This window comes from Bactrocera oleae, chromosome 3 (assembly GCF_042242935.1).
Source record: "Bactrocera oleae isolate idBacOlea1 chromosome 3, idBacOlea1, whole genome shotgun sequence".
Classification (NCBI taxonomy): Eukaryota; Metazoa; Arthropoda; class Insecta; order Diptera; family Tephritidae; genus Bactrocera; species Bactrocera oleae.
In genome coordinates, this window is record NC_091537.1 from 60,464,510 (window position 1) to 60,603,332 (window position 138,823).

At 36.5% G+C, this 138,823-nt stretch overlaps 3 protein-coding genes, 3 long non-coding RNA genes and 1 pseudogene across 31 annotated transcripts; 2 read left to right on the plus strand and 5 right to left on the minus strand.

The window, feature by feature from the left end:
• Positions 1-27,851: 27,851 nt before the first annotated feature.
• LOC106621764 (STING ER exit protein) lies at positions 27,852-36,710 on the minus strand. Of its 2 annotated transcripts, none has more exons than XM_014240741.3 (4): positions 36,466-36,710; positions 36,261-36,397; positions 29,755-30,015; positions 27,852-29,690 (listed from the first exon to the last, which is right to left on the minus strand). In XM_014240741.3, exons 1-4 carry the CDS (start codon positions 36,584-36,586, stop codon positions 29,538-29,540), a joined length of 672 nt encoding a protein of 223 aa, XP_014096216.1. In that variant the 5' UTR covers positions 36,587-36,710; the 3' UTR covers positions 27,852-29,537. The 2 variants fall into 2 exon arrangements, with proteins under 2 accessions (XP_014096216.1, XP_014096215.1); XM_014240740.3 differs by having other exon boundaries at positions 36,261-36,409; positions 36,466-36,707.
• Positions 36,711-38,504: 1,794 nt separating this feature from the next.
• LOC138856251 (uncharacterized) lies at positions 38,505-39,856 on the minus strand. The gene is made up of 2 exons (XR_011395382.1): positions 39,091-39,856; positions 38,505-39,032 (listed from the first exon to the last, which is right to left on the minus strand). It is a non-coding gene; the product is annotated as an uncharacterized lncRNA (long non-coding RNA).
• Positions 39,857-41,711: 1,855 nt separating this feature from the next.
• Positions 41,712-42,332, plus strand: LOC118679803 (uncharacterized). Its single transcript, XR_004975306.2, has 3 exons — positions 41,712-41,775; positions 41,843-41,930; positions 42,015-42,332. It is a non-coding gene; the product is annotated as an uncharacterized lncRNA (long non-coding RNA).
• A 2,606-nt stretch (positions 42,333-44,938) lies between these two features.
• Positions 44,939-77,660, minus strand: LOC118679804 (uncharacterized). 25 transcript variants are annotated; one of them, XR_011395383.1, is made up of 26 exons: positions 76,422-77,660; positions 76,121-76,342; positions 70,647-70,814; positions 69,820-70,577; positions 69,584-69,731; positions 69,122-69,494; positions 65,786-65,953; positions 64,952-65,716; positions 64,722-64,863; positions 64,260-64,632; positions 60,924-61,091; positions 60,090-60,854; positions 59,854-60,001; positions 59,392-59,764; positions 56,056-56,223; positions 55,222-55,986; positions 54,986-55,133; positions 54,524-54,896; positions 51,189-51,356; positions 50,362-51,119; positions 50,126-50,273; positions 49,664-50,036; positions 46,328-46,495; positions 45,494-46,258; positions 45,258-45,405; positions 44,939-45,168 (listed from the first exon to the last, which is right to left on the minus strand). XR_011395383.1 is itself a non-coding variant. In XM_070106712.1 (26 exons), exons 1-3 carry the CDS (start codon positions 76,468-76,470, stop codon positions 70,807-70,809), a joined length of 267 nt encoding a protein of 88 aa, XP_069962813.1. In that variant the 5' UTR covers positions 76,471-77,660; the 3' UTR covers positions 44,939-45,168; positions 45,258-45,405; positions 45,494-46,258; positions 46,328-46,495; positions 49,664-50,036; positions 50,126-50,273; positions 50,362-51,119; positions 51,189-51,356; positions 54,524-54,896; positions 54,986-55,133; positions 55,222-55,986; positions 56,056-56,223; positions 59,392-59,764; positions 59,854-60,001; positions 60,090-60,854; positions 60,924-61,091; positions 64,260-64,632; positions 64,722-64,863; positions 64,952-65,716; positions 65,786-65,953; positions 69,122-69,494; positions 69,584-69,731; positions 69,820-70,577; positions 70,647-70,806. The 25 variants fall into 25 exon arrangements, 23 of the variants coding, with proteins under 23 accessions (XP_069962813.1, XP_069962810.1, XP_069962811.1 ...); XM_070106712.1 differs by having other exon boundaries at positions 76,434-77,660; XM_070106709.1 differs by having other exon boundaries at positions 69,820-70,246; positions 70,312-70,577; positions 76,121-77,660.
• A 407-nt stretch (positions 77,661-78,067) lies between these two features.
• LOC138855954 (uncharacterized) lies at positions 78,068-79,611 on the minus strand. The gene is made up of 3 exons (XR_011395090.1): positions 78,981-79,611; positions 78,368-78,855; positions 78,068-78,303 (listed from the first exon to the last, which is right to left on the minus strand). It is a non-coding gene; the product is annotated as an uncharacterized lncRNA (long non-coding RNA).
• A 6,357-nt stretch (positions 79,612-85,968) lies between these two features.
• Positions 85,969-120,012, minus strand: Eato (Engulfment ABC Transporter in the ovary). Its single transcript, XM_036356745.2, has 22 exons — positions 119,767-120,012; positions 119,584-119,704; positions 117,354-117,554; positions 116,701-116,954; positions 116,412-116,637; positions 116,208-116,357; positions 115,969-116,147; positions 115,697-115,907; positions 115,120-115,265; positions 114,833-114,987; positions 94,145-94,454; positions 93,922-94,073; positions 93,689-93,860; positions 90,098-90,329; positions 89,812-90,037; positions 89,689-89,747; positions 89,289-89,621; positions 89,003-89,235; positions 88,780-88,945; positions 88,203-88,666; positions 88,014-88,144; positions 85,969-86,931 (listed from the first exon to the last, which is right to left on the minus strand). Exons 1-22 carry the CDS (start codon positions 119,944-119,946, stop codon positions 86,508-86,510), a joined length of 4,725 nt encoding a protein of 1,574 aa, XP_036212638.1. The 5' UTR covers positions 119,947-120,012; the 3' UTR covers positions 85,969-86,507.
• LOC138856252 (uncharacterized) lies at positions 113,270-114,638 on the plus strand (annotated as a pseudogene).
• Positions 120,013-138,823: the final 18,811 nt, after the last annotated feature.

The following is a 138,823-nucleotide window of genomic DNA, read 5'->3' on the forward strand; positions in this document are numbered from 1 at the left end:
AGAAAAGATGCAGAAAGTACTGAAAAAAAAAAATTGTGGTGTCGTTAAGTGCTTCAACTGCGGAAAAAGTGTGGCCATATTGCACGCAGCTGTTAACAATCCAATAATCTAGTTTGACGTAATCGCAAAAGCTGAGGAAGATCAAGCAAATGTCAAACCCAACCAATCGTTAAACTAAAGCGAAATTAGAGCAGTGTCAAGAGATTAAGGTGGTAAATTGCGAAATCTGTATTGCGGAAGATTCCATGGACGAAAACGACATATCGAGCGAAATTAACGCATGGACCGAGGAACTAGATTCAAACTATCAAAATAAGGATAAACAACTTTTTCTCAGATACTCATCCATATTTGATAAAGACGATTCCAAACAGAAGAAAGGTTGTGAAACATTTTATTAACACAGGTGATGCAAGATCAATCCGTTAGGCTCCTCGAAGCGTTCCTTTAGCAAAACGTGAAGTTGTAAGCCAGACCATACGTGAAATGAGCGAATACGGCGTAATCGAACCATCAAGGCTGAATTATGCAACAATGATGTAAGAAAGACAGTTATCCACTACATAGAATCGATGACACGCTAGACTCGTTATCAGGCACAAAATGGTTCTCAACACTTGTTTTGAAAAGTGGTTACTGGCAAGTGAAGATAAACAGAAGATAAGCTGTTTAATTATGCGTCACCTTGCTTAGCACTCACCTTTTTTACTTTATAGTAAATTTTTTACTTTAAGCTCACTAACAAATTTTTTATGTTTATGTTTTTTAAATAATTTCACAACTTTATTTCGCAAAGAATTATAACTCATTAACAAATTGTCCTTTTTTTATGTTTTTTAAATAACTTCACATTTTTATTTCGCAAAGAGTTTTAAATATTTAACAGGTCACGACGGTTGATAGCGGAGGTAGCGATTCGTACGATGACATTGCGCAAGAGAGCTGGTGATCGCTCGTCGTCCCCTTTTTGCCTCCTTCGGTGTGGTGTGCTCGTGGTGGTTTGGTTGGTGTGGAATGTGTGTGGGATGATGTGTTGAAACTCGTTACTCATTGAACCATAAGGAAATGACGGCTTTCAGCGTTGGAGATAGGAAATTTACCGTAATGACCTTTGGATTATGTACTGCTCCTGCTACCTTTGAGAGACTTATGGACCAAGTATTAAAAGGATTGCACTGAAAGGCATGTTTGGTTTACTTCGACGATATCATCGTGTGGGGTAAAAGCTTCGATGAACACCTTAAGAACTTGAAAGAGGTTTTTCTTTTCAAAAAGAAAGTTCATAAGTTCCTTTATGGCAAGCGATTTCGGGGGAGAACAGTTGGCACGGTGGATTGAGAGACTTAAAAATCACGACTCCTTATAGAACATCCCAAAGGCAGTAGTGATCGAAATGCAGATGCGATGTTCCGCCGCCACAATTGCATACCTGTAAGCAGCTGGAGAAGAAACACACGAATTGGCACAAAAGGAATATATATATGTACAAACCTTATACCCTACAAATTTCATATATTATAATATAGAACCTGTAACAGAAAATCCGTTTTAACAGCATAAAAAAACGGTTACCAAACTGACACAATTCCGAGTATATTTCAAAATACATACTTATATACAAAAAAAAAAAAAAATAAATAAACCAACAAAAGCGAAAACTTACAAAATAAATTTAAACATACATACATAAAGGCTAATGCAATTTATGATACATACATATACATATTATATTTAACATATATAAATATATACATACTATAATGGGAGAAAACCTCCGTTTAAAGCATTGACATATGTATGAAAACGTACAAACATACATATAATACTAATAATTGATATCCATACATATATACATACAGTTTACAAAAATACCTGCGGTATATTTTTTCCTTTTCGCGCTCTTTTCGCACTGCGCACATATATACACGCTCAGGTATACGAACATACATTAGTACTTCGTTTCAAAGTCCACATTGGCAAATATTCCGCAATACCCCTTGTTCTTTGTTAAACCAAAACAAGTAGGATTGCATATATACAAATAATATTCTAAGTCCACATTGGCATATACTCGCAATACCCCTTGTTCTTTGACCAACAAAAACAAGCAGGATTTCGCAAAAATATTTAAACATAATATTATATATTACTTAGATACATATGTACATATGTACAAAGTGCATTGATCTCTAAGACGAGCTTTCAATTGCATTGTACAAGTACATACTTATGTATCAGCTGATACGCTTATAGGTATACCCTATAGGAATTACGGACACATAGTACATACAAATAAAAGTAAAAATAAAAAACATTTGCATTTAATATTAATCAATTAAATAATATTAAAGAAAAAAAAAGCAATAAAACACGAAATACGCGTAATATATATATTCATTTCATTAAATAAAAACTCTTATTATCATAAAAGAGTTAGGTACTCATACGAGTTTAAAAACGTTACTAATTTGTTAATTTTTTCAAAAACAATAAACAAAAACCCTTATTTTCTTAAAAGAGGTTTCAAATATACATATATTTCTTACATTGAAAATATTTTATTTTATTTCGGCACATCTCTTAACTGAGCTCAGATTCGAAAGATACTAAAACAACTCAGTTGCTAAAAGTTCCAAAAATGATTTCTGACGAAAGAAGTCCATGTACACCTGCAGAAGCTACACGCTCAAAGCAAAAAAGGGGGAAAGACATTTCTTACACAAAATTCATTTCGGAAAGTGACAGTTTAATAATATACTGCACTAGATTCTCATCTTTGCCGATTCAGGACAATTCTGAATCGGTATTAGAAATCAAAAAAAGACAATCTTGACAATTTTTGGTCACGTCTCCAAGTTGCATATGACGCAATTGTAGAATCTGACGACTCAGATTTACCAGAAAATTTCAAATCTTCGGCTTACGCCAAATAGTAAAAAGTAGAGCTGCCACAAGTACAAAGTCATGAGGTAAGTTCAGGCATCCATCTCAAGGTGCCCACATGTGATACAGAAATCTTTCATGGTGATTATGAAGAAGGCCGTCCTTCCGGGACATGTTTACAGCCGTTTACATAAACCACCCAAAATTAACAAATGCGCAAAAATTGTATCACCTCTGATACAAAACAAAAAGCCAAGCAGGCGCAATAGTAAAACAGTTCGCACTAAATGACGATAATTTTAATCTGGCTTGGGAAGCTCTTAAATCAAGGTACGAAAATGAAAGAATATTGGTGCATAAGCAAGTAACGATACTAATGAACTTGCCTAAAATTCAAAATGAAACAAGTGAAAAATTTATTAGACTACAATCCACTGTTTCTAATTGTTTGTCGGTTTTATCGACACAAAATATTCCCACAAACAGCTGGGACCCTATACTGGTAAATATATGCACCGCCGCATTACCAAAAAAATCGTTACTTTACGTGGGAGCAATCGCTCTCATCACGAAAGGAATGCCCCATGTGGCAACAAATGAAAGACTTTCTGACTACCCAGTACGAAATCGCTGAAAGGGTAGATAAAAAACTAATTAAAACAAAAATTCTTTAACACGACTTAAAAAGAAGATTCAATAGACCCCAAGCTAGTAGCAAAAACAAATAAAACAGAAGCTTGTACGAAACGCAATCGTTCACATCCGAACAGAACAATCATACGTCATGCGAACTATGCACGAGAGGGCATAAACTACAATCTTGCGAGATATTTAAAAAATTAAAAATTCCCGAAAGAAATAATTTTATAAGATCAAAAAGACTTTGTACAAATTGCTTTTCACATGCGCATAAGTATAAAAATTGTAAAAGCAAATTTAATTGCTTATATTGTCACAAAAGACACCACTCAATGCTTCATTACAGCAAATTTCCCATATTACTCCAAAGAAGCGCTTATACAAAAAGAACCACAGGTTTAGTTGCAACAGCAAATCCCGAAAATTGCCAAAAGACACCAAGTTGCTCAAAGGCATTAAAAACTCAAACGCTACACAGCGAAAACCAAAGTAGGGTACTACTACCCACAGCAGTCGTCTCTATCGAACACCGAGGAGAGCTATTTAAACTTAGGGCCTTAATAGACCAAGGATCACAACGATCTTTCATAGCGTCTAGGGCTCAAAATAGGCTACAACTGCCAACAAAACTAGCCAATTTTGAAATTACAGGAATGGGCGGAAGAGTAGTGCAAAACTTTAATAAAATATGCCCCATTACCTTAATTTTCCCCCAAGCGAATAAGAGAATTAAAGCAGAAGCTATAGTCTTACCGCAACTTACAAATATGCTTCCAAGCTATCATATAAATAGCAAGCATTGGCAAAAGGTTTCACACCTAAAGCTAACAGATCCCAACTGCAACACTCCCGCTCAAATAGACTTTCTATTAGGCAGCGATCTCATACCACAGATAATACTCGAAGGTGTTGAGAAAATTTCAAATACACTATTGGCACAAAATACTATTTTCGTTTGGATCCTAAGTGGACTAGTTACGGAACCAGTTACAACCATGACTACTCAGGTTGAGGAAATCTCAAACGAATACCTCAATTCACAATTAAAGAAATTTTGGGAGTTAGAAGAGCTCCCCCCTATATAAATTACAACTCCAGAAGATCAGTATTGTGAAGACTTTTACAAAGCCACAACTACTAGATCAGATAATGGTCAGTACGTCATACGACTACCACTAAATTCACAATGTTCCAACGCTGCACGAATTGGCAGAAAAAACAAAGTCAGAGTCCCTTCTGACAAGATCAGTTTTAAAAACACAAATATGTAACTTTTCGACCCCGCAGGATGGCTCTTGCCAATAATGATACAAATATCCTGATTCAAAAGCTTGAGATATGTGGCGCGCTCCTACTTGCCAAATAAGTGCATACGCACTGTAACATATATCAAAATTGTCCCAAAAAAGTCGAAAAATTTACACATAACAAATTGTCCTCTAGTAGCTTACTTTTTCATAATATAATCATATAAAACAATTTAAAAATAAAGTTAAGCGATTTCCTTACTCCCAATGGCAAAGGTCGCTCTAATCGCATATATCTAAGCCCGCCTCGTATTGGTGGTTTATGGGAAATACTTGTAATACTTAAAAAGTAGCCGTAAATCACAAATCTTACGCTCGCAATATCCCTCTTCAAAGGTTTCAAAGGACCACCCATTCTGGTCATATCTGAGCTAGGCGTGGAGTCGCCATCCTATAAGCCGATAATAAAGTAATAGTAGATAACCGGAAATAAAATGAATAAACAAAATTATACCATCTAATAATACGTCGTCACAACCACCAATCGAATAAATGCAAAACAACGTTTCTTGCTTAACGCACTAACTTCCAAATCAAAACACATAATACCCATTTCAAAATCAAAATTCCATCCTACACGTACAGGTAAATATGGATCTACCACTACTGTATTATCATGCATACCGCGCGCTCTGCTACTCCAACAGCAGTACGCCGGGATACCTGGAACGTTTACTGCAAATATGTGCAACACTAGGCAAAATATTCGCCTAGGGGGCCCAATATGTTTAAATGAGCTAAGCCTCAGTAAATAACCACACCACTCTACTCGGTAAAACTGGCACACCCTAATAATGCCGACCACATTCTCACCAATACACCACACCAGATGACATCACATAGGACAGTACAACACACCACAACACCGCGCGTGTACATCACCAGCTAACAAAAGGAATGATCAGCGCAGCTTTTTCACCTCATTCGAAGTAATAGGGATCCTGCTCGCAACTCAATTTTCAATTCTATACTGCGCCGCGTCAACACCTAAAATTCGATACGACAGCTCCTGCGCGTAATACTTCGATACGTTACCGATCCTATATTATAAATTGTTCAACATATAAACATGTATATTAAGGAATTTTATTGTGTACAACGTCATAATAAAATTCGAATAATAAACTAAATTGTTCAACTGAATACAAATAATATTTTAATTCTTTAATTGTTTGGTTGCTGTTAACGTGGGATGTGCTTCTTAATATATCGGGTGCAAGTTTTTATTCAGTATTTGTTAAACTTTTTTTTTCATGTTTGCACACATTTCTTATAAAGAGCACCTTACATTATTATTATTAAGGTAACCAAACAAAATGTTAAAATTAAAAGCTGCTGACATTTTCTAACTAATCAAAAGATTTTATGTTAAGATGAAGAAATCTTCCACTTTCAATTTCAATAAATAATATATACAGGTGTAAATGACTAAATATGATATTGATTTTATTTATTTAAAGTTTGTTTATTAAAGTATAAATTTGTAAAATAACTGAATAATGCTGGCAACTCCCGCTGCGTTGCCTGTCTTTCCTCGTTGCCTCGTTTCGACTAACTACTCGTTGTCTCCCTTGCCACACCGTTCGTCATCTGCCGTTGACAGCTCGGCCACTCCTGATGGATCGTCTCTCCGGGACGATTTTCCGTGGGCGTCGTCGTTGATGCTCTTAAATGAACATTTTGTTTCGTAATCGTCATCAGTCATACTCAAAGCGCACCATGACTTCATGTTGTCATTCGTAAATATTCCTGCGTAGCGCTTTCGCTGGTTCGGTATATCTGGTAGATCTTCTACCACATAACGATCGTTGGGTAAAACCTTCGTTACCAAATACGGACCTTTGTATGACGGATCAAGCTTATGAGATGTACCAGTTGGAGGAGGTACGTAATCGATTACTACCAGATCTCTTTCGTTATACTGTCTCGGTTTATGATGTTTGATGTCGAAACGTTGTTTCCATTTAGCCCTTTCTATGTTAATTCGTTCGGCCGCTGATTTAAGTCGGAAGTCTTCATGTTGAGTTTTTCCGTCGTCGTCGTCATCTGTGATAGCTTGGATTAATCGATTCGTTGTGACGTCGCGTGGCTTATAATTGAAAACAAAGCTGTTGGGGCTTTGTTCCGTAGTTGCGTTGCTTTGGGAGTTTATGCTCCATTAAAGTTGTGGTAGTGCTTCGTCCCATTCTTTATCGGCTTTAATGCTGCATTTGAGTGATGCAGAACTGTCTTATTGACACGCTCGGCTTGACCATTGGCGCGGGGTGTGCGCACTGCTACTTTGACATGCCTGATGTCATACCTGTTGGTGAAGCTCTGAAACTCCTTTGATGTGAAAGCCGTGCCCCTGTTGGAAACTATTTGCCTTGGGCACCCATAGATTGTAATGTAATCTCGTAGTGTACTCACAACGGGAGTTGTTTTCGTATTACGTAATGCTTTTAGTATAACATATTTCGTGAAAGCACACACAATGACCAAGATGTATACATTGCCATATTTACTTCGTATAAAAGGCCCTAGATGGTCAACATGTATGCATCTAAATGGTATTGGCACCACTTCGCTAACATGGAGCTGTGCTTCCTTCTTCCCATCCGATGCCTTGTTAATGCAACATTCTGGACACGATGCAATATAGGTTTCACATACGGTCGCATACGAGCAAACCAAAAGTCTTTGGATAATCGTTCGCATGTCTTATCCAGACCATTTCTCCCGTACTTTGCGATATAACCGCTGACCTTGCCATATATAGTCATCTTTCAGTTGCTGTGCGTTAAATGCTTCTTTGCCGTTTAAAACTTCGATGATTTCTTAATGTCTCGTCTTGTCTTTGCATCGCCGATACCCAATCGTTGTCAATTTTCACCACGGGATAAATTGATTCGGCGATCGTTGTTGGTTCTATTGGTGGAAGCGTTTGCATTGAAAGTCAAACTCCTGTAATTTGAGCCACCACCTCGCCACTCGCGGTAGCAGTGGTGTTGTCGCTTTAGTGACCGCCACGGCGTTGCAGTCCGTGATCACCTTAAACCTATGTTCAATCAAATACATTCGGTAACGTTGCAGTGTTTCAACTATAGCCAGAACTTCTAATTCGTGGTTTCCACTCGGACCCCTCGTCGTTCTGCATTAGCACTCCAAATAACCCTGCGGAACTGGCATCCGTGTGCACCTCGTGGGCTTTTGTTGCGTCGTATATATTTAAAACTGGCGTTCTTCTGTAGTAACAATGTCAATGGTTGTGCCAAAATGCTGTACCCTTTAACAAACTTCCGGAAGTAACCAGTTATACCCAGAAGTTGTCGAACGGCTTTTGTTGTTGTTGGTTTCGGAAACTCTTCAATTACTTTGGTTTAAATTTCCCCTGGTCGTATGCCTTTACTGTCTATATCATGCCCCAGGAAACGAACATGCTGCGCTAAAAATGTACATTTGGATGGTCTAAGCGTAAGATCTGACGCTTTTACGACTTCAAGAAATTCTTTAAGTACCTCGTAGATGATGACCTCATCTACATAGTTGACCACTTTGTCCCGATGCTTAAGTGTCTTGATTAAATTGACAATAATTTCCTGGAAAACCATGGGAGCGTTTACCAACCCAAAAGGCATAACGTTATGCTCGAACAATCCCATGGTGTTAAAAATGCTGTGAATTTCATTGATTCTTCGTTCATTGGTACTTGATAGTAACCGGATGTCATGTCCAGTGGTGAAAAGAACTTATTGCCCGATAACCGTGAAAGTTGCTCTTCGACTATTGGCATTACATAGTTTTTCTTAACAGTGACTTCATTGAGTGCTCGGTAGTCAATACACATTCGACTTTCGCCGTTGGACTTCTTCACTAAGAGAACTGATGCGTGTGGTAAATTACTCGGACGGATGATGTCGTTGTCTAGCAGTTCCTTTAAAACCTTTGATAACATTGGTCACTGTGAGAACGGAACTTGCCCAGAATTGGCCCTTGTACGGTAACTTTTATCGTCATATGCGCGTTGTTGCATCTACCGATTTGGTTGATACTTTCTGCAAAACAATTTTTATAAGTCAGCAAAATATTCATTGCCTTGTCTCGTTCTTGCTCCGATAAATCGCTGGATACGTTAATTTCTACCCTTTTAGCTTCTTGTAGATGTAGCACCCCCTTTCCATTTACCATTTGATAACCGTTACTTTGGAGAACGTCTCGACCCACTAAAATATCGTAGGGTATTAACTCGTCCTGAACTAGCTATAATGTCACTTCATGTTTGACGTTGTCGATTGTTGCAACTACGTTGACTGACGTGTCACCTTTACTTTAGACCCGCCGAAACCCATGAAGCATCTGTTAGCTTCCTGAGTCTGCGTTCCTTTGGCTGCCGTTTCCCGTATCAACCAGCATACGCTGCCCATATCGATGAACGCTTCAAGTTTATTCCCATTAAGCTCCACTATTTTCATAACTGGAGGAGCCCCGTCGTCTTCCTGGTGATTGGTAATCTTTGCAACTGATACCTTTTTACTGCATGTTATAGCATGACCCATTTTTGAACATATCTCGCATCGTAGTTTCCGTTATGGTTGAGGGCACTTAGCTGCCATGTGTCCCAACTCGTTGCAATTGAAGCACTTTATTTGTGTGTACTTGTTTTTAATTTCGGTCTTCGTTGGCTGGTTTGGTGGTATTGATGTTACCGGTGCACTACTGATTGCTGATAAATTCTTTAATGCAACCAATAGTTCACTACATGTTGTAAAATTCATCGTTGCTAATGGCTTAGTTAATGTGCTAGCATTGAGACCGCTGATGATGTGCATGTTGATAGATACGTCATCCTCCCTACCTTGCCTACGTATGGTTAGCATAGAGTAAAAATACTCTACATGCACCAGCCAACGTTTGGCCATGCCTTTCATTTTGTGTTACACTGCGATCAAAACTCTGTTTTTCTTCCAGCCGTAGCGTTGTTACAATTGTTCAGTTCGCGTTATAAATTGTGTTGCTGACGTTGAACCTTTTATTGGGTCGAATTCAGGCATAATCCCTATCATATCCTGAATCGACATATCTCGCTGTATTGGTCTTCTTAAATCGTGAGCTGATTCCCAAGTTAATACACTTGACCCTGGTGACTCTAAATCGTTGTTGATTACAGCTTGTTGAATTTCCTCCCTATTCGGTACCGCTGTTGAATTTTGGGTGATCGGCGCCATAGCTGACGTTAAACCTGCAATTGCTTCTCTTAAACTGTTGATTTGCACTTGTAGATCACTTGTAGGACTGGAACTTTCATCTTCAATCTCGATTGCGTCTACTTCGTCGGCACCTAGAACCTCTTGCAGTTTTGATAACTTAATTGCCTTGGTACCCGTCAGTGGTAAATCGTTTGCTCTTAGAAGTGTATTAAGCTGACTGACCTTTAGCGTATTTAATTTGATCATCTTGCGTCTTTTGTTTCGAGCTTCTAACTCTTTGCTCTTCTAACGTCGCCTTACTCGTACTCGATATTGATGTTTCGTTTCACTTTCTTGTGTTTGTACTCTTGCTCTCTCTTCTTACCAGATACTTGCACCCGCTAATACGTTGCGTGTGTATTTCTCTTAAAATTTTATCCGTTAACTCGTTTCGTCGCTTCGGTTCACAACTTCGTAGCAGCGCAGTTGATATTTTATAAGCGTTTGCACGTTCGAGCTTGCTAATTTTCTTCTGCTTAATCGTTGTGTGCAAAAAATGCCTGTCCTTTGTTGTTGCGTGTCTGAACTTGCACGCTGTACGTATGAGAACCAATGTACTGTTTGTTGATTTGCGCGCGTTGCAAATACTTCGTTTGTCTTATTAGTAAGACGTTGATATTTCGCTGTGGTGTCTTTCGCAGAATTTGCTGCTCCGTTGAAAATTCTGCAGAACAAGGGAAGTTACCGTTGCGCCGTTGCGCAATTCGTGCCGTTTTGCACTGCTCAACCCTTGGATCGCTGAAAAACACTTTTTTCTCTCTTTTACGCCGTTGCACCACCACTACGTTTTACTTGTCTCCTTTGTAGACTATTGGATACACTGATCCCACTTCTGAGATGTAAATGACTAAATATGATATTGATTTTGTTTATTTAAAGTTTGTTTATTAAAGTATACATTTGCAAAATAACTGAATAATGCTGGCAACTCGCGCTGCGTTGCCTGTCTTTCCTCGTTGCCTCGTTTCGACTGACTACTCGTTGTCTCCCTTGCCACACCGTTCGTCATCTGCCGTATTGCCATCTAACGTTGACACAGGTTAGTTAAAAATTTTCTGCTCTCACCAAGAAATAGCACTACTAGCTAACTAATTTTATTCTCAAGTTGGTACTTATCTGTCGTGAGAACACATGCAAAGTTACAAGTCATTCCGTTAATTAATTCTTTGTTTACAAGCTTTTGAAGTTTGCGTGTCAGAGTATTTTTTTAGTATGGAAAAAATTGTATATCGCGCAGTGAATAGATTCTTTGCTTTGAAAGGTTTAAAAGCAAAGAAAATTTACGAACAATTATTAGAAGTGTATTATAAGGAGTCCTTATCTTTAAAACGCACCGTTCAATTTTGGGCTGATGAATTTAAAGGTGATCGTACTAGGCTTGAAGACGATCCACGCGAAGGACGACCCAAAACCACAACTACACCAGAAATCATTGAGCAAGTTTATAATATTGTTAGTGAAGATCCAAGTTTGACTGAGCGTGAAACTGCTAATGCCACTGGAATCTCAGACAATCGAGTACTTCATATTTTAGGTGCAGAATTACATATAAAAAAGTTAGTGCCGCGCACGTTAACAATTCCACATAAACTGGATCGAAAACAAATTTATCAGCATAGTCTGGAGCATTTTAAGCAGAATAAAATCGATTTCTTGCGTCGTTTTATAACTACGGATGAGAGTTGAATCTACCACCATAATCCTAAATTGAAACAAGAGCGTTTACAATGGACTGAAGTTGGTTGTTCAGCTCCAAAGCAGGTGAAGTTACAACGATCAGAAAAGAAGGTTCTGGCATCAATTTTTGGATGCAAAAGGAATTTTGTTAATTGATTATATGCAGAAAGGTAAAACAATCAACTCTGAATATTATTGCAGTCTTTTGGATCAGCTGGATGAAAAAATTCATGAGAAAAGACCTGGTATGCAGCACAAAAAAATCATTTGTCATCAAGATAATGCACCTGCTCAGGTGTTTAACAATAATAAATCGAACTCAAATTCAACGAATTAAAATACGAATTGCTGAAGCATCCACCGTATTCATTTCATTCAGATTTGGCTCCCAGCGACAAGTACCTCTTCAAAAATTTGAAATAATTCCTTCGTGAAAAGCGTTTTTCGTCGAATGAAGAAGCTATTACAGCCGTAGACGGGTATTTTGGAGAGCTTCCGGAAAGTCATTATAAGAATGGCATAAAATCATTGGAGGATCATTGGAATATGGGTATTGAAGTTAAGAGATATGATATTGAATAAAAAAATATATTTCGTACCAAAAACAGTATTTTTTCATTGCGTGAAATTTTTATTTCCGAAATATTTTTAAAAATAACTTACAGTATAAGTATGTGGGGGATGTAACTAAAATTGAAACAGGAATGAAAATGAATATATATTAAATAACAATTATTGAAAGCTACCTATACTGTCAAAAAAATAAAATAAAATAAAACAAAGATTAATATGTCATCGCAATCGAGTGTACAATATTTTTGATTAGTCCGTCATTACAAACGAACCGGATGGTTTGCTCACGCGACAACATGCCACATAAAGTTGTCCGTGAGAAAAGCATGGTGTACCCAAATCTAAACTACAAACAGACAACGTGTTGTCTTGTGAGTTATTCATCGCCATTGCGAATGTCAATCTAATCGGAAATTGAGTGCATTTAAATTCAATTGGGACATCTGTAAGAATTATAGGTATTTGTGGTAGCAATACATTTTCACCTCGGGAATCGCAATTAAAAATTCTGGCTTTGTGAGAAATTCCGAACCAAAATAACCGTAGACTCAACCTTCAGTTGTAAATGATGCGGTGGCATGCCCGGCGTATCTAGTGAATTTCAAAACTGAGTTGGATAATTCACAGCTTCGTTGTCATCGCAAACAGCATCAATAGATATGTATGATACCAAGTCCCCTGGCAACAACTGTTGTATCTTTTAATTTAATTCATTGACGTCCACATTTTATGCTGCAAAATCGATCTTTCTGCCAGCCACTCAAGATTTTTTAAATTTCCTATCCAATGCCCTCTAATAAAGTTGCTCAATGCCAGATGATGCATCGGACAACGCGATTCCATTTTTTAATCAATCTCTACAAGAAGTAGCGCAATAAGGAAGTTCCACCTGGAGCCTCCAAAAAAAAATAATAATTTCCCTTGCCCTGCCGAAACTACCAGCAAAATGCGGTCGTAAATTGTTTTATGTTCATCATTTAGTAGTGGAACATTGCGAAAAACAGCCACTGCGAATTTGAAAGTATCATACTTCATTTCACGAATTATATCTGTGTTGATTAAATCAGATGCACCTCGATTTGGTGACCTCATACCGAAATTACGGATTGGTAAATTCGCAATAACAATGCAGTGCTGATTGTACATTTCGCCATTGAATGATATCATTAGATTGTTGCAGCTTCTACGATGTCGGTACAATATAGTGTCAAACACGAGTACCAGAACAAATCAGAATTGACGATTAACTTCCAGAAGCAACTAGACAGCGAATTCGTAGTTACCAGCATCTTCGAGTAGCGAATTTTTGTTAAAAATTTACTATATAAGGGCTGCCAGATGTGCAGCAGACACAGTTCTAATTAGAGTGTTGCCGTGTAAAGAGCAATTAAGCTATAAGCAATAAAGTGTGAACTCGAATATCGAGCAATAAGTGTTAAGTTGTTGGAATTAGAAATAAAGATAAGTTTATAGCCATTAAATTGGGATTTTTATTCAACAATCCAGTGATCGAACTTAAGAGTGAGTTACAGGTAGACGATTTATCGAGAAATCCGTTACAATTGGTGTCAGAAGTGGGATTGTCAATTAAATTCCCAAGGAGATAATTATTTTAAAATTGGCAAGTTTAACGATCTGAAGATTCCACAACTGAAAAAAGAGCTGGAGCAACGTGGTTTGGCGACAAATGGATTAAAAAGTGAATTACAATCACGGTTGAGAGAGGCCATGGAGGCGGGAAACATTAATGTTGAGGAATATGTCTTTCACATGGAATTAGAGGAAGAGACAACAAAGATAGAAGAAAAGGAAGAAGCTCAATGCTCGTCAAAGAATGTGGACATAAACATGATTTTTGCTGCAATATCGCAGATGGGGAAAGAGATGTCAACGCAAATGTCGACACAATTTAAAGAGCAGGATACATGTATGTCTCAAATGTCAACAGAAATATCGACACAATTTAAAGAGCAGGATGCACGTATAACCCAACAAATAGCAGAGGTGTTATCACAAATGTTGACACAACAATCCCAATTGTCCTCGTTAGAAACGCGGTTGGAAGAGCAGTTCGCAGCGCAAGATTCACGTATATCAGCACAGGTGTCCTTACAGTTGGAAGAGCAGTTCGCAGCGCAAGATGCACGTATATCAGCACAGGTGACCTCATAAATAGCAGAAGCGTCCTCACAGATCTCGGAAGAGCGGGATAAAATTAAAACTGAAATGGATGAATTAAAAGATCGTCTCCGCGAGCTACAATTAAATCGGCCAATTGTGTCAACAGCTTCTGCCAAGGTAAAATCTCCATCCTTTGATGGCACTGTTCCGTTCCACGTTTTTAAGCTTCAATTCGAAAAGACGGCATCTTCAAATAATTGGAACGCTGAAGATAAAGTAGCTGCATTGTTCGTTGCTTTAAAAGAATTTGTAGCGGAGATATTACAGACCATTCTAAACTGCGAGGCGAGTAGTTATGAAACGTTGATGGGTGCATTAGAAAGACGGTATGGTAGTTAGCACAGGAAGCAGATCTTTCAAATCGAGTTACGAAATCGCCGCCAGAAAGCCAATGAGCCTCTGCATCTCTGCTTTGCAATCAAACATTTAAAGCTAACAAAGTAGAAATAGAGGAACACACTTGGGTGAACCAATTACTTGAAAAAATTGACAACATGCAGAAGCACTGGAAAAATCTACGGAAGCGCATAAGAAAAATTATGGTGTGCTTAAATGCTTCAACTGCAGAAAAAGTGGCCATATTGCACGCAACTGTAACCAGCCCAATAATCCAGTTGGACGTAAACGCAAAGCTGAGGAAGATCAAGCAAATTTCAAATCAAACCAATCGTTAAAATAAAGCGAGCCAACCGAAAAGGGCAAGGGCTGGCTCCCGCAAGCATATGCCCTGTAATCTCCATTTCCCAATAAGCAGGAATACGAGTAACGTTACCGTTAGTGGATGGTAGACGGTAAAAAGCGCATACTGACTGTGGATAGGTGCGCATCACATTCCATAATTCGATCTGATCTGGTTGAGAAAGAAGTGAGACCGTTACCCGGGGCAAAGTTGCGTACTGCAACTGGAGAAGATACCCTAGTTCTCGGAAAGGTAACGTGCGAGATCGTAATTGGAAAGGCAGCCGTGTTACACAATTTTAAAGTGGCAGATATCGTTGACGAAGTCATAATTGGAGTAGACTTTCTAGCGAATCAAGGAATCAAAATTAACATGAAAAACCGGATTATGTCCTATAGAAATATGGAAGTGCCACTTATGTTCGGTTGCGATAATAAGTACAACGTTAGACGAGTGATAACAACAGAGAGCCAGCAAATTCCACCAACATCAGAAGCAGTTATTTGGGCAGAAATAGATGGAGACTATGGGTCAAACAAGTGGTGGATTGTTGAGGCCACAAAAGAATCTACACCAAACTTACTCATAAGCAAAACCCTGGCTACGACAAGACAAGATAAAGTAAGAGTACTTAATGAATGCAAGTTACCAATCAAACTCTCCAAAGGAGCTGTATTAGGGCAGTGTCAAGAGATTGAGGTCTTGAGGAAGATTCCATGGACGAAAACGATATATCGAGCGAAATTAACGCATGAACCGAGGAACTAGAGGCAAACTATCAAACTTCGGCTAAACAACTTCTTCTCAGATACTCATCCATATTTGATAAAGACGATGCCAAATCAGGAAGAACCAAAGTTGTGAAACATTTTATTAACACAGGTGATGCAAGAACAATCCGTCAGGCTCCTAGGAGCATTCCTTTAGCAAAACGTGAAGTTTTAAGCCAGACCATACGTGAAATGAGCGAAAGCGGCGTAATCGAACCATCAGAGAGTCCGTGGAGCTCACCTGTAGTACTTGTGAAGAAGAAAGAAGGCAACATGAGATTTTGTGTGGACTATAGAAGGTTGAATGATGTAACGAAGAAAGACAGTTATCCACTACCTTGAATCGATGATACACTGGACTCGTTAACGGGCACAAAATGGTTCTCAACACTTGATTTGAAAAGTGGTTATTGACAAGTGAAGGTAAACGAAGAAGACAAAGAAAAGACGGCTTTAAGCGTTGGAGATGGTCTATGGCAATTTACCGTAATGCCCTTTGGATTATGTAACGCTCCTGCTACTTTTGAGAGACTTATGGAACAAGTACTAAAAGGATTTCACTGGAAGACTTATTTGGTATACCTCGACGATATCATCGTGTTGGGTAAAAGCTTCGATGAACACCTTAAGAACTTGGAAGAGGTTTTCCAACGAATAGCTAGCGCTGGTCTGAAGCTGAGTCCAAAGAAGTGTTCCCTTTTCAAAAAGGAAGTAAGCTACACAAGTAAGGAAGTAAGTAGGACACAAAGTGACAACGGAGGGCATTTGCACAGCTAATGAAAAGATCGAGGCAGTAAGAGACTGGCCCGCTCCTAAAAATTTACATGAATTGCGGAGTTTCCTTGGACTGTGTACTTATTATAGACGATTCGTTCCAAATTATGCCAGCGTAGCTAGTAGCCTCCAAGAACTCACAAAAAATAACAGAGTTTTTGAATGAATAAAGAACAGGAAGTGGCTTTCCAAACTCTGAAGAAACGGTTAAGTACTGCGCCAATGTTAGCATACCCGGTCCCAGGATCAACGTTTATTTTGGATACGGATGCTAGTGGATTTGCAGTAGGAGGCGTTCATGCAGCATTAAAATGGCTTCTACAATTCAGGAACCCTGAAGGACAGTTGGCACGGTGGATTGAGAGACTCCAAAGTTACGACTTCTCTATAGAACATCGCAAAGGTAGAAGTCATGGATATGCTGATGCCATGTCCCATCGTCCCTGTAATCTGGAATGCAGACATTGCTCAAAAGCTGAGGCCAAAGAAGACAATATAGATGTCCGATTAATGACTATAACATCAGACTGGGATCCGGAGAAGCTACGGAAATGTCAGCAAGAGGATCCAAATTTGAAAAGTGTAATACACGGATTGGAGATGAATAAGCGTCCAACGAGAGAAGAAATAGCTGCAGAAAGCCCAGACGCAAAGGCTTATTGGGCACAATAGAATAGTGCGAAGTTAGTGTCTGGCTGCTTGCATCGCGTATGGGAAAGCGAAGATGGGCAAAGTTCACGAGCTCTGATGATTGTTCCAAAAGTAAGAATTATTGAAGTTCTCAACGAGCTGCACAACGGTCCAAGTGGAGGACACATGGGTATCACTAAAACCTTGGAGAAATTAAAACAAAGATTATATTGTGTTGGTTGTCGTCAATCAGTTACAGATTGGATCGCCAATTGTATCGAGTGCATTGCTGCCAAAGGGCTGCGGTCCAGGAGTCATGGTCAGATGAAGCAGTACAATGCAGGAGCGCCGTTTGAGCGAGTAGCCATGGATGTAGCTGGTCCATTTCTTATCAGTAAATTAGGAAACAGGTATGTTTCGGTAGTCATGGACTATTTCAGCAAATGGCCAGAGGTTTACGCAATTCCTAAACAAGAGGCAGGAACAGTAGCGGATGTATTCATTAACAATTGGGTATCGAGATATGGTGTTCCAATAGAATTACATTCTGACCAAGGAAGAAATTTTGAATCAGCTCTAATACAGGAGATATGCCAGAAGCTGGGTATCAGGAATACCCGTACAACTGCACTACATCCGCAGTCCGATGGCATGGTAGAACGATTCAATCGAACTTTGGAAGAACATTTGAGGAAAGTTGTGGACAAGTATCAGAAAGATTGGGATACCCATATATCTTTGTTCCTGATGGCTTATCGGTCTGCTGTACATGAAACAACGGGGCAGACTCCAGCAAGGGCAATTTTTGGTAATGATCTTCGACTACCGATTGATTTAAAATTTGGAATTAACGCCAACGGAGGAAGGATTGCTAAGAAATTTAACAGCGTCCTAGAAGATGAGATGAGGGATATACATGCTATGCGGGTGAGACAGCGAACCAAAATTATGAGCGATAAAATGAAAGCAAAATACGACAAGGCGATAAACTGTGAGGATTTTATTGAAGGCGATTGGGAATTGTTATATAACACACAACGAAAGAAAGGGTTATCTCCCAAATTACAGCGAAATTGGGAAGGACCATACCAGGTTATTAAACGACTCAATGATGTAGTGTATCGCATACAGACCATTGGAAGACCAAGGACTAAAATGAAGGTGGTTCATCTGGAACGGCTTGCAGCGTTTGATACCGCAAATATATCAGACTTAAGTAAAGGGCAGTGTGGCGAACACGAGTACCAGAACAAATCAGAATTGACGATAAACTGCCCGAAGCAACTAGACAGCGAATTCGTAGTTGCCAGAATGTTCTAGTAGCGAACTTTTGTTAAAAATTTACTATATAAGGGCTGTCGGATTGTGCAGCAGACACAGTTCTAATTAGAGTGTTGCCGTGTAAAGAGCAATTAAGCTATAAGCAATAAGTTGTAAGTTCGAATAGCGAGCAATAAGTGTTAAGTTGGTGGAATTGGAAATAAAGATAAGTGTATAGCATTAAATTGGGACTTTAATTTAACAATCTAGTGATCGAGGTCAAGAGTGAGTTATAGTTAGAAATCCGTTACAATATGTTATCATCAGTGATCGAGTCTTTGTGATTATCCCACAACGTCAGTAATATAAATAATAGTAGACGAATTTGTCTTTCCGAGCAGTATAATGCTGCTTCAGCAAGCATACTGTCCCAATGATTGTTATCTTCTAGCAAACTTAGTGCAACACATGCATCTTCATACGTCTTATCTTAATACTGTTGTCCATTTACAATTACAATGGTCTAGTGACATTAACCAACAACACTCGCAGATAAAAGCAGTCAGTCTGCCGTGGATTGATTGTATATACACGACCCAAATTGTTTAATTTGAATAAACCGGGGCATGGCTCAACTGGTGCGCCTTGCTTGGGGGTATCCATTTTTTCGATTGAGCCCATGTAAAATGGTGTGGTATTTCTGAGTAGAAGAGTGTTTGTGCAAAGGCACCAAAAACATCCGCACAATTAAAAAAAAATCGGTAAGCGTAGTTTTAGGTGGATTTATAGCACAATCAAGCGCTTTTTCAATACATTGACAAACCATTATTAAATTCGATTTCCATCTTGTGGATCTGTGAATGGAACAGAATAATTTAAATAATGGCGATTTAAAGTCAGGGGTTGACCGTATAAGTGTGTATAATTGTATCTATTTTTTAATGCAGAACCGTTAAAAAATAAAAACAAAAAATGTTTTTTAAAATAATGAAAAAAAAGTGTTAGTTGAGGTAGGAATATGACAAATAGATGTTGGCCAATTCTCAGACCTAGTAAATTTCATCAAAATCGGTCCAGCCGTTTCGGAGAAGTTTGGCAGGTTTGGAGGAGGATGTCATTATCAGAAGACTTGAAAATATAGTTCAAGAAAAGGATCTCATACAAATTCATCAATTTGGATTTAGGTCTCAACATTCGACAATCCATCATAGCATAATACACACCGTGAAATTCATATCAAAATGGTTCGCAAAGCTATCCGCGATCATGTAAACGCTGAAGCTACAGAGCTAGGAGAATCTTAAAACACCGAGCGCAGACTTAAATCTACAACATTTCAGCTTATTGCAAGCGCTTGTAGTTTTAACTTATAAATTTAAAAAAATTTTGCGTCTTGGTACAGTTGTAAATGTAAAATCACAACTTATTTAGTATATTACGTTTCAATAAAAAAGACTCAGCAGTGAAGAACTTTTTTACAACTTGGAAAATAGCGAATAACGCTAAAATAATTTTTTTTGTAAGTTTTGACTATACTAATTAATTATAAATAAATATATCCTCCAAATTTTAAAAAAATCCATTTAGTAGGTGTGACCCTTAACATAACTATCAAAATACTTTTTATTCGAACTCAATTTTATTGTTAGAAATTGGAGATGATAGACATACAAACTCGGAGTTATATTGTTTAAGTTTCTTATTCTTGTATCCATTGACTCGGGCATGGGTGTTATTACATGAGGGGTCACAGCTAGGAACTGAGTCAGGCATGTCACTTTTGATGTAACACTATAAACCTAGTTAACGCTCTTTTACACCTATTGTATATAGGAACATACAAAAATATAAACCGGTTTCCTTTATTTCAATATAACAGTGGTATTATGAAAAGTCTTTAATGAAACTCAAAATAGGAAGTCATCTATAAAGATGCGTTCAGAATGATTATTGCATTAACACGTTCACGTTCAATTTTCTAATCAATAACCCTACAAGACATAAAAGTTAGCTAACTGGGTACCGATGAGTTATCAGTAAATAATGTATTTGTTATCTGATAGGTTACTTTTGTTCTAGCCTCGGAAAAAAGTAACTATTTCTCCTCTTTCACTACACGTCGCTGTGATTATCTTACAAAATGCAAAGGGTACATATATTTTACTGCTCTACTTTGTCAACCATTATGGAAAACTATCTGTTACTGAAAATAGTTTGTTTGGTTATTAATATGGTTACTTATAAGTTACAGAAAACTGGTGCATATGTTATTTTTTTTGGTTAGCTATTGCTTACAGAAAACTGATGCATCGGTTACCTCGTTACTTGCCATGAGTTATTTGTTTGGTTATTCATTGGTTACCACTGCCTAACGTATCGGTTACATTTTTCCTACTAAATGAAACAATTGAAATTCTTATTTTATTTTTATTTATTTACTTTTTTTTTTAAATTCACATGTTTATACTATTATTCCTTTATATATTTACAAATTTTTATTTATTAACTTTTTTTTAAATTCACATGTTTATACTATTATTCCTTTCTATATTTACAAATTTTTAGTAACTATTTTAGATTATCATTTAAATATTCGGCCCTATTCCCGTTGTTAATGTCGTGTCCAAGTTGTCGTTTGTACCGCTTTATTTCTATATTCTATTGTGGCGACTACGGATGATTAACAAAACAGAATGGACGATAAATTGTCGGAATCAACTAGGTAGCGAATTCGTAGTTGACAGAATGTTCTAGTGGCGAAGTTTTGTTAAGGATCTAATATATAAGAGCTACCGGAAATATATCGTAAGGCCAAAGAAAAGTTATCGAAAATATAAATTAAAAATAAGAAAGTATTGCAACGGATTTCTCGATACATCGTCTACCTTATAACTCATTCTTGAGCTCGATCACTGGATTGTTAAATAAAAGTCCCAATTTAATTGCTATGCACTTATCTTTATTTATAATTCTAATAACATAACGATTCCTTACTCACAATCCGAGCTTACAACTTTTTACATATATCTCAATTGCTCTTCACACGGCAAAACTCTAACTAGAACCAGAGATAAAGACATGGATGACATCATTCGAAACTCTTTGATTCGAGAGAGAGCTGTCAAAACCCACATTTGTCAATCATGCCACTGTCGAAAATGGATAGGGTATTCTAAAATAACTTTTGGGCATTTTGCATTTCGATATTATTTTAAGGTCCACGGTTCATGAGTATCAAAGAAACAATAAAACTCATAATAAAATATCATGATTTTATGATTAACGTTATAAATACAACTATTTCGATTTTACAACAAAGAATAGTAAACAAACTTTAGTTACACGTTATTCAAAAGTATTTGTGTCGTTCCTCGAAATTTCGCTTGCACTGCTTTTGTCAGATAATTTTAGCGGGTTTATTTATGGTATCCCTCCGTTTTTAAAATCAGTTGTTCAAAATTCCCTAATCTTCATCATCAGGGAAAGAGAATGAAAAAAAAATTAGGGAAAATGAGAGAGTCTCGTATCACGTCATCCTTGATAAAGAGATGCCAAACTCATCTCTAAATGGAAATGAGAAAGCAATTGCTAAACCCCAAAACCTCCTGAACTTAGGCAACTGTCAAAGTTAGCAATTAGAAAAAGAGGGACGGCCAGATCGAAATCCTACCAATAAAATATATGAACAGAGAGATTCGTTGCCGCTGTTGAAGATCACTAACAAAAATTGGAAAAAATTTAAATTAAAGAAAAAGCTAAATTGAAATGTATGTGATGAAGTCTTTTGTAATGTCATGCTTAATAGTATTAATTTTCAATTGAAAATTATAAAAGACACTTCTTAATTGAGAGCTAATACTAATAATAATTAATAATAAAATTTTTAAATCAGTTTTTTTAATATATCACAAAATCACAAAAAAAGATTTAAATAGTTTCTCCATGTGTTAAACGGATATATGTATATACAAAAAATTTTAATTTTAATAAATGTTGGGTGTTTTAATTTAAATGCCCAACAATTTTTATTTTGACTGAAGTGTACAAATTGCAAGATCATCTCCGCAAGTTACAATTAAATCGGCCAATTATGTCAACAGCTTCTGTCAAGGTACAACCTCTATCTTTTGATGGCACAGTTCCGTTCCATGTTTTTAAGTTTCAATTCGAAAAAGACGGCATCTGCAAATAATTGGAACGCTGAAGATAAAGTGGCTGCATTGTCCGTTGCATTAAAAGAATTTACAGCGGAGGTATTACAAACCATTCCAAACTGGGAGTCTAGTAGTTATGAAGCGTTGATAGGTGGTATAGTAGTGAGCCCAGGATCCTCAAAATCGAGTTAGAAAATCGTCGCCAGAAAGCCAATGAGTTTCTGCAGGAGTTTTCTACAGAGATTGAGAAGTTAGCTTATGCACATAAATCCGTGGAGTTTATCGAGGACACGAAAATTCGGATCTTCGTTAATGGAATACGAGATGGCATTATACGCTTTGCTGCGTTAGTATTCTCTGATACAGGAAACTGCATCTCTGCTTATCAATGGAACGTTCAAAGCTCATCAAATAGAAATAGAAAATCACATGTGGGTGAACCAGTTACTTGAAAAAGTTGAAAAAAAGATGCTGAAAGTACTGAAAAAATCTGCAAAAACGCGTAAGAAAAATTTTGGTGTCGTTAAGTGCTTCAACTGCGGAAAAAGTGGCCATATTGCATGCAGCTGTTAACAATCCAATAATCTAGTTGGACGTAAACGCAAATGCTGAGGAAGATCAAGCAAATGTCAAACCCAACCAATCGTTAAACTAAAGCGAGCCAGCCGAAAAGGGCACGGCCTGATTCTCACAAGCAAATACGCTGTAATCTCCATTTCATAAATAAGCAGGAATAAGTGATGTTACCATTAGTATATATGTTGACGGCAAAAAGCGCATACTGAGTGTGGATACGGGCGCATCACATTCCATACTTGTAATTCGATCTGATCTGGTTAATAAAGAAGTGAGACCATTAGCTGGAAAAGTAACGTGCGAGATCGTCATTGGAAAGTCAGCCGTGTTACACAATTTTATAGTGGCAGGTATCATCAACGAAGTCATAATTGGAGTAGACTTTCTAGCGAATCAAGGAATTAAAATTGACATGGAGAACAGGATTATGACCTATACAAATATGGAAGTACAACTTGTGTTCGTTTACGATAATAAGTACAAAGTTAGACGAGTGATAACAAAAGAGAGCTAGCAGATTCTACCAAAATCAGAAGCAGGTTTTTGGACAGAAATAGATGGAGACTATGGGCCAAACAAGTGTCGGATTGTTGAGGCCAAAAATGAATCGACATCACACCTATTTATAGACAAAACCTTGGCTATGACAATACAAGGTAAATGTGTTCTATAAGAGTACTTAATGGGTGCAAGGTACCAATCAAACTCTCCAAAGCAGCGAAATTAGGACGGTGTCAAGAGATTAAGGCGATAAATTGCGAAAGATGTATTGAGGAAGATTCCATGGACGAAAACGACATATCGAGCGAAATTAACGCATGGACCAAGGAACTAGAGGCAAACAATCAATAAGGCTAAAGAACTTTTTCTCAGATACTCATCCAAATTTGATAAAGACGGCACAAAATGGTTCTCAACACTTGATTTGAAAAGTGGTTACTGGCAAGTGAAGATAAACAGAAGGTATGTGGCATTTCCCACAACAGCCGGTTCTGCCGTACCGGAATTGACCCGGATTTTATCCGGCCAAGGGCTGTTATTTCGGCGATCTAACCCTGTTTGGATCGGTGAGTTTTAGATTAAGTTTGTCGTCATTTGAGCAATGCCTAGCAGCAGGGTTGCTCCATATCCTCCTGACCCGTGCTGGCATCGAGTCCAACCCGGGCCCTGAGGAATTTTACTGCTGCATTTGCGCTAAAAGGCTCCATCCAAACTCCACCTCGGTTAGGTGAAATACATGCAATGGATGGAGCCAACTTAAGACCTGTTCAGGCCTTAAGACACCAGGAGTGGACCACAAGTTACGTGGCCCCATGCTGTCAACGCAATTATGCGACATCTGCCTCAACGGCTGTGCAACCTGCACCATGCTCGCGCACTGCGCTGCCACTCCAGTCGAGTGGCCAAGATAGGACCTCCACGGTCCTAAGGAGCTCACACAGACAGCATGACTCCCAGTCTGACCAACCTCCTCCCCCCAACCTTCATCCAGCTCCAATCCTCGTGCGAGAACCACCCAGCAACTCCTGGTTCCTTGCACAGTCTGTTCCGTGTGTCAGACCACAATACGCCGGAATGTCACATCAGTCAAGTGCAATTCTTGCACTGGCTGGTGTCACTTTCTGTCGTGTTCTGGTCTGCGCACCACACGAGAGTGGAGTGCGTCGTACGTTGCCCCATGCTGTAGGAGTCTGCCCCCGCAATCACATACAGTGGCGTCGCCAATCAACACCACAGTGCGACAACCGCCCATGCGGATAATACAGCTGCAACAACCACCACCTACACGCCCCCCACTCACCCCTAGGATCACGACTGGACACCCGCGACAAACGCGACTCTTACAATTCAACTGCAACGGACTCCAGAGTAAGATCGAGGAGATAGTTGCATTCATGAGCCGGGAGCGCGTAACGATAGCTGCGGTCCAAGTTAAACAGCCGCTCAGATCTTCTGAGTTGTGCAGGTTTCAACGTTTTACGTAAGGTTCGCGAGCGAGATAATGGTGGAGGCCTAGCCTTCATATTGCACAACACCGTGCAGTATTATCGATGTTGACATCGACCGTAGGGACACTACCCTAGAATGTCAGGGTATAGCTGTCCGGTCAGGCGATGTCGAGCTCGAAATATTTAATATGTACATCCCCCCAGTTACATGTTGCCCAATAGGATGTCACCCGAACCAGATGCGCTACTTCGTGGTGAAAACCGTTTGGTGCTAGGCGACTTTAACGCGCATCACGATCTTTGGCATTCCTGCCTGTCAAACGATCGTAGGGGGATGGAGCTGGCGGAACAGATAGACGATTTGACATTCTGCACAATGAATGACGAAGCCCCCACCAGAATTATGGGCACCTATAATAACTCGCCAGATATTACCATCGCTAGCGGTGGTCTGATAAATAGTATAACCTGGCGACCTATGCTAACTCTTGCATCAGACCATCTGCCCATATTTATCTCGATCGAGAAACCTCCTGACTTTATTTCTGTGGACAACCGCACTTATATTAACTTTAACAAAGCTAACTGGGTCGCCTTCACAGAATTTACTGAGAGCACAACGCACTATCCATTCCTACGGACGTCATCGTTGGCGAGCGTCAATTACGCAAGGTGATCGCTGCTGCTACTGCTCGCTTCATACCGGCTGGAAGAATCGCGGAACTCCGCCCAAATTTCCCAGCCGAAGCAGCTGTATTAGCAAACGAGCGCGACACCTTACGCCATGCCGATCCCTGTGATCCCCGAATAAGGGATCTCAATTTGGGGATTCGGCAAATGGTAAATCATCATAAGCGGACAAAATGGATAGAGCACCTGAAGTCCTGCAACCTCTCCACCGGTGTGAGTAAGCTTTGGACTACTGTCAAGGCCCTGTCAAATCCGAGAAGACATGACGATCGGGTTGAAATTCAATTCGATGGTCATGCCTCCTCGGACCCGAAGAAGTGCGCGAGCTATTTCAGCCGACAATTTACACTGCACCCTTCGACTGACAAGGCCAAACGACGTGTTACCCGACGGCTGCGCAAAATGCCAAAAGACTGCGCACCACTTACTTTCACCGATGGGGAGGTTCAGAGTGTCATCAAAAAGGCGAAATCGTCTAAATCCATTGGCCCTGACGGAATAAGCATGCTGATGTTAAAACACCTAGGCCCAACGGGAGTAAATTATCTCACCAAGGTCCTCAACCTGTCGATATCCACTCTTCAAATACCCGATGTGTGGAAATTCGGAAGAGTGGTCCCACTACTGAAACCTGGGAAACCCGCCAACAAAGGGGAGTCTTATCGCCCGATAACTCTCCTTTCCCCAGTAGTGAAGACACTTGAGGCCTTGTTACTCCCGTCATTCACTCACCTCCTGAGCCTAGCAGATCATCAGCATGGCTTGCGTAAAGTGCACAGCACCACCACAGCACTTAGCGTCAGATAGTTCATGGCCTGAACCAGAAGCCACCCTGCGAGAGGACGATCCTCGTAGCGTTGGACTTGTCAAAAGCTTTTGACACAGTCAATCACACAACGCTACTTGAGGACCTAGAACAATCAACGACTATGAACTACCTAAGCGGTCGGCATTCATCCGTACTGTTTCGAGGTCAAAATTCCAAACTTAGGAAAATTAAACAGTGGGTTCCGCAGGGCGGTGTCCTCTCCCCTCTACTGTTTAATTTTTATATTTCGAAACTCCCCCAGCCACCAGCGGGAATTTCAGTGACCTCGTACGCTGATGACTGTACGATATTGACGTCGGGAAATGGAATCGATGGCATGTGTTCAAAAGTAAACAGCTACCTCTCCGATCTTTCTCGCTTCCTCTCTGCAAGGAGCCTAACACTCTCTCCCACTAAATCCACAGCGACCATCTTCACAAATTGGACGAAGGAGTACAGACTGGACCTGAATATTTCAGTCGATGGCACAAAAATTCCGGCAGTAAATAATCCTAAAATTTTAGGCGTTACATTAGACAGTATGTGCTCCTTCACTCCTCACACGACCGCGATAACTGCCAAAGTACAGAGCCGCAACAAAATCCTCAAGTCGCTTGCCGGCAGCTCTTGGAAAAAGACAAAGAAACGTTGTTGGCAACATACAAGGCAATCGGCCGGCCGGTCCTAAATTACGCAGCCCCAATATGGTCGCCTGGATTCAGTGACACGCAGAAAAAGAAGCTACAGACCTGTCAGAACACTGCACCCCGAACTATCACGGGATGCCTCTTGATGTCTCCAATCGAACACCTACATAGTGAGGCCGTATGCTTCCGGTTAAGGAACACAACGAACTCCTCTCCAAGCAGTTTCTACTGGGGTGTTTTCGTAGAAGGGCCTCCCGTTAGATGACCTCGACGACAACGAATCTGGAACTTATCACCCAAACGGGGACTAGGTAACCGTTACAACAACAACAACAGAAGGTAAGTTGTTTAATTATGCGCCACCTTGCTTAGCACTCACCTTTTTTACTTTATATTAAATTTTTTACCTTAAGTTCACTAACGAATTGGTTTTTTATGTTTTTTAAATAATTTCACAACTTTATTTCGCAAAGAATTAAATTCATTAACAAATTGTGCTTTTTTTATGTTTTTTAAATAACTTCACAATTTTATTTCGCAAAGAGTTTTAAATATTTAACAGGTCGCGTTGGGTTGGTGTGGAATGTGTGTGGGATGATGTGTTGAAATTCGTTACTCATTTAACCATAAGGAAATGACGGCTTTCAGCGTTGGAGAGGGGAAATTTACTATAACGGCCTTTGGATTATGTAATGCTCCTGCTACCTTTGAGAGACTTATGGACCAAGTATTAAAAGGATTGCACTGAAAGGCATGTTTGGTTTACTTCGACGATATCATCGTGTTGGATAAAAGCTTCGATGAACACCTTAAGAACTTGGAAGAGGTTTTTCTTTTCAAAAAGAAAGTTCATAAGTTCCTTTATGGCAAGCGATTTTGGGGGAGAACCGATCATGCAGCATTTAAATGGCTTCTGCAATTCAGAAACGCAGAAGGACAGTTGGCACGGTGGATTGAGAGACTTAAAAATCACGACTCCTTATAGAACATCCCAAAGGCAGTAGTGATCGAAATGCAGATGCGATTTCCGCCGCCACAATGGGAAAGAAAAAGTGGGCAAAGTACCCGAGCTCTGAGGATTGTTGCGAAAGTAAGAATGCTCTTAACGAACTGCAAAACTGTCCAAGTGGAGGATACATGGCCATCACTAAAACTTTGTAGAAATTAAAACAAAGATTTTATTGAATTGGTTGTCGTTAATCAGTTACGAAGTGGATCGCCAATTGCTGCTAAAGGCCCGAGGTCCAGGAGTCACGGTCAGATAAAGTACAATTTGGGTGCGCATTCTGATGTGCCAGATTGGTATTCGGAAACTCCGTACATCTGCACTACATTCGCAGTCCGATGGTATGGTAGAACGATTCAATCGAACTTTGGAAGAACATTTGAGGAAAGTTGTGGACAAGTATCAGAAAGATTGGGATACCCATATATCCTTGTTCCTAATGGCTTATCGGTTTGCTATACATGAAACAACATGGCAGACTCTAGAAAGGGTAATTTCTGGTAATGATCTTTGACTACCGATTGATTTGAAATTTGGAATTAACGTCATGGGAGGAAGCAATGCTAAGGAAGTCAACAGCATCCTAGAAGACATTATGAGCGATAAAATGAAAGCAAAAATGATAAGCAATGAACTCTGAGGGTTTTATTGAAGAAGATTAGGTTTTTTTATGTAACCCACAACGAAAGAAGGGGCTACACTCTTGAGTTCAATCACTGGATTGTTAAATAAAAGTCCCAATTCAATGGCTATGAGAGATTAAGTTAGATCACTTCGATGACAACCAAGCGGAGATTAGATAACAATTAGTGTCATGTATAACTTTTATATGAATTACATAAAAATTTGTTTTTATATATTCCTTAAGAAATATCTGACTGGAATTATTATATTTATGCAAAGTGAGAGGTAAATAGCCTCTTTTCAAAGCGAGGTATTAGTTAAGTTTGTGTGTACTGTGGAAAGCAGTTCCCAAAAATTTAAAAAATACGGAAAGTCGAGAAGAGGGTTCTCATGTACATACTATGTTTATGAGCACATGATAAAAACATATTTTGGGTCTTTCCGTAGAAAGATTGAAACAACTTCTAATTTTTTTTCAAAATAATTTACATATCTAGCAGTGTTCCTCTTGCTTTCTTTACAACTTGTGCTTCGTCCGTCTTATTACGTAACGCTAAGTCTGTCAACTTTCCACCCTTTCGCTGCAGTTGCTTCTCTATAATTTTTGCATTATTTGCGTAACTATCTGCAATTTCACGCTATATAAAAAGAAAATAACATATGTTTAAAAATAATAATAAAAAAATTAAGCAATTTCCTTACAGCTTCAATTTCATCCTCTTCTTCGTCAATGGTTGATACGGTAACTGAACTGAATTTCCCCATGTGCTTTGTATGGCGGGTTACCATAATTTTTTCGCTAGTACCAAATCCAACACCCTCAACACATGAATCGGCTGTCATTACTTCTTCTGACTCAAGAAAATTTTCCGTTTTCTTGCGAACTAACGAGCCTCGAATAATAAATGTAACATCAGATGCTGGATCGTGGCGATAGTATAAAGGCAGACTGCAATGTTTACACTAAAGAATTGTTTATAAGGAGGAATAATTTAATTCTATTATTTTCTTATAAAGAGCTTTGTCGAAGGCGTAAATATATATAATAATAATTAACAAGTAAGGAATCGCTAAGATCTGGTATATCTGAACATTTTTTACACTCAGAATTTCCAAAGATCAAAGGCGGGGAAATACTTCCAGGTGTTGGCAAAACTTTATATTAAAAATCAAACAGAGAATCAAAAATCAGTATATTAGCAATATGACGTTTAGACTAATTTCATTCATATTCAGCACTAAACCATATTATTTTTAAGAAAATGTGTCCACTAAATTCATAAAAATATCACACACATTGACCGACTTTAATTTTTTAAAATCAGGTTTCCAACTAAAATGGATAGAAATCGCTATATCGCGTACAATGGGGCTAGCTAGATGATCTGGACTGATTGACTTAATGTTTGGGAGAAGATGTTTTCACGCAGGTGAAAATAATTCACAGTGAACGACATATTGGACATAAAGTCAGTTAAACTAACGAAACATTACACGTAGGTTAATACGATTATACGAATATAATACGATTTCCCACCAGTTATGGCACTTTATAGGTTTTCGTTTAACTAATTTTTATGGGTGTTCCAAAAGTCTGATTCCTCTTATCTTATGGGGCCAAGTAACATGTGTAGCAAGTTTCATTAGGATATCTCAATTTTTATCAAGTAATCGCTATCACGGACAGTCACCCAGATTTCAACTCGTATCGTCAATCTGATCATTTACCAACAAAGGCATTGGTATTATTAAATTATTATTATTTAAGTCTTATTTTTTATTTGAGGAATTAAAATCTTATACCCCTATAAAGGTTTGTAACTCCAATCAGTTGAATTGAAGTTAAAGCAATTCAACTTCAGATGAAACAAATTATATTTTGCTATTACGAACTTCAACTATTTTCAATCGAAGTTATATATATTATATATACAGATATATTCAATGATAAAAGTGCGCAAAGTGTGTTAAAAATAGTGCGATAACATTCATCAGTTTTACAATTTTTGGATTTTAAATACAAATATCTGGAAAACTTTTAGTCTGAGGCGGGTATATGCGTATATTTTTTTTTAATTTGGAGAACATCTCCTATCCATCAGATCTCGGCACAAAAGAATTCGGAATTTCGCATTCGAATGTAACAGTTTGTATGAAAACTTATATTTTGTACGCCTGGGCTATAGTATAGCATCCCCCAAATTTATTAATAATAAGTCAAATTTAAGGAAGCTTTAATTACGATTTAAAACTATTTTTGCATTATTTATGATTAAATTAAATAGAAACTATTAAATTTTAGAATAACGTCCCCCGAATTCGGGTTTAAAATGGGTATGTATGGATAGATGAAGTTTTCCAGATTTAGTTGCCGCTGACTTATGATGTTTGAGATATTTTGCATTTAAAGTTCAAAAATTCAACTATTTAGAGTGCGTGTTTCTTCGATTTATAATGATTTTACACATGTTTTTATTTTGTACTAAATAGCTAACTTTAATTCAATATGTAACTTTTGGTTCATTCTTTTTATTCTAACAAATAATCAGTGTTACCTTATCTACACATTTTACAAAGAAACAAAAAATGCATATAGAAAACAGATAATTCCCTAATAGCAGGGAGTAAATAACACGTTATTGGTTTTTCGCGGAGAGTTCCTTTCGGCATTGGCGGCCTTTGGCCGCGTTTAAAAAAAACCCGTCCGGTCCAACACCGGTGTGTCTTCAATTCACTCGCGTAGAACTGCTTTTTGTGTTGATTGTTGTTATTGTAACGGTTACCTACCCGCTTGGGTGATAAGTTATAGTTTGGTTGTCGTCGAGGTCATCTAACGGGAGGCCCAGGAAACGAGCTGTTTCGACGGGGTCGGACCATAGAATAGAAAAATGGGTGTTAGATGAGTTGGGTTTGTTGGGCATTCAAGGAGATGGTTAGTATCATGCGGAGACTCATTGCACGCAGGACATATTCTTGGAATGTCTATTCTGGATAAGTAGGAGTTTAACCTCCTACAATATCCAGAACGAAGTTGCGCAAGTGTCACTCTGGTTTCGCGAGGAAACTCGAACTCTACGTCTGCTATGGGTGGTGGTTTGACTCCTAGTACGCCATTCACTGAGAGGGAGTCGATGAGTGAATGGCGGTCAGTGCGTGTCTACAGTTCGTTCCGTCCGAAGTCCGGTCGTCGTGCTGTTTGATGTCGTCGACGTAATCAAGGAAGGACCTCTTGATGTTCCTAGGAGGCGGTTCCGCTTCAAGCAGACGACTGCAGGGGTGATTTCTACGAAAACATCCTAGCAGAAACTGCTTGAAGAGGATCTCGTTATGTTCCTTAACCAGAAGCATACGGGCCTCACTATGCAGGTGTTCTATTGGGGACATCAAGAGGCATCCCGTGATAGACCGGAGTGTATTGTTTTGACAAGTCTGAAGCTTCTTCGTCTGCGTTGCACTTCATCCAGGCGACCATATTGGTGAAGCATAGGTTAGGACCGGCCTGCCGATTGCCTTGTATGTTGTCAGCAACGTTTCATTGCCCTTTTCCAAGAGCTGCCGGCAAGCAATTTGAGGATTTTGTTGCGGCTCTGTACTTTGGCAGTTATCGCGGTCGTGTGGGGAGTGAAGGAGCACATACTGTCTAATGTAACGCCTAAAATTTTAGGGTTGTTGACTGTCGGAATTTTTGTGCCATCGACTGAAATATAGGGACCCAGATGGGTTGCCCGACGTCAATATCGTGCAGTCATCAGCGTACGAGGTCACGGAAATTCTTGTTGGTGGTTGGGAGAGTTTCGATGTAGAAATTAAACAGTAGTGGGGAGAGGACACCACCCTGCGGAACCCCCTGTTTAATTTTTCTAAGTTTGGAGTTTTGACCTCGAAACAGTACGGATGAATGCCGACCTCAGGGAGTTCATAGTCCTCTACTTCAGCTCTGAAGGGAGCGTGGATTGTTCTAGGTCCTCAAGTAGCGTTGTGTGATTGACTGTGCCAAAAGCTTTTGACAAGTTCAACGCTACGAGGATCGTCCTCCCGCAGGGTGGCTTCTGGTTTAGGTCATTAACTATCTGGGCGTTTATGACCCTAAGTGCTGTGCACTTTTCGGAAGCCATGCTGATGGTCTGCTAGATTCAGGAGGTGAGTGAATGTCGGGAGTAGCAAGGTCTAAAGTGTCTTCCCTACTGGGGAAAGGAGAGTTATATCGGACGATAAGACTCCCTTTGTTGGCGGGTTTCCCAGGCTTCGTTTGGCCTTGTCGGTTGTTGTTGTAGCAGCAGAATTCCGACCTTGTCGGAAGAAGTGTGCAATGTAAACTGCCGGCTAAAATAGCTCGCGCACTTCTTCGGATTAGAGGAGGCATGGCCATCGAATTGATTTTCAACCCGGTCGTCATATCTCCCAGTCCAAAGCTTACTCACAAAGGTGGAGAGATTGCAGGACTTCAGGTGCTCTATCCATTTTGTCCGCTAATGTTGATTTACCATTTGCCGAATCTCCAAATTGAGATCCCTTATTTGGGGATCACAGAGATCGGTATGGCGTAAGGTATCGCGCTCCTTTGCTAATAAAGCTGCTTCGGCTGGTAAATTAGGACGGAGTTCCGGCGGTATGAAGCGAGCAGCAGCGATCACCTTGTGGAAATGAAGCTCGCCAACGATGACATCCGTTGGAATGGGTAGTACGTTGAAGGTGCTCTTAGTAAATTCTGTGATGCCGACCCAGTTAGCTTTGTTAAAGTTAGAAAAGGTGCGGTTGTCCACAGAAATTAAGTCGGGAGGTTTCTCGATCGATATAATTATGGGCAGATGGTCTGATGCCAGAGTTAGCATATGTCGCCAGGTTATGCTATTTGTCAGACCACTGCTAGCGATAGTAATATCTGGCGAGCTATTACAGGTGCCCATAATTCTGGTGGGGCCTTCGTCATTCATTGTGCAGAACCTCAAATCGTCAATCTGTTCCGCCAGCTCCATCCCCCTATCGCTTGACAGGCAGGAGTGCCAAAGATCGCTTAGCACCAAACGGTTTTCACCACGAAGTAGCGCACCTATGTTCGGGTTCAAGGGTAGATGTCACCATCTCCCTACGGTCGATGTCACCACCGATTAGACGATATTGCACTGTGTTGTGCAGTATGAAGGCTAGGTCTCGACTATTATCTCGCACGCGATCCCTACGCAAAACGTTGAAACCTGCATAAGTCAGAAGATCTGAGCGGTTATTTAACTTGGTTTCTTGGACCGCAGCTATCGATACGCGTTCCCGGCTCATACATACAACTATTTCCTCGATCTTACTCTGGAGTCCGTTGAAGTTAAATTGTAGAATTCGCGTCGCGGGTGTACCGTTGTGATCCTAGGGGTGAGGGAGGTACGTGTAGGTTGTTTTTGCTGTAATATCCGCATGGGCGGTTGTCGCACTGTGGTATTGTTTGGCGCCCCCACTATATGGGATTGCGAGGACAGACTTCTACAGCACGGGGCAACATACGACGCACTCCACTCACGTGTGGTGCGCAGGTCGGAACACGACAGAAAGTGACACAAGCCAGTACAAGAATTGCACTTGAATGATGTGACGTTCAGGCGAATTGCCGTCTGACGCACTGAACAGACTGTGTGAGGAACCAGGAGTTGCTGAGTAGTTCGCGCACGAGGATTGAAGCGGGATGAAGGTGTCGGAGTTTGGTCAGACTGGGAGTCATGCTGCCTGTGTGAGCTCCTTAGGGCCGTGGAGGTCCTATCTTGGTCACTCGACTGGAGTGGCGGCGCAGTGCGCGAACATGGTGACATGGATACGGAGCAACCCTGCTGCTAGGCGTTGCTCTAATGACCACAAACTTAAACTAACACTTACCGATCCAAACAGGGTTAGACCGGCGAAATAACAGCCATTGGCCGGATAAAATCCAAGTCAATTCCGGTAACGTAGAATCGGCTGTTGTGGGAATTGCGGCTGTGTGACTGTTGTGTTGGTGGTCTTCGGCCGCGCTGAAAAAAAAAATAACCCTGGTCGGTCCAACAGCAGGGTGTCCTTATTTCTTTCGCGTAGAACTTATTTTTGCTTAAAAAAAATAACCCTGGTCGACTTATTAAAAAAAGAAAGGAAAGTTTCAAATTTTCAAAGATTTTGCATTACTCATCACACGATTTTTTTTTAATCGTTTGCAAAATATGGTAGCACTTATTTTTGGTTTGCATGCAACGATTTTGATATTGTATGAATAAATAGGTTTGAACGAAAGTTAAATATTAAAATATAGTTAGATTTGCATTATTTAATACAAAATTCTCTATACGCCAACACCAGTTGCTCTCCGAATTCGGGGGATGGGCACGATTTCGATTAATATGGCGGCGCGATCTGATGGTATGAACGGATAAAGTGGTTCTCAGGATTAAGAAATGTATGCACATATACCCGCCTCAGACTTCTAGTTTTTGAGATATTTGTATTTAAAGTTCAAAAATTGTAGAAGTAGTGCACGCTATTCACTATATTTAACACACTTTGCACATCTTTTTCAATTAATTTAATTATTGTGCGTTTTTTAAGAAAATAAATGTACTTTAAAAATGCCTTGGCGGTTCCGATCCTTCCAGTTGAAATAGTTGGTCACATCTCTCAATTGTGGCAAATGTATACTTTGAATACGCAAACATAAAACGCATACGCATATACAATTCCTTGACACAAGAGAGATAAGTAATATATTATTTCACGTCAAACTCCTTTTAGCACCAGGTGTAAATAGTTCTTTCGCATGGAACTCCTTTCGCATCGGCTTTGGTATACCATCCTACGATTTTAGGGTTAAAAGGAGAATCCATCTTATCAATTTTCAACTTAAAATGCAAATATCTCGAAAACTAAATTTTTTATATATATTCTTTAACTGGAGAATCTCCTCTATCCAACCATACCCCTCTTAACCCTGAAATCGTGGGATGGTATACTAAAGTTTCGCCAAAGACGTACTTTATATAGTTAAAATTTTCAACTTTCAACGTATATCCCTCGAAAACTAAAAATTTCCTGCGGTTATATCTATATATATTCTTGATCTGGAGTACTTCCTCTATCCACTCATATCCATTTTATCCCCTAAAGACTGGGACGGTATTCTAAAGTTTTCCCTTATCTTTGACTGTGAGTATGCTATACTAAAGTTGTAACTTTAACCCTAGTTGAAATCTTATACGTACATTTAAGCGAAATTGCTGTTCATATCCTTTTTCCCGTCTAATATATAGTGACTGTCCTTCTTGAAATGCTGTCTTATGAGCATGCTTTTTACCATCAATAACACGAGCTCCATCCGCAGGTCGCAGTGGTAAGACATCTATGGTACAATCTATGTATAAATTAAAATACTGAAAAAACTGTAACTGCACATTTAACTATACTAACCGAGAATTAAGGTCAGTTTCCCACAAAGGCAGTAGTATATATTTAATGGCTTTTCTTCATTATATTCTTCCTGATCTTTAGAATCAGAGCATACAATACTACGCGAAACAACTTTAGGCATTCTGAAACATTTAAATATTCATTTAGTTTCCGTAGATTTGGCAACAAAAATTCACAAAAACCGTGTTGCCCTTTATAGCATGGTATAAGCCATTGTATAAATCTACAAGTAACTAATCCTAAGATTTTCACTAATACACACGCAGAAATGTCCCACTTGGTACGGGTTGCCTCGAAAACTCTACTACTAAAATCACATTTGGTACGGGTTGGCTGCTTATATTCTACTGCTAAAACGCCCAAATGCCACAAATCTGCTTGTATTGAAATATTATTTAATGTTTCCAATTTTATCAAAAATATTACTGTGATCGGTAACGCGCCTATCTTGCAATCTCAGAGGTGGTGAGGAAAGGCAATAAATATATAAAACCCATTTGTTTCGATAATATTCTTGAAAGTTTTCATTATTATTTCCATTACGAATATATATTCATCAACAAATTGTTAAACTACATCCTTATATTTAAAACTCTGTGTCAAAAAAAGACATATTCAATCAGGTGATCACAGCTGTTTCACACACATAGGAAAACAGCTGATTCTTTGGTTACTTTTTAACATATACAATGTTTAAGTCGTTGTAGGCTTATACAATGGTATAAGGGAGTAGCGAAAGACCCATTCACAGCAGTTTCGCTACCTCTGAGGCGTACGTTCACAATAAAACCAACATGGCGGCCATGGTGAGTTAGGGTGGCGAGGGGTTAAAACGGGTTGCGTATAATTGAAAACGCCTTAATAATTCTTTATAAATATTTTAAATTTTGGTTATAGGATGATGTTTAATGCTAACAATATATGATATTATACCATGTTGATATAGGTAAATATGCGGCATATTTTTAAGCATTTTAATTAACTTATTAATGAACAAACTGAAAATTCAATCTTACTACGAGTGGAAGGAAAGAAATAACTATTGGAACAGATTTCATATTATAAGTAATAATAATTTATATAATCAAAAAAGCAAAACTTGATAAAGTAAAATTTCTCATTGTACTTATATCAAAAAAATAATTACTGTGCTGAAGTTTTCTCTAATTTAAGTAAAGATTTATTTAATCAAAAGTTATTTACGTTTTATAATTTCATTTATTAATATTTAATTATATCTGTTCAGCATTTAGCGGTGGATATATGTACAATATTTTATTACTGTTACGCAATGCTCAATAGCAATACTGGCAACACATTTGTGTAATAAAGTAATAATAATTTATATAATCAAAAAAGCAAAACTTGATAAAGTAAAATTTCTCATTGTACTTATATCAAAAAAATAGTTACTGTGCTGAAGTTTTCTCTAATTTAAGTAAAGATTTATTTAATCAAAAGTTATTTACGTTTTATAATTTCATTTATTAATATTTAATTATATCTGTTCAGCATTTAGCGGTGGATATATGTACAATATTTTATTACTGTTACGCAATGCTCAATAGCAATACTGGCAACACATTTGAATTTATTAACAACTTTTTGTAAAACGGACGGACTTGTTTTTTGTTTTTGATAATTGTTTTAATATAATTATTTTATGTTTTTTTTTATAGAAATATTTCCTAACAACTTATTTTGGATCAACAGGTTAGTATTATTTTCTATAATTTGAATTAAAAGAATTTTCTCAGGGTTTTTATTAGATCTCCACAGTTGGTAATGCATGCACGTAAAATGTATTTATATAAGTATTATTGTAAAATGAATTTTTTTAATGTTTTTTTTTTAATTTATTTATTATATATAATTTTGTTATTTAGTTTTAATGTATATGGGTGAAAATAGGCCTCCTGGGGAACCGAACACCAAAAAAAATCGGTAACGCGCCTATTTGCATACCTCATGGTGGTGTGGAAAATGCGATATAGATATAAGGAATGGTATAAAAATCTAACGAAATAAAATATATAATATTTGGCATAGAAAAAATCCTGTTTTTATTTAAACAAAGTATTCATATTATCAGGTAAGATTTTTAAATTGTTTAAATGAATGCAAAGAGATGTTGCAAATGACGAAATTTCTCATTATTCAAACTTTTGTTGGTGGTGAGCACTATAATAGTGGCCACATATTAGCTTAGAAAACAATTAGATGCACACTAAAACATTTACTTTGATAAAAGCAATTTGATTGTAGGAGTATGGTAATTTACATATACGCAATTTTGTATCATTAACAACGTAATGTTTGTTTCTTTACATCGAAACATAATTTTTGCAATTTCACTTTCCAAATCGTTGTCATACATAAATCAGTTTCCAAATTGTATCTTATGTACGCAATCTAACGCATCAGGGCGTCTTTTAATAATATTATATATGATGTAAATTTCATCCCAAAGACACCGAAACTTTTTATAACATCCTTCTAAAACGATATACCGATCATGCACATTATAGGCGGGTTAAGATAGGTTTATTATTTTCTACAGGTTTCCTCTGGAAATAAATTATTTTTGTTATTATTTATTATTACTTTATATGCACTAAAACACACCGCTTATTGATAAAAATTCTTGTGTGAGCAGTTTTATCAGGAGCATTATTATAAATTCATTATTTATTTACGAAGATTGTTTTGCAAATTTATAAACATTGCCCTTAGTTTCGTTGAATAAGCATTTTCTGCATCCAGTTATTTGACATGGTTGTTTAATTGCACCTTCCATATTTCTGTGGTGAATATTTATTAAGTTACCACAGTTAAAAAAAGGCATAACTATATATCGTAATTATTCTAGAATTGCCAATAATAGCCGCTCTTTTAAGAACATATATTAAAATAAACTGATTTTATTTTGAAAACATATTAAAGTTTTACATATAACCAATATTTTTTGGAGAACTTTTTTATAAATTAAAAGAAAATAGCAAGATGCAACCATTTTCCGGTTAAAAGTCGGCCATCTTGGCTGTCAATACAAAGTCATCCCCTAGGCGGACTTGACATTTCTTCATGAACTCCTCTCAGCTGTAGTTATGTTTAGATCGATCATCTGATTCTTTCTCTACTCCCTTTTACGATGCTTTGTAGTAAGGTCATTCTGCATGCGTCAATCTAAGTTCTGTTAACAATTTGCAAATATCATTGTATAAATCTACAAGTAACCAATCCTAAGATTTTCACTAATACAAACGCAAAAATGTCCCACTTGGTACGGGTTGCCTACTTATATTCTACTACTAAAGTCACACGTGGTACGGGTTGCCAACCAATATTCTACTACTAAAACGTCCATATGACACAAATCTGCTATAGTGTGTTGCCGTGTTAAGTTTTAAAATTTATAACTTTAAGAATATTTTTATTATATATTCAAAAAATTTTCGGTTGCTTTAATTCGAAAAAGATTCAATTTACATAGTATTATTAAAATTATTTTTTATTGTATTGAAATATTATTGAATGTTTCCAATTTTATCAAAAATATTATTGTGATCGGTAACGCTCCTATCTTGTAAACTCAGAGGTGGTGAGGAAAAGGTCTTGAAGGGTTTCATTGTTATTTCCTTAACGAATATATGTTCATAAACAAATTGTTAAACTACATTCCTTTATTTAAAACTCCGTGTCAAAAAAAGGCATATTTGATCAGGTGATCACAGCTGTTTCACACACATAGGAAAACAGCTGATTCTTTGGTTACTTGAAGGCTTATATAATGGTAAATATACGAACTCAAAGTAAAATCTTTAAGAAACTCACATACCAATTTACACACATTACATTATTTTGATTAAATTACAATATCGATTTCCGATAAAATTGCTGCAAATTACGACTGCGTATGTTCACGACATTCTTTTTGTCGCCGAAACCGTTTTTACGAGGGGCGAAGAAGTAAGACGAAAGGACCATACCGCTCTGTGTTCTTCTTTGTAAGTAGCAGCTTACACACAGACTCTTTTGTAACCCAAACCGGTTTTTTGTTGGCGTGGGGACGACGAGGAAAACCGAAAGGACCGTGCCATTCGTGTTTCAAATTCTTTTAGTGGTTGCAAGAGCGCTCGGTTTCAAATGAATATATACCATTTCTTCTGAAATTTGAATTCAGTTATATATTTTATTCATGTAATATGCAAGTATGTATGCATAGAATAATAGAATTATTTTGAAAAATTTTAAATAAGGAGGAAATTAAGATACTCAAAAATATTCAATTTAAATTTTTAATAGCATATAGAGGTGTTGTAATAATATACGAGTTTTCATAAAAGAATTCTAATAAAAATGGTAACTTTACATTTTTATATTTACATAAAACATTAAGATGCTTTTATATTTATTCCGTTTAACCGCGAGGGTTTTAGTTCGAATATCATTTTATTGAAAACAAGAATTGTAATTAATTCAAGGATGTTTAAGATTAAATAAAAAAAAATACGGAATAAGAAAATGATGGATTTTTAATACTTTCCAAACCATTAGGAAATTCCTGTTATAAATTTGGCCTTGAAAATATTAGTAGCGGCTATTCAATACATTCTGGTGGATTAAGAAATTCCCAACTTGAGTATTTCTTTAAAACCATTAAGCGGTATATTTCTTTTGTGCGTGTGTATGTCACTGAACTCCTCATAAACGGCGGAGGATGGTTTAGATTCACAATTTGATCAACTAGATAATGTTTTAACAATGTATTTATTTATTTTTTAAAATCTTGTTGATGTTAGAACGTTTTACATGGAATTCCGGCAGACTGCGCTGCAGTTGTGTCCGATATTCAAAAGTATATTTGAGTTGCAGTTGCGAATGGTAGATGGCGCTAAGATGATATTCTAAGATAGCGTAATATAACTTCTTAAGATGGGCAGGGAGGGTAGTGAACTTTGTATTACGTAAAATTTTAAATTTAAAAATTCATCACTTTCGCGGCAAGAGTTGCCGTTATAGAATAGCGCCATCTGTACTTCATCTCTTTAACTTGATATTGAAACAGATAAAAATCTATTATTCTATTGTTATTTTCGTTGTCATCTTATACCAGAGAACGTTTATTATATATTATATTATATTATATTATATATTATAATATACGTTCTCTGCTTATACGTGGAGTGTGGTAATAGATACATCTTTTTAGTTAACACAGTTTCTTTATTTCACTTCATTCATACAGTATATGCATATTTACACACACAGTATATGCTCACATGCTACTGATGGGTCGAATTTGGATAGGTATACATGTAATGACGTTAGATATTAAAATAACTCTTGAATAATAATTTTCATCAAAACGGTCCAGATTGTTACAGGTTATTAAAGAATGTTTGAAATTTTCGAATTAACGACGTGTGTACAGGACAACGTCTGTCGGGTCTACTAGTATGTATGTAAGTATGTATGCAAATATAATAGAAATGCCTTAAAAATAATGTAAGGATAAAAAGTTGCTTATCAAAAGTATTTGTGTGTAGGCGTACAAGAATTTAAGAATGTGAGATGAAACAAAAGACACCAAAAGGGAATTTCTTGATAAAAAGAACACCAAAATAGTCACCTATTCAAATGCAAGTCGCCATCCTTCAAAGGGAACGTTTCACAGAAAAAGCAGCATGCCAGTCTCTGGTGAGTCAGAGTGCCGGTAGTTCATATTCACCAATATAGGTTGCACAAAACCAAAAGCACTATAGTTTTGTTTATAACTATTTGCTATTTTGATTATGGAATAATGTTTTTTGCTTTTAACAAATAATTAAATTATACAATCTCGATAGAGATAAATATGTGATTTATTTTTAAAGCGTTTTAATTAACTTCTTACACTATAAGGGCATACGAAGAAATGACTATTGCAACAGATTTTGGTATTACGAACGATAAAAATTAATTTGAACAATGAAATAATATGTATCGTTTTAAGGTATATATATAGATGGTCATAAAGCTGACTTTTCCTGTCATTCATTTATATTTTTTTAAATTTCATTGTTAAATATAGTCTGTGGACTTTATAAATATTTATTTGTATGTAGAATTTACAATATCGTCATAATATGTACAATGCGTTAGAATTATTTCTTTACCGAAAGTCAGTTTAAGATAAGCAAACGTAACTCTGTTACTCAATAGCAATAAAGTCATTGGGGGTAAGCGGGTGCAGGGGTTGGTCCCTGTGTACATACAAAGGACAAAGGGGATAAAATAACTTACTAACTTATTTACAAGATAACGATATTGTGTTGTACATTTACTTTTAAGTAAAAATAAATGAAATTCGGCGCTTCAACCAGAGAACTTTAAACAACGAGAAGGTGCAAATTGAATTTTGTATGATGCTCGATTGGTTGGCTGAAAAATTGAGATCAAGGAGTTCACCATTTTCTGTAATATTTTCTGTTATTTAACTGAAATGAGATTTTATAACAACGTTCTCTGACAAATTACGTATCTCTCAATATAAAGAGAAAAATGAAGCGAAATGAATGAGAAAACAAAAAATATAAATGCCATTACACATATGCATGATTATTTTTTGCCATATAAACGATTTTTATGAAGAAAAATTGATAAAATATGATTTTTTTGCACAAATGCTACATTGATAAAATGTGAAAGATTATGCAAGAAAAGATATTTTACTATTTTCATAATTTTCTAATTTCAGATGTTACAGAATTAATAATTTATGTATGCACATATGTATGTACATCAATATGTTATATTATATAATATACTTGTAATAATATATTATCAATTATCAATAAAAACATGTGAGCGCACTGCTCTATATGAAAGTATGTATGTACAAATATGCGTATGACCGCGTAAAATAAGTAATGCATACACAAATCTACATACATTTAAGCGTACAAATGTAAGTACGTCAGTCAATAGGCAAAATACAATCATTGTACAAAAATAACAATTATCTCAAATAGCATCAGCACCAGAAATCAATATGGCAGCCAAATTGACAAATCCTAAATTTGTAGTAAATCACATACCAACAACATTTTCATTCTTGAACGCTGGCGCACAATCAATAAGCTAAGTCGTTTCATTCATAAAAGCAAACGCCTTACACATCTCCCCGAGCATGCGATTGCCCACAAGAGTCTTTTCGCGACGATGGCAAAAGCTAGATATCATAAATTGAACATCTTTCTCATGTTCCCTCTAGAAGGGAAAAGTGACAACCCTGCAAACACAGAAATCAATGACAAAAGTGGCAACAAAGCTTTTGTCGATTTAAAATATTACACAGTTCTAAAATATTTTTCCGTGGCTCGCAAAAATCTTCGTCAATATGTATGCATGTTCATATAAAAACATACATACCTAAGGGAAGCGATGACAATCGGCGAGCGTTCGTTTATTTTTCGGCACATCTCGGATTTTCTACCAACAACACAATGTTGTGACGCTTTGTCGTCGCGTCAGTCCTTCGACAGATTGACTCTTTGACATAAAAGCAACGGAGTTTTACATGAAGTAATGAATGTTCATTTCTACATACATATGTTGTTTGTAGACAAATTTACAAATATTTTTACACATGATATGAAAATGCCGACGGCAAAACACAATTCTGTACTTTTATGACTCCATAATGGTGTCAAGCACTTGAATTATTTTAAGAAATATATCAGAATATGTTTAAATTATTATTAATAACTCACAAGGAAGTAAAAATGAATTAACATAAAATAATTTTTAAATAATAATAAATAATAGTTCAATAAAAGGGAATATGTTTCAAATAGCATATCAATATTCCCAGTTTGGCATACATATTATATTCTCTTCAATATTCGCCGTTTGGTTTTGTTAAGAGAGCGTATGTTTACAGATTCACCGCTGTTATAAAAGCGAGAAATGTTATTTGTTTCTCGTGCATGTGAGGTGAACTCCTTGATAAAATCCTACAAGTTGTTCGCTGTCGAACCTGCACCTTCTCGTTGTTTTAAGTTCTCTGCTTCAACTATAGCTTTTGTCAACTTAACAAAGATCGAATCGACATTAATGATTATGTTTAATATAAGTAAAGTTATATGAGTATCTAACAAAAAATCGTTTGGGGGTAAGTGTGCGCATTCGCACAGGGAGCAATTGGTAGCATAAACAAAGAATAAAGGAGGAAGTTTTGAATATGAGCGCTGCCACGAATATTCTTCATAAAATGAATAAGAATATAATACAAATAAACTTAAGAGAAATTTAAAAATTTATTTTGAATTCAATTTAGTCCTTAGATTTTCTGTGATTTTTTAATTATAAGTTGATCTCTTATTACTTAGTTATCTAGTTTTTAAGATATTTCGATATGAAAAAGTTTATAGTTATTTAAAACCAAAGCGCATACTTACTCGACTTGTTACTTAACATAACTATTAGTTCAATAAATATTTTATTATATGCATGTGTTTTTTTGCCATTATTCTTTACTGTTTATTTTTTATACGATTTTAAACTTTTAAATGTACAAACTTGGCTCGCTTCTTCGCTTTCACATGTACGAGTACATAACACATCGTTCAGCTGTCATTGGTCAGACACCATACCAGTACCAATCACAATGTATTACAGTGTTTTTAACAATGAATGAGAAATCGATGTTTTTAACCATGCCTTAAATGAAAAATAAAAAGAAAGAATGCATTAGATGAAAATTAACTTATAAGCAATTTCTATTTGCATTCTACTGATATTTAACATACTCTCTGCTGAAGTATTAATGCAGCGTGTTCAATGCATACGGAAAATTATAACGTGTTATATATGTATATACACGTATAGCTGTATTCCGAGTTTATTATTAAAAATGTAAAAAGTGTGAAGTGAAAAGGAAGTCTGAAAAACATGAGGCTTTGAAGAAAAATTATAAAAATAATAAAAAAAATATAAGTTAATAGAGAAAAAAATACAAATAAGTTTCGGGTTTTAAGAGACATACCTGTGTGACTATAGACAGATTTATTTTGAGTAGTGCACTGCTACCCGCGATATATTGTGTCCTCTCCTGTTATTACAATACTTCATTTAACGCAGTCAATTCGAAAAGGCTTAGTAAAGCTCCTGAGTTAATGGTTGTAATGTGTTCTCTCACCGTATTTATTTGCCCGGTAGCCTGACTCCTTCTTCTTGCGATTGCGTCGTAATCTAGAGACACGGATGCGTGGAACAGGTACCCTTATCTGTATAGATGATACCGCAGTCTGCAGTGACCTGTATAAAATTCCACAAGCTACCTTAATTTGTTTCTGGGAAGACTGATAAATTTCTTGAACAGCTTGAAAAATGTTTGGAATCCTTCTCATGGGCACTGATAGTTTGGTCCACCTTACGATGGGTGGATCAACTTGCCTCCATTCCAGTACTCAGGTCAGACTGCAGTGGGAAGTGTAGTCAAAAGGTTCTATGTCAAGATAAGCTCTGTTAAGGAGTCTGCGTACCGATTTCCTTGGTGTCGAAAGTTTGTTCGACCACCAAAGATTTCTGTTTTTTTTGCTTGGGAGCAGTCAAAAGACAGCCATGGATGCCATCCAGGATGATGTCTTCTATCACCTCTGCTCTGCCTTCAATCCCCGTACAATTGTTTTCATAACAGTACTGCGTTAACTTTATTGTACAATATTTAACGCGAGGATTTCCCTGTACTTGTCTCAATCGGTATTTCATGGATTGTGTCTAGAGAGGCAAGTCTCGATATCTCCTCCCACTATAAAGAGAATGATATTATCTGACTGTGAAGGTTCCGTCGATTCCATCCATGAATATCCTAAATTACCTTTTCGTGTTTTTCTGTGAGGCTTTTGACTTCCCTTTTAAACGCCAATGGGTCCTGAATCAGGAGAGCTCTCAGGTTATCCAAAATGAACCTGTTTGAGATAACTGCCGAATGTGTCATTGCTCTATGCAAGTTCACCTGGGCTACAGCCATGTGGGTATCAGAGAACTGCAAAGAGTAATACATTTTTGTTCATACTCGAGCATTGAACCGTTACTCTAGCGGATTCCGTCAGTTTTATTCATATACACGAATAATTTTTACTTACTTTTTATTTTATGTTATTCAAAAAAAATTAAACATTGAGGGAGTCGAAAATTATTGTTACGTTGTGTTTATTAGTTTTTAATATAAAATGCATGGACAAAGAAAAATATGTATTTTATGCTTTCTCTTTTATTTTAGTTGTTTTATTAAAATAGTTTTTTAATAAATATGTGTTAAGTTCTTTCGGCTTTAAATCTATACTGACACAGATGTTTTACGCATCGAAACATGCGCTCTTACCCAAAGTTCATATATTTTTACTCGAGCATGCCTCACATGATTTAAATCAACCCTACATTACTGAAGTAAATTTGCTTGTACTCGTGGCTTACCCGTAGGTATACACTTGTTCAATAGCTGTCTGGTGGGTATCTGTTACAGAAATGAATCCTCTTGAGATTATAGCACTAAACCTAAAGTTCAGGCGATATCCCTGTTGGCGGATTTACTTGAGGGACTGATCGTCAATATCAACGTTCAGCCTTAAACCTGCATCTTCGTCACTGCTGTTAATGACTCTGAATAAGCATAAAAAAATCAAATTGACCAAGTTATTTCTCTTCGAAGGCTGTAACTATGAAAACATTACGAAATAGCTTATTATTAAAGGCAGCATAACTTCTGGAATTCTGTGGTTCCTAGTGAACAACACTAGCTCTGTCTTGCTAGCATTTAGATATAGTCCGCACGATACCGCCCATCGATTTATGTGGTTTAATATTGCTTTCATAAGGTTAGCGATGGCATTTTGGAATTTAAATCTAATAAAATCCCCCACATCATCAGCGTAGGTCAGAATATGTACTCCCCTCTTTTCTAAATCTAAAAACATTTTATTCATTGTTAAGATCCAGAGAAGTAGAGATAACACGCCTCCTTAAGGTGTACTTCTTTTGACAGCATTGAAATTATGACCTGCACATAAGCATCTGTTCAATCATTTTCACGAGAGACTCAGAGATGCTCAGATCTTTAAAAGCGCTCATTGTAGCGTTAGGCTTTATGTAATTGAAAGCGCCTTCTATGTCAAGGAAGGTTACGAGGGCGTATTCTTTTACCTATATGTTGCGAAACTGCCAGTTATTTGGAGTTATTTTGTTCCTACTGTGTAATTCTATTAATTTTTCCAACTTTTTTAAAAGGCAGGAGGAAAGATTAATTTGTATGAAATTCTTTGGACTTGTATATATTACCTTGGCTTTCCTCCCTAACGAGGGGGTATAACTGCAGCGCCCCTTTGAGAATTATTGCCAACCAGACTAGCAGTTCTTGTTTCGCCGGGAATATACCGTCAGATTCCAGCGGTTAGAAGGGCTTGAAACTGCTTATCGCCCTGTATGCTTTATAATACTATATCACAGGAATGGAATCTATCTCTACTTCGTGTCTTGTGTGTACTCAACAGCATGGGTTTTTGAGCTGTCTGGGAAGTGAGCATCCATTATTAGGCCTAAGGAATCTTCACTTCGTCCAACTGTGGTCTGTCTTCCGAAGGTACCCAATGTTATGCACCGACTATGTTATTATTTTTCTTAGCTGAGACGATTCTGCCGTAGTCTCGATATCATTACAGAAATATTTCAAAGATTTATTTCTGCTTTCCTTATATCTTTTTTATATGAAGGTTACCCCCTCTAATTTGGATAGTTTAGCTACATTTAATTGCTTTCTGTAATATTTCTGTAATTTTTTAAGTTTGGGAGACCATCATGAGTGCCATTTCTTCCTTTACTACGTGTTATTCGACAAGCAACTTCTAATTTTTGTCGGCAAAATTCCGTGAACCGTCAATTCGTTGTCTTATGACTCCTGAAATTGTTGACTTTGACTACAATTTCTTCAATTATATGTACCACCTCTTTTAATGTTCTAATCACGGTTACCGTTTTGGTCTATTTTTTTCTCTTGAGCCATTGGTCCATCACTTTGTGAAATGGTCCATTTTGAATGCAATGCTTTAGGAAATTTTCTTTGTCCAATAAATGAACAGGGGTTTTCATTATCGCCACAATCACATTCAGTGGTAGTGTTGCTAAATAGTTTTCAATTTATCGTGTCAGTGAAGATTTAATTTCAAAATTAAGATTTTTTATAAAAAATATCATTAAAATCTTAAATTGATGATATTAAAACGAAATCAAAATTTCATTTATAAAATCTTCATTATCAAGATATCTGGTAATATGATAGATATAATAGAAGATTTATCTTCTAAAATTTGTTTAATTTTTGAAGATTTACAACACATATGCATGATTATTTTTTGCCATATAAACGATTTTTATGAAGAAAAATTGATAAAATATGATTTTTTTGCACAAATGCTACATTGATAAAATGTGAAAGATTATGCAAGAAAAGATATTTTACTATTTTCATAATTTTCTAATTTCAGATGTTACAGAATTAATAATTTATGTATGCACATATGTATGTACATCAATATGTTATATTATATAATATACTTGTAATAATATATTATCAATTATCAATAAAAACATGTGAGCGCACTGCTCTATATGAAAGTATGTATGTACAAATATGCGTATGACCGCGCAAAATAAGTAATGCATACACAAATCTACATACATTTAAGCGTACAAATGTAAGTACGTCAGTCAATAGGCAAAATACAATCATTGTACAAAAATAACAATTATCTCAAATAGCATCAGCACCAGAAATCAATATGGCAGCCAAATTGACAAATCCTAAATTTGTAGTAAATCACATACCAACAACATTTTCATTCTTGAACGCTGGCGCACAATCAATAAGCTAAGTCGTTTCATTCATAAAAGCAAACGCCTTACACATCTCCCCGAGCATGCGATTGCCCACAAGAGTCTTTTCGCGACGATGGCAAAAGCTAGATATCATAAATTGAACATCTTTCTCATGTTCCCTCTAGAAGGGAAAAGTGACAACCCTGCAAACACAGAAATCAATGACAAAAGTGGCAACAAAGCTTTTGTCGATTTAAAATATTACACAGTTCTAAAATATTTTTCCGTGGCTCGCAAAAATCTTCGTCAATATGTATGCATGTTCATATAAAAACATACATACCTAAGGGAAGCGATGACAATCGGCGAGCGTTCGTTTATTTTTCGGCACATCTCGGATTTTCTACCAACAACACAATGTTGTGACGCTTTGTCGTCGCGTCAGTCCTTCGACAGATTGACTCTTTGACATAAAAGCAACGGAGTTTTACATGAAGTAATGAATGTTCATTTCTACATACATATGTTGTTTGTAGACAAATTTACAAATATTTTTACACATGATATGAAAATGCCGACGGCAAAACACAATTCTGTACTTTTATGACTCCATAATGGTCAATCAGCTGTCATTGGTCAGACACCATACCAGTACCAATCACAATGTATTACAGTGTTTTTAACAATGAATGAGAAATCGATGTTTTTAACCATGCCTTAAATGAAAAATAAAAAGAAAGAATGCATTAGATGAAAATTAACTTATAAGCAATTTCTATTTGCATTCTACTGATATTTAACATACTCTCTGCTGAAGTATTAATGCAGCGTGTTCAATGCATACGGAAAATTATAACGTGTTATATATGTATATACACGTATAGCTGTATTCCGAGTTTATTATTAAAAATGTAAAAAGTGTGAAGTGAAAAGGAAGTCTGAAAAACATGAGGCTTTGAAGAAAAATTATAAAAATAATAAAAAAAATATAAGTTAATAGAGAAAAAAATACAAATAAGTTTCGGGTTTTAAGAGACATACCTGTGTGACTATAGACAGATTTATTTTGAGTAGTGCACTGCGATATATTGTGTCCTCTCCTGTTATTACAATACTTCATTTAACGCAGTCAATTCGAAAAGGCTTAGTAAAGCTCCTGAGTTAATGGTTGTAATGTGTTCTCTCACCGTATTTATTTGCCCGGTAGCCTGACTCCTTCTTCTTGCGATTGCGTCGTAATCTAGAGACACGGATGCGTGGAACAGGTACCCTTATCTGTATAGATGATACCGCAGTCTGCAGTGACCTGTATAAAATTCCACAAGCTACCTTAATTTGTTTCTGGGAAGACTGATAAATTTCTTGAACAGCTTGAAAAATGTTTGGAATCCTTCTCATGGGCACTGATAGTTTGGTCCACCTTACGATGGGTGGATCAACTTGCCTCCATTCCAGTACTCAGGTCAGACTGCAGTGGGAAGTGTAGTCAAAAGGTTCTATGTCAAGATAAGCTCTGTTAAGGAGTCTGCGTACCGATTTCCTTGGTGTCGAAAGTTTGTTCGACCACCAAAGATTTCTGTTTTTTTTGCTTGGGAGCAGTCAAAAGACAGCCATGGATGCCATCCAGGATGATGTCTTCTATCACCTCTGCTCTGCCTTCAATCCCCGTACAATTGTTTTCATAACAGTACTGCGTTAACTTTATTGTACAATATTTAACGCGAGGATTTCCCTGTACTTGTCTCAATCGGTATTTCATGGATTGTGTCTAGAGAGGCAAGTCTCGATATCTCCTCCCACTATAAAGAGAATGATATTATCTGACTGTGAAGGTTCCGTCGATTCCATCCATGAATATCCTAAATTACCTTTTCGTGTTTTTCTGTGAGGCTTTTGACTTCCCTTTTAAACGCCAATGGGTCCTGAATCAGGAGAGCTCTCAGGTTATCCAAAATGAACCTGTTTGAGATAACTGCCGAATGTGTCATTGCTCTATGCAAGTTCACCTGGGCTACAGCCATGTGGGTATCAGAGAACTGCAAAGAGTAATACATTTTTGTTCATACTCGAGCATTGAACCGTTACTCTAGCGGATTCCGTCAGTTTTATTCATATACACGAATAATTTTTACTTACTTTTTATTTTATGTTATTCAAAAAAAATTAAACATTGAGGGAGTCGAAAATTATTGTTACGTTGTGTTTATTAGTTTTTAATATAAAATGCATGGACAAAGAAAAATATGTATTTTATGCTTTCTCTTTTATTTTAGTTGTTTTATTAAAATAGTTTTTTAATAAATATGTGTTAAGTTCTTTCGGCTTTAAATCTATACTGACACAGATGTTTTACGCATCGAAACATGCGCTCTTACCCAAAGTTCATATATTTTTACTCGAGCATGCCTCACATGATTTAAATCAACCCTACATTACTGAAGTAAATTTGCTTGTACTCGTGGCTTACCCGTAGGTATACACTTGTTCAATAGCTGTCTGGTGGGTATCTGTTACAGAAATGAATCCTCTTGAGATTATAGCACTAAACCTAAAGTTCAGGCGATATCCCTGTTGGCGGATTTACTTGAGGGACTGATCGTCAATATCAACGTTCAGCCTTAAACCTGCATCTTCGTCACTGCTGTTAATGACTCTGAATAAGCATAAAAAAATCAAATTGACCAAGTTATTTCTCTTCGAAGGCTGTAACTATGAAAACATTACGAAATAGCTTATTATTAAAGGCAGCATAACTTCTGGAATTCTGTGGTTCCTAGTGAACAACACTAGCTCTGTCTTGCTAGCATTTAGATATAGTCCGCACGATACCGCCCATCGATTTATGTGGTTTAATATTGCTTTCATAAGGTTAGCGATGGCATTTTGGAATTTAAATCTAATAAAATCCCCCACATCATCAGCGTAGGTCAGAATATGTACTCCCCTCTTTTCTAAATCTAAAAACATTTTATTCATTGTTAAGCTCAGAGAAGTAGAGATAACACGCCTCCTTAAGGTGTACTTCTTTTGACAGCATTGAAATTATGACCTGCACATAAGCATCTGTTCAATCATTTTCACGAGAGACTCAGAGATGCTCAGATCTTTAAAAGCGCTCATTGTAGCGTTAGGCTTTATGTAATTGAAAGCGCCTTCTATGTCAAGGAAGGTTACGAGGGCGTATTCTTTTACCTATATGTTGCGAAACTGCCAGTTATTTGGAGTTATTTTGTTCCTACTGTGTAATTCTATTAATTTTTCCAACTTTTTTAAAAGGCAGGAGGAAAGATTAATTTGTATGAAATTCTTTGGACTTGTATATATTACCTTGGCTTTCCTCCCTAACGAGGGGGTATAACTGCAGCGCCCCTTTGAGAATTATTGCCAACCAGACTAGCAGTTCTTGTTTCGCCGGGAATATACCGTCAGATTCCAGCGGTTAGAAGGGCTTGAAACTGCTTATCGCCCTGTATGCTTTATAATACTATATCACAGGAATGGAATCTATCTCTACTTCGTGTCTTGTGTGTACTCAACAGCATGGGTTTTTGAGCTGTCTGGGAAGTGAGCATCCATTATTAGGCCTAAGGAATCTTCACTTCGTCCAACTGTGGTCTGTCTTCCGAAGGTACCCAATGTTATGCACCGACTATGTTATTATTTTTCTTAGCTGAGACGATTCTGCCGTAGTCTCGATATCATTACAGAAATATTTCAAAGATTTATTTCTGCTTTCCTTATATCTTTTTTATATGAAGGTTACCCCCTCTAATTTGGATAGTTTAGCTACATTTAATTGCTTTCTGTAATATTTCTGTAATTTTTTAAGTTTGGGAGACCATCATGAGTGCCATTTCTTCCTTTACTACGTGTTATTCGACAAGCAACTTCTAATTTTTGTCGGCAAAATTCCGTGAACCGTCAATTCGTTGTCTTATGACTCCTGAAATTGTTGACTTTGACTACAATTTCTTCAATTATATGTACCACCTCTTTTAATGTTCTAATCACGGTTACCGTTTTGGTCTATTTTTTTCTCTTGAGCCATTGGTCCATCACTTTGTGAAATGGTCCATTTTGAATGCAATGCTTTAGGAAATTTTCTTTGTCCAATAAATGAACAGGGGTTTTCATTATCGCCACAATCACATTCAGTGGTAGTGTTGCTAAATAGTTTTCAATTTATCGTGTCAGTGAAGATTTAATTTCAAAATTAAGATTTTTTATAAAAAATATCATTAAAATCTTAAATTGATGATATTAAAACGAAATCAAAATTTCATTTATAAAATCTTCATTATCAAGATATCTGGTAATATGATAGATATAATAGAAGATTTATCTTCTAAAATTTGTTTAATTTTTGAAGATTTACAACACATATGCATGATTATTTTTTGCCATATAAACGATTTTTATGAAGAAAAATTGATAAAATATGATTTTTTTGCACAAATGCTACATTGATAAAATGTGAAAGATTATGCAAGAAAAGATATTTTACTATTTTCATAATTTTCTAATTTCAGATGTTACAGAATTAATAATTTATGTATGCACATATGTATGTACATCAATATGTTATATTATATAATATACTTGTAATAATATATTATCAATTATCAATAAAAACATGTGAGCGCACTGCTCTATATGAAAGTATGTATGTACAAATATGCGTATGACCGCGCAAAATAAGTAATGCATACACAAATCTACATACATTTAAGCGTACAAATGTAAGTACGTCAGTCAATAGGCAAAATACAATCATTGTACAAAAATAACAATTATCTCAAATAGCATCAGCACCAGAAATCAATATGGCAGCCAAATTGACAAATCCTAAATTTGTAGTAAATCACATACCAACAACATTTTCATTCTTGAACGCTGGCGCACAATCAATAAGCTAAGTCGTTTCATTCATAAAAGCAAACGCCTTACACATCTCCCCGAGCATGCGATTGCCCACAAGAGTCTTTTCGCGACGATGGCAAAAGCTAGATATCATAAATTGAACATCTTTCTCATGTTCCCTCTAGAAGGGAAAAGTGACAACCCTGCAAACACAGAAATCAATGACAAAAGTGGCAACAAAGCTTTTGTCGATTTAAAATATTACACAGTTCTAAAATATTTTTCCGTGGCTCGCAAAAATCTTCGTCAATATGTATGCATGTTCATATAAAAACATACATACCTAAGGGAAGCGATGACAATCGGCGAGCGTTCGTTTATTTTTCGGCACATCTCGGATTTTCTACCAACAACACAATGTTGTGACGCTTTGTCGTCGCGTCAGTCCTTCGACAGATTGACTCTTTGACATAAAAGCAACGGAGTTTTACATGAAGTAATGAATGTTCATTTCTACATACATATGTTGTTTGTAGACAAATTTACAAATATTTTTACACATGATATGAAAATGCCGACGGCAAAACACAATTCTGTACTTTTATGACTCCATAATGGTCAATCAGCTGTCATTGGTCAGACACCATACCAGTACCAATCACAATGTATTACAGTGTTTTTAACAATGAATGAGAAATCGATGTTTTTAACCATGCCTTAAATGAAAAATAAAAAGAAAGAATGCATTAGATGAAAATTAACTTATAAGCAATTTCTATTTGCATTCTACTGATATTTAACATACTCTCTGCTGAAGTATTAATGCAGCGTGTTCAATGCATACGGAAAATTATAACGTGTTATATATGTATATACACGTATAGCTGTATTCCGAGTTTATTATTAAAAATGTAAAAAGTGTGAAGTGAAAAGGAAGTCTGAAAAACATGAGGCTTTGAAGAAAAATTATAAAAATAATAAAAAAAATATAAGTTAATAGAGAAAAAAATACAAATAAGTTTCGGGTTTTAAGAGACATACCTGTGTGACTATAGACAGATTTATTTTGAGTAGTGCACTGCTACCCGCGATATATTGTGTCCTCTCCTGTTATTACAATACTTCATTTAACGCAGTCAATTCGAAAAGGCTTAGTAAAGCTCCTGAGTTAATGGTTGTAATGTGTTCTCTCACCGTATTTATTTGCCCGATAGCCTGACTCCTTCTTCTTGCGATTGCGTCGTAATCTAGAGACACGGATGCGTGGAACAGGTACCCTTATCTGTATAGATGATACCGCAGTCTGCAGTGACCTGTATAAAATTCCACAAGCTACCTTAATTTGTTTCTGGGAAGACTGATAAATTTCTTGAACAGCTTGAAAAATGTTTGGAATCCTTCTCATGGGCACTGATAGTTTGGTCCACCTTACGATGGGTGGATCAACTTGCCTCCATTCCAGTACTCAGGTCAGACTGCAGTGGGAAGTGTAGTCAAAAGGTTCTATGTCAAGATAAGCTCTGTTAAGGAGTCTGCGTACCGATTTCCTTGGTGTCGAAAGTTTGTTCGACCACCAAAGATTTCTGTTTTTTTTGCTTGGGAGCAGTCAAAAGACAGCCATGGATGCCATCCAGGATGATGTCTTCTATCACCTCTGCTCTGCCTTCAATCCCCGTACAATTGTTTTCATAACAGTACTGCGTTAACTTTATTGTACAATATTTAACGCGAGGATTTCCCTGTACTTGTCTCAATCGGTATTTCATGGATTGTGTCTAGAGAGGCAAGTCTCGATATCTCCTCCCACTATAAAGAGAATGATATTATCTGACTGTGAAGGTTCCGTCGATTCCATCCATGAATATCCTAAATTACCTTTTCGTGTTTTTCTGTGAGGCTTTTGACTTCCCTTTTAAACGCCGATGGGTCCTGAATCAGGAGAGCTCTCAGGTTATCCAAAATGAACCTGTTTGAGATAACTGCCGAATGTGTCATTGCTCTATGCAAGTTCACCTGGGCTACAGCCATGTGGGTATCAGAGAACTGCAAAGAGTAATACATTTTTGTTCATACTCGAGCATTGAACCGTTACTCTAGCGGATTCCGTCAGTTTTATTCATATACACGAATAATTTTTACTTACTTTTTATTTTATGTTATTCAAAAAAAATTAAACATTGAGGGAGTCGAAAATTATTGTTACGTTGTGTTTATTAGTTTTTAATATAAAATGCATGGACAAAGAAAAATATGTATTTTATGCTTTCTCTTTTATTTTAGTTGTTTTATTAAAATAGTTTTTTAATAAATATGTGTTAAGTTCTTTCGGCTTCAAATCTATACTGACACAGATGTTTTACGCATCGAAACATGCGCTCTTACCCAAAGTTCATATATTTTTACTCGAGCATGCCTCACATGATTTAAATCAACCCTACATTACTGAAGTAAATTTGCTTGTACTCGTGGCTTACCCGTAGGTATACACTTGTTCAATAGCTGTCTGGTGGGTATCTGTTACAGAAATGAATCCTCTTGAGATTATAGCACTAAACCTAAAGTTCAGGCGATATCCCTGTTGGCGGATTTACTTGAGGGACTGATCGTCAATATCAACGTTCAGCCTTAAACCTGCATCTTCGTCACTGCTGTTAATGACTCTGAATAAGCATAAAAAAATCAAATTGACCAAGTTATTTCTCTTCGAAGGCTGTAACTATGAAAACATTACGAAATAGCTTATTATTAAAGGCAGCATAACTTCTGGAATTCTGTGGTTCCTAGTGAACAACACTAGCTCTGTCTTGCTAGCATTTAGATATAGTCCGCACGATACCGCCCATCGATTTATGTGGTTTAATATTGCTTTCATAAGGTTAGCGATGGCATTTTGGAATTTAAATCTAATAAAATCCCCCACATCATCAGCGTAGGTCAGAATATGTACTCCCCTCTTTTCTAAATCTAAAAACATTTTATTCATTGTTAAGATCCAGAGAAGTAGAGATAACACGCCTCCTTAAGGTGTACTTCTTTTGACAGCATTGAAATTATGACCTGCACATAAGCATCTGTTCAATCATTTTCACGAGAGACTCAGAGATGCTCAGATCTTTAAAAGCGCTCATTGTAGCGTTAGGCTTTATGTAATTGAAAGCGCCTTCTATGTCAAGGAAGGTTACGAGGGCGTATTCTTTTACCTATATGTTGCGAAACTGCCAGTTATTTGGAGTTATTTTGTTCCTACTGTGTAATTCTATTAATTTTTCCAACTTTTTTAAAAGGCAGGAGGAAAGATTAATTTGTATGAAATTCTTTGGACTTGTATATATTACCTTGGCTTTCCTCCCTAACGAGGGGGTATAACTGCAGCGCCCCTTTGAGAATTATTGCCAACCAGACTAGCAGTTCTTGTTTCGCCGGGAATATACCGTCAGATTCCAGCGGTTAGAAGGGCTTGAAACTGCTTATCGCCCTGTATGCTTTATAATACTATATCACAGGAATGGAATCTATCTCTACTTCGTGTCTTGTGTGTACTCAACAGCATGGGTTTTTGAGCTGTCTGGGAAGTGAGCATCCATTATTAGGCCTAAGGAATCTTCACTTCGTCCAACTGTGGTCTGTCTTCCGAAGGTACCCAATGTTATGCACCGACTATGTTATTATTTTTCTTAGCTGAGACGATTCTGCCGTAGTCTCGATATCATTACAGAAATATTTCAAAGATTTATTTCTGCTTTCCTTATATCTTTTTTATATGAAGGTTACCCCCTCTAATTTGGATAGTTTAGCTACATTTAATTGCTTTCTGTAATATTTCTGTAATTTTTTAAGTTTGGGAGACCATCATGAGTGCCATTTCTTCCTTTACTACGTGTTATTCGACAAGCAACTTCTAATTTTTGTCGGCAAAATTCCGTGAACCGTCAATTCGTTGTCTTATGACTCCTGAAATTGTTGACTTTGACTACAATTTCTTCAATTATATGTACCACCTCTTTTAATGTTCTAATCACGGTTACCGTTTTGGTCTATTTTTTTCTCTTGAGCCATTGGTCCATCACTTTGTGAAATGGTCCATTTTGAATGCAATGCTTTAGGAAATTTTCTTTGTCCAATAAATGAACAGGGGTTTTCATTATCGCCACAATCACATTCAGTGGTAGTGTTGCTAAATAGTTTTCAATTTATCGTGTCAGTGAAGATTTAATTTCAAAATTAAGATTTTTTATAAAAAATATCATTAAAATCTTAAATTGATGATATTAAAACGAAATCAAAATTTCATTTATAAAATCTTCATTATCAAGATATCTGGTAATATGATAGATATAATAGAAGATTTATCTTCTAAAATTTGTTTAATTTTTGAAGATTTACAACACATATGCATGATTATTTTTTGCCATATAAACGATTTTTATGAAGAAAAATTGATAAAATATGATTTTTTTGCACAAATGCTACATTGATAAAATGTGAAAGATTATGCAAGAAAAGATATTTTACTATTTTCATAATTTTCTAATTTCAGATGTTACAGAATTAATAATTTATGTATGCACATATGTATGTACATCAATATGTTATATTATATAATATACTTGTAATAATATATTATCAATTATCAATAAAAACATGTGAGCGCACTGCTCTATATGAAAGTATGTATGTACAAATATGCGTATGACCGCGCAAAATAAGTAATGCATACACAAATCTACATACATTTAAGCGTACAAATGTAAGTACGTCAGTCAATAGGCAAAATACAATCATTGTACAAAAATAACAATTATCTCAAATAGCATCAGCACCAGAAATCAATATGGCAGCCAAATTGACAAATCCTAAATTTGTAGTAAATCACATACCAACAACATTTTCATTCTTGAACGCTGGCGCACAATCAATAAGCTAAGTCGTTTCATTCATAAAAGCAAACGCCTTACACATCTCCCCGAGCATGCGATTGCCCACAAGAGTCTTTTCGCGACGATGGCAAAAGCTAGATATCATAAATTGAACATCTTTCTCATGTTCCCTCTAGAAGGGAAAAGTGACAACCCTGCAAACACAGAAATCAATGACAAAAGTGGCAACAAAGCTTTTGTCGATTTAAAATATTACACAGTTCTAAAATATTTTTCCGTGGCTCGCAAAAATCTTCGTCAATATGTATGCATGTTCATATAAAAACATACATACCTAAGGGAAGCGATGACAATCGGCGAGCGTTCGTTTATTTTTCGGCACATCTCGGATTTTCTACCAACAACACAATGTTGTGACGCTTTGTCGTCGCGTCAGTCCTTCGACAGATTGACTCTTTGACATAAAAGCAACGGAGTTTTACATGAAGTAATGAATGTTCATTTCTACATACATATGTTGTTTGTAGACAAATTTACAAATATTTTTACACATGATATGAAAATGCCGACGGCAAAACACAATTCTGTACTTTTATGACTCCATAATGGTCAATCAGCTGTCATTGGTCAGACACCATACCAGTACCAATCACAATGTATTACAGTGTTTTTAACAATGAATGAGAAATCGATGTTTTTAACCATGCCTTAAATGAAAAATAAAAAGAAAGAATGCATTAGATGAAAATTAACTTATAAGCAATTTCTATTTGCATTCTACTGATATTTAACATACTCTCTGCTGAAGTATTAATGCAGCGTGTTCAATGCATACGGAAAATTATAACGTGTTATATATGTATATACACGTATAGCTGTATTCCGAGTTTATTATTAAAAATGTAAAAAGTGTGAAGTGAAAAGGAAGTCTGAAAAACATGAGGCTTTGAAGAAAAATTATAAAAATAATAAAAAAAATATAAGTTAATAGAGAAAAAAATACAAATAAGTTTCGGGTTTTAAGAGACATACCTGTGTGACTATAGACAGATTTATTTTGAGTAGTGCACTGCTACCCGCGATATATTGTGTCCTCTCCTGTTATTACAATACTTCATTTAACGCAGTCAATTCGAAAAGGCTTAGTAAAGCTCCTGAGTTAATGGTTGTAATGTGTTCTCTCACCGTATTTATTTGCCCGATAGCCTGACTCCTTCTTCTTGCGATTGCGTCGTAATCTAGAGACACGGATGCGTGGAACAGGTACCCTTATCTGTATAGATGATACCGCAGTCTGCAGTGACCTGTATAAAATTCCACAAGCTACCTTAATTTGTTTCTGGGAAGACTGATAAATTTCTTGAACAGCTTGAAAAATGTTTGGAATCCTTCTCATGGGCACTGATAGTTTGGTCCACCTTACGATGGGTGGATCAACTTGCCTCCATTCCAGTACTCAGGTCAGACTGCAGTGGGAAGTGTAGTCAAAAGGTTCTATGTCAAGATAAGCTCTGTTAAGGAGTCTGCGTACCGATTTCCTTGGTGTCGAAAGTTTGTTCGACCACCAAAGATTTCTGTTTTTTTTGCTTGGGAGCAGTCAAAAGACAGCCATGGATGCCATCCAGGATGATGTCTTCTATCACCTCTGCTCTGCCTTCAATCCCCGTACAATTGTTTTCATAACAGTACTGCGTTAACTTTATTGTACAATATTTAACGCGAGGATTTCCCTGTACTTGTCTCAATCGGTATTTCATGGATTGTGTCTAGAGAGGCAAGTCTCGATATCTCCTCCCACTATAAAGAGAATGATATTATCTGACTGTGAAGGTTCCGTCGATTCCATCCATGAATATCCTAAATTACCTTTTCGTGTTTTTCTGTGAGGCTTTTGACTTCCCTTTTAAACGCCGATTGGTCCTGAATCAGGAGAGCTCTCAGGTTATCCAAAATGAACCTGTTTGAGATAACTGCCGAATGTGTCATTGCTCTATGCAAGTTCACCTGGGCTACAGCCATGTGGGTATCAGAGAACTGCAAAGAGTAATACATTTTTGTTCATACTCGAGCATTGAACCGTTACTCTAGCGGATTCCGTCAGTTTTATTCATATACACGAATAATTTTTACTTACTTTTTATTTTATGTTATTCAAAAAAAATTAAACATTGAGGGAGTCGAAAATTATTGTTACGTTGTGTTTATTAGTTTTTAATATAAAATGCATGGACAAAGAAAAATATGTATTTTATGCTTTCTCTTTTATTTTAGTTGTTTTATTAAAATAGTTTTTTAATAAATATGTGTTAAGTTCTTTCGGCTTCAAATCTATACTGACACAGATGTTTTACGCATCGAAACATGCGCTCTTACCCAAAGTTCATATATTTTTACTCGAGCATGCCTCACATGATTTAAATCAACCCTACATTACTGAAGTAAATTTGCTTGTACTCGTGGCTTACCCGTAGGTATACACTTGTTCAATAGCTGTCTGGTGGGTATCTGTTACAGAAATGAATCCTCTTGAGATTATAGCACTAAACCTAAAGTTCAGGCGATATCCCTGTTGGCGGATTTACTTGAGGGACTGATCGTCAATATCAACGTTCAGCCTTAAACCTGCATCTTCGTCACTGCTGTTAATGACTCTGAATAAGCATAAAAAAATCAAATTGACCAAGTTATTTCTCTTCGAAGGCTGTAACTATGAAAACATTACGAAATAGCTTATTATTAAAGGCAGCATAACTTCTGGAATTCTGTGGTTCCTAGTGAACAACACTAGCTCTGTCTTGCTAGCATTTAGATATAGTCCGCACGATACCGCCCATCGATTTATGTGGTTTAATATTGCTTTCATAAGGTTAGCGATGGCATTTTGGAATTTAAATCTAATAAAATCCCCCACATCATCAGCGTAGGTCAGAATATGTACTCCCCTCTTTTCTAAATCTGAAAACATTTTATTCATTGTTAAGATCCAGAGAAGTAGAGATAACACGCCTCCTTAAGGTGTACTTCTTTTGACAGCATTGAAATTATGACCTGCACATAAGCATCTGTTCAATCATTTTCACGAGAGACTCAGAGATGCTCAGATCTTTAAAAGCGCTCATTGTAGCGTTAGGCTTTATGTAATTGAAAGCGCCTTCTATGTCAAGGAAGGTTACGAGGGCGTATTCTTTTACCTATATGTTGCGAAACTACCAGTTATTTGGAGTTATTTTGTTCCTACTGTGTAATTCTATTAATTTTTCCAACTTTTTTAAAAGGCAGGAGGAAAGATTAATTTGTATGAAATTCTTTGGACTTGTATATATTACCTTGGCTTTCCTCCCTAACGAGGGGGTATAACTGCAGCGCCCCTTTGAGAATTATTGCCAACCAGACTAGCAGTTCTTGTTTCGCCGGGAATATACCGTCAGATTCCAGCGGTTAGAAGGGCTTGAAACTGCTTATCGCCCTGTATGCTTTATAATACTATATCACAGGAATGGAATCTATCTCTACTTCGTGTCTTGTGTGTACTCAACAGCATGGGTTTTTGAGCTGTCTGGGAAGTGAGCATCCATTATTAGGCCTAAGGAATCTTCACTTCGTCCAACTGTGGTCTGTCTTCCGAAGGTACCCAATGTTATGCACCGACTATGTTATTATTTTTCTTAGCTGAGACGATTCTGCCGTAGTCTCGATATCATTACAGAAATATTTCAAAGATTTATTTCTGCTTTCCTTATATCTTTTTTATATGAAGGTTACCCCCTCTAATTTGAATAGTTTAGCTACATTTAATTGCTTTCTGCAATATTTCTGTAATTTTTTAAGTTTGGGAGACCATCATGAGGGCCATTTCTTCCTTTACTACGTGTTATTCGACAAGCAACTTCTAATTTTTGTCGGCAAAATTCCGTGAACCGTCAATTCGTTGTCTTATGACTCCTGAAATTGTTGACTTTGACTACAATTTCTTCAATTATATGTACCACCTCTTTTAATGTTCTAATCACGGTTACCGTTTTGGTCTATTTTTTTCTCTTGAGCCATTGGTCCATCACTTTGTGAAATGGTCCATTTTGAATGCAATGCTTTAGGAAATTTTCTTTGTCCAATAAATGAACAGGGGTTTTCATTATCGCCACAATCACATTCAGTGGTAGTGTTGCTAAATAGTTTTCAATTTATCGTGTCAGTGAAGATTTAATTTCAAAATTAAGATTTTTTATAAAAAATATCATTAAAATCTTAAATTGATGATATTAAAACGAAATCAAAATTTCATTTATAAAATCTTCATTATCAAGATATCTGGTAATATGATAGATATAATAGAAGATTTATCTTCTAAAATTTGTTTAATTTTTGAAGATTTACAACACATATGCATGATTATTTTTTGCCATATAAACGATTTTTATGAAGAAAAATTGATAAAATATGATTTTTTTGCACAAATGCTACATTGATAAAATGTGAAAGATTATGCAAGAAAAGATATTTTACTATTTTCATAATTTTCTAATTTCAGATGTTACAGAATTAATAATTTATGTATGTACATATGTATGTACATCAATATGTTATATTATATAATATACTTGTAATAATATATTATCAATTATCAATAAAAACATGTGAGCGCACTGCTTTATATGAAAGTATGTATGTACAAATATGCGTATGACCGCGCAAAATAAGTAATGCATACACAAATCTACATACATTTAAGCGTACAAATGTAAGTACGTCAGTCAATAGGCAAAATACAATCATTGTACAAAAATAACAATTATCTCAAATAGCATCAGCACCAGAAATCAATATGGCAGCCAAATTGACAAATCCTAAATTTGTAGTAAATCACATACCAACAACATTTTCATTCTTGAACGCTGGCGCACAATCAATAAGCTAAGTCGTTTCATTCATAAAAGCAAACGCCTTACACATCTCCCCGAGCATGCGATTGCCCACAAGAGTCTTTTCGCGACGATGGCAAAAGCTAGATATCATAAATTGAACATCTTTCTCATGTTCCCTCTAGAAGGGAAAAGTGACAACCCTGCAAACACAGAAATCAATGACAAAAGTGGCAACAAAGCTTTTGTCGATTTAAAATATTACACAGTTCTAAAATATTTTTCCGTGGCTCGCAAAAATCTTCGTCAATATGTATGCATGTTCATATAAAAACATACATACCTAAGGGAAGCGATGACAATCGGCGAGCGTTCGTTTATTTTTCCGCACATCTCGGATTTTCTACCAACAACACAATGTTGTGACGCTTTGTCGTCGCGTCAGTCCTTCGACAGATTGACTCTTTGACATAAAAGCAACGGAGTTTTACATGAAGTAATGAATGTTCATTTCTACATACATATGTTGTTTGTAGACAAATTTACAAATATTTTTACACATAATATGAAAATGCCGACGGCAAAACACAATTCTGTACTTTTATGACTCCATAATGGTCAATCAGCTGTCATTGGTCAGACACCATACCAGTACCAATCACAATGTATTACAGTGTTTTTAACAATGAATGAGAAATCGATGTTTTTAACCATGCCTTAAATGAAAAATAAAAAGAAAGAATGCATTAGATGAAAATTAACTTATAAGCAATTTCTATTTGCATTCTACTGATATTTAACATACTCTCTGCTGAAGTATTAATGCAGCGTGTTCAATGCATACGGAAAATTATAACGTGTTATATATACACGTATAGCTGTATTCCGAGTTTATTATTAAAAATGTAAAAAGTGTGAAGTGAAAAGGAAGTCTGAAAAACATGAGGCTTTGAAGAAAAATTATAAAAATAATAAAAAAAATATAAGTTAATAGAGAAAAAAATACAAATAAGTTTCGGGTTTTAAGAGACATACCTGTGTGACTATAGACAGATTTATTTTGAGTAGTGCACTGCTACCCGCGATATATTGTGTCCTCTCCTGTTATTACAATACTTCATTTAACGCAGTCAATTCGAAAAGGCTTAGTAAAGCTCCTGAGTTAATGGTTGTAATGTGTTCTCTCACCGTATTTATTTGCCCGATAGCCTGACTCCTTCTTCTTGCGATTGCGTCGTAATCTAGAGACACGGATGCGTGGAACAGGTACCCTTATCTGTATAGATGATACCGCAGTCTGCAGTGACCTGTATAAAATTCCACAAGCTACCTTAATTTGTTTCTGGGAAGACTGATTAATTTCTTGAACAGCTTGAAAAATGTTTGGAATCCTTCTCATGGGCACTGATAGTTTGGTCCACCTTACGATGGGTGGATCAACTTGCCTCCATTCCAGTACTCAGGTCAGACTGCAGTGGGAAGTGTAGTCAAAAGGTTCTATGTCAAGATAAGCTCTGTTAAGGAGTCTGCGTACCGATTTCCTTGGTGTCGAAAGTTTGTTCGACCACCAAAGATTTCTGTTTTTTTTGCTTGGGAGCAGTCAAAAGACAGCCATGGATGCCATCCAGGATGATGTCTTCTATCACCTCTGCTCTGCCTTCAATCCCCGTACAATTGTTTTCATAACAGTACTGCGTTAACTTTATTGTACAATATTTAACGCGAGGATTTCCCTGTACTTGTCTCAATCGGTATTTCATGGATTGTGTCTAGAGAGGCAAGTCTCGATATCTCCTCCCACTATAAAGAGAATGATATTATCTGACTGTGAAGGTTCCGTCGATTCCATCCATGAATATCCTAAATTACCTTTTCGTGTTTTTCTGTGAGGCTTTTGACTTCCCTTTTAAACGCCGATGGGTCCTGAATTAGGAGAGCTCTCAGGTTATCCAAAATGAACCTGTTTGAGATAACTGCCGAATGTGTCATTGCTCTATGCAAGTTCACCTGGGCTACAGCCATGTGGGTATCAGAGAACTGCAAAGAGTAATACATTTTTGTTCATACTCGAGCATTGAACCGTTACTCTAGCGGATTCCGTCAGTTTTATTCATATACACGAATAATTTTTACTTACTTTTTATTTTATGTTATTCAAAAAAAATTAAACATTGAGGGAGTCGAAAATTATTGTTACGTTGTGTTTATTAGTTTTTAATATAAAATGCATGGACAAAGAAAAATATGTATTTTATGCTTTCTCTTTTATTTTAGTTGTTTTATTAAAATAGTTTTTTAATAAATATGTGTTAAGTTCTTTCGGCTTCAAATCTATACTGACACAGATGTTTTACGCATCGAAACATGCGCTCTTACCCAAAGTTCATATATTTTTACTCGAGCATGCCTCACATGATTTAAATCAACCCTACATTACTGAAGTAAATTTGCTTGTACTCGTGGCTTACCCGTAGGTATACACTTGTTCAATAGCTGTCTGGTGGGTATCTGTTACAGAAATGAATCCTCTTGAGATTATAGCACTAAACCTAAAGTTCAGGCGCTATCCCTGTTGGCGGATTTACTTGAGGGACTGATCGTCAATATCAACGTTCAGCCTTAAACCTGCATCTTCGTCACTGCTGTTAATGACTCTGAATAAGCATAAAAAAATCAAATTGACCAAGTTATTTCTCTTCGAAGGCTGTAACTATGAAAACATTACGAAATAGCTTATTATTAAAGGCAGCATAACTTCTGGAATTCTGTGGTTCCTAGTGAACAACACTAGCTCTGTCTTGCTAGCATTTAGATATAGTCCGCACGATACCGCCCATCGATTTATGTGGTTTAATATTGCTTTCATAAGGTTAGCGATGGCATTTTGGAATTTAAATCTAATAAAATCCCCCACATCATCAGCGTAGGTCAGAATATGTACTCCCCTCTTTTCTAAATCTAAAAACATTTTATTCATTGTTAAGATCCAGAGAAGTAGAGATAACACGCCTCCTTAAGGTGTACTTCTTTTGACAGCATTGAAATTATGACCTGCACATAAGCATCTGTTCAATCATTTTCACGAGAGACTCAGAGATGCTCAGATCTTTAAAAGCGCTCATTGTAGCGTTAGGCTTTATGTAATTGAAAGCGCCTTCTATGTCAAGGAAGGTTACGAGGGCGTATTCTTTTACCTATATGTTGCGAAACTGCCAGTTATTTGGAGTTATTTTGTTCCTACTGTGTAATTCTATTAATTTTTCCAACTTTTTTAAAAGGCAGGAGGAAAGATTAATTTGTATGAAATTCTTTGGACTTGTATATATTACCTTGGCTTTCCTCCCTAACGAGGGGGTATAACTGCAGCGCCCCTTTGAGAATTATTGCCAACCAGACTAGCAGTTCTTGTTTCGCCGGGAATATACCGTCAGATTCCAGCGGTTAGAAGGGCTTGAAACTGCTTATCGCCCTGTATGCTTTATAATACTATATCACAGGAATGGAATCTATCTCTACTTCGTGTCTTGTGTGTACTCAACAGCATGGGTTTTTGAGCTGTCTGGGAAGTGAGCATCCATTATTAGGCCTAAGGAATCTTCACTTCGTCCAACTGTGGTCTGTCTTCCGAAGGTACCCAATGTTATGCACCGACTATGTTATTATTTTTCTTAGCTGAGACGATTCTGCCGTAGTCTCGATATCATTACAGAAATATTTCAAAGATTTATTTCTGCTTTCCTTATATCTTTTTTATATGAAGGTTACCCCCTCTAATTTGAATAGTTTAGCTACATTTAATTGCTTTCTGCAATATTTCTGTAATTTTTTAAGTTTGGGAGACCATCATGAGGGCCATTTCTTCCTTTACTACGTGTTATTCGACAAGCAACTTCTAATTTTTGTCGGCAAAATTCCGTGAACCGTCAATTCGTTGTCTTATGACTCCTGAAATTGTTGACTTTGACTACAATTTCTTCAATTATATGTACCACCTCTTTTAATGTTCTAATCACGGTTACCGTTTTGGTCTATTTTTTTCTCTTGAGCCATTGGTCCATCACTTTGTGAAATGGTCCATTTTGAATGCAATGCTTTAGGAAATTTTCTTTGTCCAATAAATGAACAGGGGTTTTCATTATCGCCACAATCACATTCAGTGGTAGTGTTGCTAAATAGTTTTCAATTTATCGTGTCAGTGAAGATTTAATTTCAAAATTAAGATTTTTTATAAAAAATATCATTAAAATCTTAAATTGATGATATTAAAACGAAATCAAAATTTCATTTATAAAATCTTCATTATCAAGATATCTGGTAATATGATAGATATAATAGAAGATTTATCTTCTAAAATTTGTTTAATTTTTGAAGATTTACAACACATATGCATGATTATTTTTTGCCATATAAACGATTTTTATGAAGAAAAATTGATAAAATATGATTTTTTTGCACAAATGCTACATTGATAAAATGTGAAAGATTATGCAAGAAAAGATATTTTACTATTTTCATAATTTTCTAATTTCAGATGTTACAGAATTAATAATTTATGTATGTACATATGTATGTACATCAATATGTTATATTATATAATATACTTGTAATAATATATTATCAATTATCAATAAAAACATGTGAGCGCACTGCTCTATATGAAAGTATGTATGTACAAATATGCGTATGACCGCGCAAAATAAGTAATGCATACACAAATCTACATACATTTAAGCGTACAAATGTAAGTACGTCAGTCAATAGGCAAAATACAATCATTGTACAAAAATAACAATTATCTCAAATAGCATCAGCACCAGAAATCAATATGGCAGCCAAATTGACAAATCCTAAATTTGTAGTAAATCACATACCAACAACATTTTCATTCTTGAACGCTGGCGCACAATCAATAAGCTAAGTCGTTTCATTCATAAAAGCAAACGCCTTACACATCTCCCCGAGCATGCGATTGCCCACAAGAGTCTTTTCGCGACGATGGCAAAAGCTAGATATCATAAATTGAACATCTTTCTCATGTTCCCTCTAGAAGGGAAAAGTGACAACCCTGCAAACACAGAAATCAATGACAAAAGTGGCAACAAAGCTTTTGTCGATTTAAAATATTACACAGTTCTAAAATATTTTTCCGTGGCTCGCAAAAATCTTCGTCAATATGTATGCATGTTCATATAAAAACATACATACCTAAGGGAAGCGATGACAATCGGCGAGCGTTCGTTTATTTTTCGGCACATCTCGGATTTTCTACCAACAACACAATGTTGTGACGCTTTGTCGTCGCGTCAGTCCTTCGACAGATTGACTCTTTGACATAAAAGCAACGGAGTTTTACATGAAGTAATGAATGTTCATTTCTACATACATATGTTGTTTGTAGACAAATTTACAAATATTTTTACACATGATATGAAAATGCTGACGGCAAAACACAATTCTGTACTTTTATGACTCCATAATGGTCAATCAGCTGTCATTGGTGAGACACCATACCAGTACCAATCACAATGTATTACAGTGTTTTTAACAATGAATGAGAAATCGATGTTTTTAACCATGCCTTAAATGAAAAATAAAAAGAAAGAATGCATTAGATGAAAATTAACTTTTAAGCAATTTCTATTTGCATTCTACTGATATTTAACATACTCTCTGCTGAAGTATTAATGCAGCGTGTTCAATGCATACGGAAAATTATAACGTGTTATATATGTATATACACGTATAGCTGTATTCCGAGTTTATTATTAAAAATGTAAAAAGTGTGAAGTGAAAAGGAAGTCTGAAAAACATGAGGCTTTGAAGAAAAATTATAAAAATAATAAAAAAAATATAAGTTAATAGAGAAAAAAATACAAATAAGTTTCGGGTTTTAAGAGACATACCTGTGTGACTATAGACAGATTTATTTTGAGTAGTGCACTGCGATATATTGTGTCCTCTCCTGTTATTACAATACTTCATTTAACGCAGTCAATTCGAAAAGGCTTAGTAAAGCTCCTGAGTTAATGGTTGTAATGTGTTCTCTCACCGTATTTATTTGCCCGATAGCCTGACTCCTTCTTCTTGCGATTGCGTCGTAATCTAGAGACACGGATGCGTGGAACAGGTACCCTTATCTGTATAGATGATACCGCAGTCTGCAGTGACCTGTATAAAATTCCACAAGCTACCTTAATTTGTTTCTGGGAAGACTGATTAATTTCTTGAACAGCTTGAAAAATGTTTGGAATCCTTCTCATGGGCACTGATAGTTTGGTCCACCTTACGATGGGTGGATCAACTTGCCTCCATTCCAGTACTCAGGTCAGACTGCAGTGGGAAGTGTAGTCAAAAGGTTCTATGTCAAGATAAGCTCTGTTAAGGAGTCTGCGTACCGATTTCCTTGGTGTCGAAAGTTTGTTCGACCACCAAAGATTTCTGTTTTTTTTGCTTGGGAGCAGTCAAAAGACAGCCATGGATGCCATCCAGGATGATGTCTTCTATCACCTCTGCTCTGCCTTCAATCCCCGTACAATTGTTTTCATAACAGTACTGCGTTAACTTTATTGTACAATATTTAACGCGAGGATTTCCCTGTACTTGTCTCAATCGGTATTTCATGGATTGTGTCTAGAGAGGCAAGTCTCGATATCTCCTCCCACTATAAAGAGAATGATATTATCTGACTGTGAAGGTTCCGTCGATTCCATCCATGAATATCCTAAATTACCTTTTCGTGTTTTTCTGTGAGGCTTTTGACTTCCCTTTTAAACGCCGATGGGTCCTGAATTAGGAGAGCTCTCAGGTTATCCAAAATGAACCTGTTTGAGATAACTGCCGAATGTGTCATTGCTCTATGCAAGTTCATCTGGGCTACAGCCATGTGGGTATCAGAGAACTGCAAAGAGTAATACATTTTTGTTCATACTCGAGCATTGAACCGTTACTCTAGCGGATTCCGTCAGTTTTATTCATATACACGAATAATTTTTACTTACTTTTTATTTTATGTTATTCAAAAAAAATTAAACATTGAGGGAGTCGAAAATTATTGTTACGTTGTGTTTATTAGTTTTTAATATAAAATGCATGGACAAAGAAAAATATGTATTTTATGCTTTCTCTTTTATTTTAGTTGTTTTATTAAAATAGTTTTTTAATAAATATGTGTTAAGTTCTTTCGGCTTCAAATCTATACTGACACAGATGTTTTACGCATCGAAACATGCGCTCTTACCCAAAGTTCATATATTTTTACTCGAGCATGCCTCACATGATTTAAATCAACCCTACATTACTGAAGTAAATTTGCTTGTACTCGTGGCTTACCCGTAGGTATACACTTGTTCAATAGCTGTCTGGTGGGTATCTGTTACAGAAATGAATCCTCTTGAGATTATAGCACTAAACCTAAAGTTCAGGCGATATCCCTGTTGGCGGATTTACTTGAGGGACTGATCGTCAATATCAACGTTCAGCCTTAAACCTGCATCTTCGTCACTGCTGTTAATGACTCTGAATAAGCATAAAAAAATCTAATTGACCAAGTTATTTCTCTTCGAAGGCTGTAACTATGAAAACATTACGAAATAGCTTATTATTAAAGGCAGCATAACTTCTGGAATTCTGTGGTTCCTAGTGAACAACACTAGCTCTGTCTTGCTAGCATTTAGATATAGTCCGCACGATACCGCCCATCGATTTATGTGGTTTAATATTGCTTTCATAAGGTTAGCGATGGCATTTTGGAATTTAAATCTAATAAAATCCCCCACATCATCAGCGTAGGTCAGAATATGTACTCCCCTCTTTTCTAAATCTAAAAACATTTTATTCATTGTTAAGATCCAGAGAAGTAGAGATAACACGCCTCCTTAAGGTGTACTTCTTTTGACAGCATTGAAATTATGACCTGCACATAAGCATCTGTTCAATCATTTTCACGAGAGACTCAGAGATGCTCAGATCTTTAAAAGCGCTCATTGTAGCGTTAGGCTTTATGTAATTGAAAGCGCCTTCTATGTCAAGGAAGGTTACGAGGGCGTATTCTTTTACCTATATGTTGCGAAACTGCCAGTTATTTGGAGTTATTTTGTTCCTACTGTGTAATTCTATTAATTTTTCCAACTTTTTTAAAAGGCGGGAGGAAAGATTAATTTGTATGAAATTCTTTGGACTTGTATATATTACCTTGGCTTTCCTCCCTAACGAGGGGGTATAACTGCAGCGCCCCTTTGAGAATTATTGCCAACCAGACTAGCAGTTCTTGTTTCGCCGGGAATATACCGTCAGATTCCAGCGGTTAGAAGGGCTTGAAACTGCTTATCGCCCTGTATGCTTTATAATACTATATCACAGGAATGGAATCTATCTCTACTTCGTGTCTTGTGTGTACTCAACAGCATGGGTTTTTGAGCTGTCTGGGAAGTGAGCATCCATTATTAGGCCTAAGGAATCTTCACTTCGTCCAACTGTGGTCTGTCTTCCGAAGGTACCCAATGTTATGCACCGACTATGTTATTATTTTTCTTAGCTGAGACGATTCTGCCGTAGTCTCGATATCATTACAGAAATATTTCAAAGATTTATTTCTGCTTTCCTTATATCTTTTTTATATGAAGGTTACCCCCTCTAATTTGGATAGTTTAGCTACATTTAATTGCTTTCTGCAATATTTCTGTAATTTTTTAAGTTTGGGAGACCATCATGAGGGCCATTTCTTCCTTTACTACGTGTTATTCGACAAGCAACTTCTAATTTTTGTCGGCAAAATTCCGTGAACCGTCAATTCGTTGTCTTATGACTCCTGAAATTGTTGACTTTGACTACAATTTCTTCAATTATATGTTCCACCTCTTTTAATGTTCTAATCACGGTTACCGTTTTGGTCTATTTTTTTCTCTTGGGCCATTGGTCCATCACTTTGTGAAATGGTCCATTTTGAATGCAATGCTTTAGGAAATTTTCTTTGTCCAATAAATGAATAGGGGTTTTCATTATCGCCACAATCACATTCAGTGGTAGTGTTGCTAAATAGTTTTCAATTTATCGTGTCAGTGAAGATTTAATTTCAAAATTAAGATTTTTTTATAAAAAATATCATTAAAATCTTAAATTGAAGATATTAAAACGAAATCAAAATTTCATTTATAAAATCTTCATTATCAAGATATCTGGTAATATGATAGATATAATAGAAGATTTATCTTCTCAAATTTGTTTAATTTTTGAAGATTTAATTTTCACATGACAGATTTTTCATGACAACTTTCTGGCAACACTGGAAAAATTACGGGGCGTGCAAATATAATTTTTAACAGTTACTGTTTAGTTGTGAAAAATGTATGCACCGCGACCTATGGTCTATTGTGCCCTCCCCTAAGTCACAGCGACTCATCTAGCCCTAGCATATTGATGAACTCCAATATACTGCTAGGTGCCAATGAGGCGATGCGATCCCTGTTTGGAAACATGGATCCCAGGGCCTTGACTCTACGTCTGCAGACTGCTGTGCAGTCCATTAGTAGGTGCTCTGGGGTTTCCGACTTCATGTCGCAGAACCGGCAGTTTGCAGAGGAGACCAAGCCCATGTTAAATAAATGCTTGTTAAGCCTGCAATGTCCGGTGTAGAACGCGATCAGAATCCGAAATTTGTTCCTCGGGAGATTGGTTACGGTTTTAAACCGTCTGAGGTTGTAACCCCCCATTAGTAACTTGGCATGGCGCATGTCTTGGAGATGTTGCCAGTGTCTCTCCCTGCCTGCTCTTTCCTCTTTACGGAGCAGCTCCCTAATGGTATGTGGACCAACCGCTACGCATGGTTCTTGTCCTACCATGTTTATAGAGACTGCAGAGCGGGCCAACTCGTCAGCAAGTTCATTTCCTGCTATACCCCTGTGACCAGGCACCCAGATGAGGTGCACTCTGTTGAGACTTGATAGGCTGTTCAGCCATTCTATACACTCCTGCACTAGTAGCGATTTGACCTCAAAAGCCGAGATCGCTTTAAGTGGTGTCTGACTATCGCTGAGTATGGTGATGCTCTTATTGCGGTAGTCGCGTTGGAGGTTTATTTCTACACACCGACTTATAGCATATACCTCCGCCTGGAATATGCTAGGAAAACTTCCCATGGGGATGGAGAGCTTGGTGCGTGGTCCTGCGACCCCTGCGCCAATCCCCTCCGCCGTTTTCGAGCCGTCGGTGTACCACTTGATAGTACTGTTCCTTAGTAGTATGTCCAGCGTGGAATCGTTCCATTCTGCCTTACTGCTAAGGGTAACCCTGAACTTTCTAGTGAAGCTTACTGTTTTGGTAATGCTGTCTCTTGGAAGAAGGGCCAGTGGCATTGCGTCACTTAGAGCCTTCATCTGCTGGGACGAGATTACCTTTCCTTTGCCAAACCCTTCTGCTGACATTTGAAGCAAGGTCTGTTTGGTCGTTTGCTCGATCACTATATGTAGCGGTGTTAGCTCCAGCATTACTTCCAGTGCTGCGGTCGGACACGTACGCATCGCGCCTGACGCGCAGATGCAGGCAAGTCGTTGCAGCCTCGGTAGTCGAAGTCCTACCGAGGTCTGCGATGCTTTAGAACCCCAGGCCACCGCTCCATACGTTATGATCGGTCTCACAATCATGGTGTACAACCATCTGATAATCCTTGGGTTGCAGCCCCATGATTTCCCAGCAAGTCGATTGCACACCATGAGCGCTTTCGTAGCTTTGGCTACTGTTAGGCCCACATGCTGCTTCCACCGTAGAGTGGAGTCCAGCGTAAGGCCCAGGTACTTTACCGTGCTGGCCATCTCCACCTCCGTTCCACCTAGGGATAGGTTTCTGAGGCCTAGCAGCAACCTGCGTCTGGTAAACGGTATGATTGTAGTTTTGGAGGGGTTGATGTTTAGGCCAACCCCACTATACCATTCCTTTGCCAGCCTTAATCCCCTTTGTACAATATCGCAGAGAGTGTCAGCGAATTTACCCCTAGCTAATATAACAATATCGTTCGCATATCCCTGATAGCGGATTCTGTTGCTGGTTAGCAGCTCGAGAAGATCGTTCACAACTAGGCTCCAAAGTAGGGGGGATAGCACTCCACCCTGTGGACAGCCTCTTGTTGTGCCAAGACGAATCTTGGTGTCACCTACTTTCGGCAATCCTGGTGCACAGTACTGCTTCAATCCATCTGCGCACCGGCATCGCCACACCCCTTTTCTCTAGTGCCTTTGACACGCTCTCGTGTGACGTATTGTCAAAAGCACCTTCGATGTCAAGGAAGGCGCATAACAGCACCTCACTCCCGTCCAACGAACTTCGGATCTCTGAGGTCAGCTGATACAGAGCAGTATTGGTTGACCTGCCTGCTCTGTAAGCATGCTGCGTCGCTTGTAGCGGTGCAGCTTTCAGCACCTTCGATCTTATTTTGTGATCTATGATCTTTTCCATGCTTTTCAGTAGGAAGGAAATTAGACTTATTGGTCTAAAGGATTTCGCCAACGAATAGTCTTTCCTTCCTACCTTGGGTATGAAGATCCCCTTTGCAGTGTGCCAAGGTTCTGGGATATACGCCAGCGCCAGGCTATCCCTCATCAGCCGAACAAGGTGGGGCAGTATTACCTGTCCAGTCCCATCCAGTCTTTTAATAACTGTGTCGGTCTTGCCCCTAGCCAGAGCCCTATGCAGCCTTGCAGCCTCTGGCGTTCTGCTTTGCTGACCTAATCTCCTTGTTGTAAGCAGTTAGGCCGCACCTATAGTTCTCCCAGTCCCCGGTACGCTTAGCCCTGTTAAATAGCTTGCGAACCGTTTTCCTTAGGTCTGAGAGCCTCCTTGACCACCAGGGACAACTGCGGTTCTTGGTGGTCATCTTCAGGGGACAGCTACTGTTGTATGCTTCCATAATGGAGTGATTTAGCGCAGACAATCTGCTCTCCAGTCCGAAAGCAGTGTCACTGCTGTCCAGCTGCCCCCTTATATTGAGATTTATTTCAAGCGTATCCCTAAAGGTGGCCCAGTCCGTGTTTTTGGTAATACGCCTGGGAGGGAGTTGCTTAACCTCTACCCCTAGTGCGAATTTTATGATGCGGTGATCCGACATGGAGGGTTCCGATGACACTCTCCATTGCCCGATCAGCCCTGTCATGAGTTCGCACCCCACGTTTACAATGCTTAAATTTCTACTTACTATAAATTTAAGTAAGGACTCACCCCGTGTACTGCAGTCTGTGCTGCCCCATTCAGTATGATGGGCGTTGGCGTCACATCCCATGACGAGGGGCAGGTTGTTCCTCCTGCAGTAATCCTCGAGGTTCCCGACGGCCTCTGGGGGTGCTGTCAGCGTGTCTCCAGGAAAGTAGGCCGCTGCCAACACGAAGTCCGCTCCTTCGTTACTTTTTGCCTGCACAGCGACCAGGTCTTGTGTTAGGAACTCTGAAATACAAAAGTAATCAATATCGTTCCTAATTACTATACAGGTTCTGGGTCTCTCACTTGAGAGATCCCAGATTACCTTGCTATTCACCATTTTGAGGCCTCTGACCTCTCCTTTGTAGATCCATGGCTCCTGGATCAGTGGAATGCCCAGACCATCCGCTGTGAACCTGCTCGCGATGACGGTCGAGGCCGACGCCTCTTTGGGGCGGAGTGGTTGCCTCCGGTCCCCTGTGTGCTTTTCTGCCGCTTGGTGTTTGGTGGTTCCTGTGGCGTTAGCTGCCCACTCTTGCGTTTTGCGGCTTGGGTGGTCGAAGGCGCTGCCCTTAACCGGGCGTTGGCTTCGATTTCCACTGCTGTTTTTGCTGCTAGCTGCGGTATTGCCACCCTTCCGCTTCTCCGAGGCAGGGGAGGCATTGTCTCCTCTCACCCTGTTACGCGCCAACTTTTCGGCTTCCTCCGGAGTCTTCCCCTCCTGGAGGTGCCTGAGGTACCATTTGAGGCTGGCCCCGCTCATGCCTCTCCTCCTGGGATCGTCCTGTCCGCCTGGACTCCCATTTGGTAGTAGAGGGGGTAGTCTGCCTCCCCTCTTCCGCTTCCGTTTGCGAACCCCCCCGGTAGATGCCCGTTCCGAGTCGCTCGAGTCCGAGCAAGTGGTCCTGCACGGGGGAGCCTCTTTGGGGTTCGCTTTTTCAGCGCCAGCCGCAGTCAATTTCACCTGCTGAGCGCCGCTGCACGAGGGCATGTCGTCGTCGTCATCCCTTGCATGCTCCTCGAACAGCGCCCGCTCTTCTGGCGAAAGGGCGTCCAGGAAGCTAAACTTCTGTTTAGCCCCTGAAAGTCCCTTACCTGCACCGGCGCTGGTTTTGTTGGCCTTGTCCTTGTCCGTTTGCTAATGTTGTTGCCTTTTTGTGTCCATTGTTGTGTTGTTGTTTGTTTTTTGTTTTTTGTTACCCATCTTTTCCTTACGACCTTAGGCTCGACATGGCAAGTAGTCCGGTCAACGTTTTGTGAGGGGAACGCGAAAGTCCACCGCGCCAGAGCCCCATGACGCGGTAAGGCCACCATTACTTCCCAATGCGGCCCGGTGTTGGGAAGGCTCCGTTAGAATACAGCCGAATTTACCTCCTGGCTACAAATCATCCAATGGGCACGGGAGTCGCATAACACCCTGGATTAGGAGGTGGCAGCTCTTGGTTGTCGCACGCATGCGGCTTCGGACAACCCGCGTGAGAGGTGCTAGGCAGCACTTCTCACATTGGTTGGGAGATGCCGAGAATGCCTTGCGACCTAAGCCCCTGCACCACGTCAAGGTGCCTGCCATTCGCAGGAGATATATTTAATAACAGTTGATAGTTTAAAACAATGAATCGACCTATTTACTAAGTTTTTTGAAGTTAAATGTTTTAATATGGCAACAACGAAATTGTGTACATCAGCTGTTTGATATGTCACTGCCGTCTTAAAAATGTTCGAGAAGCTGGCTTCGAGACGACATTTGCCGACCAAGAAATTTCATCAAGAAATATGTAGTTAAAAAACGTTTCGATACAGTACTTTATTCCTCAATAATCCACTTGCTTTTGTTTAAAAATACAAATTTGTTGACGTTTTTAGCCTTTAGAGCTGTTCTTCTATCTGATATTAGCAATCCAGGCTGGTTAAACATTCTCTCCGACTCTGTTAAATTAAAATTAATTAAAGTGATATTCGTTTATTCGCGCTGTAGGCAAACTAACGCCTTTGGGCGTTGTATGAGTATATATGTGTATATATTGTGAAATTCGATCATAACAGAATTTTACATAATATGCTTCAGTTTCTTAATTTTATTCTCCAAAGTCTGGAGTTCTAGATAAAATGGAGGTTTCTTTACAATTATTTTTTAGAAAAATTAAAATTCTTTCGTGATGAATCTGAGTGTCAGAACTTCAACAGCTTCCGAGCTAGGTAGACAAATACTACAAAAAAAGAGAAACTAAAAATATCATAGAAGTCGGAATTCGCAATGGCAAATATGCTTACACGCCGGCAAATGATCAATACTTTAGCAGCAGCGGGTATTGATTTGTATAAGGAGGCCGCGTTTGTGCAGCTGCCTGCTCTGTACGATGAGGTGATTGCTAATCCACCGAGGGTCCCAGTTGAGAACGTACCAGATGGGGATGCCCTAGATTAAAACGTGTCAGACGGCAAAGCGGAAAATGTTCCAGGAAAAAATGCGCTGGATATACCAGAGGTCAGCGCTAGCGTGGGAATCGGTGTGAATTCGTGAGCTTCATTGGCCATCTCCAGCCGCCAAGGTTTGCTGGATTCACCTCTGGCGTTGTTGTCGGTTCTTCCCCATGTTGTGGTATGCGCATTTGCATCGCAGCCAATTACTAGGGAAAGACATGCCTTTTGGCATTGTTTTATCAGCTGTTTAACTTCTGGAGGTGGTATTGTGTTTATGTCCCCAGGAAAGTAAACGGATACTACCACGATTTCGGTCTTCTTTTCTTCCTTCCTTCCTTCTTAGTGGTCAGTTATTTGAAATACATATATATTCTCTATCTTTATTTAATATGATGCAAGTTCTACAGTGTTCACAGGTGAGATCCCATATGACTGTTGTGGATTGGTCTTTTACCCCTCTTACCTGATCTTTGTAGGTCCATGGCTCCTGCGCCAGAATTATGCCCAGATCATCCCAGGCTGTTTTGTTTGTTATTACCGCCGAAGCAGCAATAGCATGGTGTAGGTTGATCTGGGCTGTCTTGATGATCGATGATTTTCCTTCACCTGTTTGCTCCTCGATGTCCGAGAGTATCAAGTTTTCGTCTGAGTCTTCATTAGGTTTAGACTGGTTGCTAAATTTCAAGCTCCTTCGTCGAGGGGTTTACTTCGTTCCTTTTTCTACCAGCTGTACGGTCCCCTTCGCTACCGTTGCTTATTGGACTGCGTTCGCTACTTCGCACTTTTCCGTCGGTTTTCGTGGTTAGCTGTGTGTTTGACCAGCTACCTAGGGTAGGTATCACCTTTGCTAGCCATTCAGCTGTCGTCCTTGCAGGCAGCGATAAGTAGCTCAGGCCTTAATGTTACTCCTGTGAACACCAATAAGCTTTTCCAGCTCCTCATACATAATAGCCTCTTAGATCTCGGTCAGCTGTTCCGGAGACAGAAACTCTTTTAAGAAGTCCTTCGGTATTACGGCCACCCTGACAACTTTTATCGCCTCAGCATAGCTATTTCCCTGGCCTGGCCTAATGGTCTGTTGATTCGAAACAGCTAACCTTTCAAGTTGTCTGGTCGGGAATAAAGGTCGTGGTCTTTTCAACGGCTGATCCTCTCATGGCGTTCACTGAGCGCTCGTGCGTTTGCTGTTTGTTGCTGGTACTTGCTCTGCTTTTCCTGCTTGGATTCGGGCGGTCTCTGGTATCCTTAGGTATCTAACGATTCCTGCTCCACTCAGTTCTTGTCTTCTTGGATCGTCTCTTGTACCAGGCGTCCCAGTTCGGGAACTTTTGGTCCTTTCCCTTGAAGGCGAGTTTCGTTAGCCTCTATGCGCTCCGCTGGTTTTTCTTTCCTTTGCCGGTGAGGAGTGTGTGCCCTCACGCCGTTCAGATCGTGCGTCCCTTTCCTCAGGTGATGTACGTCGGTGTTTCCGGTGAGATACTTCTGTCCATCGTTCCTTCTGTTAGCGATGTCTTTGGGGCGAGTCCTCTCTTTGAGGAGGTCTAAGGCATTCGACCCTAGGGCGTTCTTGTTCGGTGTTGTTCCCGTTGGTTCTTAGTTGAGATCTGGGGCTTTTAACACTGATGAGTAATCGCTCCGTCGACGATCGGTTGCTGCCTGGGAAGTCGTATTTTACACTTCTTCCTTCGCCACGTCTGGTTAGACCACTACCACAGTCGCTTGATCTGCTTTGCGTTCAGTGCTCCTTCGGCGTTGTTTTTCGTGTACCTCGTCTCTTCGGTTTGCAATTGTAGTGGATGAGGCGTTCTCTGTGTCCGCAGTACATTCCAATCAGATCAAAAGTTAACATGCTAAGTTTGCACTTCGTCTATCAACTTAATTTCTCTGGATGATCCTGATAAGTTAGCAGTTAAGCCTCCATACCAACGACAAGGTGACTACCAGTGAGGAGGTGGTACTATCGATAGTCCCATCGATTGTTTTGCAACTCTAGCTTTCTGGAATGTATTGTAACGGATTTCTCGATAAATCGTCTACCTGTAACTCACTCTTGAGTTCGATCACTGGATTGTTAAATTAAAGTCCCAATTTAATGGCTATACACTTATCTTTATTTCCAATTCCACCAACTTAGCACTTATTGCTCGATATTCAAGTTTACAACTTATTGCTTATAGCTTAATTGCTTTTTACACGGCAACACTCTAATTAGAACTGTGTGTGCTGCACAGTCCGGCAGCCCTTATATAGTAAATTTTTAACAAAAGTTCGCTACTAGAACATTCTGGCAACTACGAATTCGCTGTCTAGTTGCTTCTGGCAGTTTATCGTCGATTCTGATTCGTTCTGGTATTCGTGTTCGCCACATACGAAGAGCGATAGAATATAAGATTACGACAATAATTTACCTTTACAGCTTAGGTAACAACAGGTGTGACGTAATATAAGAAGAAGAAGCATAGAACAGCATGTAAATTGTAAATAAACATGTAAACACTTCTCTTAATTTCTGAAATAGACTTAATATATTAGTTTATAGTGAAAAAATCTTACTGAAATGAATAGAATAAAAGAATCGACCCGCCCCGCCGAAGGCCGCCAACGCAAAAAGGAGTTCTATCAGAAAAAACTGAGGACACCCGGTGATGGACCGACCAGGAATTCTACGCAAAAAACTAATAATATGTTCTTTATTTCCTGTCATTGGGGTATTTTCTGTTTTCTTGATTTCTTTTGGTTCCTTTATAAAATATGTAAATAAAGTAACACTAATTATTTGTTAGAATGCAACCCTTTTGTTATTGTGTGAATAAAAAAAATGGAACATAAGTTAAATATTGAATTAAAGTTATTTTTGCTCTATTTAATATCAAAGAAATGTATAGAAACGAACTAGTAAAGTGTGAGTGGATATAAAAGTTAAAAATATAAATGAAAAATCATTATAAATCAAAGAAATACGCACTTTAAATAGTTGAATTTCTTAACTTTAAATGCAAATATCTCAAAACCCATAAGTCAGCGGCAACTATTTTCTTAACCTCCTCTATTCGTACATACTCATTTTCATACCGAACTCGGGAGCAGCAATTTCATGTTTCCTAACTATCAATTGTAAATAACACTACAAAACTTAATAAACTCCATTTATGATTTATGATAATCATGACCGTTTTTGTCTAGTCATAATTTAGCCATATCTGTTTCGCTATCCTGCATTTGGTAGTAAAATTCCATCTAGTTAGCACTATTTGTTCAATTAACGTATTAAACTCCCTCTTAATCTTCTTCTAATGGTCTCTGCCACGAATTTGTCTAGAGAGATTCCTGACTTAGCCAACTCGTCTGCTTTTTCGTTGCCGAAAAACTTCCGGGGACCGGGAACTCAAATTAAGGACAAGCCGAGTTGACCAGCTGATGAGCTTAAAACCTTCCACTTTGTTTATTGTATTATTCTGGAGTTGATCTTTGGCGACCACAAGGCTAGTAGTGCCGCCTGGCTATCTGTGTAAATGGCCGCTTTCTGAACATCAAGAGGTATTTCCTTGATTACGTCGACGACATTAGACAGTACGCCGATAGGACTTCGGACGACAACCAATCTGGAATTTATCACCCAAACGGGGATTAGGTAACCGTTACAACAACTACACAAGTCTTCTCTATGCCTACTGCTTCCGCTTGGAAGATGCTAGCTGAGTTTGGTCGAAATGATAGTGAGATATCAAGATCCTTGGGGTATATCCTCGTCCCTACACGGCAGTTCATTTTGGACCTCTTGGTATACATAGATTGAGGTAGTATTCTCCTCCCCTACTAAACCTCTTCTCTATTGACGTCTAAAGGGTATTCTCAGGTGGAAGTTACTATTGAAGTTCAAACTTGGGATGATATAGTCTGATTTAATTAGTTTAGTATCGTGCTGGTTCAGAATTTCGCTATGTCCATAACTATTTCTGTTCAAACCACCAATCTCCTTAATCCTTATAGCAGAAAGTGTTGCCACATATGTAAGGATTGGTCTAATGACGGCCGTATGCCACCACATAACTATATTCGGGTTTAGATCCAGTTTCTCAATATTCATTCAATTCCAGTTCAGTTATCTTTTTGCAGTGGGAGCAAAGAAATGGTAGTACCACCGAGTGAGGTGAGCTAAAATTGAGGTAGATTGGTTTTATTTGTGAATAGCATCAGTTCCATCTTACTAGGATTAAGACCTAGTCCGTTATTCGTGGCCCATATGTGTAACCTCCGTAAGGTTCTTTCTATAATTTCAGGGATTGTGGAAGAAAACAGTCCTGATATTATATCGTCTGCAGAAGTTACTGCCTTCACTCCTTCTCCGTTGAGTTGGAGTAGTATCCCGTTCAGTACCACCCATAGAAGCGGCGAACGGACACCTCCTTGAGGAGTCCCTCTGCTTACATAACTTGTTCGTGTCACTGAACCGCGTGATTCTATAATAATTCTGTTCATAAGCATCGATTGAATCCAACTGCACACCATGTCGTCTATGCCGCTCTGCGTCAGAGACTCAGTGATCGCTCTTATTTCTATATTGTTAAAAGCTTCTTCTATGTCCATAAAGGCAGCCATTTAAAATTGCTTGAGGTATAATGACTTTTCTATTTCATTTACTTCCTCGTGTAAGGCAGTTTCTGTTGATTGATCCTTGGTGTTTGTAGGTGAAGCCTATGGGTCTAGGCTTTAGTCTTTTGGTAGGAACATCATCTTGACTCTTTTCCAGCTTTTTGGGATATATGATAGCTGGATACTGGCCTTTCAGGGCTTGTAACCATAGATTCCTTTAGCTTCTGTAGCATTATAGGAGTATTCCCATCTGGACCCGCCGCTTTAAATGGTAAGAAGTTATTAATAGCATATTCTATTTTCTTCTTGTTGACTATGAAACCGGACTGATATACTCTAGTTGCAGCTTGTTCTTGTTGAAAACCTATTTCCGAGGGTTACTGACTACCAGGAAAGTGCGAGATCAATAGAACTCTCCAGCAGAGGAGGTCCAGCACTTGCCTCTGTCTTTAAACAGAAGTATATTATCAAAAGTTACCTTGGCTGGTCTGCTCTATTGTTTCATGTACAGCAAAACGAACCATCAGGAACAGGGATATAGGGCATTCCAATCCTTTTTATATTGCTTACCACATTCATTTCAATAAATTACAATTCGTTCAAATGGCGCACCCGAATTGTACTGTATCATCTGGCCATGACACCTGGACCTTGGCACTTTAGCTGTAATGCACTCAGCACAATTTGATTGACGATAACCAAACCCATAATATCTGTTTTAATTTTTCCAAGATTTCCGTGATTTCCATTTACTCTTCATCGAACCGTTGTGGAGATCGGTGAGAACTTCAGAAATTCTTACTTTCGGAACAATGGTAAGAGCTTGAGAGCTTTGTACATATTCTTCCATACTCGATGCAAACAGCCAACTTTACACTTTAACTATTCCGCTGTGCCCAATATACCTTTGTGACTGGACTTCCTGCAGCTATTTCTCCTGTTTCTGTTGCTGCAGAAAATAACGCCTCTGAAACAATTTGGAGAAATGTTGACCGTGGATCTTCCTACAGACATTTGCCTATTTCCTTTGGATGTTGTTGTTGTTGTAGCGACAGAATTCTGCCGAGTTGACAGTCCTTGGCCGGAATAAATCTGGGTCCGTTCCGGTTACGTAGATCTGACCGTCGTGGGAACGGATTTTCTTTGGATCGTAGTCTTCTGTTGATGTAGTTGTCATTAAATGGACATAGACAACGTTTTTTTAAAGCTCAACCTTGCGATTGCTCCCAGACGAATTATTGGTTAAATTCGGTTTACAGTTACCACGTCATCATTTTTCTTTCGCGCTTCGGTAGATTTCCCCAATAGCTTATTAATCTTTTGAACTAATTGGGTTTTCCATGTGTGTTCTTCTATTTCTACGAGATGCTTATATGTCCGCAAAAATCCCAGACGAAACTGCTTGGAGAGAAGTGCGTTGTGTTCTTTAACTCACTTGTGTTCTTTAACCTCGCTTTGTAGGTCTTCCACGGAAGACATCAGAATACATCCTGCTATCGTACGGAGTGCAACGTTCTAACACGTCTGAAAGTTCTTCGGCTGCGTTTCACTACATCAAGACGAACATATCGTTTACCAATAACGTTCTTTGTCTTTTCCTCAGGTGTTGCCTGCTAGCGACTTGAGTCTGCTAGACTCAGGTGGTGAGTGAATGTTGGCAGTAACAGAGCTTGAACTGTCTGCGAGGGTTTCCCAGATTTCAGTAGGGGAACCACTCTTCAAACTTTCCACACATCGTGTATATGAATAGTGGTCAACGACAGGCTGGGGACCTTAGAAAGGGTTACTCCTGTTGAGCCTAGATGTTTAAGTGTCAACGTGTCCTGTCTGAGCCAATAGATACCGAAGATTTCGCCTTGCTGATGACACTGTGAACTTGGATTTGGCTCTGCATCCGTATAAGATTGTGTTGGCACAAGAACTGAATCATACTAACAATTTGAAGCGCGTAGCTTTGCCGATTAGGCGCTGGAAATGATGAAAGCCAACGACGACTTTAATCGAAAAATCATCTACTCAGACGAGACCCATTTCTGGTTTAATGGCTTCGTCAACAAACAAAATTGTCGCTATTGGGGTAAGTCAAATACTCGTGGGGTTTAAAAAACGCAATTGCATCCCCAAAACTTTACCGTTTGGTGCGAATTATGGTATGGTAGCATCATCGCGCCTTATTTCTTTCGAAATGAGGCTGGGAATTCCGTTAACATCAATAGCGAGCGTTATAACACGATGTTGGCCGCCTTTTTTCGGGAATTTGTTTTACGCTAAACATGGATACATTGCGTGCAAAGTTTGTCGACTCCTTAATTTCGAGAAATGGCCCAGTCAAATGACCGCCAAGATCATGAAATTTAAAGCCTCTAGATTATTTTCTCTGGCGGTATGATAAATTAAAGGTTTACGCCAATGAACCTGCAACTCGTGAGGAGCTCGAAGACAACATTCAGCACACTCTAACCGAAATAGCAACCGAAATGCTGCACCGGGTCATCGAAAACTGGAGTAAATGAGTGGAGATATGCAAACGAAGTCGTGGGCTAACATTTTGTTGAAATTATAAATGGAATAAAAATATCTTCATTACAAAAAAAAACAGACCTTATTTTGACCAAATTTTAGTGTTTTATTTCATTTTAACATCACGTCGTTTTTGCTGGTAGACCCTGTATATTTTAGTATACGCTTGCGGAACTGCAACTATACTCGCGATATTACAAGTATAGTTACGCATAGGCCTGTTAATATCTCTTATGTTCTTTAGAAATTGAGTCCAAACATGCAATTTGTTCTTTGTCTGCAGTCAATGAAGAATTCGTTAATCATAAAATTAAAGGAGAGTATGTGCATATGCAAAATTGTATAAGAGTTGTCTTTTATTATCTCTACGAATTCTTTAAATAGTCAAAACATTTGATTCAAACACTTATTACACTTAAAGATATGCCAATAAATATATATGTACATGCTTCAATTAAAGTACTCTGTAAAGTTACACCAAACTTAATTCGATAAGATTTTAATATCTATGCCCATGATGCGAAATATGAAATTTTAGTAATGGGAATGTTAAATATATAAACGAGAATATAATTAAATTAAATATTTTTGGTGATGTATGTGTGTATGAAATCATAAATGCATGTATAAACCCCAGTAGTCAGATTTCGACGTTAATGTTAAGTGCAGAATAGACGAAAAAGTAAATCGTCATAGGACCTGAATACATGTTTCTTGCTTAAAATTAATTTGTTTATAATATCAAATTATTTGATGTTATATTTTTGCTTGATAATAGTAGTTAAATCAGAAAATGCATGCTCATATGACCACAATGATCACGCCAATCACCAATAAAAGAAATTCTGATATACTATTAGGGAATAGATTAAAAAATTTAAGGTGTAATCTCATATGATACGCTTAGTTGAGGTATACTCGTCCGTCTATTGGTTTCAAATTTTAGGAATATGTCTTCAAGTGTTGTCTCGTTCAACGAATAATCCGCCACAAGGTCTCTCCTTCCACTTGTAAAGGATTCCGTTTTTTTAAAAATATCGGACCATTTAAGATCATCAACGTTATTAATAAAATACGTAACAATCCCCGCGTGATTCTCTCGCAACTGACTTTCAGAAAATATTTTGCACAACTCGGTTGTTATATCTTTAACCACATAAGTTTCCTCAGATTTTAATTTCACTTTCATTGTAAATCCACTACCGAATCGTTTTTTTAAGTCTGGTACATGTCCTGAACATTTAAAGTTTCCACCAGCCATTATCGCTAGTCTATTGCACAGCTGTTCGCATTCATCCATGCTGGAAAATTAAATAAAAATATTTTTATTAATATAATTCAATTTTTTCTTGGATGGTTTATGGTAATAGAGTTAAAAGCTTCAATTCCTAAAATTCAGAATAATTTTGTGAAATTTTAAACAACAACTGTTGTTGATGTGTTGAATATAACAAAAGAAAATATATTTATTTTATTTCTTAATATTTTCTACAAACACTTCAAGAGTTTTCAATTCCCACGAGAGCCGGTTCTACGGATCGAAATTGATCCTTTTTTTATCCGGCAAAGCACTGTCCTATCGGCTATCTAAAACACTGTTTGGATCGATACATAAGTAGAAAGAAGTTTTCACATACAGATGTAATAAAATTATATTATTGTAAATAGTGACTTTCGTCCAACGTTAGTTGTGAAGCAGTTTTCAATTCCTTCAATTCAGGCAAAGGATTGTCTCTTCGGTGATCTAGTTCGGTTAAAAACGGTAAGTAAGTAAGGCAATAATAATATATATTTTGAGCTTATCTCATATTTTGCGGATGTATACGGTATAAAGCAGGAGGAAAATCAAAAAAGACTTTATTATGTATATTAGGGCTGAAGGAGGTCTGGACAAACTTCATTTACTTTGGTAACAAACTAAAATAAGTTACAGAAAATATAAATATTGTGAAAGTATTGTTTAACTTCTGTTGAGCTATCTTGAATTGGGTATGCCACGCTTCTATAATTTTTAACCATTAATAAAATTAAATAACAACAAATTTAGCTATTATCAATTTACCATAACGCAAACTGTGGAAAATGCTCAAAATTATATTGTGATTTTCTCTCTTCAGTCTAGTTTAGTTATAGTCGTTATATTGTCGTGGTAACTCGGCCAGTTTGATCTTAATTTAAAAGTTTAAACATGTTTTTCTCGAAACTCCTTTTTCAATACGGCCGACACGATATCTCAAATTCTAATCAGTCGATTTTCAAATTTAGCATGACTATTCCTTAAATATCTCTGTATCGTATAAGACTCAAAAACTTTCTCTAAACTCTAATAGAAAAGACTAGGACATGTTCATAAATAAATAATAGTTTTAACGACTTTATTTACCTGTGTGAGGTTAGAACAACAGTATTGCCACGACTTTGATAATCTTTTATGCATTTCCACAAAAATCTTCGAGACTCTGGATCCACCCCTGTTGTCGGTTCATCTAACAAAACAAGCGAAGGGCTGCCGATCTAAAACGTATTGGGAACAAAAATCAATAAAATAACTTAAAAAATTGTTTTTATTTACCATGGCTATAGCTGCATTTAATTTACGCTTTGTTCCACCCGAATAACGAAAAACTTTAACGTCTTTATATTTTTGAAGATCTAATTTCTCTAGCCAATATAAAACTTCATAATTTGCTTTGGCGGAATCTGAAATACCCCGCAATTTTGCAATATAGAATAATGTTTGATATGCAGTCATAAATTCATTTAGACAATCGGTTTGTGGACAATAACCAAAACGGCATCGATATTCAGACTCATTTTCCATAACATCAATACCATCAATTTTAATTGTGCCACCAGTAATAGTTAAAGTTGCAGCAATCATTTGGAAAGTAGAGGTTTTTCCTGCACCGTTGACACCAAGTAAACCAAAGCATTCCTGCTTTTTTACAATAAAATTTAGACCACGTACAGCGACTTTGTGGTTGTAGAACTTATATAAATCACAAACCAGCAGTGGATATTTTTTTTCATTTTTCTCTGGAAAGAAAAACAAATTGTCCTTATTATATTATGTAAATTCAGATTTATACCTAATATACATAATATACTCGTAATATAAATATTTAACATCACACATATACAATATTTACCATTCATAATGTCAGTAACTGCCGCTTTTTCATTCGTCATCAATTCCTCTTCAATATCAACATTTTCGGCGTTATTCACAGTAACCTGCCGACACTTATAGCAATTGAAAACTCGTTTAATTTGCTCACATTTATATTTGTTCTCTAAAACACTTACAAATATCACCTATAATTTAAAAATTTTCATATACAAAATAAGAAAGCATATATTCTATGTACTTACCATTACGATAACTGCAATCACAATAGCTTCAAGAAAGAAATTATTGACACTCAATACTTTCGGTAATCCTGTTGTAGGTATAAGCTCATTTCGCCGAGTAAGTAAAAATCTTTCATTGATAATGCGCAACTGATGATTTAAATTAAAGTCCGGCAATTGCAGCAGTGTAAATATTTTCCCTTCATGATACTCCATTGCACGTATGTTGCCAGATGTTATTAAAGGTGCAATTGCTTTTAAATAGTTCATTAATTTTTATATATCACAATAATTGCGCTTAGTTTACCTGATACAATGAGCATAAAAAGCATATAAGTTGAAATTGTCGATATCGAACGAAAAGCGTTTGCTAAACTATATATAATTGGAAGGTAACTGCAGCCATAGAAAAAAATGGACGCAATGATAAGAAGTTGTTCGGATAAATTATACAATTCACTCGGCATCAGTACATATTGCAGGAGGCACAAAAGTATACAAATGACGAAATGCTGCGCAGCATCAAAAACAAATGTTGCAAGCCAAAAAATCGATCGCGGTATGGCTTGTAAGTGCTTGAATTCACTTGCATGCTCGTGAAAAGGCAATGCAATATAAAAAAATATACTGAAGAACAATCCTTAAAATTGGAAAGTATATAGTAATTTTCAATTAAATTCTACTGTTTATTTCCGAAGGCTACTTACCAATAGGCATTATTACTGCAAAGTATTCCAATCGGGTTGGGCTAACATCACTAATGAATCTAATAAAGGCAAGAACTAGTTAGTTTACTCACATGGTAATTTTTGGGATTTTCGATTATTTACCTTCTAATGGGAACATATGTGGTCTCAATTCCGCTAGATTCGCCCATTTTCCATCGAGCAATGGTATCGTCAACCAAATTCAGTAAAATTACCGAACTGTGGTATATGTTGCCAGAGAAATAAATATTGAATTTAATATTGCCATTTCCTTCTGTGGTTAAATCAATAACACCGATATAGTTTTCCAAAAAATATGCCAAATTTTGATATTGGAGGTTTAGCAAAACTAAAAAAAATTGCAACATTCAGAAAGATATTTATACATCAGCATAAAACTAACACTTACAATCTGTAATGTTCTCCCCTTTCCTATTTTCAAGACCTTCGACTCGTATGTTATCATATTTCTGAATTTCTGTTTTTAATATATTTAAAATTTCAGTATTGGAACCATCGACGAGTATAATACCGCGCTGTATATAATTCAGATTTAAAATCAACTTGTCTTCATTAGTGACTAGCGACATGGAATGCATTAATACCAGTGCAATTGCAAGACTTAGCATCGGAAGTAAAACCTATATGTTTTATTTATATTATTAAAATTCTATTTTATATTGTATTTAAAATTATATACTAATATGTAATTATTTTCATTTCAAAATTCTTTGGATAATCTTCTCAAATGGATTATACAGTTATGTAAAAAATAATAAGGACAGTGGCCTACAATTAACGAAGTTAATGTGCATTCAGAAATGTGAGGAAATCAAAAGCAATTAAATAAGCAAATTTGTTGGGAACAAATTGAAAATATTTTTTTTTAAGTTTCCCCAATTTTTGGTAGTCTTTTTATTCGATTTTTTTTTATAATAATGTAATTTTAACATGTAAAAATAATGGCCCTTCTTTTACTAAAAAATTACAATGTTTCAATTAAGTAACTATTAATTACTAATTAGTTTAATTTTTTTTTTCTTTAGGGGATGATGACCTTCACGCCTCCGAATTGGTGCATTCTGGGTAAACGGTAAATGACCTGCTGCCTTCACGGCTTATCAACTCCTGAACTAGACCTTAGCTTTTTAATTGGATTATGAGTAGGATCAGCTCTTTATGATTTTGGTAGGTGCTGCTGGTTGCGACATTCTGCCACCTAGGTATGATGAAGTGACACCCATCAGAAATGCCTGATGGGCTAATGTTGCAACAGCCCCCGTCCCGTTAAAACCCTGGCAAGTCTCAGAAATCGTTAAAACAAACGATGAAGAAAAGGTGACGTTGGGAAGTGAGGAGGTCGAAACCCACCCCCAGATCTGTCCCGGGTGGGAGTGTGACGAAACCGTCGCCAACTAAAAGCGGCGAAAGGATCCTACCCCAGTCTCGTAGGAAGTTCGGGGCTGGGCACTTCTATAAACAATAAATCGGAATAAACCGGTGGAAATCTGCCGGCAAGCACCATGGGTAGAGCCTTTATACGCGGCGAAACTGCTAGCACTAGCCTCTGCTAGACTCATGAGAGGCTCTACAGGTATCTAAGCAGTATGCTAACACATTCGAGTGAGCCAGGAGGGTGCTGAGTGAAGGGCCCAAAGTGTGAGAGTGCCGGATGGCACCATGGGCTTCACAAGCTCATCAAATGTGCCGATGAACGATCAGCGGTCCTCTATAAGGAGGCAGTCTCTCAGCTGAGGGAGGTATGGAAGGGAGCCAGATTAGAGGCTGTGGACAAAGCGGACCTTCCACTATGCCCTAGGGCTCGCGTTTGATTACTGGCAGAACCTTTCTCCGCAAATGAAATTGAGGAAATATTAAAATATTGCAACCCGTCACTACTCACGCATGACTGGAGGGTAATAAGACTAAAGCGAACCGAGGAAATTTATCGGCAAGCACTGATTCTGATATATCAGTGCTTGGTCAAACGACTAACTATGGAAAATAACCCGGTCATATCGGACATAGCGAGTTCTGGGGGCGATTTCGCCCTCAGTCTTAAACGGCTATTTGGGAAGGTGCGGGTCGAACACGAGGCGGGCGCTGTACTATCTCTTCTGAAGCGGAGTCTGAAGGATTAGATTCCGTCAGATTAACCTACAAAGGCGGCCTCCGCCTATTTACTGCTTCGTCTGGAACAAGACGGAGCCGATATCGTCCTGATCCAGGAACCGCGGCTGAGTAATAACACCATCTCTGGCTTGCGGTCGAAGAGTCATAAGCTGCTAGCGCCCATGGAAGCATGTAGCACTAGAGCCTGTATGTTAGTCCGAAATGAATTAACGTTAATTCTTTTATATAATTTTAGCAACGCTTATGTAGTGGCTGCAAAAATATAATGCGACGCCGGAGAATTCTGGCTAATCTCAGCATATATGCCACATGATGATGAGGTGGAACCAACTCCCTTATTGCTAAGGTAAACCTTAGCTGAGGCGTCACGAAGATTAACCAGAGTAATCATTGGTTCCGACGTCAATTCACAGCATCTGGGGCAGTTTGGAGATTAATAATAGAGGTGAGTCGCTCTTTAATTACATTAAAGCGAAAACTTGTGTATTTGTAATAGAGGAAATTCTCCTACTTTTTTGACTGCGGGCAGAGAAGAGGTTTTCGACTTCACCCTGACCTCGAACGCAATTGCACGCGTGTATAGCTGTACTGGAGAGCTCCTGTTCACTGAAAACACCTAAGGTCAAAACCCCTCTGGTGGACCACATTATTCAACAAGGCCCGCTAGAGTGCCTTAACTGACGATTGGGCGTTATATTAAACGGGACTCTCAACATACAAGTCCGAGATAAGAAAGGCCAAGAGGATTTCATGGAAAAGCTTCTGCGAAAATGTAGAGGGTTGTCATGAGTCCTTTAGGATGTAAATGGAAAGTAAGCCTTGAGCAGTGAAGATACACTTAGGATGCTACATGATGCTCACTTTCTGTGCAATACATCCCCTGGAGAGGTACCTCTCGGTGTGCTTCAAGAGGATTGTGCGGCCTTTGCCGACCTTCTGGATGAACGGCTCACTGTGACGATTAACTCGTTCAAACTGTTAAGGTGTCATGCAACTGGCTGGCATCCATTTATGCGAATTGCATAAGACTGGGATATATTCCGGGGGCTTGAAAGCGAGTCAGAGTTACGTTCATCCCGAAGGCTAGTAAAAGCTCCCACGTCACGGCCAAGGACTTTGGACCTATCATTCTCTCCTCTTTTTTACTGAAAACTTATGAAAGGCTAATAGACTGGCACGCAACACGCTTATTGTAAAGGTAAGTCAGTGAATACAGCCTTGCATTTATTGAGGTGATATGGTGGTGTAAATGCTAAGAATCATGATCAGGTTTTGATCAGGGTTGCAAATAATGTATTAAACAATAATTGAATTAAATTGAAATTAATTTTTTTTGGTTTTATAATCCCGAAAATCTTAATTAAAAATCGGAACATTTTATTTTTACCCCAAACAGTTTTTTAATTAAAAAATTCACAACCCTAATCATGATTTAGTAGTGCATATTTAACAATAAAAGTTGTGTTTCCTTATAATAGCAATAGCCTTACTAACTATCCATTAAATAAGACTCTTTTTTTACAAAGAAGAAAAAACTTAGAATTATTTTGAATCAGGTGTGTCGGTTTATATTTTGAAATTTGTCACTTTCATTAACCGCCTAAACTCTTCTTGCAACTTTATACCTATAGTCTGACACCATCAAAACATCCCGTTAGTTGGTGTACAGAGACAGGGTTTGCATAAACATTACAACAATTCAATCGTTTGTATTTAATACTTTTTAAATCGAAAATTTTTGTAAAACTACTCTTAATAAAGAATAAAAGTGCTGTGAGACCAATAAGGATACGATTATTTAAAATTGTTGACCTGTATTAACATATTTTATAAAAGAAAAACAAATTGCATGTTCTAGATAACTTACCATTAGCAAAGTGTTACCCCATTGATTTTTAACAAATATAAATTTTTTATAAAAAACGGCTTTTGATTGCTCTTTCCAACTTATTTGAAATTTCGGTGTCTCAAACGGTGTGTACGTAGGGCATTCTTTATCCGATCCTATACCATCCACAACGTCAATTTCAGATAAACAACTATTTAGAACCATTAATTGTATCTAACAATTTAAAAAGTTTTACAAAATCAGATACATACTTTAGAAAAACATCCTCCAGCGAAGCATCGGAGATAGAAATTGAGTTAATACCCAACTCCCTCTGCCTACGCTCTAATTGTTGTAGTACTTTGCTGTATTCACTCTGGTTTTCATATGGCAAGCTAATGTGCAGCGCAGGCGGCACTACGGTCTGAATTTATCAAAAGAATCATAAAAGAAATAAATTCAGTTAACACCTTGAATATATTTCGAATATAATACCAAAATTTTTGAGGCAGGCATATTTTGCTGAATTATTTGTAGAATCTCATCCTTAATTTGATCTCTACTTATGCATAATTTTAGTACGTATCCTTGACCAATTTTCCGTTTCAGTTCTAAAGGTGACCCAGAGCAGTGAACACGACCATTAGCTAATATGGCGATTGTGTCACCCAACACTTCTGCTTCTTCCATGTGATGCGTAGTTATCAAAACGGCTTTTAGTTTCCTTAATTTAAGCAATATGTCCCATAACTCACGACGTGATTCAACATCTAATCCAGAAGACGGCTCATCTAAAATTACGACTCTGAAGGATACAAGAGAAATAAATGGTTTGATATACTGCAAATTTAAATTTTGAAACTTTTCATGACATATATTTCATCGAACCGTTTTATATTTATCCAAACATTTAAATTTTTAAATTCAGAAGTAAACAAATTCCAAAACGAAATTCAATATTTTTTTTTTAAATAAAAAAATAAAATGATGCTGCTTGTGCAAAACAACTCATTGAAGCCTATTTGTAAAAGAATATGTGGGCTACATTTTTAGGCGAAGGAAATAAAAGAATCTCCCCTTTAAAGACGACTAAGCCCAGATGCAGTACCTTCATTAAAATTACTTCACACTCTTGAAGAAAACAAGTAAAACCCTCACCTTCTGATTTATAGAAATTTAAAATTTTTATCATTAATTAGATCTCAAGCCAAACTTGTTGGCGCTAAAATTATAACAGGTGATCGGAAGCTATATATGCTAGCTGGAGTTTTTGTGATGAAGTGTTTCTGTTGTGGAATTGGTCTAAATTTCTCGTGCAAGAACCACGCCTTCTTATACTATTCTTGTCAACGCAGCTGTTCAAACCGAGTGTACCGAACAAATTTCAATTAAAAGAAATCAGTTTCCAGTTGTTCCGGCTGAGGGAATAACTATTCATAAAAGTCAGGGTTCCACATATTATAAAGTTGTAGTTCATACTCGACCCAGAATGCCTAGAGCTTCAATATATTATATAATATAATATGTCGCTTGCAGACGAGCTACTACTGCAGAAGGTCTATTCATCATAGAAAATTTTATTCCTCCTAACAAATTTTCTGAATCGGATCCTGTATTTAGGGAACTGAGGGAATTGAACACAAATAAATCTCTGACATGTTTAAATTTTATGACTTCCCGAACATCAGGACGTCAAATTTTATTCCATAATGTTCAGAGTCTTCATGCTCACATTAATGATATAAAAAGTGACTTTTTGATGCTATCTTCAGATATTTTATGTTTTGTAGAAATTTTTAGTTATCCTTGCGAAAATTTTGATATACCAGGATTTACTCCAATTAACGAGCTGAGGATAGATAGCACGGAAACAAGCAACAGAAATAAACGGGGCATTATAATATATGCAAAGCATAGTATTGCTAGCTCTATAGAACCAAAGGCTGTAAAGAAAATTTATTCAGGCCGCAAAGTTTTAAAAGTGGTTTTGTTTAAGTGTTTCAATATTAATATTCTGGTTCTATAGAGAAATTCAGCTTACTCTGTCAGAGATTTAAAGAACTTCAGGAAGTCGTTTCTTCTAAGTTATGCAATCAAAATGTGTTAATTGTTGGAGATTTTAACATTTGTTTAATGTCTGCAGGGACTACAATAGGAAATCTGCTCTGAGAAAAAAACTTTAGTTCCCTGCTTGGTGTAGAATATTCAACAACACCTACCGGTACACAAATAGATTGGGCATTTTCAAACATGGATCCCTCCCATGTTATTGCAACTATTGTACTTTTGAGACAGTACACAGCTATCATGACAGTATTAGTGTCTCTATTTCGAACTAAAGTTTTCAGACTTAGTGCAATAGTTCTTCATTTTATTTTCCAAATATAATCGAATTAGAATGGTATAGCAATTTTGACAGTAGTTTTTAAGACAATTTTAAGAAAAATATGTAAATAATCTAATTAAGAAAATTTATATTATATGTATAATTTGTTAATTTATTGGTAAAGTAAAAAGTTCGTTCGGTTTTTATCTAAGAGATGGCGTTATTGTCCATAGTATTAGTGTTACGTGTCGCATCATGTCATACTATACGGCGCTGAAAACTTCTTTATTCGCGCTAAAAGTTTTTCGGTTGATTGACTCAGTACGTTGTGAGCGCTCGTCAAAGATGGACACCAGCAAAGAGAAAATTCGCTATATTTTACAATTTTTCTTCGATCAAGGCGAAAAAGCAGCCAAAGCGACTGAAAAAATTATTTTAGTTTATGGGCCCGATACTGTAAACGAACGTGTAGCACAAAAGTGGTTTGCTAGGTTCCGTTCCGGTAATTTCGAAGTCAAAGATGCATCACGCGTCGGGAGGCCTGTCGTCGAAAATTGCGATAAAATCATGAAAATAGTAGAAACAGACCGTCACGTGAGCACTTATTTAATTGTTGAGGAACTAAAGATAAGCCAGAAAACCGTTTGAAACCATTTGCATAACCTTGGATTCAAAAAGAAGCGCGATGTTTGGGTGCCACACGAACTAACGCAAAAAAACATGATGGACCGAATTTCCATCTGCGAATCGCTGCTGAATCGCAACAAAATCGACCCGTTTCTGAAGCGGATTATGACTGGCGATGAAAAATGGGTCACTTACGACAACATCGAGCGCAAACGGTCGTGGTCAAAGCTCGGGGAGGCCCAGACGGTGACCAAGACCGGATTGACGGCCAGGAAGGTTTTGCTGTGTGTTTGATGGGATTGGCAAGGAATCATCTACTACGAGCTGCTCCTCTATGGCCAAACGCTCAATTCGGCCCTCTACTGCCAACAACTGGACCGCTTGAAGGCAGCACTCATCCAGAAGAGGACATCTTTGATCAACAGAGGCCGAATTGTGTTCCATCAGGACAACGCCAGGTCACACACGTCTTTGGTGACGCGCCAAAAGCTCCGGGAGCTCGGATGGGAGGTCCTAATGCACCCACCTTATAGTCCGGACCTGGCACCAAGTGATTACTATCTTTTCCTGTCCATGGCGAACGCGCTTAATGGTTAGAAGTTAGCCTCAAGAGAGGCCTGTGAAAATTGGCTCTCCGAGTTTTTTGCCAATAGGGACGCAGCCTTCTACGAGAGGGGTATAATGAAGTTGGCATCTCGTTGGCAACAAGTTTATGAACAAAACGGCACATATTTGACTTAAATCGGACAAATGCACACAAAGTTATCATCTTTTGAAAAATCAATAAAAACCGAACGAACTTTTTACTTTATCTAATATATGACATTATTGTATAAATATATGATAGAAATTAAATAGTATAAGGAGAAAATAAATATAATTTGGATATATGTATAAGAATCTCTTTAAAAATTTATGTTTAATATTGTAAATATTATATACAAATTAATATAATTTTTAAAGTTGTTAATATTTATTATTTTTAAGCTAAACATGTATAATAATATCGATATAATAAATAAAAAATGTTATTCATTGTCCAAAAACGATTTCTTTTCATACTTCTCAATACAGTTGTAATGCATTCTATATAAAATCAATTATAAGCGTATACAAAAAACACAAGAACGATTTCTCATAATTTGAGTAAATTTAGTTTACAAATTGCTCTAATTATTTTCACTGTGAATGTAAATAACTAAGGCAACAGTTCCTACTTCTAATTATTAAAATATATAAAGAAATCTCAAACGAGTATACCATTTAACTTATTTAACTTTGCGAGACTATGAAATGTTCGGTTACATCCGAACTTAGCCCTTCCTTACTTGTTTTTTTTTTTTAGTTGGCATGACATCTGTCAAACATATTCAATAACCTTACAGTCATTAAACAAACATCATATTTTTCATTGAGTTGTGAATAATTAGGGTGCCAACTACATTCCCCTATTGAAGTTTCACAAAGAAAAATGACAGCGCTTTAGACGTATACACTTTATTTGATTTAATTTTTTTATACTCTCGCAACCTGTTGCTACAGAGTATAATAGTTTTGTTCACCTAACGGTTGTTTGTATCACCTAAAACTAATCGAGTTAGATATAGGGTTATATATATATAAATGATCAGGATGAAGAGACGAGTTGAAATCCGGGTGACTGTCTGTCCGTCCGTCCGTCTGTCCGTCCGTCCGTGCAAGCTCTAACTTGAGTAAAAATTGAGATATCTTTATGAAACTTGGTAGACATGTTTCATGGTACCGTGAGACGGTTGGTATTGCAGATGGGCGTAATCGGACCACTGCCACGCCCACAAAACGCCATTAATCAAAAACAAATAACTTGCCATAACTAAGCTCCGCAATAAGATACAAGACTCTTATTTGGTACACAGGATCACATTAGGGAGGGGCATCTGCAGTTAAAATTTTTTTTTTTAAAGTGGGCGTGGTCCCGCCTCTAATAGGTTTAATGTGTATATCTCCCAAACCGCTTATGCTATAATAACAAAATTCACTAGAAGCAAATGTTTTTAGCACTTCTATTGACATTGTGAAAATAGTTGAAATCGGGTGGCAACTCCGTCCACTCCCCATATAACGGTACTGTTAAAAACTACTAAAAGCGCGATAAATCAAGCACTAAACACGCCAGAGACATTAAATTTTATCTCTGAGATGGTATAAGATGACTTTATAGGAACCGCGTTCAAAATAAGACAGTGGGCGTGGCACAGCCCACTTTTAGGTGAAAACCCATATCTTGAGATCTGCTCAACCGATTTCAACCAAATTCAGTGCATAACGTTCTTCTTATGTTTCTATGTCATAGTGCGAAAATGGGCGAAATCGGACTACAACCACGCTTACTTCCCATGTAACACCATTTTCAATTCCATCTGATTCTTTCACTTTCCACTATGCAAATCAGGTAACAATGATTATATTATAATGCAATTAAAGTATGCCACCTTGCGGCCAAAAATTGTCTAAATCGAACCAAAACTGTTCAAGCCTCTAAGTACTAAATATGTGGGCCCCAGTGCCTATAGTTGACCTTCTACCGAAAATATCAGTCAATCCACAAAGAAATCTCAAACGAGTATACCATTTGACTTTGCGAGAGTACAAAATGTTCGGTTACATCCGAACTTAGCCCTTCCTTACTTGTTTTAAATTAATTTTACACAAGTAGATGTATCGAGTAAGTGTATAATTGTTCAAAGTAGCGCATCGGTGTCGTATTAAATTGACCGGACGCGGGATTGTTGTCATGACGTTTATATCCAAAAATGAAGTTGATGAAGGGAAGGTTACTCTTACGGTGGAACGATGTCTATCGGAATCGTTGATATGTTGAATAAGTTTGCGGAACGAGTCTGGTTTTACGAAAAATATCATGTGCCGCTCAGCAACGTGGATCGCTGGGTAGAGTTGCGCACAGGATCGCTATTCCGTCTAAAGAGGTGAAAAAGCTGCGCTGATCATCCCTTTTGTTAGCTGGTGATGTACACGCGCCGTGTTGTAGTGTGTTGTACTTTCCTATGTGGTGTCATCTGGTGTGGTGTATTGGTGAGTATGTGGTGGGCATTATTAAGGTGCGCCAGTTTTTTCCGAGTAGAGTGGTGTACTTGGAGGAGGGAGTTTAAACTCATTTAAACATCCTGGGCGCCCTAGGCGAATATTTAGCCTTGCATTACACGTATGTGCTGTTGATTGTATTTCGGCGTACTGCTGATGGAATAGCTGAGGGCACGGTGATGAAGTAGTGATATCTCCATATTCTGTGTGTATAAAACGGCTTTGGTTTTAAGAACATATTTTGTACGCATTTTGATGTGCATGTAAGTGCTTTAAGGTAAGCAACTTAATTTTGCGGGTATATAAGGTTGTAGTCGCATTTCGTACTTATTGTATTTTCCGTTGTTTCTTTTATAATATTATTATGTGTATTGTTTGTTTAAAATTTCTTTACCATCGGCTAATTAAGGTTAGCGACTCCACTCCTGGCTCAGATATGGCCAGATGGGTGCTTCTTTGAGAAAATTCTTCAGAGAAATTAGAGGGTTCTTGCGAGAGTACAGTGATTGGCCGTGAATTGAGAACGGCTTCTTTTCAAGTTAGTAATGTGGTAAATATATTTATATTTGCAGTATACATCTACTTTTTTGAAGCAGGAGGATATCTTTTTATAGTTGATTCCTATTAACCACCCATATGAGGAGCGCTTACATCGATGCGATAATTGCGACCTTTGCTTTCTGTAAGTCTAGGTGCGTCAATGTATCACATTGGGAGTATGGTGATCCCTTACATTTATTTTATAATTGTTTCATAATTATGAAAATTTAGGCAACTATAAGCCACTATAGTAAGATAGGTGTCGATTTTTCGACTTTCTAGGACAACTATGCTGCGAACGATATTATGTATGGACGTGGGCGATTGTGGTCAAGAATCGGGAGATTCGAATATCGTTAAAAATGTTATTACGGATAATGCGGATATTGACTCAGTAGGATATGAAAGCTGATCAGTACTGCCCTATTTAAATTTAAGGAAATTAGTGTACAACAAATTTTTTTTTCGAAGATTTAGTAATATATCTCGATGATTTGGTTGAATTATATATATTTGTGTTTTTAACACTGGGGTTGTCAGAAGAAACTCTGACAAGGTTTTTTGTGCCAATTCGTAGTGTTGGAAGATTGTGGCTTTGGTGGTAGTCGTACGACGTACCGGCCATTATTTGATCGAGTAGTTGTGGCTTTGTAGAAGTATGCACAATACTGATCTTCTGGGGTTGTTATGAGGGGGCGTTTTTCTAACTCCCGAAATTTCCTTAATTGTGAATTAAGCGATTCTTTGGAATGTTCGTCAACTTGAGTTGTTGATGTGGAAACTGGTTATGTAACTAGTCCACTTAGGATCCAACCGAAAATGGTATTTTGTGCCAATGGTGTGTTTGAAACTTTCTCAACACCATCGAGTATTATCTGAGGTATGAGATCGCTGCCTAATATAATGTCTATTTGAGCGGGGGTGTTGCAGTTGGGATCTGCTAGTTTAAGGTGTGAAACCTTTTCCCAATGTTTGATATTTATATGATAGCTTGAAAGCATATTTGTGAGCTGCGGTAAGACTATAGCTTCTGCTTTAATTCTCTTATCCGCTTGGGGGGAAATTAGGGTAATAGGGCTGATTTTATTAGAGTTTTTAACTACTCTTCCGCCCATTCCTGTAATTTCAAAGTTGGCTTGTTTTGTTGACAGTTGTAGCCTATTTTGTGCCCTAGACGCTATGAAAGATCGTTGTGATCCTTGGTCCATTAGGGCTCTAAGTTTGTAGAGTTCTCCTCGATGTTCGATGGAGATGACTGCTGTGGGTAATACCCTATTTTGTACTTCGCTGTGTAGCGTTTGAGTGTTTTGTGCCTTTGAGCAACTTGGTGTCTTTTGGCAATTTTCGGGATTTCTGTGGTTCTTTTTGTATAAGCGCTTCTTTGGGGTGATATGGGAAATTTGCTGTAATGAAGCATTGAGTGGTGTCTTTTGTGACAATATAAGCAATTGAATTTGCTTTTGCAATTTTTATATGTATGCGCATGTGACAAGCAATTTGTACATAATTTTTTTGATCTCACGAAATGGTTTCTTTCTACAATTTTTAATTTTTTGAATTTCTCGCAAGATTGTAGTTTATGCCCTCTCGTGCATAGTTCGCATGACGTATGATTGTTCTGTTCGGATGTAAACGATTGAGATTTGTAGAAGCTTCTGTTTAATTTATTTTTGCTACTAGCTTGGGGTCTATTGAAGCTTCTTTTTAGGTCGTGTTGTACAATTTTTGTTTTAATTAGCTTTTTGTCTACCCTTTCAGCGATTTCGTACTGGGTAGTTAGAAAGTCTTTAATTTATTGCATCGTGGGGCATTTCTTTCGTGATGAGAGCGATTGCACCCATAAAAGTAACGATTTTTCTGGAAATGCGGCAGTGCATATGTTTACCAGTATAGGGTCCCAGCTGTCTGTGGGAATATTTTGTGTCGATAAAACCGACAAACAGTTTGAAACAGTGGATTGTAGTCTTATCACTGGTTTCTTTTTGAATCTTAGGGAAGTTTATTAGTGTCGTTACTTGGTTATCGACCAATATTCTTTCATTTTCATATCTGGATTTTAGAGCTTCCCAAGCCAAATTAAAATTGTCGTCATTTAGTGCGAACTGTTTTACTATTGCGCCTGCTTGACCTTTAGTTTTGTATCGGAGATGATACAATTTTTGCGCTTTTGATAATTTTGGATGGTTGATATATACGGCAGTGAACATGTCCCGGAAGGACGGCTATTCTTCATAACCTCCATAAAATATTTCTGTGTCACATGCGGTCATCTCGAGATGGATGCCTGAACTTGCCTCTTGACTTTGAATTTGTGGCTCAACTCTCGGATGTGGAGTAGGTGCAATCGCTTTTATTAGCTTAAATTGATCAGAAATTATAGCTTTTGTTTCTTCGTACTGGTCTAAGCAGTTTTCGTATAGCGCGTAAGCCGATGATTTAAAATCTTGTGGTAGATCTGAATTGTCATAATCTACTAGGGCGTCATGAGCCGTTTATAGACGAGTCCAAAAATTGTCAAAATTTTGTTTTTTTATTTCCAATAACGATTCAGAGATGTCTTGAATCGGTGAAGATGAAAATCGAGTGCAGTATCGTGTTAATCTGTCACTCTCAGAAATGAATTTGGCAACCTGTTTTGAGCGTGTAGCTCCTACAGGTGTAGTTTGACCTTTGTCGCCATTAACCATTTTTGTTATGTTATTTATATAATGTTTCAATGAATTATTAATATATAACCTTTTATTTATTTTTTCAGTGTAAACTGAATTTACTTGCGATATTATTTTGTTGTGGTTTTATTTTGAATATTGCTTTATTTAATTTAATTGATAAAAATCGCACTTTTAATTCAATAATATTTTTTATGTCCTTATGTTGATGTATTTAGGTACACCCTAATACACGGACTTGTTAATATATATTTATGTGCTCGTGAAATTGAGAGCTCGTTGAAGAGATCAATACACTTTGTTCATAAGTATGCACGGATTGTTTGTGCGTATGTATTTATATTTTCTAATGCAATTGAGAGCATCGTATGCAATTAGGTATTTTAGTTTTCGCGCTCGATTTGTGTTGTATTATTTTGTTGAACCACTTTTTTTGTTTGTGTTTTGACGCACTTTATTTAAGATCGTTTGTTAATATGTTTTTTTTTTTATTTTACTGCACTTGTTAGGCCTTTGTGTTAGGCTATTGGTGAACTCTTTTTTGTTTTGAAGTTGGCTATTTTAAAATATGTATATATGTAGCTATGCATGTACATATGTATTGTGTGTACATATATGTATATTATATATTTTTGGGTCAGTGAACTTTATAACACCGCAAGTAAATGTATCGAGTAAGTGTATAATTGTTCAAAGTAGCGCATCGGTGTCGTATTAAATTGACCGAAGCGCGCGGGATTGTTGTCGTGACGTTTATATCCAAAAATGAAGTTGATGAAGGCGAAGGTTACTCTTACGGTGGAACGATGTCTATCGGAATCGTTGATATGTTGAATAAGGTTGCGGAACGAGTCTGGTTTTGCGAAAAATATCATGTGGCGCTCAGCAACGTGGATCGCTGTATTAGCGGTCTAATAAGCGAAAGTGAGGTGTTGACGCGGCGCAGTGTACGAAACGAGTCGGATGGGAAGAGTTGCGCGCAGGATCGCTATTCCGTCGAAAGAGGTGAAAAAGCTGCGCTGATCATCCCTTTTGTTAGCTAGTGATGTACACGCGCGGTGTTGTGGTGTGTTGTACTGTCCTATGTGGTGTCATCTGGTGTGGTGTATTGGTGAGTATGTGGTGGGCATTATTAGGGTGCGCCAGTTTTTTCCGAGTAGAGTGGTGTACTTGGAGGAGGGAGTTTAAACTCATTTAAACAAGTTGAAAATGTCAAATTTTGTACCAGAAAGTGTTGATTTGCGGAAAGCATTCATTTTTTGTTTCCATTTGAATAAAACTGCAGAGTCGTATCGATTGCTGTCGAGACATATGGTGATCATGCTCTATCAGAAGCAACATGCAAGATATGGTTTCAACGGTTAAAAGATAAAGGTTTTGGATGTGAGAAATGAAGAACGTGGAAGATCACGAAAAAAGTTTGAAGACGCCGTACTGCAAGCAATATTGGATGAAGAAGATACTTTGAGTCAAACGCAAATGGCAGCCATGTAAAATGTTGCACAACAGACAACCGTTTGAAAGCTATGGGAAAAATCCAAAAGTGTGGAAAGTGGGTGCCTCGAGAATTGAAAGAAAGACAATAGAAAACCGAAAAACACACAACAATTGATCAATTTGAAGCATGCATTGATCAAAAAATGTCCAGAATGGGCCAGTAGACACGGCAAAGTAAATTTGTTACACGACAATGCACCTGTACACAAAGCAAAATCGGTATTCTCCAGACTTGGCCCCTTCCAATTACCATTTGTTTTCATCGATAGGACACGCATTGGTTGAGCAGCACTTCGACTCCTAAGCAGAAATCAAAAATTGGGTGTCTGATTGGTTTGGTTCAAAAGACGAACATTTCTATTGGCATGGTATAACAAATTCCCAGAAAGGTGGTAGAAATGTGTAAAAATCAATGGTCAATACTACGAATAATTTTTTTTTTTACTTCACAAAAAAAGCGATCATTCATACAGGTACACCTGTATATTTACGTTTATGTATGTAAAGCAAGTGACTTCATATTGTTCTTGATAAAAAAAAACACAAACGGGTTAATATAAACAAATCCATTAACTGTTTACAATTTTATTTATACATAAGCGTAAGTAAAATACTTATTTCACTTTGTGGAATACACTTTGACCCAATAACAAGATTTATGGTTGGATTTCTAAAATCCAAAACGTAATATAACGGAAATTATATCTAGTGAAAGTTATTCGCTAAAGTAATCAACAAATCTATTTTATATTTAATGGACCAATAACAGACTATCTACCTTCGCTATAAAGGATTAATAAACAAAAAAAACGTTAAATTAGGTTGCACCGAAGCTAGAATACCTAGAAGTTTCCATACAAGAACTTGTTCAGTTTGTGTGATGTGATGTGATGAGTAGCTTCTGGGGAGAAAAGGACCATTTTCAAAATTTCAGTTCGATATCTAAGAACTGAGGGGCTAGTTCGCGTATATACATATAGACAGACGAACATGGCTAAGTCAACCGAGCACGTCACGCTGATCACTTATACATATTATAAGGTTCCTTCCGGGTGTTACAAATTTACCGGCATACTTAATATACCTTGTGCAAGGTATGAAAAATAATTTTCTCTTGGTACATATTGTTCATGCGACTTCTAATCCCGCGACAACTAAGCTCACAACCCACCGTACAACATCATACAACACAACATAACACAATGCAACATCATACACCACCTACAACACACCATATCACCCACCAACACAACCATATACTTGTACAACTAACCAACCACACTATACACCGACACTTCAATCATCATCTTTTCACCACCCAAATAAACAAAAAGGATTGTTCAGACCAGAATGGTTCTCTTTCGTTTCTCGACACCAGTTCGTAAAGGAAAAAACGTAGCAGCGAAGTTTGTCCGGAAGTGCCCCAAAATCAAGTGTATTTAAACTTAAAGAATTCAAAATATTATAATATATACAAAGCGAAATTTTATATCAAATAAAAATCAAGTGTATTTAACCTTAAAGAATTTAAAATATTATAATATATAAAAGTGAAATTTTATATCAAATCAACGTCAAGTGTATTTAACATTAAATAATTTAAAATATTATATTATATTTAAGTGAAATTGTATTTCGGAAAGAATAAAAGCAAAGTGAGTAACTAAATGGTCCTTCGAGCCTCCTTGAAAGGCACCTATCAAAAAAAAAATAAAATAAAAAAGTGAAATCTTTTCAAAACATAAGTACTAATATACATACTATACTAAGTGGTTAAATTAAATTACAACAAACGGGCGCGAAACCAACTAAAATATATAAAAAACAAAAACACCTAAAAATTAAAAACGGGCGCGATTTAACACAAACTAAGAAACAAAATCAACATAAAGCACGGGAACTAAATCCACCAAGCACGCAGAGAGGAGGACAGTAACGCAGAGAAAAAACGCCGGAGACAAGAACAAAAAACCCATAATAAAAAAAGAAGAGAAAGGAAGTATTGCTACCCATAAACCCTTGGCGGAAAAAAAGTGAGTCCATTCCGATTTAATTTGCAAATAGAGACATTTTATGCGCATATGTACATATGTATGTTAGTTACAGTTTTATCGGTATTTCGGTGGAAATAAATAACCGAACGATATAACTGAAAAAGAACAAAAATATATATATATTATACGGTACCTGCCTCAGAGCTTATTTCGTGCCTCCAAACACACCGTTATATTCTTTATAAAAAAAAAAAAAAAAAAAATTCAAAGTCAAGTATTCCTACTTGCGATATTTTCAGCGGTACCCCTTGGGCTAATAAAGCAACAAGCAGGATCGCTTATAACGCATAAGCAAAGGCTAACAAAAACTCATATATATTACAGAAATACATACATACATATGTGCAAATGCCTATAATTTAAATACAAAATTTTTGGGCTTTAAAACTTTGCCGCGAAAAATATTAACCGCAAGTAACATCCTTTTAACAACATACATATATGCATACATAATCATATGGTACATACATAAATTAACTACTTCTAAAAGTTCAAATAAAAATAAAAAAAATTACTGTTGTTCAAATACCTGCCTGCTTAATTCGTGTCTCCAAACACACCACTAGAAAAAGTACAAAAAATTTTATAAGTCAAGTTCATCGACTTGCACACTTTCCAGCGATACCCCTTGGGCCGATAAAGCAACAAGCAGGATCGCTTAGAACATATAAGCAAAGGCAGAGAGAAAAAAAAAAAAACAACAATAACATTATCGGCATTTATGTATGTACACATATTTTCTTAAACATTGGCATATTTCCCGCGCTATATATATACCGCAACCCAACCTTTTTACTCTTCTCATATCTCTTATATATTCTCTTAAAAAATATACATAAAAAGTAATATATTTACAAATATATATATATATAAATATAGGCACTCTCAGCAAAACTTTACAAAAACGCGTTACATGTATGCATGTACATATATGTATATGCACACATGTCAATATAACTAAAAAGTATACGGTCAAAACGGATTAGCATATACAAACATATGAAAATAAAAATTAACATACATAGGTATGCAGATATATATACATTTGTTGTTAAGAACAATTTTATTTTCGCGTTCCTTTTAAACAAATGTAGATTTTATACAAATGTAGATACATATAATAAAAACGAATATACATACATACAAAAAATATACAAATTATTCGCGAGTGAGTAAGCAATTTCGGCAATTTTTAAGATAATAATGATACGGAAATAAATTTTAATAAAATAAATTGACTTGTCCGATAAATAAAAAATAAAAAAAAAATTACAACAGACTAATTTTACAAATATTTAAAAAAAATTTTTTAACTACAGCTTTGATCAGCAAACTAAAAATTTTTTTTACTACAACCGTATTATAGCAAATATTCAATACAAAAATATTTTAATAGCTAGCCAATAGCTTTCAATTTAATTCAAAGAGTTATAAATGCAATCTGAAAAATCAAAAGAGGTTAAACCACGAACACCTCTATCATTAGAAATTCCAAAAATGGCTGATGATGATAAAGCCCAAGGCACACCCGCAGAAGCTACACGCTCAAAGCAGGGTGCAAAACAAAAAAGAACCAAAGACAATTCACTGTCAAGGTTCATAACTGAAAGTGACAGTTTTATTAGATACTGCACACGGTTTTCGGCTTCGCCTATTAACGACAATACAGAATCAGTCCTAAATTTAAAAACTCAAAGCATAGATAATATATGTGCACGCGTTCTGACAGCGTACGATACAATATTAGATACTGACGACGCTGAACTTCCAGAAAACATTAAAGCTTCGGCGTCAGCCAAATATGAAAACTGCCTCGATCAGTACGAAACTACGAAGGCAATGATATTAGACCAAATAAATTTATTAAGGCCATGTAGAGCCACTACTCCTCCTCCGAGAGTAGTTACAAATTCAAAAGAAAACCTAGATACAGGTATATTTTTAAAAGTACCAGTGATACTGAAGTTTTTCATGGAGGTTATGATCAATGGCCGTCCTTCCGGGACATGTTCACTGCCGTGTATATCAACCATCCTAAACTTTCACGAGCACAAAAGCTGTACCATCTCAGGTACAAAACAAAAGGGGAAGCAGGCAGTATTGTCAAGCGTTTCGCTTTGAATGACGAAAATTTTAATCTGGCTTGGGATGCACTGGTCGAAAGATACGAAAACGAAAGAGTATTGGTAGATAACCAAATAACTATTTTAATGAATTTACCAAAAATTCAACAAGAAACCAGCCAAGAATTTCAAAAACTATACTCGACAGTGACTAATTGCTTATCTGTGTTAGAAACACAAAATGTATCCACAGAATCGTGGGACTCTATCCTAGTAAATATTTGCGCAGCGACACTACCTGATGCTGCTTTGCTACGATGGGAGAATCACTAGTGGCAAGAAAGAAATCGCCAAAATGGCATCAAATGAAAGAATTTTTAACAACTCAGTACGAAATAGCTGAGCGAGTAGATAAAAAGGTAGTTAAGCCAAAAGGTCATCAAAATGACTCAAAAAAAAACTTTTTTAAACCCCAAGTCAGTAATAACACACAATATAATAGACACGTTAATAGAAGCCAAACATTCGTGTCAAATCAATAAAACCATTGGCAATCATTATGTGAAATCTGTAAAGGAGAACATAATATAAGATCTTGCGAGAAATTTAAAAAAATGTCCGTTTCAGATAGAAACAATCTTGTCCGACAACATAAACTTTGCATCAACTGTCTGTCCAACTCTCACGGGACAAAATACTGTGAAAGCAAATTCAGTTGTGTGTACTGTCAACGACGACATCACTCATTGCTTCACATAACCAATTTTACAAATATGAAGCAAAATCATATACATAAAACCACGGGCCTAGTCGCGACAACCAAATCAGGTAATCCCGAAATCCCGAGTCCCGAAAATAAAGAGGAACACCCATGTTGCTCAAAAGCAGCAAAAGTTCAAGCGCTTCATTCAGAGAATGAAAGCAAAATTCTTTTACCCACAGCGGTCATTGCTATAGAACATAAAGGAGATTTATTCAAATTAAGAGCATTAATAGATCAAGGCTCTCAAAGATCCTTTATATCATCAAAAGCTCAGAATCGGCGAAAATTGCCAGTCAAAAATTCTAGTTTCCAAATTTCGGGAATTGGCGGAAGAATTATACAAAATTCAAATAAAGTTTGCCCAATCACCATAGTCTCTCCAAACGCGGATATACGAATAGATGCACAAGCCATTGTTCTACCGCAGCTCACTAATTTGCTTCCAAGCTATGAAGTAAATAAAAAACAGTGGGAAAAATGCTCATATCTCAAATTAGCAGATCCCAACTGCCATACCCCATCACAAATCGACATATTATTGGGCAGCGACTTAATACCTCAAATAATTCTTGAAGGTATAGAGAAAATCTCTAATAAATTGTTAGCCCAAAACACAATCTTTGGATGGATATTAAGTGGCCAAGTCACAGAAAAAATAACTCCTTCACAACTCAAGTTGAAAATATTTCAAACGAATATTTAAATAATCAACTCAAAAAATTCTGGGAAGTAGAAGAACTACCCCAAATCACAAAACCTTCAGAAGAAGACCTGGCATGCGAAGCCTATTACCAGTCCACAACAACAAGAAACGAACATGGTCGTTATATTGTGCGACTCCCATTCAAGCCCACCTTTCCAGAAACGATAGCTCTAGGCCACTCGAGAATATCAGCAGTCCAGCAATTCCTAAGCTTGGAAAAAAGCTTGATAAAGAAAAGCGAGCTTAAATCAGCATATGATAACGTGATGGATGAATATCTTGACCTCAATCATATGGAAGAAGCTGTACCATATGAAAAAATATCTAAAGGTAGATATTTATCTTTTTATCTTCCGCATCACGGGGTAATAAGACCAGATAAAATCACAACAAAAGTACGAGTTGTTTTTAATGCTTCAAAGTGTACGAGTTCAGGCAAATCACTCAATGATGTACTATACACAGGGCCAACATTACAACCTGATCTCATGCTGCTAATACTAAATTGGCGCATGTTTGAATATGTTTTCAATGGAGATGTAGAGAAAATGTATAGACAAATTTTAGTACATAAAGATGACCAAGATTTCCAGCGGATAGTCTTCCGAAAATCAAGTAATAGTTCAATCAGCGACTACAAACTTAAAACAGTTACCTTTGGCATCAATTGTGCACCCTATTTAGCCATTAGGACATTACATGAAGTGGCAAAAACCTGTCAAACAAATTTGCCTTTAGCAACTTCTGTGCTACAAAAACAAACATACGTTGATGATATTCTATCAGGTAGCCACAGTCTCTCATTAGCTTGCGAATCACTATCTCAAGTGATCAAAGCACTAAATTCAGCCGGGTTCCCCCTAAAGAAAATTACATCAAATCATCCGGAGATAATAAAAAACATAAAAGGGGAAGACTTATTAGATACTAACTTCCTTAAATTTGAAAAGGCCAGCACTACAAAAACTCTCGGGATTCAATGGAATGCGATAACAGATCAATTCTCATATACAATTGAGTCAATATCTGCAATATCCGCCATAACCAAACGTCAAATACTTTCCTCGGTGGCAAAACTTTTTGACCCCGCAGGATGGCTTTCGCCAATAATGATTCAAGCAAAAATCCTCATTCAAGAACTGTGGCAAGACGGCACTGAATGGGATGAGCAAGTAAAACCCATACGTTTAACAAAGTGGGTTCAATTTGCAAACAATCTACATACCATCTCGGAAATTCGAATTCCTCGATGGGTAACACCCTGACTATAATGTAGAATTACATGGCTTCTGTGATGCCTCTGAAAAGGCCTATTGTGCAACAGTTTACGTACGCACTGAATATGATAACAAAATATCTTCACGTCGATTGGTAGCCAAAGCCAAAGTTGCTCCCCTGAAGACACTAAGCCTGCCACGGCTCGAACTGAATGGTGCACTTCTGTTAGCAAAACTAGTCTCAATTGTCCAAACCCATCTGAAATTAACCAATCACAAAATGTACCTTTGGTCAGATTCAGAAATAGTTTTAGCATGGCTAGAAAAACCACCATATACCTGGAAGACTTATGTATCTAACCGTATATCTCAAATATTAGACTTAGTTGGCCCAACACAATGGCAACATATTGCAAGTTCAGATAATCCAGCGGATCTTGGGACAAGAGGCTGCAAACCACTTCATCTCACCAGCACTACACTCTGGTAGAACGGTCCTACGTGGTTAACAGAATCACAAGAAGTCTGGCCAAAGTCTCCCGCTCGCAATATAATAGCTCCTGAAATTCGGAGAATTGAAAGCTTTCATATCCCTCCTGATGAAGATGATATATTACATCGATTTTCATCATTCCCAAAAGCACTAAGAGTAGTCGCTTACATGTTTAAATTTATACGAAGACTCAAACAAAAGGTTAAAGGAATAACAAATGATCCTTCCGTACAACTAACGCATTCCGACATGCAACATGCCAAGGTCATCCTAATTACATATACACAAACTCGCTATTTCATTCGGGAGAAATCAAAGTTAGTCGAAAGACGACCCCTCGATAAGGGAAGCTCACTTCTCGTTTTAAATCCTTTTTTGGACACTAAAGGATTAATCCGGGCACATCCCATTATAATTCCCGAGAAATCCCGTTTTACTTATTTACTCTTAATATATCTGCACCAACTTACATTACATGGTGAGCATCGCTTGATGCAACAAATGGTCCGACTAGAATTTTATATACCGCGCCTAAAGCCACAAATTAAAAGAACGATTTTTATGTGTAAACAATGCACATTGTACAAGCACGAAATACGCACGCAGATCATGGCAGCTTTGCCACCTGAACGCTGCAATTTTGCTCTTCCCTTTACCATTACTGGGGTCGATTTTGCTGGACCTTTCCAGATAAAGGCCTCTATGTTAAGGTCTTCCTCATTCAGAAAAGGGTATGTGGCTGTCTTTGTATGTTTCACGACAAAGGCAGTACACCTCGAGCTATGTTCGGATCTGTCTACTGCGGATTTTCTCGCAGCATTTGCACGCTTTGTCGGACGACGCGGATTTCCATCAAAAATTATGAGTGACAATGGGAAAAACTTTATCGGAGCTCAAAGAGCCACAGAGAAAGAGTTTGTAAAATTTACTAAAGAAGTCTCCCCAGAAATTGTTAAAAAATATGCACCACAAGGAATCGATTGGCAGTTTATACCCCCCTGTTCTCCCCACATGGGCGGACTCTGGGAATCAGCTGTAAAAAGCTTTAAGTCCCATTTAAAGAAAACGGCAGGTAATCATAAATTCAATTATGAGGAATTTACCACACTACTCGCTCGTATAGAAGCCGTACTAAATTCAAGACCCATCTCACCACTCTCGCAAGATCCCTCCGATTTCACAGCTCTTACACCTGGACATTTCCTCAGAGGAGCTCCACTTCTCGCCATACCTGAGGCAGAAGGAGACTCACTCAATTTAATAGACCGATGGGAAAAAATTAGGATACTTCATCATGAATTCAGCCATAGATGGAAGGAAGATTACCTTAAAGATCTCCATAAGAGACATCGGTGGAAAACGATCCAGAAGGAACCAAATACGGGCGAATGCGTCATCATACATGATGAATGCCTTCCTCCAACAGAATGGCGACTAGGCCGCATTGAAAAGGTCCAACGGGGACGAGATGGTCACATAAGAATAGTAGACGTACGAACCCAAACTGGTATACAAACTCGACCATTAGTAAAATTGTGTTTTTTTCCGAACACCGAAGAACCGATTACACAAACCCTGCCAAGACAAGCGCATAAATAAAATCAAAACCGACAATTAATTCGTTTAACTCGAAATACTACCGTTTTATAATCCGTATATCAAATCTAACACTAACAAACTCGATTAAAAATTAACCACAACATATATAGTCACATATACATATATATATATTTTTTTCAAACCAAATAGCAAATATCATAATTCAAAATTATGAGCCAAACCATATTTTAATATATTCCTATTCCAATAGAAATGGACGTAGAAGATATACACAGCGCTCCCAAGACTGTGAGGTCCGTAATTGCTGCGCCTAGAGCATCTGGTCCACCCATCGCAGCACCAAGGATGCAAAGCTCCACGGCACCACACAGCCAATCATCTGCAGCAGCAGTCAGGGATGCAAACGAGGAGCAGTTTGATGAGCATCTGCCTCCACGATGCAGTCTATGCCATCGACCTCACGTCCTGAAGCGGTGCACCATCTTCAAAAGCATGAAGCCCGCTCAACGCCAACAGATCGCCAGAGCCCACGGACACTGTATGACTTGCTTGGCAGATAGTCACTCCACCTTTGAGTGTATAACCGACGGACCGTGTCAATATTGCCAACGACCGCATCATACTCTGTTTCATCGATTCCCTCGATGAGCAAATCCTTCCACCACGCAGACCAGTCACCGGCACAGACAACAAGGGAATCTCGTCCAGCGCCAAAGAATACATCGCCCGAAGCCATCCAGAGTGGCACGCTCGCGGCCACCTCCACCATCCTATGGTCATCGCAACCAGCGGCAAAGGGCAACCGGATTGAACGCCGTAGTGAGCACTCTGCAACAGTTGCAGAGACTTCTAGGCAATTAATTCGCCTAGGGGGGCCGGGATGTTCATGCGACTTCTAATCCCGCGACAACTAAGCTCACAACCCACCTTACAACATCATACAACACAACATAACACAATGCAACATCATACACCACCTACAACACACCATATCACACACCAACACAACCATATACTTGTACAACTAACCAACCACACTATACACCGACACTTCAATCATCATCTTTTCACCACCCAAATAAACAAAAAGGATTGTTCAGACCAGAATGGTTCTCTTTCGTTTCTCGACACCAGTTCGTAAAGGAAAAAACGTAGCAGCGAAGTTTGTCCGGAAGTGCCCCAAAATCAAGTGTATTTAAACTTAAAGAATTTAAAATATTATAATATATAAAAAGTGAAATTTTATATCAAATAAAAATCAAGTGTATTTAACCTTAAAGAATTTAAAATATTATAATATATAAAAGTGAAATTTTATATCAAATCAAAGTCAAGTGTATTTAACATTAAATAATTTAAAATATTATATTATATTTAAGTGAAATTGTATTTCGGAAAGAATAAAAGCAAAGTGAGTAACTACATATGTTTTCAGAACATCAGATTTTCAATTGTAAATTAAAATGGTTGGATGCAGCTTATTTTACTGGAGTGGCCCAAAATGGGACGATATTTGTCTCAAGTATTCAAATATATGTATATATATCCCCAAAATTTTTGTGGCGTTATCAAAATATTTTTAATACTTACTTTGTATTACCCGCAATTGCGATTCCCAGGGATAACCTTCGTTTCATACCACCGGATAGACAGTTTCCGTACTCGTTTTCTTTATCTTGTAACTTGAGCTTAATTAATAATTCATCTGTAATTGTGGCGGCATCATGCTTTGACATTCCTCTAATCTAAATATTTAATTAAAAATTATGGTATTATTAAATAAATCTATTACTTTAATAATTTCATATCATATAGGTTTTTAAAATAAATTCGCTTTATAAATGAAAGAAAATTTGAAAAGGGAAAAAGATACATACCTGAGCAAAAAAATTCCAATGTTCAGCGCAAGTCATATAAGGCATAAAAACACTCTGCTGTGGGCAATATCCAATTAAATGACGATATGAGCCAACCTCATGCTCTCCACAAACCGTTATTTTACCCGAATCTGGAAGTTCGGAACCTAAGATTTTAACAATAAATAGAAGAAATAATTTTAACTTTAATTGTTGTGAAATATACGGGAGCCATTGTTATTAATTGAGGATTATATAAATGAGGGCAAATTAATTTACATAATTTATCGACGGTAGTTTAATTTTAATTTACAAAATGGTTTACAATGAGCTCAACCGCTAGCATATATTAATGGTCTAAATTCAACAGTTCCATTAACGAAAATGCAGTGATTCGGCAGAAATCGCCTAGTCTTCGATTATATTTCTATCATTTGAAAATTTCGCACAAAACCTATCGAACAGTTTGAGGCAGGTGACCTTTTATAAGTAGTATTAATATTACTTATATTTCATTTTTGAGTTAGCTCAGTTAACTAACTTCAAGTATGCAATATTAGAATCAATCAATTAATAATATAAATAAATAAAATCTTACCCATAATCATATTTAACGTCGTGGTTTTACCTACTCCGTTATGTCCAAGGAGTACAGTAATTTGCTTATTCTTAATTGCCATATTAAGACCATCGGAAATGATACGCTTAGGTTTTTTAAAGGATTTCTGAAGGTCTTGAATGATAATGGCATCGGTTCCAATTTTGCTAGTTGTATACTCAGTGCTTGGTTTATTTCTCCTCCATAATGACTATTAATTCAAAATATTCAATAAATTTTAAAGTTCGAGTAAAATGAAAAATATTTTTCACCATGATGGGAAGGAGGTACGGTCTTTGTAAACTTCCTGGGCCAGGAAATATATATGCCAAGTAATTATATAGCATTGCATATATTAAGCACTGGGCTACCAAAATGCTATAAACGGATATGACTGTAAATGAAGATTCTGTAATATTTATATTAAGTACATTGCGGCCAACTTCGCGATCTAAGGTGGTAAATAATTATATTATTAGATTACATGTTTTTGGCTATTATAAAAATTTACATTTATTGGTAAAGATTTGAAAATTTTTAATTCCCTCCATGAATGTTTTCGTGCTAAATATGTTTGCTAATGTTGAGACTTCTCCTTTTGAGAAATATAGAATATATGGAGTAACCAACGTTAAAAGTCCACCAACTTTGGCATGAAATACTGAAAATATTTTATTTTGAAATTTTTTGTATTCATTAAAAACTATTGACTTACCTGAGTGAAAAAATACTGATATGAGGTACGTGTAAGACATAGCAGAAAATATGTAGAGCACAAATAGTACAATTATGTATCCGACAGGCACAATTTCTCCAAAGGCCTGATATATCCCACCAGCAATTAGCACCACCACGGTAAATACTGCATACATTAATAATCTGATGAGGAAGAAGCTAACACCATTCAAAAAATTCATGGGAGTTGCAATTGCTAAAAATTCCTGAAATAAAGTATTAATTTATAATCATTAATAAAATACTAATTATTTATTTGAGTTTACTACCTTGATACCATTTTGTTTTTCTTCGACTAGAGGTACAAGAAACGTGCTAAGTAGTAAAACATTAAATAGAACTGAATATAAGGAACCAAACCAAATAATACGCTGTGAATCGATTGTTTCTTGCGCAATTGTAGGCACTGAAGCAATTTCAAAATCGAAGTTAATTGCTTTGGGACTGTCTTGAAGTGTTATAAACATTCTATCAATTGTGTGTTGTAAGGTCATAAAACCAGATCGTATGTAGTCATCATCATCTACAAAGATTATAACCGATTTCATTTTTAATATTGCTTGTTTTTTATATTGTCGAAAGGAAATAGGCTGCACCCAAGCTATTATACCCTTTACAGGTGCATTTTTTAATAAAATAAGAGAATATAAAAAGATCTTTATCTTGATTTTGATTGATCAGTTTGTATGCCAACTACATCCTGTGTGGTTTGATGCGAAATTTCTTGAAGATACCTTAACAAATTTAAAAGTTATCGATACAAACTTAATAAACCCTGTTCAGGGTGTAAATATAGTAAAACCAGTCCTTAAAATTTTCAAAAGAAATCAGAATTAAATCTAGTAAAGTCACTAAAAAGTAGAACTTTGAGGAAGTTACGTAGTTTCATACATATGAATTAATGAACTCGGAACATAACTACCTTTTATTCCAGCTACCTCTTCGTCATTAACATAAAGTTTCTTAGGTGATATTCTTATACTTGTTGAACTTATCGAATACTTCAATTTCTCGCGTGATGGATCAGTCGGATAGTTTAAGAAGTTCACGGCATAACAGTTCCCTTTACAGCTGCGTTCCATTTCAAGAATCATCTCAGTTGAGTTACCAAAGAACCGGAGGCCTATATATCAAAATAAAAAGTAAAAATCTTACAAATTTATGTTAATATCAAAAAGTAAAAATCGTGTGTAGCCGAATATGAAGAGTGTCTTTTCAAAAGGGTATATCTACATCTTAAATTATTTTTCATGAAACGAGAAAACGTTATAAGGGAAATATTTAGAGACCTACTGAAAAGTAGTATTTCTGTTTAAAAACTATGTCATTACAATGTTATTAAAATATCTCGTTTTGAAACGAACACTAAAATTTAAAGCTTTTTTAACAAAACGAGTAAGAAAAGGCTAAGTTCGGATGTAGCCAAACATTTTATACTCTCGCAATTCGCAAGAATCAAAGGCCAGGAAATTCCCTCAGGTGTAGCAAAACCATATATAAAATATATATAAAGAATTAAACATCCATTATTAAATGGAGTCGTGATTAAATTACAATCAAATTTGATATTTTCTTAAATATATTGTATTAAAGGCCATAAACTTAGTCTCAGTTTTATTGCTATACTTTAGTTCGCGTCCGTGAAAATTATGACAATTCCTGAGATATGTATGAATGTGATATTAACTCTACCAAAGTGGCTAAATTTTATATTATAAGCTTATGTGGAAAACGTCATCCAGAGAATCGGAATTCATTATATGAAGGTGTGAGGTTTGGACCAAGGTATATACAATATACCTATATATATATATATATTGGGAATAGTGAAAGATATTAATTTTGACATTGCTCAGCCAAACTCGAGAACATTACGAAACCAGTAAGGAAGATCTAAGTTCGGGTGTAACCGAACTTTATACTCTCGCAACTTGCAAGGTTTTACCCCGATACAATCATTTTAGCTTGATTTGCATAGTGGAAAGTGAAAGAATCAGATGGAATTTCAAATGGCGTGGTTGTAAGCCGATTTCGATATGAGAAGAATGTTATGTACTGAATTTGGTTGAAGATATGGGCTTTCAACTAAAACTGAGCGGTGCCACGCCCACTGTCTAATTTTGAATGCGGTTCCTATAAAGTCATCTCATACCATCCCAGAGATAAAATTTAATGTCTCTGGCGTGTTTAGTGCTAGATATATTGCGCTTTTAGTAGTTTTTAACAGTACCGTTATACGGGGAGTGGGCGGGGTTGTCACCCGATTTCACCCATTTTCACTGTCGATAGAAGTCTTAAAAACATTTGTTCTCAGTTAATTTTGTTATTATAGCTTTAGCGGTTTAAGAGACATGCATATTAAACCTAATAAAGGGCGGGACCCCGCACACTTTTTAAAAGAATTTTAAACTGCAGATGCCCCTCCCTAAAGTGATCCTGTATACCAAGCAACAGTCTTGTATCTTATTGTGGAACTTAGTTATGGCAATTTACTTGTTTTTGATTAATGGCATTTTGTGAGCGGACCACTGTCGATTACGCTTATCTGTCATACCAATCGTATTACGGTACCAAGAAACATGCGTACCAAGTTTCATAAAGATATCTCAATTTTTACTCCAGTTACAGCTTGCACAGACGGACAGACAGACACCCGGATTAAAACTGGTCTTCTCATCCTAATCATTTATATATATGTATATAACCCTATATCTAACTCGATTAGTTTTAGGCGATCCAAACAACCGTTAGGTGAACAAAACTATTATACTCTGTAGCAACGTGTTGCGAGAGCATAAAAATTTTACATACAAAGACATGTATTTCGTCGATTCCTAAAAATTCTTGGGGGACAACGACGTGTGCAAAATTTTAGATCGATATTTCAAAAACTAAGGGACTAGTTCTCGTATATGATACGACGGATATGGCTAAATCGACTAAGCTCGTCATGCTGATCATTTATCTAAATTTTACGGACTCTTCTGGGTGTTACAATCTTCGTGGCTAACTTAATAAACACTGTTCAAGGTATAAAGAAAACGGATTTCAAACTTATTTGGTAATTTGATTTAATTTCAATTTTCAATGACTTTTGTATTGTTATTTACTTACTTTATAAATTTATATATATTTGTAAGCAATATACGAACCAGTGTGTGGATACTGTAGTTCTTGACGTACTCTTTCCATCAATATATCAGTTCGCAAATTATTTGGAGCGTAAAAAATTCGATCAACGTCATTAGAAGGGAATTCCGTCTTAATAAAGTACTACAAAATTAATACTTTCATAATGGAAATTTAATCAATATTAAAAAATTATGACATATTACAAATAATCTCCCTTCATAAGTCGTTTGAGGCGTAGTCAGAAGTCTGTTTGTTGAAAAGAGGTAAACAATGAAAATGCCTGAACAGCCGACGAATATTAGCAATAAAGATATCCAAGAGTATCGAATTTGTCGCCAATTCTTCCACAAAAATATTCGCAAAAGTCTTACGCTTTCCTTCATTTTTAAACTATAAATCTAACAAATAGCTATTCATCTATCCATATAAACTTAGGAAGTATCAAAAGAATATATAATACTGCGTTCACATGGGGACTCTTTTGTCGCTCATTATCGCCAATATTTTTTTAGTGTCGCTTTGTGCGTTCACACAAGCAAAAAGCGTCCAGCAACTCAAATAGAGTTTCTCTGTCATTCCTCTTCATAAAATTCTAACAAATGTTTGTGCGGTTCGGCTACGCGATACTTAGAGGGTGTTTCATATTAAATTTATATGTTGGGATGATGGTCTCACATTTTGCTTGCAAGGAATTACCATGAATGTGGTAGAACAATATACATAATACCCGCTTAATAGTTTCAAGGAAATACTTAAGTCGGAAATTCCCTAATCCACCAGAATGTATTGAATATCCGCAAAATTTGTAACAGGAATTTCGTAATCTTTCGGGAAGTAAATCCTTTGTGATTAATAGAAACATATATGAAAGCATCTTAAATTTTTTTGTAAATGTAAATAAGCAAAGATAGAATTAATTTATGCATACTCGTTGACATTTAATACCACAATATGTTATTAAAAATTTAAATATAATATTTTTAAGTATCTTAATTTTCTCCTTATTCACAATTTTTCAAAATATTTCTATTATTCTATGCATACATATTTGCATAATACATACAAAAAATAGATAACAGAATTCAAATTTCTGAACGTATGGTATATTCATTTGAAACCGAACGCTTTTGCAATTATTGTATAAAAAGAATTTGAAAATGAAAAGAATGCTGAAAAGGGTAGCAGCGAAGTGCAACGAACAAGAACACAAAGCGTGCCACCCGAGTAAGACATTTCTTCCTGCAAGCTACCTATCGGCTAAACTACCGGTTAAATACCCAATAGCAAAGATTTGTGTTAAGGTTTCTGATAGAATACACGATTACGCTAACCGCCATTTTGTGGTGTAATTCTTTTGAGTTGAGCAGAAGAAGCATAGAACAGCATGTAAACTGTAAACTAAAATGTAAACACTTTTGTTAATTCGTGAAATTGACTTAATTTATTAGTTAACAGTGAACAAGTTTTGCTAAATGTATAGTTTAGGTCCCCCAATAAAGGAGGCAGCGAATATTATAATTTATTTTAATCGTCTTATTTTGACGCGAAGATTACAAATCCGTGATCGGAAAGAGAATTTTCTCAATAATTTATGTATACTTTTATATAAAAATATATTACTTTGCACATAATTTTCAAGTAACTTAGTTGTTGTTTTTGTTGCTGTAGCGGCAGAATTCTGTACAATTCAGATCACTTAGCCCGTTTAACGAGTTTGACATTTTCTTGTGAAACAAAAAATTACTGAAGAAATGTAATGATGATGATGAAATGATGGTATGGATGAATAGATGAGACCGTCGAACTCCTTTTTGCACTGGAGGCCTTCATGCGCGTTTCAAAAAAATAACTCTGGGCGGTCCAACACCGGGGTTCAGGAAGGAGTTACCACGCGAAAGAACATGTGCGAAGTGCGTAATTTTTTGAATTTTCTTTAAATATTCAGCAGTAGTTTATTTAATTATGCACAAATACCCTACGACGGGTAAAAGTTATCTAACTGTTTACCGATAGGTTATCAGTAATTTATGCTTTAGTTATCATATAGGTTACTTTTGTTCTAGCCTCGGAAAAAAAAACAATTTCTCCTCGTTCACTATACGTCGGTGTGAATATTTTACTCGCTCTCTCTTATTGTAAATTTATGCAAGTGCTACATATATTTTACACCTCTACTTTGCCAACTATTTTGGAAAACTATCTGTTACTCTTTGGTTAACAGCGTCCTTTTCATTGAACATTTGTTTGGTTAGCCACCTGTTACTGAAAAGAGTTTGTTTGGTTATTGCTATGGTTACCTATAAGTTACAGAAAACTGGTTCATAGGTTACTTGTTTGGTTAGCCATTGTTTACAGAAAACTGGTTGATCGGATACCTCGTCAGTTGCTATGGATTATTTGTTTGGTTATTCATTGGTTACCACTGACTAACGTATCGGTTAACTTTTTCCTTATAAATAAAGCAATTGAAATTCTCATTAAACTGTTTTTTTTAATTTCCATGTTTATAGATTATTCTTTCTATTTTTACACACTGTTACATTAATTTACTAATTGTTAATATTCGCACATTAGGTACATAGTTTTACTCTAATTAAATCTAATATTTTAAATTATTTATTTAGTACTTAGTACTAATAAGTAAGTTAAATTTTATAATTTAACAACTAAAATTGTGACTTTAAAGTCAAGCTTGAGAACTTTCCATCGAAATTTGCAATAACGGAACTAGTCGTTTGTTGACACTCTCTGTTAACAATATACGAGCCAGCTGACCATATTCGGTACGGATATCCACATCGACTAAATGCTGTCTTAACATATTAGTCAACGGTATGACAAGGCTTTTTGTAACGTATTTCTCCCCGCTTACGTTTTCTGTGGCTTTCTTGAATGGCTTCAGTAATTCAATTACTTCCCAGATTACTTTTAGCTCGTGATGACTTATCATCTCGGGAACACTGTGGCGACTGTTGTTTCTCTTCAACAAAATAAGCTCAATTATTGCTGCCAACTCTTTTAAGGCTTCTTTAATGTCAAGACATGAGTTCCAACGCATATCTAAGTATATCCTGTACGACCGTTTTTACAAAGCCTTCTGGCTCCCCGGCCTCTATTTGCATAGCTCACAATTCGTTCATTGCATTTACACAATGCTTACAATATCGAAAAATTTCTTTGATTCGAGTCAAAAGGGGTCAATATGCCTTTACTTCTCTGCAGCATACTGTGGACAACATAGTTAATGGCAGAGATAAAGAGATGCCCAACTCGTCTCTCACTGGAAATGAGAGCGCAATTGATAAACGTCAAAACCTACTGAACTCAAGCAACTGTCAAAGTTCAGTAGGTCTGACGTTTAGCAATTGGAAAAAAAGGGACGGCCAGATTAAAATCCTACAGAAAAATATGTAAACAGAGAGATTTGTGCTGCTGTTGAAGATCACTAACAAAAATCTTTTATGATGTCATGCTAAGTGGTATTGATTTTCAATTGAAAATTTTTAAAAACATTTATTAATTGAGAGCTAATACATTTGTTCTTTTGATTACGTATTGAAAGTTCAAAAATCAACTGTTTAATATATCACAAAATCACAAAAAAAGAGTATAAAAAGTTTCTGCATATGTTTAACGGATACATGTATAATTACATTTAATCTTTATAAATGATGGGTATTTTAATTTAAATTCCCAAAAATTATTATTTTGTCCGATCTGGCTACAATGGATAATGTTATAAAAAACTCTAATTTTGAGGCGCTCTCACACTGGAAAGAATTGGGCATCCCATTATCCCTGCTATGCACGATGGACGACATGATCCGAAACTCTTTGAATCGAGAGAGCGCTGTAAAAGTCCACATTTTTTATAACATTTGACAATGGTGCCACTGCGGAAAGAAATACGTTTTGAGATTTTTTAATGTATTTCTTGAGTATTTTTCGGTTTCCTTTTTACAGAAAAATATACATAAATAAAATTAGTTTAACAAGCTAGATACAGAGAACGTATATCATAGAGAAGGTTCATGGTGTGCCGATTGTCAAAATGTTCCTCTTGACGGAGGGTTACTCGCCAACATTAGTGCATTTCACCACAAACAAATTATAAGCTGATTTCACCAGAATTTTACCCCTGCGGAGCGCAAAATAGCAGAATTGAGCATTTTGAATGTTAAATGAGAAAAATAATGCTAAATTCAATGTTAAGAAATGTACGCTTACAGATTCGTATATTTACAATGCGCAAACGGCTTTGCATATAATTTTAAGATATTCTGCATATACAGGGCGGCTTACGAATCGTGCTACAAAAATTAACCGTAATAAGTTTCTTTTTATCAATCTTTTTTGTATTGTATAAAAAATTTTTTATTTTATTTTATACAATTAATTATTCCTCCATGCTCAGCCATGCATATGCGACACCTAATTAGAAAATTAATGCGGGCTGGAGGGTTCAAGTCGGAATTGCCTCAAATATCTATTTAATGGACTGCTTCAGTTCAGTCAGATTTCTGGGTTTGATTTTGTACTCCTCTTGCTTGACATAACCCCATAAGAAAATACCAAGCGAAACAAATATGAAAGTACCCATTATAATTGTTAATTTGTCTATATGCAACGAATGTATGTAAATATGTACACTCATTGTTTCATGGGAAATCAGAACCATACACACTCTTACAAACATACATCGCATATGGCAAGTGCAAAATCAACCCTTATTCATATACAACGTGGCATGCGTAAATGGAAACAAAGTCAACAAGTCATGTGCATATATACGGGCAGATGTGTGTACAAAAAATTCGAATATTTACATACGCACATTCTTTGACAAATACAGTCAATCCCGGTTAAGTGCCAAAACCAAAGATGCAGATTTTTTCTGCTTTGTGGTACATAAGCGATTGTGGTACTTAAGGAGTGGTACCAAAAAATAATTTCTATGTATTTAAAAAAAAATTACCGTTTTCCTTAAAAAATTAAGAAAAAAAAAACGTGAGATGCAGCAAGACACAGGCAGATAAGAAGGATTGGAGGAGTGATACTTAACCGGGGCTTACTGTATACATAAATCAGAGGAATATTGAATATTTTCTTTAAAAAGTTTCTTGCATTGTAAACCGACAAATATACTATGTTGTCACTTTTATTCTAAAATATTTTAATACTCATATTTGAGGGGTTGTCACTTTTCCCTTCTAGAGGGAATATCAGAAATTTGTTCAATTTATGATTTTTAGCTTTTGCCATCGTCGTGAAAAGACGCTTGTAGGCAAAAGCATGCTCGGGGGGATGCATTGTATAAATCTACAAGTAACAAATCCTAAGATTTTCACTAATACACATGCAAAAATATCCCACTTGGTACGGGTTGCCTCGAAAATTCTACTACTAAAATCACACTTGGTACGGGTTGCCAACCAATATTCTGCTACTAAAGTCACACTTTGTACGGGTTGCCAAACAATATTCTACTACTAAAACGTCCAAATGACAGAAATCTGCTATAGTGTGTTGCCGTGTTATGTTTTAAAATTAATAACTTTAAGAATGTTCCATATTCAAATATTTTTCGATTGTTTTAATTCCTAAAGATTAAATTTACAAAGTATTATTTAAATTATTATTTATTGTATTTAAATATTATTATATGTTTCCGATTTTATCTTTTTTACTTACATGTTTATGTTTTTGTGAGTGAAAATTCTTTGTCTGTTGAATATTTAAATTCTTAGTTTACCGGTTTAGTCCTGGGGAAACGAACACCCAAAAAAGATCGGTAACGCGCCTATATTGCAACCTCAGAGGTGGTGAGGAAAAGCAATGGGAAAACTTTCGTTTAGCATCCCACGATTTCAGGGTTAAGAGGGGTATGGTTGGAGAGACGAGATTCTCCAGATCACGAATATATTAAATTATTGCAGCCGGAAACTTATAGTTTTCGAGATATTTCCATTTGAAGTGCAAATTGTTAAACTGCAACCTTTTATTTAAAACTCTGTGTCAAAAAAAGGCATATTCGATCAGGTGATCACGGCTGTTTCACACACATAGGAAAACAGCTGATTCTTTGGCTACTTGTAGGCTTATACAATGGGGGGATGTGAGGGTATCTGTTTTTATGAATGAAGCGAGGTTGCTTGTTAAAAGTACGCCTGCGTTCATGAATGAAAATGTTGCTGTTTGGGCTTCGCCTATTTGGCTGACATATTGACTTGTGACGATTGTTGTTTTTGTAGAACAATGTTTGTAGTTTTTGCGGGTGACATATTAACATGTGTACGCATATACATATGTATGTATGTTGGTTTGTGTATGCATTATTTGTTCGGCAATTTTATGTATACATACATATATGCGTGTACATATAAATCAATGCGCGCACATATAGTGTATTGATAAGTGATAAAATCATGATTTGAATTTCTGAATGCGTACATTCAAATACATACGTACATACATATGACTATATAAGATTAATTTGTAATAAATTTAATCTCTATTATTATAATATAATATAAACTATTAAGTATGAATGTATATTAGGTAAAAACTAAATAAAATTATTAAATGCCCAAATTGACTATACATATTATTTCGAAATTCCATAATTTAATAGATCTTATCAGTTTTGCATGCATTCATAAAAATTCGCAAAATGATATTCATATCAATAAATATGATTGCATATAAACGTATAAGAATATAAGCCAAAAGGCTAACATGCAGCTGTAATATCAAAGCAAGTCTCTGAGAATAATTTTCATTGAATTCTCAGCTCTGTTGACTCTCTACTGTTAAAATTTCTCCTTCCGAGCCAGATTTGGTGAAATTCACTAATAAAATCTTGTTAGGTTTTGACAATTCACACGCTGGTCCGCAATTGAACCTTCTCTATGATATACGTTCTCTGTAATTTTGCGGAATCTTAGGGCTGTGTTCTCAATACGCTGTTAATATTATCGCTTAACCGCTGATAGCTTAACTGGATGCTAGCTTTAACTGATAGAACCTTGCATTGTGAACACGTAAATCTGTGTAAACATCCCTACAAGACGGAAATAACCAATTCACTACTACATTTGTAAAATTTCACCCATTACACCATTACATATTCAAAGCTAACTTTTTGTTTTTAAATTCAAAATTCTGTTGTAAGAGTAGCAACATTCGTCATACATATTTTGTGAATGCGTAAGAAAGATCGATAGCCGGCATTATTTGATAATAGTTTTTGAAGTCAGCGCTTCGTCCATAATGTCGCAGTCGCGCAGAGTTTGGGTGAACGTCTTTGTAGCACAAACCCGCCAGTGCAGAAAGAAGTTTGACGCGATTGAATTATGAACACCCCGGTGTTGGACCGACCTAGGTTATTTTTTTGAAGCGCGGCCGAAGTGCAAATACAAAATCTTAACAAAAAAAAGGGCAATGTTAAAGAGAATATATCACTCTCTATAAACTTCAATTTTTATTAAGGATAATTATAATAACAGTGAAGATTTTGAAAATTTGATATATGAATACATATGGCGTAAAAATATAGTAAATCAGCATCATGATCCATTTGTGAAATTATCAGATGCAATAAAACATACGTTTAAGCCATAAAACCTTTTTATTTTATTAAAATGGAAAATTAAATTCATAATATTTTGTAGTGGGTGATTGGGTTTTTTATTTATTTTGATTGCTTTCATCCGTTTGGATATGGCAACACTTATTATCTAACAACATGGAACCCATTTGTTATTGTTCATATTACGAAAATTGTGTAAAAATGCTTATTTAAAGCAAATACTTAAATATTTCATATAATATAAATATGTAGAAACATTGTAGTGAAGTGTTAGTGTATAAAAAGTGCATAATATAAAAGAAAAGTTAACCATAAATCGAGAAATTTTAAAATAAAATTCGTGAAATCTTAAAATGCAAATATCTCGAAAACTATAAGTTTCCGGCGGCAATAATTATATATATTCGTGATCTGGATAATCTCCTCTATCCAACCATACCCCTCTTAACCCTGAAATCGTGGGATGCTAAACTAAAGTTTTCCCATATATTTAATGATCATGACAGTAGCGACAATGAATAAAAACTTTTACTTTTGTAACATTTCAACAATTAAAAAACAAAATATTATTTTAAGATTGTGATAATTACTTTAAATAATGAAAACACCGGTCTATTGGATTTTTCCCCACATAAATTCCAGGGTTTTTCCCCATTTGGGTATATTTTAGTATATTCCCGTTGAGTTTTTTTCCACTGTCTATCTCTACCTGCGACTTTATCTATGCATATCTAATAAAATTACGTGTCACGTTTGGCCGGGGGTAAACTCTTGAACTACTGAAACGATTTTAATAACTAATTTAGCACACTGTATCAAGTTTGATCCAACCTAAAAGATAGGATAGTTTATATCTCAACTATGATAAAAGTATATATATTTCTAAACATATGCATGTATTCAAAATTCAAAAATATGACCAAAAGGCCAAATGGACAATTCATTATTTTTTCCATTGACAAATAGTTGTATCATTAATTAATTAAAGTTGAAGTACAATCCCTTGTATTCTTAAACCGGCAATACCGTTTTCGATTTTATTTGTAAATAATATTGGGATAGCTTATTATAATAGTATTTTGTTTATATTATAGTCACAGTAACGCGTAGCCGGATTTACTATTATTTCTATATATTCTTAATCTGGAGAACCTTTCCTAATCGCTGATACACATTTCAGCCTTGAATCGGGGATGCTATTTTAACACCCAGCCGCAAAAATAGATAAGTAAATTACCAAATATACTAAAGAAACTTATTAACTGATAATATACATATATTCAGTTTTGTATTACTGATCATTGTATAAGCCTACAAGTAACCAAAGAATCAGCTGTTTTCCTATGTGTGGGACACAGCGGAGATCACCTGATCGAATCTGCCTTCTTTAGACACAAAGATGTAAATAAAAGGAATGTAGTTTAACAACTTGTTTGTGTACGTGTATTTGTAATTGAGAATATAAATGAAAACTTTCAAGAATATTTTCGAAACAAAAGGTTATTATATATTTATTGCTTTTCCTCATCACCTCTGAGGTTGCAATATAGGCGCGTTACCGATCTTTTTTGGGTGTTCGGTTCAACAGGAGGCCTATATTCATCCATCTAATGTAAGTTAACGCCACCGCTCACACATAGCACTTAACTGTAAAGTAAACATAAGCATGGCTGAATAAAGTTGAAGTAACGGCTTAATTTGTTTTCTTTTTAAAAACATTTCGCGGCCGGGCTAAAAAATAAGTGGCGATCCTGCCAGGAGATGTAAAAAAATCTCTTGAACACAAATAAAAAACTGGCAACTAAAAAAGGAGACAAAAATCTCCAGTTGTCTAAAATAAAGAAACAAGTATCGTAATAAATACGAGAAAAGTAAAACAAAAACCGAAAAAACTGAGTAACAAATAAAGAAGGCAAAAATCTCCAGTTGCTTAATTACAAGAAATAAGTATCGTGAACAAAATAATACGAGAAAAAATATATAAAAAAAAAGAAAGAAAAAAAACTTTGAAAGTGAAGGAGATATAAAAGATTATTATTAACGGTGGTAGTAACCAGGCATCAACAAGGAGATATAACAAATAATTATTAATGATGGTAGTGACCAGGCAGCAACCAGGAATAAATACAGTTAAGTATAAGTTCATGTATTTAAAATACTAATGGGAAATAGTCCCTCTAAGTTAGGATACCAAAGATTATATTGGTGTGATAAGTGTAGGGACAATCACAATCATTCCAAGTGCCCAAGGAAAAAATAATAATAAATAAAAGAATTTGTTTTTAAATAAAAAGAAAACTGGAAGAAGTAACAAAAAAGTTTTCCGTAATGGCCTTGGCAAATAACGGTAATAATTCAATAAATATGGATGTGGTGTCTAGGTTAATAGCAGCTAGTACTGCTTCATTGCGAACAGAATTGGAGCAAGTTAGGCTCCAGCTTAGGAATTCAAGCTCTAATAATAATGTAACTGAATATTCGGTTGAGAGTATCGACTCGAACATTCATTGTGATGAGAGTTTAGATGTCATAAAATTTCTTCCAGAATTTAAGGAAATAAAAAATAAATAATTACGTTAGCTGGCGTGAAGCCGCCAATAACTCTATGTCGCTTTATACCAGGGGGAGTAAAAAATACTTCGCAGCTTTAACAATACTGCGTAATAAATTAACGCAGGATGCCAATGACATGATAAATTCAAGGGGTCCTTCACAGGGAAATCAGAGGGCTCACAATATTCAAAATAAGTTAAGGTATCCAATAAGGACGCCACAGATAAATGAAGTTACACAAAATCGTCCAGAACCGATGGACGTGGATCAGTCTTTACAAATATTAAATAGGCCTAGCCCAAGGCGAACAAACCAGTCGCAGGTAAGGGTAAATAGGGGTAATTATCAGACAAATTACCAACCAAATAACGTACCAAAAAGGGGAAATGATAGTGCTCAAATCAGCTCTCAACCTCAGCAGAAGGTAGAAAGTATTAATAATTTAAACGAAAATCATTTTTTAGAGTAAATCTCGATTTGCCCTATATTATTAAATCGGATAAAAAACGGGGCAAATATTTAAAATATTAATAGATACGGGGGCAACCAGTTCATATATACAGGCGGGAATATATACTAATAAAAATATTTTAGCAATTAAGAAGAGGGTAATCACCATTAATGGTTCGACCATCATACAATATTACCACAACGGCAATCTGTTTGGGTTTCAGGAACGGTTTTATGAAATTGATAATTTAGAGAGTGATCTCTTAATTGGAATAAATTTCTTAAATAAAATCAGAGCCAAGATTGATATTCCAAATCGAGTATTGATATATGGTGATAGCCAACTAGAAAAAATACATTTTCTGGATGATTTAAACAATTTAAACCCCTTGGGATTCGAAAATCCTAAGGCGCCTGCCGATGTAAATACCGGCCACGGAAAAGAAAAATGTGAAAATAAAAATAAAAGAAATAAAATTTTAAACCCCTTGGGATTCAAAAATCTTAAGTCGCCCGCCGACGATAATACCGGTAACAAAAAAACAAAACGCTTACTAAAAGATGATTTTGGGAATAAAATAAACCAAAAAGAAATTGGGCATGTTTCCGAAAGCGGACATGTGTTACATAATTTATTGATTAACAACCCCGATCAAGTTTCAAAGATCGAAGGATCATTAGCATTGAATGATGAAAGAAAAATGATAAAAACATTGCAAAATGAAGCAATTGAGGAAATTTTGGAAATACATAGGAATGTAAACTTAGATCTGCCCTTTCGTACTGATGTAAAGGCGGAAATACGAATAACTGAGGATAGACCAATTTGGTCAAAGCAATATCCTTATCCAATGTCAGTGAATAGATTTGTTAATGAGGAAATTCAAAATTTGTTGCAAAAGGGAATAATCAGGGAAAGTAAAAGCCCATACAACTCTCCAGTATGGGTAGTTCCAAAGAAAGGTATGAATGACGACGGAAGTCCAAAATTGAGATTGGTGATCGATTTCAAAAAAATTTACGAGAAGACAATACCGGATAGGTACCCGATGCCAAACCCTGAAGTAATACTGACAAATTTGGGAAAGTCAAAATACTTTTCCACAATTTATTTGGAGTCTGGATTTTACCAGATATTAATGAAAGAAAACGATATAGAAACAAGTCAGGAAGGGCTGAGTTCGGATGTAACAGAACATTTTATACTCTCGCAAAGTCAAATGGTATACTCGTTTGAGATTTCTTTGTGGAGTGACTGATATTTTCGGTAGAAGGTCAACTATAGGCACTGGGGTCCACATATTTAGTACTTAGGGGCTTAAACAGTTTTGGTTCGATTTAGAAAATTTTTGGCCACAAGGTGGCATACTTTAATCGCATTTTTTACGCAAAGTTTTATCCCGATACAGTCATTGTTGCCTGATTTGCATAGTGGAAAGTGAAAGAATCAGATGGAATTTAAAATGGTGTTATATGGGAAGTAGGCGTGGTTGTAGTCCGATTTCGCCCATTTTCGCACAATCACAAAGAAACATGAAAAGAACGTCATGCACCGAATTTGGTTGAAATCGGTTAAGCAGATCTTAGGATATGGGTTTTCACCTAAAAGTGGGCTGTGCCACGCCTACTGTCTAATTTTGAACGCAGTTCCTATAAAGTCATCTCATATCATCCCAGAGATAAAATTTAATGTCTCTGCCGTGTTTAGTGCTTGATTTATCGCGCTTTTAGTAGTTTTTAACAGTACCGTTATATGGGGAGTGGGCGGAGTTGCCACCCGATTTCAACTATTTTCACACCGTCAATAGAAGTGCTAAAAACATTTCCTTCCAATGAATTTTGTTATTATAGCATTAGCGGTTTAGGAGATATGCACATTAAACCTATTAGGGGCGGGACCACGCCCACTTAAAAAAAATTTAACTGCAGATGCCCCTCCCTAATGTGATCCTGTGTACCAAATAACAGTCTTGTATCTTATTGCGGAGCTTAGTTATGCCAATTTATTTGTTTTTGATTAATGGCGTTTTGTGGGCGTGGCAGTGGTCCGATTACGCCCATCTGCAATACAAACCGTCTCACGGTACCAAGAAACATGTCTACCAAGTTTCATAAAGATATCTCAATTTTTACTCAAGTTAAAGCTTGCACGGACGGACGGACAGACGGACAGACGGACGGACGGACAGACAGTCACCCGGATTTCAACTCGTCTCTTCATCCTGATCATTTATATATACATACCCTATATCTAACTCGATTAGTTTTTGGTGATATAAACAACCGTTAGGTGAACAAAACTATTATACTCTGTAGCAACAGGTTGCGAGAGTATAAAAACGGCATTCTCGGTTAATAATGGAAAATACGAGTTTTTACGAATGCCGTTCGGATTGAAGAATGCGCCGAGCATTTTTCAACAAGCTATGGATAATGTGTTGAGAGAATATATAGGGAAGTTCTGTCATGTGTATGACGTTATAATTTTTTCAAAAAGTTTAAAAGAACACAAAAAACATTTGAATTTGATAATTGAAATGTTAAGGGGGGGCAAATATGAAAATATCGTCTGAAAAATCAAAGTTTTATCAAAAGGAAGTTGAATTTTTGGGATATGTAGTAGCTAAGGATATTATTAAAACATTTTTGGGATTAGCAGGGTACTATAGGAAATTTATAGAAAATTATGCGGCAATATCGAAGCCATTAACTAAATATTTAATAACCCAACGATTACCCTCCTCCCGCCCAACCGACGCGAGAGGCGCAATCCGCATACCTGCGGAATTAGCCGAGTCAGAAAAGGCAAGATAGTTTTTTAAGTGTTGAGATCTAAAACTGCTCAGCTACAGAAACAAAAATTTCAACAGCTAAGATCTAAAGTTACAATATAATAAATTGTTACATTTTCATTTATTAAGAGAAAACCATAAAGTATTTTTAATTTTGAAAAGTGAGTCAGATAAGTCAAATATGCTGGAATGAGAATTAAAATCATGACATATACGGCGGAATGGCTCGTTTAGTTCAAAATTTGATCTACAGGATTTTAGCAGTAAAGGTCTAAACTGCCTCGAAAGGCTGCCTCTGCAAACAGTTCCATTCAAAAGTTTCACTAAGAATGTTATGCCAAGCATTTCCCTACGACTAGAAAGTGTAGGTAGATTAATAAGTTTTAAACGACTAGTGTATGGAGGTAGACTTACCCTAGCATCCCATCGGAAATGCGCTAAGGCGAAAAGTAAAAATTGTTTTTGAACCGACTCTAACTTGTCAGAATGGATTTGGTAGCTAGGGTTCCATACCACAGAGCCATATTCCAATATAGGTCTAACCAAAGTTGTATAAAGTGTTTTAGTAATATACGGATCTCTAAATTCTTTAAACCAACGTTTAACAAAACTGAGGACAGCTTTTGCTTTCAAGACCATGGTATCAATATGAAGACTGAAATTAAGCTTAGGGTCCATATTAACTCCCAAATCAACATAGTTTAAAACTTGCTCTAGAAGTTTACAGGGAAAAAAATGGAAAGATTTCTCGATACTTGTCAAAGAAGAAAATTGTTGATCTTGTTCAGAGTGGCATAACTGCTTGTGAAAGATTAAAAAAATTTATTGTCTCAACAGGTGTAATTAACGCAACCTAATTATAATATGAAGTTCGTTCTAACTACTGATGCGTCGAATGTGGCTTTGGGAGCTGTGTTATCACAGGGGGGTAAGCCCATTATATTTATATCAAAAACATTAAATTCTACAGAAATGAATTATGCAACAAATGAAAAGAAATTATTTGCCATAGTGTGGGTACTAAAAACATTAAGAAATTATCTATACGGTGTTAGTGATTTGGAAATTCACACTGACCATCAACCTTTGTCATTTGCGGTTTCTGAAAGGAATCCAAATATTAAAATTAAAAGATGGAGATCGTTTATTGAAGAATTTTCACCAAAAATTATATATAAGCCAGGGGCAACAAATGTCGTTGCTGATGCATTGTCAAGACAGATACTAAATAACATAACTAGCTCTGAGGAGTCAGACCGTTGAAGAGTCATTAAATCATTTTAAACAGCAAATATTGATTAACGATGGAGCAAGAAACAGTATTGGAGACGATTTCTTATTTTAATAATAAGCGATTTTTAATCGAGTACGACATAACACAAAATATAATTGGTGTTTTGAAAGAATATATAAATACAAAAATAGTTACGGGAATACACTGCGCACCTCAAGTGCTTTATGAAATAAAAAATGTGTTAAGGGAAGCATTTCCAGGGATAAAATTTTTTTATGCAAAGTTATTCGCTAATGATGTGACTAATAGAGAGGATCAGGGGGCAATTATTGAGCAAACGCATAATAGAGCACATAGAAATTATAGAGAAAATTTGGCCCAAATTAGGCAAGAATATTATTGGCAGTTAATGGTAAAACAATTGAAGCAATATGCGAGAAATTGTTATATATGTAATAGTAATAAGTATGAAAGGCATCCGAAATTGATTCCAATAGGTGAAGCACCAATACCAGAAAAAGAAGGAGAACAACTCCATATTGATATATTTTGCACAAAAAAGTTTATTACGTGTTTGGATTCTTATTCCAAATATTTGGTTATCAAGTGTATTGAAGATAAACTAAATTTAGAAGATAAGGTTTTGGAACTTTTGCAGACATTTCCAGATGTTAAAATTATAGTTATAGATAACGAACCGGGGTTTAGTACGATACAGTTCAAGTCTTTAATGGAAAGATTTAATATATTGTACAAATTTATTATTGTGCACCACGTCACAGTACTAGCAATGGACAAGTAGAAAGGGTTCATTCGACACTGGTGGAGATTTCTCGATGTTTGAAGAAAGAACATAATTTGATAAGTGATTACGAATCAATTATGAGGGCAGTTCAGCAGTATAACAGAACAGTACACTCGGTAACAGATAAAAAACCTTATAATGTTTTATTTAACAAAGAAACACATGGAAATATGAGAAAAATATTAAAAAATGCTCAGGAAAAAATGTTGAAGTACCATAATAAAAAACGGATTTAAAAAAGTTATCATAGAGGGGAAGTTATATATGAAAAAATATATGGGGAAAGAAATAAATTAAAGCCCAAATATAAAAAACAAATAGTAATAGAGGATTTAGGAAATAGGGTTAAAATATAAAGCAGAAACAGAATTATACATAAGGATAATATTAAAGTGTAATTTTATAATTTTATAGAAACAATGGGGACACATAAACAAATTTTATTGTTGATGTTGTATGCTACAATTATCACATCGGATATAATACATACACTATATACTAATAGAGGAGGAAAATGCAGAAATTTTTTGAGAACATTATAAAAAACTATAGAATCGATGAGAAAATAGTATTATTTGAAGATTTGAATATGGATTTTGAAATACAAATGATAGAAACGTTATTAAAAAAATTAAAAATTGATAATAGATCAAAAAGAGGTATTAATGAGCTTGGGACAGTTTGGAAATGGATTACAGGTACACCTGACCATGATGATTTTATTCAAATAACAAATAAAGTAAATGATTTAATAGAAAATAATAATAAACAATTTACAACTAATTCACAGTTATTTAAGACCATTACGGAATTAACTCAAATATTAAATAATTACAAGGTAGCTCTAATGAAAAATCTGTTTAAGACAAAGTAATAAAATAATAATAAATGAACTTGAAAATACAGTAGAAACAATTGCATTGTCTAAAGTAGGGATATTAAATCCATTAATTTTAGATATGGCAGAAATAAAAGAAATAATAAACGAAGAAAAAATTAATGTATTAATATCAGATCTTATGGATGTATCAGATTTCAAAATTGCACAAAAAACAATTTAATAGTTATTTACACTAAATATCCAAAAGTAAAAAACATATGTAAATTATTTAAAGCAATAGCTGTCGCACAAAGCGATGGAAAATTATTTATTGAAAATGAAATAATAAAATGTCAAGATAAATTTTATTCCGTAAAATTTTGTAAAAATGAATTGAATAATGCATTTTGTATGATAAAAGCAAATAATACATGTTTGTCTGATATGTTAAATAATAAGCATGCTAATTGTACAAAAATTAATGAAAAAAATGAGTCTATAAAAATTATGAAAGATGGAGCGATAGTAGTATCTCGAAAACATAAAGTTAATAATCACATAATAAACGGAGTTTATTTGGTAACTTTTCAACATAATGTAACAATTGATAGTAAAATATATGAAAACCCAACAGAAAAATCAGTAATCATTTAAAAGAAGGAAAATTTAAAACATTTTTTATAAAAGAATATATGGAAACAAAAAATGTAGATTTGAGATTAAACAACTTCAATATACTTACACCATTAAAACAGGAAATAAACAATAATCCCATTTGGTGGTCAATTACTATTATAGCGTTAATGACATTATTGGTTTATTTTGTTTATAAATTTTTTATATACATTACTTCTCAAATTCAATTAAAAAATTCTAAAGAAAAAGAAGAAAATTTATTGAGGTTGTCAAAACAAATCAACCACTTAACAGCATTATATTCGAAGACGGGACGCTTCGACTTAGAGGTGGGGGAGTTAACGCCACCGCTCACACATAGCACTTAACTGTAAAGTAAACATAATAGTTTAATTGAAAAGTAACTCTAAGCAATAACAAAATTTCATCAAATGATGAAATTCATATTAAATAAACAATAATAAATAGTATAAATAGGCTTAAGTGTAAAATAAGAAAGGCTTTTTCTGTAAGAAGGCGGTTCTGTAAGCATGGCTGAATAAAGTTGAAGTAACGGCTTAATTTGTTTTCTTTTTAAAAACATTTCGCGGCCGGGCTAAAAAATAAGTTGTATACAGTTCTAAAACTATCAACTTTTCGTAACAAATATAACTCGATATATATACATAAACACAGTTACATTACAATATAAGTTGAAATTTTCAACTTGATTTAAACAAAAACGAAAATAATTATATAAAAATCAGATACAATTCAATTGTACTCATTTCTTTTTTTTTTTGAAACCTCCCTTTGGGGAATTTATTTTATAGAAATCTAGTAAATGAATACTAATAAACTATTTGTTTCTGACTTAAATTTATACGGTTTTAAAATTACAAAATGCTTATCCTATGATATTCATTTCAGATGTGTAAATTTATATATACAAGTATGTATGTATTATAGTCACTATTTTAGTGGGACTTGAACAATGATTATTTTATTTTATAGTTAAATTTATTTATTTTTTTTTTTTACACAAGTTCGAAAGGTTTTACTCGCTTTAATCTTCTGGTAAGGCCATCATTATTAAGGAGCTGAAGAGCCTCAATGTTGATATGTTGTTGAAGTCGTTGTTCATGACTTTGAGCATACTTTTTGATGACGGTGTCAACAGTTTCTACATTCAGATCCATATGCAAGTTGTCATTACGAATGTACCAGGGTGCATTAACAATACCACGAAGTACTTTGTTTTGAAGGACTTAGGACTTGTTGATACAAAAGTAGCTTGTTGTATATTGACAAGGCAGAATATCTGCCTAATAGCCAGTAAATTTTTCTGTACTTAAGTTTTAATTCTTCTTGTTTTTTTTTTTTGACATGTGATTTCCACCTAAGTTTTGTATCAAGGGTCATACCAAGATATTTTGCTGTATTCTCATACGGAACTATTTTTTGGTTCATAAATATTGGTTTGTGCTGTATACGTTTATTGGTGAAATCGATATGCACTGATTTGGTTTCATTCAGCTTAATGCGAAAAGTAGTTGTCCAGCGTTGTACTTCTGCAATGGCTTTTTGTAATTTTTCTGTTGACTCAATATTATTGTCGCCAACGGCTAAAATTGCAGTATCATCAGCAAATGTAGCAACAATATCTTCGTTAAATGTTGGTCGGTCACTAGTATATAAGAGATAAAGAACTGGTCCCAATACACTATCTTGCAGAACTCCCGCTTGGAGTTTTTTTAGAGCAGAAAAAGCGTCCTCTTGTTTGATTCTGAAATAGCGTTCTGATATATATGATTTCAGAATTTTCGAGAATTGCATTGGAAGAAACATTTTAAGTTTATAGTTCAATCCTGCATGCCAAATGTTATCGAACGCTTGTGCTACATCAAGGAATATTGCTGAGCACACTTTTTTTTTCTAATGTTTTTTCAATTTTATCAGTTATTCGATGAACCTGATTAATCGTAGAGTGTTGATTCCGAAAACCTAATTGATGATTTGGAATAAGATTTTTCTCATCAATTATTGGTTTTAATCTTATCAATTAAAGTTTTTCAAACAATTTGGACATAACCGGTAGCAGAAAAATTGGTCGGTATGATGTGGTTTCATGGGGTGGCTTTCCAGGTTTGGGTATCATAATAACTTCAGCCACTTTCCATAATGACGGTACATATTGTAGTCTGAATGATGCATTAATAACCAATCATTTTAACTAATGCTTTCCTTGGTAGTTCTCTAAGTATATGGCCGGTGATCAGGTCGAAACCAGGAGCTTTTTTAGAGTTCATGGTATTTTTAATTTCTTTTTTGATTTCAGCTAGAGTGACCCGTGGTATTTCCATATTTTCTTGTGCAATAATGTTTGGTAACAGTGTAGTGTCA

What these genes read in the sequence shown, in the direction of transcription:
- LOC106621764 (XM_014240740.3), bottom strand. Translation starts at nt 36,586, where the DNA reads ATGCCTAAAGTTGTTTCGCGTAGTATTGTATGCTCTGATTCTAAAGAT. An exon ending in GAAACTGACCTTAATTCTCG is followed by an intron (nt 36,410 to 36,465) that starts GTTAGTATAGTT and finishes ATTTATACATAG; the next exon opens with ATTGTACCATAGATGTCTTA. An exon ending in AAGAGGATGAAATTGAAGCT is followed by an intron (nt 29,691 to 29,754) that starts GTAAGGAAATTG and finishes CTTTTTATATAG; the next exon opens with CGTGAAATTGCAGATAGTTA.
- LOC118679804 (XM_070106711.1), bottom strand. Translation starts at nt 77,087, where the DNA reads ATGCCCTCGTGCAGCGGCGCTCAGCAGGTGAAATTGACTGCGGCTGGC.
- Eato (XM_036356745.2), bottom strand. Translation starts at nt 119,946, where the DNA reads ATGAAGGAAAGCGTAAGACTTTTGCGAATATTTTTGTGGAAGAATTGG. An exon ending in AGAGGTAGCTGGAATAAAAG is followed by an intron (nt 116,955 to 117,353) that starts GTAGTTATGTTC and finishes TAATCTTTGTAG; the next exon opens with ATGATGATGACTACATACGA. An exon ending in TGCAGTAATAATGCCTATTG is followed by an intron (nt 89,622 to 89,688) that starts GTAAGTAGCCTT and finishes TCCAATTTTAAG; the next exon opens with GATTGTTCTTCAGTATATTT.